We start from the raw sequence: 114235 nt of genomic DNA, 5'->3' as shown, positions 1-114235 counted from the left end.
AACTTCTGTGGGTGAGTTGTGGGTGGTTGGGAGATGACGTAATGGTGGAAAAGGTCCTGGGTGCAGTTAAACTTGTAATTCAGTGAGGAATCTTTCATCTGGTCAAGGCTGGCCGGCTCTGTCTTTATAAATAATGAGGTTAGTCTTCAAAAGAGGAAAACAGAGGAGGAGGAAAGGAGAGATGTGACACGAAGAAGTCCTTGAGTAACCTACTTACTTACTGCAGCTGAAAAGCCCTCATATTAATTTCTCATCCTCATAACATAGTCACAGGTCAGATTTCTCTGCTGTTTACAGCACTGTATAAGGTTCTGCAAGTAAGTCATTGCTGATGCTGAGCATGAAATAATTTGAGTCTTGATCCAGGAAAATATTATCCTGGCCAGAGGAATCCAGAATTTCACTTCCAGATAGGGTTTTTGAGGGATCATTCAAGGTCTTTTCACGAGTCACTTATAAAGTTACTCCATAAATCTCCATATTCTGTATGAAATTCAGTCATCCTCAATCACTGTCTCCTCTGCTCATCTAAATTAAATTACGACCTTGAATAAATATATAAGTTCAGAGTAGCAAATGTTAATCTTTTTTTAATAAAATGTGATATTCCCAGCAAGGCAGCAACACCCCCCCCCCCCCAAAAAAAAAAAGTAAGTGCATGCAGAGTACACCACTGGAAGTCAGCTACTGCTATCATCAGCTGTGCTTGAAGTGAGATTCTGGGCTGTTTCACCGGTGTGAACCCACCCCATGTGTGCTTTATTACCTCATCTTAAGGAATGATTTATGGCTCTCACACAGACCACTCTTCTGCACTGTTTATATCAGTGGAAGATAAAAGAAAATCATGGCTTTATTACCCAGACAGAGTGGGTCTGTTTACACTGCAGACGAGCCTCATTGGAGAGCTGCAACCGGCCTGCATCACACATATCTGATCTGCCTCTTCAGAGGCAATAAACTGTTGGCCGATGTGTGCAAGCCATCACTGAACAAAACTGATATGTGCTAAATACAAAATGGTGTCTTTCAGAGTACAAATTCCATTTCTGTCTACTCCTATTGTTGACAGACATTTTATCCTCATGACTCATCCTGATAAAAAAAAAAAGAAAAAGAAAAGAGAAGATCCAGCTTTGCTTGGATTTCTGTTGAGATGGTTGTCTGGAGTCCCTTGTGCTTTAGCAGTCAAACACATTACTATTATCAGATGGACTGTTGCTGCTTGTAAATTTATTCAAGATCTCAATGGAAAAGTGCATGTCCCTGTGTGCTCCTAATACCAACCATCTAAAATCTCTTTGCCTATAGCGCCATCCTGTGGTGAGTATGAATATGACACAAAGCACACCAGTGCACGTCATACAGTTCACATAACTACAACTCATGGCAAGCAAATCCTAACTCCTTCAAAAGTCATGTCAACTCCAGATAAAAGAAACAAATAAAACAAAACAGCAACAACCAAGCGGTGTGTTCCAGTATCACATTATTTTATTAGCCGGTACAGAAGATTAACTGTGTTGTAAGGCTCTGTTTTTACTAAGTTTACACACTTGAGACCAAACAGAACAGCAGCTTACGATACACACCGACCGAGAGGTCAGTGATGTCTACAAACCAAGAAGATACTTGTTTTTTTTTTAATTCAGAAAAAAATGATAGTGTCTCAACACATTAAACTGATAACACTTCATGTAATTTACAGAGCGTACTATACATCCTCTCTTTAGTGCCAGAAACAGTTACTGTGAGACTTCAGACAATAGTAAAATTAAAGGCTGGTATCACCTTCGACCCGAGGAAACCTCTTTGATACGAAAACAGTACAGGATCAGTAACTGGGATGACAATGTCTAACGTGTGTGATATTTACTATAGTTGAAGCATGCGAGTTAATACCATACTATTGTCTGCAGAAAAGGATGTTGACGAGGATACACAAGCTAGAAGCGCAGAGGTGTGTGTGCTGCACAGCTGGGCGTTGTTCGGATTGTTCTCAGATATGGTTTCTGATTCTGCTCATGGACTCCACTCATTCCCAACCGTTTACATATCAACACCAATCTCACCTTTGAACATAACCCACTGATGCATTTAATATGAGAAAATGTAATCTTAAATGTGGAGATAGGCTGGGAGAAAACACTGTATGTAACATTGTGAAATATTCTTTCTCATGTTCCAGCAACAGCAAATGTGGTAATTGAATGACCTGTACATATCAGGTTTGGTTTCCTGTAAGTGCTTTTTACTGATAGATGGTACATTGTCTCAGCTGAGGAGGGTAATAATGCAGTGAGATTCAGCATATTGTCATGTTTGCCACTGCATTTAGGAACACTGAAATAAAGTCAACATCACAAAGCCAACTTATGCATCAGTTGGTCTGCAGTTAAACACGTCTTCACGTAGTTTTATAAAGTGGGCAGCACAGGGGGCCATCATTCATTCACTGGATCTTTTACAATGTATTTAATGATGCAACTTAAAGCAAAATCTAAACTCTCTGAAAACAGTTGTATGCCAAGAATATCTCTAATCATTCTCACATCAATAAGCAGAATCAGAAATCATTTTAAAATTAAATAAATCCCGCAGTTGAGAGAAATTACCGGTAGTTCAAAGAACCCAACGCTAGGACTCAGGGACTGTCTGAAAGTAGCTGGAGTACTCATGATCAGGGAGCGAGGGGTCCCAGCCTCAGCTCCACGTGGTGGGTGAGCCAGATGGGCTCAGCAGTGTTGTCGCCTCCCTCCTCGCTCTGCCTGACGGGAGCCGCGAGGTTGCGGAAATCATGTTTGATCTTAACTGAAACAGTGACGTCTGCATCCTCTTCTTTCTGAGGGATCACCTTGATGAAGAAACCAATCTTGTTGGACTTCCGGAAGGCAACAACACTGGAGGGAGGACAGAAATCAGGTAAGGAGTTCCTGCACACTCACCACTGATTTTATGTGTGTGTGTGTGTGTGTGTGTGTGTGTGTGTGTGTGTGTGTGTGTGTGTGTGTGTGTGTGTGTGTACTTACTCTGGGTCATCCTGGAAGTCCTGAGGTTCAGCCAGTTCATCATATTCAGCAGCAGCATCTTTTCCTGCCAAGACTAGTTCCTTGCTGGGTACTATAACCTGAGCACAAATATGGTTTGAACATTTAGTGGTTTTCCAGACTTTGTGAGGAGGGGGATTTTTCTGATTATTACTATCAGCCGATTTTCATTCAAATATGTGACTGGTAGCACCTCGTCACCAATCACCTATGGTTATGGCTGTGTGCGGTATTAAATATACCAATGTGCAAAAAAACATGTCGGCCTTTTGAACAATGTGTGGGATTGATACAAAATACAACATCTGCAAAGACTGCAAAAAAAATACTGTTATCAGACAATCTCACTTACAGGTAATCAATATTGGTATCTGTGGTAGGTAAAGAAAGAAAAAACCTTGATTGGGGCATCCCTAAAACTTACAGACCGTTGAAATGAAATGCATAATACATGTGTAGTGGGTGCGTGAACCCAGCCGTGGGTACAGCAGGTCGATGAAGTCAACCGTGCGTGGCTTGATGCAGTTCACTTTGCCCTCCAGGTGTTTGAATATCAGGTCAAGCAGAATGACAGGACTGCACATTTTGGTTGGCCATAACGTGAATGGAAATGGGTCATGAAGATGCTCTGTTTTGGCCAGGAGCATTTCCTTGCCCAGCCTGGCCCATGACTTCATCACTAAAGAGGCCAAGACAAACAGCCCGTAGTCACTGAGGTCCTCGCAGCAGCTGCTGGCAACACAGCGTACATTTTTTTCCACAGGAACATGGCACTCTGTGCGTGTGACAGCTGACAGATGGAGGTTAAAAAACCCAACTGTTATGCATATGAGATGATGTGAAGACTAATTATTCCTTAAATAACTGATGGAGCTGACCACCCTGTACTCTCTGAAGCTCACTGGTTGGACTGTTGCAATACTGTTCAATATGACAGGTTAATATTTGGTAACAGGCAGGTTGTGAGCAACTGCCACAATCTGTAATTGTGCCAATTTGTGCCATGTTACTGAAGAGGAAAGAAATGATGCTCTCTCCAGTAGTTCTGGCTCCATTCATTGACATCTGGCCATCCTGTGGGGCAGATGTACTCCCACCTGTGCTGTCAGACCTGCAGTCATGACAGGTGACTGAAACTAGAGACAAGTACCTTGGCAGTGCTGTTGATGTCATCGGGATCTTCCTCCTCACAAGCGGCCAGTGTGACGTGGGTGATGTTCTCCACTGGGTTGGTCAGAGTCAACAGCACTTGGCTCTCCTAAGTAGAGTAGAAAAGACAAGTTGAACCCTTTCAACTCTGGCTGAATTCACTTAAAAGGTTATGGCAGTGCTTAAAGCAACACTCGGCTCTTCCTTTGACCGCTGACAAAAGGCAGCCTTTCTACCTCTGCAAACGCCTGGGGACCAGAGGATTCTTGGAGGGAGGAATGGGTAGCAGCGTTTTGTCCTGATCAGGGATGTTTTAACAAACAGCTTCTTAAGAAGGTTAAATGCTTCCCAGCCTGTGCTGCAGTACATCAGTCTCTTGGCATCACACTTGCTCATAACATGTATTAATAGATGCAATCTCTCACATCCAATCCACATCTCAGTCTTAGATTAAAGCTACACACCCTCACCTACATGCACTGCACAACTGGTCTCAAAAATTTGTGTATAAGCACTTTTATAATCTTGTTCTTTGAATAATTTTGATATTGTGAACTGCTTGTGTATTCTTTTAGTGTTGTTTTGTATAGGTACATTGTGTTTAAATGGTCCTTTATACAGCAGTTCACACAGGCATAGGCTCATACCTACTTCATTTTACAGTATGACAGTAAAAATTGAGACAGTATGACAGTATGTCACAGACTCAGTGAGGTTAATGGTTAAGATTATTAATATAATGAGTAAAACATGTAAAAGAAATGTCCCCTATAGCAGAGCACACACTGACCTTCATGTACCGGAGATTGGGAATGGACATAATTCTCACTTCAGGGATATAACTCCTGTGGACGTAGGCAGAGGGCCAATCAATACACTGTAACACTCAAAACATATTCACAGCACTCAGCAAGTACATTCACACCACATTCATCAAAAGCTCAAATAAAAACAGCTTTGTCTTTACTTTAACAAAAAACTCAAGTCAATGTAGAATGGGGCAAATTCATCATAGCAGAGGAAAAGAAAAACAGATAAATTATTAAGTACATGTACAGTGGAAACTCACATTTACAGGAAAAAGAAATTAACTCTTGACCTTTGAATGTAGGCTATATGCAGTGAGGCAATTTTTGCTAGTGCTGGTTGAAAAGCATTTCTTTCAAATATTGCCAGGCATGTGATGGTTTATTTATCAAAATAAATTAGAGTTCAAGTAAAAACCATTTATAATTACTAAATGTCTTTAATATTAAAATATATGTGAACATTTTCCTGAGCACATGCTAATCTAATTAAACTACATCAGCCTTGAGGCAGGATTTAGACTTTTAATTAAATGAAAAAAAGTGTTCAATAACATAATGGAAGCACACAATGTAGACGTGATGACCAATACTCACACAGCCACCAGCTGAATTTTAAACTTGATTGAAGTCGGATTAAACTCTGGCTTGCTCAAGTTGTGCTCACATTTCTGAAAGAGTAAATTAAAAACATTATTATCTAAATGTGATCTACATAAAAGCAAAAACCTTTGACTGATGCAGAGGAGTAAAACCCTGAAGTGTTACTGACCCTGCAGCGGAGCGAGCGCTTCATCAGAAGGTGTTTGTGTCTCGGGTGGAGTTGAGACGCCCCCGCTGGCTGGAAGTCAGGCTGCAGAAGCCGCTGGCGCAGTGTGGTCACTGCAGGGGCAGGGATACAACTTAACCTCAATTAGAGCGACATAAGTTAGAATTACTGTGTAACAAGCTCTGAACAGAGAACTTACCCTCTGGTAAACTGATGGGCCTGGTGTAACAATCTTCAGGAAGGGGCTCCACTTCATCAAGAGCCTGTGCAGGTTCAATAGTGATCTCTTTCTGGTCCTCGCCCTCTTTAAGGCTAGTGGACAGATACACAAATAGTGCTGTCAACAGTGGTATGTCTTATATAGATGGTATTAAATGTAAACTGAATGCTGACCACACTGCAATGCTGTGAGACTCACATTTTCAAAACTAAGATCACAATTATATCCCAATTCATGGTACAGGTTGTTTTAGGCTTAGGGGTTATAACACATTGACTCACTCTCATTCATTTAACATATATCTTATAGTACATTATGACTCAGCATTTTCAGAAGAGAGATTTGAAACATATCTGAGGTAGGAAATCCACTTCTTTTTTGGTCAAATAAACATTAAAGTTAAATGGTTTTGCAGCTGTGAAGAGTCTCTGACCTCTGAGATTTTAGACCTGACCACTCAACATCAACCTCTGTTGATACTGTATTGTTTTCATGGTGTTTTTGCCAGATTTACACTCACCTCCTGGATTTGACAACGAACACCATGCCAATTATCAATTTTCATATGTTGAGGATACCTGAATGCATTCCAGTATAGATTTAAAAATGATCCCTGCTATCAACCATATTACTAAAAGGTGGTGATGAAAACTCTGAGGGAAAAAAAAGGGTGATGAACTGTTCACTATGATGGATTACCCATATATTCCAAGCCAAGTTTCAAGGCTCTGCAAATTGATTTTCCTGACACTCTGAAATTAATGAAACAATGGGTGCTGGAAGGTTAGAAGTCAATTTATCTCAGTCACCGATAATATATACACATACACAATGTGTAGTTAATGAGTTGAAACACGCAAACCCGGGGGAGTTATCCTTTAAATTTAAGTTTTACCCAGGAAAAAAAAGGTTGTGTGTATGGCGTTTAAGCACTAGTGATTCCCATTATAAGACAAAATAGCACTCACGAAAGGCCTGCCAGGCTTGATATGGGAGCTCCAGGTCTCTGCCTCTGCAGTCTGGTTCCAAGGCCATATTTTTCCTGAGTGAATTTGAGGGAGGAAACTGATCAGACATCAAAATTATGGAGGACTAAAACCATTTATGAAATGACCTAATCTGTAGCTACAGCTATTTGTCTACATGACTACGTTTAACACAAAGTCTTGACCTTAAAGGATAACTTCTACACACAAAAATGGAAAGAAACAATACAGACATAACAAAAACAACAATATATACTGTATCATCTGTCTTGTGGTAACAGACGGTAACAGGAGCCTTTCTGCCCAGGACAGTGAGAAAGAATCAACTATGTGAGACTGAGGGTTTAGGCCTTAATGAGTATGACAAATATTTTGGTCTGGTTACACAATCTTGTATTTCTTTTCTCCCTCTAACTAACATGAAGGCTCCCATTGTGTGGTTATTGGTCTCATTTACCCAAAGAAACATTCATGTGATCTGTGGGGTCACTTGGTAACATATTCGACAGGACATTAAATAAAGAGATGACAGTGTAACTGTAAAGACGAGACTACCCAAGTTGTGAAAAGTACAACTCACCACCACATGAATAGTGTGTTGCTGGGGGGTAAAAACCAAAATATCAGAGTGCATAAGCAAAGAAAAAAAGAGAGAATTAAGAAACAGGTGGAACCAAAGCAATTTAGCAAACATTAGTGGCATTTGGTGACATGCAACAGCAACAGAATTGCATAGCTTATGGAAAACAACAGCAGGGATCACAGCTTAGGTGTTTAAATTGTATTGAGATATAAGGGAAACCAGTTTGCATTACTGAATCTTAATAATTGTGAAAGCAGAATGCAATAAGGTGAAAACGTGCCAACAAGCTTAAGAACCATGTCCACACCAGGGTGTTTTGACTATTTTTTTGTTTATAACAGGGAAATAAGTATTGAACGCATCAACATTTTTCTCAGAAAATATATTTGTAATAGAGCTATTGATATGAAATTTTCACCAGATGTCAGCAACAACCCAAGTCATGAAAGTAAGTGAAATGACACAGGGAATAAGTATTTAACACATGAAGAGGTGCAAAAAGGTATGGAAAGCCAAAAAAGCAACTGGAGTCTGTCAGTATTTAGAAAGTAATCCTGTCCCCTATCAGTGCAAAGTAATATCAGCTAGTTTAGTCCAGTTGACGCCTAAACGTTTCTCATCACCAAGGTATCACACAAGAGGAATCTAAGCTTCTCTCATTCAGAAACTTATGTTGCAGAACATACTGATGGCATCAGTTACAGAGGTGTCTGAACGCACCGTTTTATCCCTTAGTGCCGTTATCCGGAACTAAAAAGAACAAAATTTTAGCATAAACTGGCCACGAACAGGTGCTCCTCACAAGACTTCTGACAGAGTCAAAAGAAAACTAAGAACAGTTGTCCAAGAGCCAAGGAGCCCTGACAGAGAGCTGTAGAGACTTGCAATTAGCAGGTACAGTTATAAAAAAACAAAACAATGAGTAATGCATTTAACCGCCATGGCCTCTATGCATGCTCACCATGCAGGTCTATTGACACGTTCAATACTTATTTTCCCTACTGTATATACACAAGTAACTTAAAAATGTCCATTTGTTTAATAAACGAACAGCGTGTTCACATTAATCTACCAAAGTAAAGACATGGTGTGAAAATTGCACTTCAACCAAAATTACCGCAGCTGATACTGTTTTAGTTACAGGTGTGCTAATTATATCCTTAATGGTTCACACATACTCAATGGTGGAGAACCCTCAGTTAGGAACATATCTGAATCAAATTTATCTTGAAAGATTGTTGATCTGTGCTTTCCAAAAGTACAGACACCTTTTATAACAAATAACAGACAGACAACAGCTGTTAAGGGTTAGGAAGAAGATATGGATGTTTGAATTGGAGCAGAGTACCGAAAATGCCAGAGGCATGCACTGTCGTCTCCTGGCCAACTTCTTCCTGTCTCTCTCTTGCCTCTCTCTGTGGGCCAGTTGCTGGTAATACTCAATCAGCTTGTTGATCTGTGGGGGACAAAAATTCAATTCATAAACTGGCAATCAATTATTAAAGCATTTTCTATAAGATAAGAAACATGACAAGTTGGGCAAGGGTAAACCAATAAAGTAACACAATAATCCAAGAGGACATTACTGCAAAGCAATTTGTTTGCAGATTATAATTTAACTTCTGCAATATGGAAAACTGAACCATGTTATTCAGCTATAATCACAAAATCATTGAAAGACTTGGTACAATTATAGGCATTTGGAGTAATTTGTTTTAACAACCACTTGGAAAAGTTGCAAAAAACGAAATGGGACTTGTTTGTGCCACATTTGTGTCCTAAGCAGCCACTTTGTTTGCACAGTTTACTTTTGCTATCTGTGGGTTGCTTATTCTGAGACACATCTATTCAGAAAGAAGCAATGCATGATCAGGAAACATGTGAGCAACTCGAGAGATGACCAGAGGGGAAAACCTACCCGCTGAGTATGAGGGGTCTCTGGTTCCTGCCATCCTCCACTGGCTGTAGTTAAAGTACAACAGACCAAAACATTAGACTTGAGACAGTCATAGTGAAAGAGTAGCTCCTTACAACAAAACTTTAACATAATAAAGCATTTTAACACTGATGCCTAAGTTAATAATTCAGACCACATCAGTATGTTAACAAAATATGAGCACGCACCAACTGATTTGTCAGCCATGCCCACATCCCTGGAGGTCCAGCGACAGAAGCCACAGGCCAAATAATAGGCCTTCTTCATGGCCGTCTTGGTAGGATCATCGGGCAGAGGAGATGGGATGTTGGTGGCCCGCGTGGACAGTGTGTGCATGCAACATGGGCAGTCGAAACAGTTTGCACACCTACAGAGGAGCACAAAGAAAGCCAGGGATGAAAGGAGGATATCATTGACATAAACAAGATGCCACTTGATAAATACAAAGTGACCAAGACGGGTCCTGAACAGGTAACCAGCCTTCTCAATGTATTAGCACAAAAGTCTCACCTGTTCTTTTTAAGTTTAGCCTCTGCAGACGGCATGTTCTCCAGACAGCTTGGACAATAGTGGGAGTCCACCTGTTCACCAGAGACAGGGGTGCGAGAAAGAAGTCAGCCAAACTCTGCATCCTCATCTTAAACTTCATTTTTGACTGGCTTCAAAATTGTTAAATTGTCAAAGAGCTTTTATTACTACAACATAGTACAACAAAACAAGATTGACTTTTACCTTGTTGCCATTTATTAAAAACAGTGAGGGAGGGGGACTGAATATATATTTCCCCACTGTGTTTCATACAAAGCGTTACATGACAAGGAAAAACTTCAGACTATTAATGTGAAGTTGCTATTGAATAAATATCTGTATCACTCTGGGTGTGGTGTCCATAACTGTGAGCCACGTTAACAGGCGGTTATTGACGATGAAGACATTAGCTGGGGTGGACCAAAGTAAAAACATAATGTTGTACTTCACGGATAAACCGCTCAGAGTCTTTATATGTGAACTAACCAGGTTGTTTTACGCTAAACTCGAAAGATTGCAAGTGCTAACTAGCGTTAGCCTGTTCTGTGGATAACGCTAACCCCCAACGGAAGTTAGATCGTCGCAGCCAATGAGATGAGCGGACCGCCGTGATTGACAGGCAGCCTATCCAATAGAACGCACAAGAAACTTCCGCTAATCCCGCCTACCTGTCAAAGCTACCAGCTAGCCGGCTAACAACAATGTAGCCGCTGGCCGACTAGATGAAGCTAGCAGCTAGCTCGTCAACACCGGAGCGCAGTAAAGGAAAACGTTAACGTACCTCGTGAGACACACATTCCAGAGACCGCAGCTCGCTACAGTAGCGACAGAAATAGAGCTGAGATATAGGTGCTCGGATCTTTTTCTCTCCACGGACCAGATAGACAACTCTATCCGGCTGCAGAAGGGACGCCATCTCTGAGCCGTACAGCTGAGTCGGGAGGCCAGCAGCAGCACTGACTGTCTGCCGCTGTTTATGTCACCGCTGGTCGCTATGGCCGCCCGGTGCTCCCTGTCGGCCCCCTGTGGTCAACACCAGAACTGCATGGTGACAGTGAGGCTGTCGGTCTGAACCTGAACTAGTGAAAGAAAAACAGCGACAGAAAGACATCAAGGGCAGGGATGATGACCATACATTTTGATTGATAGCAGCAGTAGGCTATGTCAGCGACGTTTCATGAAGCACCTTTACCACAGCTTATGGCAAAGTAGATCCACTCTCCTGTGATGTTTTGTAAAGAAGTGGAGAGGGGACTTGAGTTGAAGCAAACAACTTTTTAAAGTAATTAAATTTCAATATGTGGTCATAATTTAGGCTGTCAATGAATGTAATAAAAAAGATCATTACATTTGCACATAGGTCTTCCTGCAATATGATTAAACTTTTTTTTTTTTAGCATTGTACAAAAACTGTGAATGTTTTCCATCAAAATGTTACCTTGTTAAAAAAAGAAAAAGAAAATGCAAATACTGCCCATTGCAAAACTCAAGATGTTTCCTAAATTCAAATAAATAAAGACATATATTTACAGTTACACTTGGATCTAAGGTTACTTCTAAATAGATACTCATATTTTATGAAATTTATAATACCCTGAAAATCTAGAGTTCCAGGGCTTGTGACTACAAGTGTCTGAAAATTCATATTTTAAACTGAACACAAGTATTAGCTATTACAACAATAAAAGTACTGATTTCCATTTCTGCAGGCTGCAGTGATGCATGTGAACCAGTTTGTGTAACCCAGAGGTTACTACCAGTCAGCTCACCACATGACTTGCATTAGAAGTGAAGTGATATAAAAGTAGCTTCAAATTGAGCTCATAAACAGACACTGTGTTTCTGAAGAAAGTACAGTAACTATATGCATATGCTGCCACTGTGAAACACATCGACAAAATCCAGATGCTTTAATTTAGATTCACTGGCTTCCACAGCCTAACAACACACCCCCTTTTCATTTTTATATTACCTAGGCTATAGCAGAAAAAATGAACCTTATGAGACAATATAGATCTTGGCACTGTAAAATATAGTCACCGGTGCTCTAATAGGAGTGAAAGGAGGCCTGTCAGCCACCCACAGGGCATATGGCCAAGTACCAGCTCACCATGGCAACAGTGGATCTCAGAAGGGTGAAATGATCCATGAATAAAAATTAAACCAACAGTATTCCTCTTCTTTACGGGAAAGGTGGTGCACAGCATCTTGTAGCTATTCATCCCAGCTCAGCCAAACTCAGCTGAATGCTGTTTATGAATGTTCACAGTAGGTTAAACACCAGGTATGCTCAGAGTGACAGGCACACACAGACATAGACTCAATTATTTCATTTTTGGCAGATTGTCTTAATTAGGGAGGGTGAATGAGGGAGAAGATTAGTTTTGACATGGCTACCTACATAATAAAATCATTATCAGTCTGCAAAAAAAAAAAAAAAAAGCAACACCCATTAGGCTATTGGGAAAAGATCTGGTGCACAATGAAACTTTGTTTATTTCTAATGTGATTGCTGTAACACTAAGGAGAAAAGTCGTGATGATGTGGCGACAGCTAGGGCCTATTCTTTCACTCTCTCACTCAGTAACTCATTAACTAACGTGTAGCCTACGTGGTTTACGTCAGCAGAGGGCGTCATCTCAGCCAGCTGTGTTGATCACCCCGCCCCCGGCCAGATGACTTTATCTATCCCGAGGGAGAAGCGGTCGGGCGGACATCCAGAGAGAGCAGTCGCTGCTGTCGGTGGAGGTCGGCACGATGTGGTCCTTCTTACCGCTCCTGCTGCTGGGTCTGCTGCAGCCCTGGCCAGCCGAGTCCATGTTAACTCAGGTAGTACCTGTTGATACCTACACACACACACACACACACACACACACACACACACACACACACACACACACACACACACACACACACACACACTCTTTGTTGACTGCACGAAGGCGGACAGACAGACAGACAGATAGAGATAGAAGCGACGTGTCATCCGACGCACCGTTCACACAGGTGTCATGTTAAACCTATTGAGCTTTCAGGGTGGAGGGTGCAACTAACCTGTGCAGCTATAACTTGACTTAAAACAAAATTATGGTTATATTATAGGCTACTGTAGCCTATAGGTTAACATAGCGGTACATGGCAGCTGTCACAACACCTCCTACACTAAATCCACGGTTTTCGAGAAGGTTCCTCGTCACAGCTGAAATAATTAGGCTAATTAAGCTACCACAATCCTTACAGCTCTTTTGTTTCCTATGTCCATGTTTCTTCAGTCAACCAAAATGGTCATTACACACCTCTTTCATCGCTTAAAGACAATATTGATTGGTGATGAAGCCATGTAGCTAAATAAAACATTGTAGTAGGCTACTGTTATCATTGTATTTTATGACAGTTACAGTTCCTTTTTTGTTCAAGCACTTCCTCCATGTAGGCTTTTGTTGCCATTGTGTTAAAACTAGGAGTAGGCTAGTTAATCCATGTTAATGTGTTCCTAACACTGCATTATCAACTAGTATGTCAACTATCACACTTGTTTTCAGTAGTGGAAAAGTTTTGCCTGTAATGCCTTGAGGTGAACTTGTGCTTTAAGCAATCCTTATAATCATCAGGACCTTGATGTTAGACAGCTTTAGACAATTCTCATAACGCACTCTGAACAAATTAATTGAGACCTGGCATGGTTTGTGAGTCTGAATTTAACTAAGTGCCTTTGGCTCTTTAAGCGCAATGTTCTCCTGCTCTGTTGACACTGGGCATGTGTTATGCAGTGGGGCAGATGTCAGCGGTTTAACTGCATAACAACAAGTGTATGAGAAGTAAGACAGGGGAAGTGTTCCACCTGTCCCTACAGTTTAGGGATGCATTTGATGAATAAGTTCCTGATATTTGCATTAGGAACTGGATGGATGACATTAACTGTGTGTGGTTCACCTCAAGAGCCTTAACAGCACATGGCAATTATTTGTCTAAGGAAAAACTGGATAATAAGCTTTCATTGTGTAAGGATGTTATCTCAATTGCCATTTTTTCCCCTCGTATCAAATATATTTGACTTCTGTATAGCTGTAAACATGAATTATTTCAGTATCAGAATAACGTGCCAGTACATTAGATTAACTGTAAAATGTCTCATATGTCTTGTTTTGCCTAATACAGCAAAACCCAAAGACACTCAGTTCATCATGTGAGACAAGTAAAAAAACATCACATTTTCATTCAGGGGATGACTATAATAATCAAATATTATATAGTTGCAGATTTATTTTATTTTATTTTAATTACTTGACTAGACAGATTACTGAAGTTTGACAGTTCATAATAATGACTTCATGAGTTTTTGTTACATTATCCTGTGTTATTTGTGACAGTGAATCAAATGGTGAGTGTTATTTGTATTGTCCATTATGCATGCTTATTTGTTGATACAAAGCAGCACATGAAACAATAACTTAGGCTGTGAATTTGACATTTTTCCAAATTCTTTTGATAATATCCATCATCCACAGGTGATGTGACACAAGGTGTCCTTCATCACATCACTGTTTGTTAAAGTAGCACTGGTCAAGCTGACTGGTGTAGGCTGACAGAATGACCATCAGGTCATCCAGGAAATATTCTGCTCAAACAAGTGTGTGGCAAATGTTTGTTGAACAGCATTTTTTTTTTATTTACCAAAAATTACTCAGATGAAATCAATCATTAAAAGTAGTGGATGACTTAAATGTTACAAACACGTCATAATGTCAAAATAACTGTGTTGTTGACACTCTACTATAAGCAGAGATACCATAAATAAATCTAATAAAATTGAATAACAGGCCAATAATCTCCTGGAAAATAAGTGTGTATGGTTTTTGGAGTTCTTCTTGTACACACATCTGTCGAGAAAACCAGTGATTATTGGCAAAAATACTACACTAAGGACGCACTGGGTAACTGTGTAAGCAGATGACCAATTAAAACAAATATAACCTGCTTTGACCTGTGTTTGTTTCTCCAGCGGTGTTACCCATCCAAAGATGACACAATTTACAAATACCAGGCAAAGACCCTGAATGGGAGTCACACCGTGAACTTCAGCGACTACATGGGCAAGAGTGTCCTTGTTGTCAATGTTGCTACATACTGAGGATACACCTTTCAGTATGTGGGTAAGGAATGGCACCACAAGTTTCTAAATTGTCTGTGAGGAAAATGCTTCTCCATCTTAACACTTCTTACTTCTTTTTCTGTAAACAGAATTGAATGCACTACATGATGAGATGAGACCACTTGGACTTACTGTTGTTGGTTTCCCCTGCAACCAGTTTGGCAAACAGGAACCAGGGCAAAATAGTGAAATCATGCCAGGCTTAAAGTAAGCAATCTTTCTTTTTCTGTGCCAGTTCTTACGTCAGACATGGGGGGAAAAACCAACCAGCTAAAGTCAGGTCAGAGATATATGGATTTTTACAAAAAAAAAAAAAAAAAAACTTCTAAAAATACTAGCTCTTTTAGAAACTTGAAAGTGTCTACTGCTGGAAGCTGAAAGAATATGTGAGAACAGGAGAGTCACCTTCATGTCATTCACAGGCTTCTCACAAGACAGCACATATTGTAAGGTGTTGTAACATAAGAAGCTCCATAGGTGAATGTAGAGAGGAATGTGTAATATTGCAATAAATCCTCTCTCAATCAACAAAGCTTCATTTAATGAAGGCAAACATCCTTTGGCAATAAGATCAGTTTCTCTTAGTGGCCTCTCATACACAGAATGTATGTCTCAGGTTCCATCATACATCTTACATCCATAGCAAAGCCTCTATAATACTGTAGGTTTGTTCAGCTTGTAGTGAATTTAGGGCAGCTGCCAGGCCATGAAGGGCTCGGAGGCACGTCCAATGATAAGCTGCCCTCTTTCTGGATTCCAGGCATGTCAGACCAGGCAAGGGCTTTGTTCCAAACTTCCTGCTGTTTGAGAAAGGTGATGTGAATGGAAAAGGGGAGCAAGAGGTTTTCACCTTCCTTAAGGTAAGTTATGGTCTGCTAACAAAGGGTGTGATCTAAAAGAGAAAATGAACACCGTTATTAGAGGTAGACTGTTTAATATACTGTGTTTCCCTAATGGTGTGTACGGATGTTTGTTTTCAGTTGTTTTTAAATTGACCTGGGTGTTGTTTGACATACTAATCGGATTACCTTTGAGAAAGAGAATTTAATAGATTACACTTGAGCAGCTTCCGTTTACTCAACAATAAATAAATACGTTCACACCCCATGAACAAGCATACGCCCAGAATGAGACCTTTCCATATAAACAGGCGTCTGACTATTTTCGAGCCACTGAAAATTACTCACTTGCTGGTAGTACTGTATTTAGACTAGATCATTATCTTAATGTAAAAGAAAGCACAGTAACTTTCTGCCACACAGAGTTCCTGCCCGCCGGTAGGAGACAACTTCGGTGACCCTACTCACAGATTGTTCTGGGAGCCTTTGAGGATCAGCGACATCAAGTGGAACTTTGAGAAGTTCTTGGTGGGTCCTAACGGGAAGGCCGTGATGAGGTGGCACCCAAGCATCAACATTTCTGAGGTCCGAGCTGACATTCGCAAATTCTTGCTCCAACGTTACACACAGGATATTTTTAATTAATTCAGATTAATCAACGAGAATTGTCAATGCAGAGGATAAGTAGAGTAAAGGTAGAAATGTAAAAGGAAGTAATGCTAACAGTTTCTGACACATGAAGATGGCATGTTGAATGAAGGGGAGGCTTGAAAACAGAAACTCTGTGGTGCCTCTTCAGAGTGTGGGACTCAGGCCAGCTCTTTAGTGCATTCAGGCTGCCCTGCAATCCCACAGAGTCATGTCATCTTCTCATCCCCAGGACCTGTTAGCAATTACAGCCTCAATATTAATTACTGCCAATAAATCATGGAGAACACCACACTGATGTGCAGACCTTCATTTGTGAGAAGCTGTTGTTGATACTGTGTGTGTTATATCACAGGGAGGCTAACATGACCTAGCAAATTTGTGGTTGTCTGGCCTGGTTGTCCTGCAATCAAAAAATAGACAATATGAAAATGAATGAGCAGGGTAAGATATTAAGACACTTAGAATAGATTTATTAAGCCAGTCAAATACAAAAAGTCTCACATGTGCTTTTGCCTACAGCAAATAAAGAGAAGGGGCTACAAACCAAAATAATTAAAAAAAAAAAAAAAAAACTGCCAGTAATTACAGCGTACCTTTCAAAGTGCACTTCTGCTAATGTCTCATTTCAGCTCTGGTACATCAGGATTAAGTTCACTGTAATGTAATTTGTTTGATAAAATGGAGCCTTTTTCAAATTCATCTGCAAACATTTTAAAGCCCTTCACCTGACCATCTGATATTATTCACTATACAAAGGAAATCTGGATAGGTATTCAGTTGAAGTGGTTTGATTTGAGATAAGATACACTATTTCAAAATGGCAACATAGACAGAATATCTCGAGGCATGGACAGTGTGTCTGCGATCGGGACTCTTGACTCTCTCGACAAGGAGCAAAGCCATATATGGTGGCAGAGGTTGTCCTCTGAGAAGTGGCTGTACTACCGTACATTGGCTCTTGGACCACCAAATACTAGTGAAAATCTTCCCCTTCCTGCCATTGAGGCAGAATTTGAATGTTTGAACTCATTTAGTTATTAGGAAATATCAGGTATTTGACAATGAAGAAGAAAATGGTCATCGCTGCTGCCTAAGAAAGGTTTGAGGTGCTATAACCTAGATGCTGAATGCTGGGGCTAAACTGTGGGCAAAGATACAGGATGCAGCAAGACGAGTATGAATATCAGAATGAGTGATCAAATCAATTGCGGTCAAGTACAAGTGTTGTGTTTAATGAGATTAGGTCCATCATCATGGGGAAAAAAAGGTTGTGTATGTATTGTGCATTGTGTATTGTGTCTGATACAAACATACAATGTCAATAGCTACAATATATTGGGATTACACTAACAACATAGAAAGAACAGCATTACTAAAGACAATGATTTACACTTAGTCAATGCAACTATCAAAACAGCAGGATATAAATAAATTATCAATAATCACAATCATGTATTTGGTATAATACCATCAAAATTCATTTTCCAAATGTTTTGTATTTCAACAACCACTTTTGAACAGCTACACATATGGGACAGTTCTATAACATTGATGATACTGAAGAAATCTTCATAAATCAATCAACATTCACATTGTTAATTTCTATGAGTCAATGTACCTATATCATTCATTGTTGGAATGAGTATATGTAGTCTTAGTCATATTGGGGAATGGCTTCCTGTAACCCTACGAGTAACAAACTAAGTGTCAAGTTGTTACATATTTGCAGAGAGACAATCACATAGGTATTTTCTGGAAAAAAGAACAATGTTAATTATTCCAACCTATTTAACAAATGACTTCAGTTCCTGATAAAAAAATCAAAATAATATTTCATGTATATATTCAGAATAGCGAAGTGTTTCACAAATAGGCTTATAAAACGCAAGTATAAACAACATTACAATAGGATATCTACAGTTCAGTAGGAAAATTATAGATCAAATCACACCTTGTCAACTCAAAAACAAACTGATTTCATGCTACTACCCAGACTCCATTAGGTGGGTACGGTGATGCTTTAGTGCTTTCCAGGGTCAATGTTCTGTCGCTCCCTTTTTCCAAATCCTGTGCCTGCAGCTGTGGCTGCTGCTGCAGCTGCGGACTGATCTGCACGTAAAGAAACGAAAAAGACAGTATTTAAATTTACTTTATTGTGTAGAGTTGTGTAATGATCCAAAAATCCAGAACATTTGATTAGCACCACTTCCGACATGGAGGCTAATCTTAACCTCACTAAGAGAAAAGGGAAACCCAGGGACACCACACACTCTTGTTATAGCATTGTAGTTATCCATGTTAGCACCAATGACATGAAGATGAAACCATCACAGATCACCGAAGATAGCTTAGCCAAGACGTTTGAGTTAGCCAGGAAGATGAGTCAGCACAGCATCGGCTAACTGTCTTTTGTCCCTTACCCATGTGAGATACAGTAATGATGATATGTACAGTAGGCCCTGAACCACTGGCTGGCTCATCAATGTATTGCGCAGGGATTCAGTGTTGTCGATAGATGGCCGTCTGTCCAGGGGCTGCCCTGACCTTGTGACGGCAGATGGCTCGAAGTATCCTACTGGAGGAAGCTTTGCTATTTTATCTAGAAATGTAAACGGGTCTTCACAGCAGGTCAGACATTTAGAAGTCTACCCAGGAAAATCCCAGATGGCAGACTGACAGCTGGATTTATACCATCGAGACCGTCTCCCTCCCCCACAATATTACTCAGAAGTTTCCAACATTTGTAAATCACCATGCACTAACCGCCATTCTTACCACATTCCCCACAATTTCTCACGTCTAAATTTGTCACTAAGAATAGAGGATGTCTGAACATTACTGAGCCTTCATCTGCCAGTGGCTTTACTGAGCAGCCCACTACTGACAACTCTACCCTTTAACTCTATTTTCTGGGGCCTCATTTATAAAACTGTGCATAGGATTGTTACTAAAAGTGTATGTAAGCCCAAAAGCCAAAGTTTGCGTGCGCCAAAATATATTCATAAACCCTGTGTACGCATGCTTGAAAGCACACTTCCCTTTATAAATCACAGAGTGGCTACCAGTGTGCACAGCTGAATCGGCTTCACGCCCCACCCTGTACACACCGTTTTTTAACCATAGATGGTCAATGCAAAAACCACCTCATGAATGCGATCTGCATATCAATGAGCCTGGCGTGCTCTTGTTCTGTCGGTGTTGTGAATTGGCTGCAGGTGTGAAAGTGGCACAGAGCGCACTGTGTCGTGGTTTCGGTGCGCTGCCCTCTCAAATGCTGGACCCGGTTCGGCACATAGTTACAACAATCACAACAGTTCTAGGGAATCTGAAACAAGTTATTAACCAGTCATCATCATGGGCTGAAAAGTTGCCGGTCCCTGAAGACTGTCTCCCTCCCTAATCTCCTCCAGCAGCGCTATGGTGCAGCATTACGCACAGGGCTCACCGCTGTATTTATACATTTACAGTAATTAGACTGATCATTAAAACTGTACAATATGACGGAGAGACGGTGCTGATTAAATATATAGAACGAATTTTGATTGTGAATTTTCAGTTAGATTCTAAGAAGATGTTTCCAAAACATCAGTCCAATGCAAAATAACGCCATTGAATTAAATCACCATGGCAACAAGGACCCAACGCATGATACGGGTAGAAATTAAATGTGTGATAATAAAAACATAATTGTTCTTCTCACTCTACATTTCTTCAATCTGACTTCAGTTCACCACCACACCATCTGTGTTGCCAATTCCCCTTTTCCTCCAAACTATGCGCACGCATGGGTCAGAGTTTGCTTGGGGCTGCGCACGTTCTCCCGCCAAGTTTGCTTTTTACAGATCACAACCTTTGCGTGGAAAGTGACGTACGCCACATTTATAAATGAAGTTCTAAATGGGCTTACAGCTTCATATCTGTCTGATCTCTTTAAACCTTATCATCCAGGGCTCTGTGTTCGCAGACTTCAGGCCTGCTGTCTGGTTCCACACAAAAAGACTGAAGAAGTCTGCTGGCTGCAGAGCCTTTTCCCTGGAACAACCTCCCTGCAGACATCAGGCTGTCTGACTCCGCTGACAGCTCCAAATCAAAAACCGAACACACATCTTTATCTCTTGACTTTCAGCTAACTCCCTGTTCTTTCCCAACTTTAGGCTATTCTAATTTATATATTCCCCCTCTCTCTCTCTCTCTCTCTCCTTTCTGCCTTTCCATTTTGCCGGGGTTTTTTTTTCCATTACATCATTTTGTGGACAATAAGGTGAGAAACAGTAACACAAGCTTTATCCTTTAGCAATAATGCTGTGTATAAAAATGCAACTTAAAGAGAAAATGTGAGGATCAAATATTGTGCTCGGGTTGCTATACTGTACCTGCGTTTTCTGGTGGTGGTCTTGAACTCTCTCCAACTGCTCTGGCCCCTCTGGGCTGTGGGAATGATGACTGCCAAGGAAAACCCTGATGAAAGAGAAAGCACTTGGTTCAATCCACAACACACACTGGTTCATTATTAGAAGCAGCCCTAAACTTTGCTGTAACCTAGCAGTTGTGTTGGCTGTAAGCGTGCTTCGGATGTGCTGCAGTTACTGTAGACCTAATAACCCTGTAATCTGCTTGTTCCTCCCGACAGGTAAGGGGAGTGGAGATGAGAGAGAAAAAAAGAGCCTTGTTCTCTCAGTAAGCCAGAGTCACTCCAGAGACAGAGGGGCCTTGGAGGTCCCTTACCGGGGTAACAGGTTGGAAGTCTCGCACAGGGGGCGGTGCTGCGGCGGCGGCTGCGGCTGCTGCTGCTGCTGCTGCGGCTGCTGCGCCTGCTGCATTGGGCATCCGGGGAGGGAAGTGTACGGGCCAGCCCTCAAGGCCCTGCGGTCCCACCTGCACAAAGGGACCACAGTAGGGAGGGCTCAGCGGGCCGTTCACTGAGCCTGACGTGGGGTCTGAGGTACGTCTTTCCTGCTGCTGCCCCTACGAGGGATCACAAGTAACACACGTGATCCCCAATCAGTGCACGGCTGCTACTCTCAGCGAGTGCGGTGGCCCCGTCATGGCACGGGCCACTGCTGAACTTCAAACCTACCGCCGCTGCCTCCCACTGAGGAGCATAAATGTTCCACCTGCTGATCCCGAATGCACTGACAAAACATGCTAGCTGGAGTGAGGCTCTTGTCCAGGAGTATTGATTTGTTCACTGTGAACTTTTTACAGTCAACATCTGAGTGACCACATTCTGTCACTAGGTGGTGCTAGTCGGCCACGTTTACTACTACTCGTATCCTGCTGCCTGATTGATCCCAAGGGCTTTAAGAGCATCTTTCAGTGAATGCCTTGGCCCTGATTGGATGTGTCTGTGTGGCCAAAATGACCAGATACGTCACCTATCCAGACTGACAGCACCAGTTCATTCACCATTTCAGTTTCTCTGCAACACTATCAGGCTCAGACCTGAGCTGCGGCCAGTACCTGTTTGTGATGCATCTGCAGTCTCTCCAGTTTACATCTCTCAGTTCGTTCTCGCTGACACTCGTTCTGTGCCTGATGAAGCTGAACAAACAACACACAAACACACACAAAAAGAGAAAAATACACCCCACATTAGGGCAGTTCAGTTATAAAGCATACTCATTGCAAGACACAAAAACAAAATCTCTACCTATCATGTCACATTCAGGAAAATACACACAAGGAAAAAGTTTACCTGATTGGTCAAATTAGTTATCTGACCCTGGAGTCTCTCAACTTGCCGCCTCAAGTCTTCTTTTTCCTCATTCATTCGCTCTCTGTCACTCCTCTCTTTCCTGAAGTCTTCTTCAAAGATTTTCACCTGAAGTACAAAAAAGTGATAAAAAACGTATTAAGGAAGCATTTAGGAAACAACAAAAGAGCTGTATATTTATGTGCGTGTGTAATTTGTTGCTTGTCTGACCTGTTCTTTTAGTACAGCAATTTGAGTTAGCAATTCCTGTTTTTTCAGGTTATTGGCTGCGTCTGCAAAGTTACCCTGGCCAGGTGGTTGTTGAGAGGTTGAAGGGGTGTGCAGATTTAAGGCTTCTTCCAAAGCCTGGTGTGAAAAGAGGACAATTATTAAACAATGTCCCCGTCCCTCATCATTCTTTTTTTTTTTTGCATCTGTTCCACACTCACCCGGTTGAGCCGCTGGATCTCCTTCTCCTGGTACTCCCTCTGTTTGCTGAGGAGCAGCACCTGATCCTGCAGGTAGCGAATCTTCTGTTTCTGCTCAGTGGTCTCAGAGTTGAGACACTCCTTTTCCCCCTGAAACACAACCAAAACACTTTCTTAAACTATTCTGCAACCTTTTTGTCTTCCATGTTTTCTTCCATGCATCCTCGTATTCTCACCTGTACATTTTCAATTTTGGACTTGGCCAGCAGCAGCTTCTTGTCATAGTCGCGCTGCCTCTGCTCTCGCTCTGCCTCCAGCTCCAGCACAGTTTTCTGGGACTCTGCCAGCCGCTGTCTGAGGTCTGTGATCTGAAGAATAATGTAAACCATTTAGCCGAGGGCAGCATTCACTGATTCCACCACTCTCAGTTGTAAGGTGCAACTCTCAAAAGCACAAAGCAAAAAAAAAAAAGAAGAAAAAGTGATTCAGTGATAACAACAATCTGGTGAAGATAAATGTCAACTAGTGCGTATGTTGAGGTACATGCCATGGAAATGTGTGTTGTGAAATTTTAAACCAAGCCACAGCAACAAGGACGTATTTGCAAACATATGCTGTTCTGTTTTTGTATAAAATATGAACGAATCTAGTGACGCAAATGGATATATCTAGGGTTCTGCGGTTAAACCCCAGGCTACATGGTGTCCCCGTCTCAACAAAGTATGAATGTAGGTTTGTTCATGATTGCGGGCGTGCACAAGCGGAGGTGTGTGAGTATGAGAGTGTGAGATTGTGTACATTTGTGTGTCTCTACTGCCCTCTGACTGCACCATAGCAGGAAGTCAGTGGGTACCAGAGAGGTAAGGGGAATTCTTGCTGTGTGACAGGTCTTGTGGTAAGTGTGTTCAGATAGCAAGCTATTGCAAGATTGCACCTTTCCACTGGACAAACACACAGAAATGAAAAAACAACACATCTCACAGCTGCTTCACTGATGCACAACTTCTGTAATTTTACTGGCTTAAACATCTTCCAACTTTGACAGTGGAAAAGAATTATTATCGATATTCCATTGACACCAGGCATTTTCTGAGTCAGTCATCTATTGTATGGCCTAAATTATTGTTATCTGGAAAAATGTTGGCACAGAAACTTTAAATCCAATGTAATATTTGTCATGTGTTGCTTCTGCTAACAGTAGAAACAGAAATTCATGAAACTATCTGACACTGACGCATTTAAAACGAACCTTAAATGGGTTTAGTGAAAGACACAATTTCACTGAGTTAATTTTGAACCTTGACAAATAGGTAAAGCGATCAATTGTGAGCACACACATCATGTACATTTATTTAATGGCTGACTGGTTTGTTTAAATGCTGGATAAAAGGAGCCTTAATGTGTAGAAGAAGTCTGTACCAGGAACACAGGTACAGCATACACTTTTAAAAATAAGATACAGGAAAATGAAACAAGAGCACTAGGTGGGTTGGACCAAACATATGTGATTTCACATAATGGAACAAACTTGTTAACCTTCTTAAAGTGCGCTCTGGCAAATGTTCAAGGGAATTTGGAGAGAATTAGGTATTTGTTCTCCTTCAACAACATTATACCAGTCAAAGACACTTGTGGGTCTTCCCACACCCTTCATAAAAGCTGTAAAGTCATTACTGTACCTTCTGTTCAAACTGTGACTTCATGGAGTTCCATTGAATGTCCCACTGCTTGTTCACCTCCAGTACCTGTAAGCAGTGCCAGAAAGTGAAACAAATGACACTCAACATATAGGAAACTAAATACACAGAGACTTTCCCCTATGGCAAAAGAGGATGAGCACTAAGTGCAAAAAAGACTCACATCCTTTCTCTGCTTCTCCAAAAGCTTGATCTTCTTTTCATACACCTCAACATCACAAGGTTTAGTGGGGGTTTTCTCTGCAGCCTTTCCACTCTGGTGGCAACAACAAAATATTCCTAAATCCACAACATTCCTCCATTACACACCCACTTGTAATGAGTTTACAAGAAAAGAAGTGTTAAGTCACAAATTATCAAGAAACTGAATGTATTTTTAAAATACAAAAAAAAAACAAAGATTGATATAAAATATATATTTGCTGTGTAAATAAGCAAAAGTATTATTGATATGGAGCAACATTTTGGTGTGTGTGTGTGTGCAGGTAGAGAATGAATACTTTGCTATGTAACTTAAACTACCTTCTGCGGTGTGGTGGCCTCCATCTTAGGTCGGACGGCGGCAGATTCCTCCTTAACCGGCTCCTCTTTGGCCTCTGGGACTTCGGAGTCAGACGGGACTGCAGATGCAGCTGCCGGTGTCGTTCCTCCCGTGACGAGCTCCTTAAGTTTCTGATTCTCCTGTCTGATAAGCAAGAAAATGAAAATGATAGCATATGGACAATGTCCCTTTATTTCCAGAGGTGGCTAAAGTTTTCAAACAGCTTCAGGATGTGCTTTGGGAATAACCTACATTACCCGCTGAGTGTAATGACAACAAATGAAAGCACTGGAGTAACCCCCTCTCCACAATCAAAAGCAAAAGCACTTTTACCATCAACAGCCCCCACTACATAAAGATGATAAAGATACAGCCTTTATGCACGACATAGTCAAAAAAATAAGTACGGTCTTGCAGTTTAGAAAGACACCCAGAGAAATAATAATAAAATGCAAGTGTCCGAATTTTGTTACTTGCAGGTAATATAATGCAAATCACACCATTTGCTCTTTATGACCTCACTGACGACAAGGTTTCTGCTCTAGCAGAAGCAACACAAAAGCAAGTCAAATAAAAAGAGAAGGTGAAACATTACCTCAGCTGTTCTAAGTCTCGATTCCTGATGTGATGGTCCTCTTCCATTTTCTTTCGAAGCTCATTGTTCTCCTGTCTGAGCTGCTCACAGAGAGTCTATAACACCAAAATACACAATTATCAGCATATCTAACTTTAGTCTGTAGAAATCACAACCTCCTTTTTCCTACATACCCACACAGATACTGCCTTTCACACACACAGTTGTACAGCACAAAAGGAACTTAAACTGGAATGCTGCTCATCTACATACACAGGATTCATGAGGAAATAGTTCCCACTTTTATGACTCAAACTTTCTGACACGTGTTCCTATTTTTATTACCACAAACCATAAACAACTATGAATTTCATATATGATATCTTATAGGATATTTTGAAAATAAGAGTTAAAAGGAAAAAAAATCTGTAAAAAGGGAAGATATGACCCCCTTTACTTACTTTAGTACAGCTTTTGAAATGTGTGTGATGAATTATTATTACCTATGTGCTCCCACTGACACCTCTAATTACAAATAAACAGCCTACTTTTTATGGGCTTTAAAATCTATGCAGTATTTTATTTGGTTACCCTGTTTTTTATTGTCAAGAACTTTGAACTTAATTTAGAAATATGCAAATCAAATACAATTAAGTAACTTTATAACATGTCCAAAAAAGAAAAGTATGACATCAAGTTCAACCTAAATAAAAAGTTGTTTTCAAGTGTTGTGCACCTGTATCGTACTGTAGTTCTCTATCTGTATATTGTCCACATACAAGTGTTAAGCCCACTGTATAAGACAACTCATCACACATACCATTACATTACATACAGAGAACTTTACTCTTCCTCCAGGGCCTGCAAGTAAAATCGTTTTTGAGTCAGCAAAGACGAGGGCCATTTCCCTATAAAGTCTTGCTATTAAATTATCATATTATCTAGTGACTCAGGAAGGTCACACTGTAGTATTTAGAGCACACCAGCTAGTGAATAGTTTCCAGTTAAAACATTTCATTTAAAAAAGAAAAGGGTGGAATTCAGCAAAACAAATCACTGTATGTTTACACATCTTTCCACTTTATGACACAAATCTTAAAATGTAAGGCCAGATGGTTGGTTTGGCCCTTTTTATTTTTGTCATTCAGTTGTTTTGTTTCATACCTGTAGGAGGGAGGTCCTCTGTTCATTCTTTTGGACCTTAGAGGAAAGATGGTGAAACTCCACAGCCATACGACCGAGGTGAGCCAACAGCTGGTTGGGGTTGGACTCCTCAGCGAATATGCTGAAGGAGCTCTCCAGTCTCTTCAGCTGGCTGGCAAGCTCGATGTTCTCCTGAGGCAGGAGGGGGGTGACTCCGGCCGCTGACCCAGCCTGGAGACACCCACACAGGTAAACAGTCAGTCAGTGCTTCCTTCCTCGCTGACTCAGAGAGTGATTAACAATTACATAGGCACTTGCTGTTAGAGCAGCAGCTAAAAAAGTCAAACCAGTTTGTCCTGCTGGGTTAAAATTTAGTTCACTGACAAAAGACCAATGGTAACCCCAAATGCAGAGGTTCTGGTAACCGGGATACTTAAATATATGGAAACGGTGTCAAGTTAAGCTACACAATTTCAATTTGTTTGAACAACATGCATGCCTGAAATATTCTGGCATTCTGTCCTGTTGACACATCCCCTTGGATATAGTGTGTGAATGAATCAGCTGTGTAATTCTACTTAGTAACAATCCTGGACTTTCCCCAGGCTGAGTCAGGCTGGAGCTACCAGTATTGAGTTTCTTAGTGAGTCACCACATCAAGGATATGTTCCTAATATTGACGGAATAGCCATAAAGCGGAAAGGTTGAATTAAGGTTAAAATAAATCACAGAAAATAATTAGCTTTAGGAGTCAGCGGCAGGAGTATTGATACTCTAAATATGGTCAATTGTTTGTTAAAATAAAATATTCTTCAAAAAAACAAAACAACAACAACAATAAAGTGAGTTTCTATGACAGATGGAATATTATTCATCATACTTTGTGTCACAACAAGTCTGGTACGTACAGTCAAGGCATCTGGAGTCTTGCCCTCAATATTCACAACTTCAAACTCTGATAAGGCCTCCTGTAAAAAACAAAAGGTAAAGTGAACCATAGTGCGTGCAGTATCAACAATGCAGATATCCATTTGGGAGCTGCCAAATGCCAAGCTCCAGGCTCTTATGCAGTATTTTCTCAGTCTAGTGTTATTTACAGTTGTTGCTGCCAAAAACAAAAGCTCTCATACACAGTTCAAAAATACTTACAGTGGGCTTCTCAGGCTGCAGGGTCTTCCCTAAACAGCTAGCTTGCTCCTCCTTCTGTTCTGCAGTTGAGTGTAAACAGGGTTTAACTGCAATGAGCCATACAAACATCAAGCTTAATCCAAGTATACTACATGGTTACAACACGGTAACCATACAACGTAATAATACACCAATACACCAATATCAAAATATGAAAGCGGAATTAATCATCAACATCTCAGTCTGTGAGACCTACTTTGAGTCTCAGTCTGAGCGGGCCCTCCCATGCACAGACTGGCAGCAAAGCTGGACGACTTCAGGGCCTCATTGTCTCTAACAAGTTCTTCCACCCTCTGCCGAAGCCTTGATGCCTCTGATTGAGACTCTTCCAGCAAATCACCTGCAAGTTTCAGAGAGAGCTCGTCTGCATCCATCACTTAAATTCAGTTTTGCTTGAGCAAACTTTGAACTATCTTTTAACAATTGTTTTTTTTCAGCACACATCAGCAAGACTAGACCTACCAGAACAAGCAAACATCAAAAACAGTGTGATAAAAGTGCAGTGACAAACTGCCTGCAAGTAGTGCTCCCTTGGTGAATAACAGAAGGAGCAATTAGGGCGAACACACTGAACCACATTGATGAAGATCATCAGGTTTTTCTACATTCCACGTTATTTCCAGCTCACTCTTCCCGGCACGAGTATGTTTTGATGAGAAAGTCAGTCATGTGTTCTGTACTATTATATTAACGTATATAAACATTTCTAAAACGCCTCTGTGGGTGTATATGGTAAACTAACATTAAACTGTCTATTTGGTGCTGCTTGAAAATGCATACTGAACATAGCTTTATCTTATAGATTTTACACAGTTACAATGATGAAATGAATGTCTCTGTACAAAACAAAATTAATGTGTCAGGCTAAAGAGCAGCTGCCATTCAGCCCTCGGTCCACAACCTGAATGATGACGATGCTGTCTTTAGGTAGGAACCTACCTAGGCTCTTAAGTCCCTTCATACGCTCCCTCAGTATGCTGTTCTCCTCCAAAAGCTGCCGATAGCTGCTTCCCCCTCCGGCCTCATCTCTGGCCTTGACCTCACTCCCACCTGGATCATAGATGCGGTACGGGCCTTTCCCTTCCATCGCCGTCTCTTACTTCCTAGACATGGTCCTCTAAACTGTGGGAAGAAGACACAGCATTGTGATTATTGACTTGATTTAAAAAACACACATCATTAAGTACTGGAAAGTACTCAGAGGAAGATTGAAGACAATGTGAAAAAACAGGCAGCAGCTGACCTTCACGGAAAACAAAAACTGCTGATTGTCAAGTCTGTTGAAGATAGACGACTAGTCCCTACACTACAACCCTTCATATAAGGGTGGTGAGAGGGAACTATGGAAACAACTTTTTTCCATTGCAAACTGTCACATTTAAATCCTATAATAAAAACACACTACCCATAGACGCAATGTGAAAGTACCAGCAACCACCATTCAATTTTGACACGCAAATGTTCATGCAAAGGAAGGCAACAGCTACACAGCAGAATTGGCTGTACAGTATGAAGAAAAATAACCTGAACATTACCTTTTGGCTCTCATAATATTGAAGAAATCCCCTTAATTCCCTACAAATGCAAATGGGAGTTTGTGATAGCTCTTGCCTGCAAATGAAATGAAGATAGGCTACTCAGACACCCAACTGTCTCAGCTTACAGCCTCCAGTAGGACAAGTGTGAACTATCGGTGGAGCCCGGTGAGGAAATTAAACATCCACCGGCAGTTTTTGACTGAGAGGCAGACAAAAACCCAGCACCATCACCACTGTGCTACCCTGCCAGGGATAACATATAGCAGCAGTGTGCTAACGTTGTAGGCTAAATATGACAACTACACCGTTCATATCCGAAAGAAAGGGGGGAGGAGGAGGAGGACAAAAGCAGCGGAAAGAAAAGTACATGTTACGTGAATGCTGCTAACAGACATCTACCCGACAGACGGCATTCAAACACAGCACAATCTAGCTTAATGATAGCTACCTTGATTGGCTGAAGAAGGCTAATATTAGTTTTCGCTGTTGTCATGCAAATTGCTAGCAACATCCTCGTTAGCTGTCGGCTACGGCTAACACTAGATGACAGTGCGGGACAGGAAGCCGCCAGCTCTTCTTATTTACCCATTACTTTTATCGAAGCAGTAAGTCAACCTGAAACCGGAGTTAAACGATAGACCAAAGAACAAAAGAGGTGTCTTTTTTCGTGCCTAGATACCTTTCAGCTCGCAGTGGCCTCGTCTCTGCTCAGACATCCATTGCGGAAGTGGTCTACTGGTCTATGCTGTAAGCAGGGAAATTCCACATCGCGACATTACCTACTGCGATGTAAACAGCGATGGCCGTGACTGACGCCGCTGCGGACCAATCAGGGCGCAGCGCTCAGTCAGCAGGGCAGCAGCGGCAGCCACTGGCCGTAATGTAAACACTGGAGCGAGATTCACACTACAGGCTGCTCATTTTAGCAGAAATTATCAAGCCTGCCTGCTCACATCGTGGACTTTAAAATATGTAAATGGCTGTATGTAAATGCGTCAAGCAGGGGGCTCATATGACAAGGGGTGAGTAATACTGGACAGTCAAAAAAAAAAAGGAAGGGGGGGAAAAAGCCCGATTTACTGTACAGTCTATCTCTTGAGTTGTTATGATTTTGATTCAACTATTTCTCATTATTATGTTGAGACACATCCTCTATTAGTTCTGGGAGAAACCCGACCATTTTCTCTGAATTACTTTTTTCCTTCATTGATAAATTTAGAGAAGGGGCTGTTGGGGGTTTCTGTTATTGCATCACATATTTCCTCTGAACTAGCAGGGCAATAAGACCCAGTTCAAGTTACACTGAGTTTTTAAAATCCACACTATAGGTTAACAGGAAATAGCCTATGTGATGATTGAGTAACCAAAAAACAGTATTTAAATAGTTGTTTGTTGTGTCAGAAAATAGTAGCCTAATCCCATTAGACAATTCAATGCTCCTGGTTTACATGGAGGCCTACAAAATATTTTTAGTTTTGTCCAACAAAAAGCACAAAACCCAATGGTAATCAGTGTAATTACTAATACCACAGCAGACAAAAAAGTATTTTGGAAGGTTTCCATTAAAAATGATATTATTTTAGGTGATTAATAGATTATCAGTTAACAGTTATAGTTTAAAAAAAAAAAAATTCTGTTGATTGACTGATTCACCAATCATTTCAGATCTCTGGATGTTTTTCTGTTCTTGAAGACTGCAAAAGGCACACAAAACATTGTAAGGCATGTTAACAATTCTCATACTGTATCTAACAGCCCACTACTAATTTGGATTTAAAAAAGAGGTGGCCACACTTAAACATATGATTGATCGTATCTATCCATCTTTATATATCACAGACATATTCTGTTCTATCAGTCAGGATCAGTTTATTTAGGATCACTATGTCGGTTCAGTAATAACAGTTTAGTTGAATAAATTAATAGAACTTTTTGACAGACCCCAACTGACCAAACATGACTGATTTAGAGCAATAGTGACATCTTGTGGGAAATAACAAACAGGTAATCTGTGGCTATGTTTTCTTCCTCTGAGTTATATTTCTTTTCTCAGTTATCTGGGTGTTTGAAGTTTTTTCTGATGTAATAATTCATCTTGTGACCATGTAGCCTACCATTAATGAACCACTCAAGGTTTCTTGATGATACTACTAACTGGATTATCTATCTAGTATGTATGTTTCTGTAATGAGTACAATTTATTAATTTACACCCAAACATCTTACATTACTCACAAGGAGGAGCATATCACTGCTTTTTAACAGAGGCAAACAAAAATCCACCAAAATGATTTCAGTTTCAGAGCATCAGCCTTGGAGGATTTATCACAAAACATGCTGCGTTAACACAGGAAGCACAAAGTTTGTAAATTGTTTCAGACTCTACATTTCATGATTTACAGTAAACCTGGACTAATTTGAATCACACCTTTGTTTTTCTCTTTATGTAGCTACCATTGCTACTTCCTGTAATGCAAAAAGAGAGCACAGACAGGGTAAATGCCAGTAATACTGAATTACTGCGGTACAACTCATGTCAAAACTACTGTAATAGAGAAACCAGTTTAGTAATACCTTTAAGAATTTAAAAACACATCACTACTAATTTGTTTCATTGACGTAATCTAATGACTGAATACAAATCTTACTGTAAAAAAAAAGTCAACAAGTGAGAAAACAGGAGAGTGGGTGGACAGCTTGTGATGTCTGTACTGGCTGTGTCATGGCTGTGTGTGCTTTAATAACAATAAAACCTGTGACACTGACAGTCCTCATAAATTAAAATGTTGCTTTAATTGATTTACATTTTATGTAATTAGTCACATACATGAAATAAATCTACATAGCTATAAAAACTGGTACTATTTGGACCGGCAGTCACCATTTCACACTGGTTATGTGTTCCCCAGAGAGTCATCAGCGACAGGAAAAAGCAAACGCAAAGCTCATGTGGCTCTCTCTCTCTCTCTCTCTCTCTCTCTCTATCACACACACACACACACACACACCCACACACACACGCACGCACACACACACACACACACACACACACACACACACACAGGTTGTTTCCTCAGTCCTTTGTCACCAAACACCTTGGCCCTGTTTATTAGTGCACCATGTTTCCATGTCAGACTAAAATAATAATCAGGCTGGTGAGTCTGAGCCTGCCAGCAGAAAAACAAAGGCCAGAGGATACAGGAAATGCCGCTCATCATTTAGTCCTGCTGACCAGCAAACTGAACACTTTGTTTTCTTCCCATTCCTCCTTATTCAGAAATGTTTTAAAGCATTCGTCTCATTGCACCACGCAGGAAAGTGAGCATATGACATGTGAGAGAGGATAATCATCAGACTGAAGCCCACAGTGTCACAAGTATGTAGCCTACCTCATCCTGCTGAGACACAAGGACAGTCCAGTCTCCCATCTCTATGCACAAATCAGCAGCTGATAGTCATTAGCTCTGTGCTACGTAATACAAAATGTTCTTTTGTTAGCCGACTAGTGACTCTGGCTGTCGTCTTGAGGCCTTAAACCAGGGACATCCTTGCTCTCTAATGCTATGCAAAACATGTGCACTGGCAGCCCATGTAGGCCATTGTATCTTATTCAACAGCAAATGTAAAATCTACGCTTTATGACACACAGAAAGAAAGCAGTGTGCCTCACTGTCAAGTATTTTCTCTCAGTCTTATGTATGATTTATTATAGTGATAGAATAACCCATTTTTAAACCACAGTTTGTGTTACTTAATCTTCAATTTCTTTTGTCTAAATAAGTTAAAATCTTGTTATTTTTGCTTACGTAACATGGATTTGTACATGTCTGAAGTGTTGACATGTTATAATCAATTACAAAATCAAATTTTAAAATTACATTTAAATAATCATGAAACATAATAAACAGTAATTTCCCTTTTAAGACGATTTTCCTATGATTAAATAGTAGTTGCCTCCTGTAGCTAGTAAATACCAAACAATTACAGGCCTAATGGCATTTTCTTCTAGCAGAAGTCAATATTTTAAACATCACATTTACCTTCCATGTTGTGTTCGAAGCAGAGGACGCAAACACTCACCTCAGTGACAACACAAAAATTATTTTAGCCCGCTGTAAATGTTCTGTTACTACTTAAAACAAATAAACAACAACTCACCCACACATTCAGCTTGTATCGGAGAGGCACTTTTTAAGGAAACTGGTGAATAGGGGGGGAAGCAATTTCACTGTTTGACTTGGGGAATTCCCATAACCCAGTAAAATGGCCTGCACTGTACGCCCAGCCTAAACAGAACCTGGTGTGTGTCCAGCTGTGTGGTGCCTTACTGAGTGACACCACACACGAAAAACACCAAAACGAAAAAAAAAAGAACAAATGTGATTAATTTTTGCACAGTAACTTGCAGCACGTACATCACACTACTCGCATCAGTGCATCAACAAAACCAAACAAACAGAGAAGGCCACAAAAATATATCACATGACGTGACGAGAGCAGCAGTCAACAAAAATGTAAAAATAACCTCTGGTATATAATATCTAATGTAATATAACATAACTTGTTTACACAGTGAAGTACGTGCAGTACAGTGCATGGCATGTTTGCACAATCACATCATGTTGCCACCATCATCGTGCAGGCTGGAGATAAAAACGACTGAAGCAACACCCATAACTCTCTCTGAGGACATAACAGCTTTGAAATATGAAAACTACACTCTGTTTAATTCATGCTGCGCATGTTGTTCTGAACAACACCACGGAGCAAAGTTCCCCCGACCATTAGAGGGGAAATTCAAAGAAGTGTATATTTTGACATCAACTGCATATTAACAATGTGCTATTGAAGTAATCACTTAATCTTTTATAATTATCAGCAAATGGAGCAATTTCAGGTTGGGTGTGCCATTAAAACCAGTGTGTGGCTGACTTGCTGCAGACTCTATTTGTTGCCTAGGATTTTGGCGTGCAGCAGGGGATTTCCTCGCCACATACATCTTTTTTCTTCTTTCCTCTTTTAACTCAAAGATGGCCTGACAACAGCTGCACTCACACATACGCAATGAACTGAGACCCTGACAAGAACAGACAGCTGTCTTGTACTTTTTCTTCTGCTAACAAATATACGACTGAACTGGCACACAAGCTGAAGTGTAATGTTAATACAGTGAGGTGTGAACAACATGTTTTATCTTTGCTCATTTAAATGCGTAGGTGTAGATGTTTGTTCAGTGAGTGGTAGGTAGACAGGTGGTTAAGGAAGTCATGTTATATCTTTGCAGTGTGTTTGGATATAAAGAAGCAGAATGGTATACAGGTCTAAAAAGAGCCTACTTTGTTTTTTTTTAGATTCACATGTAAAGAAAGAGAAAATATATCACTTTTTAATTCGATTTATTTAATTCAGGCATATCTGATATTGTAAAATCACAGTAATAATTGGACGGCCAACAATCTAAAGGCACTGCTTGAGCACTTACACATAACTAGTCTCAAATGTGCTGTACATGTGAAGCTCCTTCCTTCCTACACAAATGTGGACATCTTAGTGTTGCATATTATGACTCCGTAAAAAAAAAAAAAAAAAAACCCTCATCATCCGGATAGGCAGGATGATCAGACGTGGGAGCAGAAGACTGGCTTGGCAGGCTGGGAGGTCACAGGTCACTTGGTTTGGCTGAGTGGAGTGGCAGCAATTAGGAACACTAACAATAGAGACTGACGTTAACCACCGCAGTTTCACTCTGCGATCGTTCTTTGTCTCGTGGTTTCTTAGTTAAGTCTGTGAACGAACGGCCTTAATCCTCTCCTCCGCAGAGCATCAGCAGAGTTTTACGGTAGTCTCCCGAGGTGTCACCCTGAACAGTGATGAGAAAGCAGACACAAACACACTCAGTTTGGAGCTTGAACTTGTGCAAAATACAGCGCTCATCATGTTTATGTCTGCTGACATTTGATCATCATGGTGCATAATCTGGACAGCAGGGTTTACTTCCCTCTCTTCTAACTTACACAGCAGCACAACCCTGTTCATCTTGCATTAATGCTGAATGAATGTGAGTCACAGAAGCAGTCCTCTGCTAAATATTTGTGCAAAAGTCACAAAATGAACTAAAACAACAAGTGGGTTAAAAGTGGAATTACCCTACGCAGCTGAAACTGATGGACTCACAGAGATTTCTATCTTTATAATCATCATCAAAATGATATAGGATTGTCTCTGTTTAAAGGAATACTTCCTCATTTTGAGAATCAGGCTTATTGAAAGTTGCAGTAGATGAGAAGATTGATACCGTTCTCATGTCTATCTGGTAAATTGGAAACTATGCACGGCAGCTGATTAGCTTAGCAAAATGACTGGATCTAAAGGAAGAGGAAAATAAGTGTATTTTTCCAAAATGTCAATATTTAAATCTTAATGCATCTTTTGTGGGGTGTCAAAGGTTTTTATGTACATCGGTCGAAGTTGACAACCTTAAAAGATGCTTTTAAAAGTACTGTCTTGCTTAAGAGAACTACACTAATGTACGAAACACTGTAATTGTCCTTTGAATCCACACTTCAGAAGAAACATTATATAGCAATCCACAGTGTTGCATAATCTGATAAACTTGCTGGTAAAGTCAATCCAGGGTACCCTACTTGCTTGTGTTGTATTGGTGTCACGGTGATTTCATTTGTAAATTATTATAGAACAGTTTCTGGGTACTTCCTGTCTCTGTGGCTGTCAGCCAATCACACAGGATATACAGAGGAAGTTGAAGCATACTCGGGAAATTCCTAAACAGCTGTGTAGTGGTCACAGACCCATAGTCCACCGCAGGAAGCTATAGATTACAGTACACCACCAGCCCACCACAGCAGCAGCAGCAGCAGTAGAAGGATGTGCAGAAGCGCATTCACACACAGTCGCAGAAGCCATGTGACAAAAACTCCACAGAGACAAAAACACAATGAGATGAGAGCACCACAAACCAGGCAGGTGTGTTAGTTGAAAGGCTCAGACTTACAATCATAGTTTCTACCTGGATGAATTCATGGAGGGAGACGTCATGTGTTTCCTTGAACTCTTTGCGAATGTTGAAGAGGTCTTTCTCGCTACGTGACACCATGATGCGAATCAGCGCTCTGTCGTCTGTGCCAAGACCCTGTGGGAGAGTTTGACAGATACTTTATTTATTCTGGAGTTTCTACATCACCAACTATGGCCTTATCACTGGCTTCATCTGGGATCCAAGGCCCTGGCCATGTATTACAGGCCCTCGACCACAATGTACAATGGCATAAAGTTATTTAAAGCATGATGATAAAATACCTTCATGGCTTTGTATAAACGGTCTGCAAAATAAGAGGGCTGGTTCTTTACACTGCGAACTGCAAAGCAAAGAGAGAGCAAGCAGAGAGTGAGGAGGAGTCACATAACAGACACTGTCAGCAGTCTAAACTGTGATGCACCAAGAACTGAAACTTTAATGTCAAAGTTGATCATTACCTATTGCATAGAATGCATTTTTCACATCTCCCGACATTTCTTTTTTGATAATTTGCTCGATGTCCTTGTTGGTGCATCTGACAAACTCCTGGAAGACTGTGAAATTAAAAAAAAGAGCATAGTAAGTTCTATAGCTACATTTTTTAAAATTCAATTCATAGATAACTGTGATGCTTTGATCTTTATTTACCTTTCCGGAGATGGGGGAAGCTCCTGGTGCACAGAATGCTCATAAACTTCATTTCCATGTCATCAGACTCTGCGTTGCATGCATCAGCTAGTTCCTAAAAGAGGTAAGAAGTAACAAGAGGAACAAACATTATAACCCATTCTTCTGTTTAACCATTTGACAATAAAATGTTCCAGAAGTGCCAGACAATAAAGCACCTGAGCATCCTCATTTGCTCTTTCCACATCAGCAGGCCCTTCCTCTCTTGCACCCTGAACAGAGCAAAGAGGGTGAGATGGTATATCTTTAATAATGCACAACTTTTATCCATTGTCATCATATTAGTGTATCGTATGTTATTATTAGGTCACTGAGAATAGTTTCTTTTTTCATCAGTAAGTAATTGTGAAAGAAAGAGGTGATTACGATGACCTTTTTGTTCTCTGCAACCAGTGAGTGGGTGTGGAAATTAAACACAGTCTGAGTTCTCATGGTGATAAACATTACCTGCACTAGAGAGACAAGGATGCGGCAAAAGTGGCCTGATGTGTCTGACTGAATTGCTTCCTCCAGAGATTTCTTGTAGCCTGTGAAATGATGTGTTGTCATTGCATGTAGAAGCTTTTTGTAAATGACAAAGTGACTTTAAAGCCTTTTGGTGTCACACTCACCCGCCTGATAGGCGTCATTCATGGCAAGGATCTCCTCGTTGCTCCTGGTGACCAGGATCTCGATCAGAGAGTGTTCATCTGTCCCAGCCCCCTGTTGCAAATTTGTTTTCACAGTGAGTTTTCACCACAAAAAATACCAAAGCAGTTTCATAAAAGCAACTAAAAATAAACAACCATATGAACAAGTTGTACTGCTGCAAGGAAAGTGAATGTGAACTGGGCCACTTCATATGTACTGACATAATTCATGTTTTTTTTTTTACTTTTTCCTACCCCTGTTTGTATTTTAATGAGAGATGCCCTTGATTCAGTGAGGAAATGTCTAAACTTCAAGAAATGCAGCGAATAGATGTTGATTTGTAAGCAAAATATCAAATCCCTTAGCACTTGGTTCTTGTCTGTTTAGTTAACAGGAGGAGTCAGGTGTCGACACAAGGAAATGAGGACAGAGGGAAATTTGATTCCTTAGTACTTCCTGGGTTAGATGTTTTGGATCAGCCATACCTCCATTGCCTTCCTCATCATTTTGGCATCGAACTCTGCAGGGTTCAACATGAGCCCGATGATCAGCCGCTCTAGGTTCTTTGACAGTTCAGACTTCAGGTCCTTCATCAGATCCTGAAATTAGATCAAACATACCAAGTTGTTACAACAGGAAACACTTTGAAGCAAATAATGAGATTTCTGTTCCTGGGTTTTACAGATGTGCGTATGCATCGAAAAAAATCTTTATTTTTTATTTCCAATTATTCATCTCTCTCACCCTTCCCAGTAGGGATTTAAAGGCCTGTCTGATCTCTTGCCTCTGGGCATTGCTTCTCTGTGCAACAATGTCAATGATGGCATCTTCATCTGTTCCTGTGGTCAAGAAAGACGTAGCAGTAGTTGAAAAATGTGATTTGGAAAAGTCTAGTGTACTTACTGTGCTGTAGCTTTCAGGGTTACCTACCGAACCCCTTCATAGCTTTCCTCAGTGCTTGTGCGTCAGCAGCAGGGTCGAAATCGGATGCAGGGCGGACTGTTGGCCTTAGCTGGATTAATGGACATTAATGGAAAATTAGAAGAATGCGATCCACTATTTACAAATACACATAGACAGACACAACTATTTACTTAAATTACACTGGATCTGATAGCCTACAGCAATATATAAGCAAAGCATGCAAAATGGAGATTTTCACATGAAGGTTTTAGATCAAAACAATTGTGTAACAGCAGACTACGGTTTATGATAATATTCCCTTGACATTTTAGGGGGGTGTGCCCTACTGAGGTCAGAAGCCATGACACCACCAACAAAGAAAAGGTTGGTAGGCTGAAACACAACTCAGTCATATAAAGCGTTAGTGAGAAGCCTTTTGTTGTCAAAAATGCTGAGATCTTTTTGACATTCACTGGCTCCTGGGATGGGGCGAAGCAAATGGTGGCTTTGGGAGCACATTATAACAATAACTATTTGTATTTCAGTGAACAGCATTATGATCCTATCGACTACTGGACAAAGCCTTCACTGTGCATTCACTGCGGCAGTGTTTTTGCACAAGTTTGTGGAAGAGGGAGACGTAGACCATTGCGGGGCCAGCGGGTAATTAAGATGCAAGCCGAGGCCAAGTCAAACATGCAATGACACATCTAAAGTGAGAGCAAATAGGGACGCAAACCTGGACTTTGGTCATGGAACTTAATTCCCACATCTTGTAGGCTATCTGAGCAGCTTCAGGGAAGAACTCTCCAGCTAAACTGTAATGATCAGTTTGAAACAACACAGCACACTCAGCAAAGCCAAAACCTCAAGCTGTTGATGGTGGTTACATTTCTACAAAGAGGAATTACTTTCAACATCACCAAACTATACTTCTGTCAATTGACATCAAAGTTCTCCTTTTAACAATTTTTTGGTGTCATGCTATTCCAGGAAACAGTAACTGCTGAAGGTGGGGCTCTGGCTCCCTCATCTGGTTGCTACTGTTAACTGCAGTCATACATCTACTCACTCATCATCTCCTCCACACAGATTAAGCAGAGTCCTCTTGTAATCCCCTGACGTGTCATCCTGTTAGGGTTAAACATATACAAAATTATATTAATCACAAATATTATTTAATTTCAAGAGCAAATTCTAGCATTTATTTTCTAACCTTAATCATGTTATAAAGTGACTTCTCGTATCTGAGGCGGAAACACTCTCGGATGTCCAACATGTCTATTTCAGAGCGAGAAATCATGATCCTAATCAGAGTGTTGTCAGCTGTTCCCATACCCTGGAAATGGAGAACAGAGGAAGTGTTGAGGGGCAAGAATAAGCAGTCCTAAATCATTTTAAAAACAGAAGAGCAATGGCATACGACTGTGTTGCTGAGGCACATCTGTCTACAAATAGGTCTGACCCAGACAGAATGGCTATTTGTATATAGTGTGTTTACCTTCATTGACTTGTAAAGGCGCCTGGCAAAGAACATGGGAACGCTTCTTATGCACTGGACTGTAACACAGTATCAGAGGAGAGTCCTGCATTAATTGTCATCTTGACATTTCTCAAACAAGAGTCATGCAGTAATACTTGCACTGAAAAGGTGTTGTGTGTTGTGTAGTTCTCACCAACAGCCAACATCAGCCTCTCAAAGTCTCCAGACAGCTCGTTCTTGATGCTGTCCTCGATGGTTAACTCTGCGATCTTCTCGTACGCCTCAAAAACTACCAGACAGACAAGAGGGCAACATGACATTGTTGGTTGCAACCTAATGTTACCAGGAAATAAGGCTCATTTCAGTCATGTGAAAGTACGTAGCTCATGTATTTACAAAAACTGACCAGCCTGTGTTGAAGCAAATCTATCAAAAGTTAAATTTCCTTCCTTTTTCTGTCATTTTTCTTCCTGCCTTCTCCTAAAACAAGTTCTCAAACAGTGTGTGACATTGATTTTGACCCTGTAGTGTTTATTATCTCTGTTACTCACATAGTTTGAACAGCAGGCCCCAGTGAGGCACAGTAGTGGAAGAGTGTTACCCCGTTGCACTCATTATTTAACAATGTTACTCTCACAACAACTTTTACTGTGTCATTAACCCCTGGGAGACAAGAGGTCACAGTTTGAACATGTTGGATGCCTCACTGGTGTGTTAATTTCCCTGAAAGCTGATCTCACCCATTTGAAGGTGGGTTACGCTGCGGTTTCCCAGGATCATAATGAATTTGGCCTCATCTGTCCCCCACTGCTCTTCTCCTGCGGCATACAGGTCCTACACAGAGGTGAGAAAATACAAGATAACATAATCATTGCAAGCAGTGCAGATCTACCCTGAATTAGTGACCATATCTTACACTGCAATTACACTTATGTTACGTTCAAAAAAGAATTACTACCTCACTCCACTGGACCTTTAAATTACACATGTTGAAAAGTTTAGTGATTGTATTATGTTAAAAGCTCAGCATGTTGCACTCACTTGTGCATCCTGCTCCACCAAGTCTGCATCCACCACTCCCGTCTCATCTCTGGTCCCCTGAAACCATGAGAGCACAATCAGTCAGTGGTTAAAGGTGCAGTTGTAAGACAAGTCACTGCATGGTTGACTGGACATTTCACTGGTGATCACATCAACTCCTGGGTGAACTGACCTGAAGTAAAACAACCAGCATCTTCTTAAAGTGACCTGAAGTGTCACTGATTACGTCTTCCTCCATGTCACTGCCGTAGGCTTAAGACAATGTGAAATGTCAACAGATGCTTAACAAGTAATTCTCTTTTGTCAAATGATGTTTACTTTGATGAGGCTCACCATCGTTGTATGCTGCAACCATGTCATGCATCTGCTGGTTGTTTCTAGATGCAAGGACTTCAATCAGGCACCTCTCGTTTGTCCCTGCTCCCTTTAGGCAGAGTGTGAAGTTAAATACAAAGCAGCTTCTGTTTCATTTGATGTGACTGAAGTATGACAAAGAATCAGACAAAGCGGTAAATGTCTTACTTTTAATGCATCGTGGATTTCTTTGGCGTCATGTTGGGCTGGAGTCCTCATCAGACTGACGATGAGACGCTCAAATTTGCCTGTCAGCTCATACTTCAGATCATCTATCAGATCCTAGTTTAAGAAAATATTATTACATGGTCTTATATTGTGGACACTTACTTTTAAGAAAATTAAGTTTATATTATCTCAAAGGGGATAAAAGTGATGTACTCTTGTACCTTTCCAAAGCTGCACTTGTATGCTGCAATAACCTCCTGCCTCTGTGCATTGCTCCTTGCAGTGACCAGGTCCAAGATTGCCTCTTTGTCGCTGCCTGAGAAACACAAGGCAACATGCTGAACAAGTGCCATGTCATTCACATATCACAATTTGATCTGCAGCTGTATTGTTGTCACTTCTGCCGGGTCACATTCTTTGCTTGATCATTCAACCAACAAGGGGATAGGTTGAAAGATGACCTTTGCGCCTCCGTGGTCAAACATCACGGAGGAGTGAGGCACTGACTCACCAATGCCTTTCATAGCATTGTAAAGGGCCTCAGCATCAGCAGTGGGATCAAAGTCAGGAGCATCTGTTATTGTACCTCTGGACACCTGCAAGAAGAATAGTAAAAAAAAAAAAAAAAAAATTAAGAGGTGAGACTTTTGTAAGAACATGACTTAAGAAAAAAGTACACAGTGTAGAATGTTTGGGACTCACAATACAAAGAAATTAAGAACTCATAGATAAAGAACTTATAAAATATATGGTCATTTGTGGTTACTCTGACCTGTGCAGTGCATCGGAAGCAGGATTTCTAATTATGTTTGGGATGTTTTTGGGGAGTGAGTCTAAACACTGGTGGTATCACGTTGTTTACGGCAGGCAACTGGGCTGTGGTTACTGAGGTGTTTTCATACCAACCACAGCTAAAAGTCAGGGCAACAACAACTGTGGCAGAAATACTAAAAAAAAAAAATATGCATTGCTTTGCAAAGTTTGTAGTTCTTAGTAAATGATTAAAAAGATAACATGTCTCTAACTGCCATGAAATTTTGCACAAAAATTCATGGTCCTCTGAGGATGAAGCTTAAGACACTGAACAAGAGAAAAGCTAGCACTATTTGCTAAGTTAGCTTAAAGCAGAAGTAAGCGATCCGGTGGTTTTGGCTAACTTCCTGTCAGCAGATGGAGTTAGCAGTCCCCGCCCTCGTCCCTACGTCACCACATTCACGCACATCCCTTGGCTGCACACACAGAGAGGACCGCCCCTTTATGCCGTTCTCTCTCCTCATTGGATAAAGGATGTAGGATACAAGGAAAGTTTTCTCCTCGGCTTACAGCAGAGCAGAGTGACTGACAGACCCGTGTTTCAGACCAAACACTCTATATAGGCTAAGTGATTGCTGTCGGAAGATATAACTATTTAAGACTTATATTAACACAAACATTCCGCTTACTTCTGCTTTAACTAACTCTTCTGATTAGCATGTGAACAACATCTGAATGAGTAAAAGTCACTAAAAACAGCAGAAAGTTCTGGGTGCTAGAACAGGTATATAGTAGTACAGCAGGTAGTTGTGACGCTGTGAAGATGTCGTCCATCTCCACTATGAAACTAATGATCTGTCTGTTTGTGTCTGTGTGTCCAACTCCCTCATCAGTCCCTCAGTTTCTTCACAGTGGGTGTCCTATTGTTGGCAACCTGAGGAAACACTTTGCTGACAGCAACGTTTTTTGGATGAGACTGTAACTCTGATCCTAATTCTCCAGTAAAAAAAAACAACAAACAAAAAAAACAAAACACGGTAACCATGTTTTCCGGCGATCATGTCATTAGATCTCTGATGTCATCAAGAATTCTGATGTCACACTCTAATCCCTGATTATAGATGATGTCATCAAGAGCCATGATGTCATCGAGAACTCTGATGTCACACTACTCTTTGATATGGAACACTCATCAAAAGTCTCATTATGATGTCATCAGCTGCCTGCCAAGCTGATGACATCATTAAATGGGCAAGATAAAAGCGCAGATCAAAGCACATTGTAGCACACTGTTCTACAATAGAGCACATTGTAGCACAGCATAGCGTTACACAGCAATTTGACGTACAACGTAGCGTTACACAGCACTTTGTCGTACAACGTAGCGTTACACAGCACTTTGTCTTACAACGTAGCGTTACACAGCACTTTGTAGCACATTGTCGCACAACGTAGCGTTACACAGCACTTTGTCGTACAACGTAGCGTTACACAGCACTTTGTAGCACATTGTCGCACAACGTAGTGTTACACAGCACACTGTCGCACAACGTAGTGTTACACAGCACATTGTAGCACAACGTTACACAGCACTTTGTCGCACAACGTAGCATAACGTAACTATACTACACACGCTAAATAATTTTGATCAAATTATTTTAGCGAATTTTATCATGGCTCCACCACAAAACACTGTGGCCAAGGCTGACTGGCAAAGAATTCAGTCTTCCATAAGCCAGCCCTGGACCAAACCTCCCACCAGGCAGGAAATGGTCGAGAAAAATCTGTATCGGTTTGCCTTGGCTCAGGAGACACGTGAGAAAGCCCATCTTAGAGAGATGCTTAAAGAAAGAAAACTTCAAAACCAAGCAAAGGAAGAACATCTGAATGTGCTTGCTGCAGAAGAGAGAGAATTAAAGAAAAAGGCCATTCAGCAAGCTGTTGACAATGCCAACATGAAAAGGTTTCACCAGGACGGCCGTGTCAGAAAATTGAACAGAGTCATCCTGCTGTCGCAAGTGCAAAAGGACAATGAGGCACTGATGGAACTTATGAAAGACAAGAAGAGAATTGCTGCAGAGCGCCAAAGGCAGTCTGTGGAGGATATGAAGTCCAGACTGACAGAAGCTTTGAGACAAGAGAAAGAGAAAGCCCATCAGAGACGCCTGAACAGCAAGTCCTTTGTTGCTTATAACGCTGAGACGAGTAAGGTGAAGCAACAACTGAGAGAGAAACAGAAGCAGCAAGAGAAGGAAGAGCGAGATGAGCTCAGGCACCTTGATGAACTTGATGCTCAGGAGCAAAGAGATCTGGCTGTCAAAATAGGGGAGTCAAAGAAAAGCCACCTGAAATACCGACTGGAGGAAATCGCCAGTAGAAACCTCCACAGACAAAAGGAGGCAGAGACACTGAACACCATGGAGAAGGAATGGAAACGTGTTGAGTCTGAAGATGAACAAAAGCGGCAGCAAAGAAAAGTTTACCAAGCCGAAAAGTTCAGAAAGCGCCAGATACCGATACAAACTGCAACAGACAAGCTTGCAGTCACAAAGAAGGAGAAAGTTGCCACAGCTCTGAAAGAAGAGGAAACATTTTCAAAGGAACTGGCTAAGTCTGATGCTAAAATGGAAAAGCAGCAGAGGGAGAAGGGAGAGAAGAATGTTGCTGCGCTCAAGTCTATCGCTGCATACAGAGAGGCAAAGATCGAAGATAAAAAGCTGAAGGAAGAGGAGGAACAAAAGAGCAACCAGGACTGGGTTCAGGCTCAAAGAAAGTCTGGCAGGTTGTTTGTAGAGAAAGAGAAAGAAGCAGCAGAGAAGATTCGCCAGGACTGCATTAAACATCAGAACTTCAATGCCACCACGATCACTGAAAAACGTGCCCGAGCTGAGCAGTTGAAGATACAGGACCATGAAGCCACGCTGAAAGAAGCTAAACAAGCTGCTGAGGCGGATGAGAAATTCCAGCAGTACTTTCAGAGTGAAGTTCGCACGGCAGAAAAGGATAACCGAAATGTTTCACTTCTTTTAGCTGCAAATACAGGAAAGCATGGAGTGCTTTTACATGGTGAGCAGCACGGCCCTCACTGCAAAAACCCAGTGGAGCGTTTGCCTCGACTTACCACAGACAGAACCCGTCTTATCAAAAGGATGCAGGAGTACAGTGGTCCGCACCTCACAACGGTGGGAATGAAGCCACGGTTCCTACCACCAATTGCTGGCGGAGGTGTGGAGAGATCCATCTCCAGTGCTAAACCTGTACACTCACATGAGATGTATGGAGTGCTTTTACCTGGTGAGAGGCCCGGCCCTCACTGCAAAAGCACAGTGGAGCCTTTGCCTAGATTGGCCACAGACCAAACGCGTCTTATCAGAAGGAAGCAGGAGCTCAGTGGCCAGCACCTCATGGAGGGAATGAAGCCTGGGTTCTTACGACCAGTTGCTAGAACAGTGCGACTGAACTTGCCCACAGAGGACTTTCTTGGCAGAGGTGTGGAGAGATCCATCTACAGTGCTAAACCTGTAGTACACTCACATAAGATGTCCCTCACATCAAGAACCGGCTTCCCACCCATTGTATAGTTGTATTTATTTGTATTTCTTTTATTACATTTATTTCTATTTCATATTTATATTTATTTATCTTTATATATATATTTTTTATTCATTACATTTTATATTTGGATACATTTTTATATTATATTTATTTTCATATTTTATTTATTATCATATTGTATTTATTTTTATACCACATTTATCTTTATATTATATTTATTTTTATATTTACTTATTTTTGTATGATATTTATTTTTATATTATATTTATTTTTTTATTATATTTTTTTACCTCTCCGGGAACCATCACCTTATCGTGGTGGAGAGGTTTGCGTGTCCCTGTGAACCTGAGGGCTATGTTGTCTGGATGTGATCCTGGTAGGGTCTCCCATAGCAAACTGGTCTCAGGGGAGGGGCCAGACCAAGAATGGTTCAAGAAGACCCCACTAATGCATTGAGGCGAGAAATGGTCACTATATGTGTCCTATACGACGGCCCGAACCTGTATCGTTTTATAGGTACAGTCTGTGTTCTGAACAAGTACATCCATAGCTGTGTCCAAATTCAAGGGCTGCATCTTTCAGAGGACGCATTTGAAGGCCGATTTGATTGATTGATTGAATTTATTTATTTAAAACAGGGACAATGCACAAAAAAAAAACATTAATCTTGTAAAACAAGAAGAGATGCTTTGAGCCAGGTTATAGCAGCAATTGCTAATTTCCGCCTGTAGTCCCTGGGCAGGTAAAGTGCTAAACGACGAGGCCTGTCCCAATTCAAAGGTTCCTCCAAATGTGGCCCACAAATCTGGCCTTCTCTTGCCTGTTCAAGGAGGACACATCACACCTTTTCTTCGTGGCCTCCCGTATCCCATGATTCCTTACATGCCGTTAATTAGTGCCCACCTAGCATGCTAGCTATCAGAATATTGAGCATAGTACAATGTGAGGAGCTGAGTAGCCTTTGGAGGAGTAAAAAAGCCTTCAAACGCTTTCAAATGTTTGACGTTGGTCCTCTTAAGGACGCAACCCCTGTGGATTTGCCATAATGTATGGTACAGAGATGCCATTCAAAAAAGAATGGCAATGATTGCTTTACCGTTTGATTGAAAAAAAAGAGAAAAACATAAGAAAAGGACTTGGAAACCAGTGCACATAGAAGATCAATGAAATTACATATGAACGCTCACAATTGACTTTGCTTTTTCAGGATCTCAGGTTTGCACTGCATAGCCCACAGCACGGCGTCTTGCAGAGTGTGAGTAGGGTAGAGGACTAAGTAAAAGTGGCGGTGGCAGGACGCTGTGACAAGAGGCAAAGCCAAGTCTGCCATTACAGTACAACAGCTGACTTCTTGCACCTGTCCCATCCTCAGACCAGAGGAAAACCTGTTGCTGCTGTGTGTGTGTGTGGCCAGTACATGGGTGTAAGCATGGGACAGCGGGCGTGTACGAGTGATATGGAGTCAGGTTGCACACAGAGCACACCTCTCTTTACAGGGGTCTTACATATACAATGGAGAGTACACAAACAAACTTCATCAAGCATGTATGTTAAGAAATGTGGAGCTTTACATACAGTATAAACGTTACTGTCACACTTATGACCATGCCTCATCATTCTCCTCCTATGACGTGGTGTTATAAACTCATTCACAGTGGCAAATAAAAACATTTGGCCTATGCTCTGGACACTCAAACTGCAGCTGCTGCCGTAGAGATTCCTGCTGCATTGAGGCAATCAGCCAAATGTTTACTCCACCCTGCTGAAGGGCCACTGCACATGCTCCGATCCTCGGCCTCACTACAGCCACCATCACTCTTCACGACAGCTGGTGAGCTTCACCCACATAGCAACAGGACCACAAACACTACTAGCCCCTAGCAACGGATTTTTCACAAAACTTATTACATTTCTCACAATAAGTCTTGTGTGGAAAAACACTAATACATATTTTACATTATGAGCAAAATTTCTCCCCCTACGTAGGTGCTGTTTACCTTTTCTATTGACAAGGCCTCAACTGTGCAGGGTTTAATTATCAGCATTTGTGTTTCACCACAGGATGGACAGAATGGCAGGACACTGACTTACAGCTCGGACAATAAAGCTGGACAGCTGGCACAAGGCTTAAATGATCCTCTTACTTTGCAGAGATGCTGCCAGGTGTATCTATCGGATGTGCCGGAGCCTGCAGGTAAAACTGACACCTTACACTGCTGTCTTTATGGTGGGGGAGGACTCAACACATGGTGGCAGCTGACAGAAAAATGACCTCACTGTGTCCACACCTCATTCAGTGGTACACAAAACCATCCTTGTAGCATAGGACATAGGATCCAGGTCAACTGTACCTCAGATCACACTTACATAACATCAACTGAGAAAGGTCCAGTCTACTTACCATTTCTATATTTGGTCGTCTGTGTCAACACTGTGCAGGAATCAGTAGTTTCAGGAGGCCTACAGAGAGGGAGGGAGAGAGAGGGAGGGAGAGACAGAAATGCTGATGTAAGAGTTAGCAGCAATACTGCAGAAGAGCTGTGCCCTAGCAAAGGTGTCAGTCCTCTTCAATGTGTGTTATGTGTGCAGTGAGACATGATGATGATGATCCCTCCTTTCCTGAGTAAATTCAATGAGGTGGTCTGTCTAGTGTCTCTGGCCTGAGAGCCGCTTAAAACTGAATTAGTAAACACAGTAATTCTGAGGAAGAGCACAGCGGCACAGCATACCAGGTCTGAACAGAGAGACCATTTTCTATAAGACTTAGCCTCACACTCACCTAAAAGGATCATTGGTGGATGGAATTTGCATTAAACCAACTGGCAGGGAAACATTTTCCATGCTGGCTAACTCTAATGCAGCCATTCAGACAAGTTGAGCATATGGAGGCAAAGGGAGCTCAGCCAACTTTTACTTTTACTAAAGTTTAGCATAATGCAATTAAGTTACAATGGATTCATGATTGAGATCCAGCTTATATCAATTCAAAGGCACAAATATTTGACTTTGTTCAGGTTTTATTACAAACAAACCAAAACTCTAAATCAATGCTTGGTTTAAATGCTGCACTGTTTGTTTAAGACAGAGTATAGCTCTCCAAAAATAGCATGCAGTTCAACTTGATGTCAGAACCAAGGTCTGGGGAGACTGGAGCCACGCCCTTCTGTACCTCACGCTGTAGGATAAGCCTTGGAGGCCTGTAACAGACACTATAAGACTTTATCCTCTAACTTGAGTCATTTGTTCTGAGACAAAAAAAAAAGTTACTGAGCTATCAATTTTTCATATTCACTATCTAACTATATAAGAGGTACACTGGTGGTTACTGCAATTCATTCGCAGATTAAATAATGACGCATTAGCAAACTTCTTCAGTGATAATGCAGTAGGCTTTATCGTCTCCGAAGAAGCAGATCTGGGATCAGAATCACATCGATTGATTACAACTTACCTTCTCTGTGCACTGTGCAGTTAGTGAGGGTGCTAGCTGAGAGCGGTCCTGCTGTCTCGGTTCTGTCCCCGCTAACCCGGTCTGTCTGTCTGTCTGTCTGTCCCCACCGGTCTGACACAAGCAGTCCCGTTACGTGTCTTCTCTGTGACGCAACGCTCTCTCTCGCAGCACCTCTACAGTGTGTGTGCGTGCGAGGGAGAGAGAGAAAGAGGGGCTGGATATATCCAAGTCCTACGGTAAAGCGAATACCATTTAAAACCCGAGTGTCCGGAATCTTCTAGTCAGAGACTCTGCGCCTGGTTTACGCACACTTTACGCACACCTTTTTCTGCAGCTGCTTCAGCGTCTGAAAATGCAGACACCAGCAGCGTGTAGCTACTTACTCCTGTAGACAAATAGTCGAAGTCCTCTCCTTACATTTTTTTTTTAAATATGTGGAGCAGGAGGAAAAACCTAAGTGTTATCTTGGAGAAAGACCACTTTCACTTTAGTGTGGGAATTGATCTTGTGAACTTTGTCACAAGACAAACATAAAATGCGATTTAACAGTGGGGAGGTTGCTGGCACTGATGTTGGAGTTGATCTGCTCTATTTCTGGCGTGTCAGGCGGCTATTCCAGTAAATGGGGGAGAGACACCAGCATAGTTAGGGGGGGAGGGGAGAGGAGGAGGGGTGTTGGGGTTGTCTGATTGGTTACTGAAGGCAAAATTGCCAACAAAATATGGAAGAAATAGTATCACTCTCAACATCCCATACACTGGCTGTAGTACTGGGCAAAGACAGTGCAATGTGAATTCATCACTGACACTGATAGTGGGAGATGAGAGAGGAAGAGGAGGCTCCAGTCTCACACTTCATAGCAGAGGCATGACTCACGACTTTCTGACTGGAGGTTAACCCCAGCTTTGCTCTGTGGTCACAGTATTTGCCTCACATGACCTCCATTTACAACATGATGCTTTTTTAAGCCTTCCTCTATCCGATGAGCTGTGTGGCTGTTTGGCCTGATTCCTTTTATCCTTTCACCTTCGTATCACATCTCTCATCTCAGTGCAACTTTAACTTTCCCTCCACTAGTGATCAGAGTGAGAGGGGACCATATGAGGCAAACCCAAATGGAGGTGAGAGGCATTAGTGATGAAATGTAACTGTTGTGTGCTGACCTCTTCTGCCTTGAAAATGAATTGCACACAGATCACAAGAACCTCACTGTAATTCAGGCAGAGCGTTGAAAATTAATATGGGTCCAAATATAATCACTAACAATAAGGGTATTCATTAGAGTAAAAATTGTGTTTTCCTTCATAAAAATGCTGACAAAATCCATGATTTTACATTATTTTTAACTAATCTAACCTATTTATTAGGTTATTTTATCAACAACATGTGTCTGGCATCGCATGTCTACAGTAAGTAAGATGTACGCATTCTTTCTTCTTCTGCAGCTGTTTCCTTGAAATATTCCCCCCAAAATGCAGATTATATTCCCTAAAATCCATCTATCCAACAGATTCAAACATTTAAGAGTCAAAACTTGTGAAAACAAAACAAAAATAACAAATCGAGTGAACACAAAAGCATTTTTGACATTCTGAATAGGATTTGCTGTTCACAATTCTCACCCTGTGCCTTCCATGCAATAATGAGCACATTATGATCCAAACTGGTCGGGAGTGAGAGGCTACTTTGTGAGTAATTCCATTGAGTGGGAGGGTCACACAGGCCAGTGTTGTATATATCGCAGTAAAAATCATGTTTCCTTCATCCAAGTCAACAGCACGGATGTTTTTGCTCCACTGCGCTGTTTTCAAATCACAGCCCGTCACTCCCCGTGGGACTGCAGACAAGGTAAAAAAAAAAACTTGTGCATTTACTGAATCAAAATGTGCTTTCATGTCTGAATTTTATTGTAGGACAATAACATTTATCTCTAACGATGCATCTGATGTGCATAGTGCAGCTATAAATGCACAATGCAGCCATAAACAACACATTAACGAACATTAACTGAGCGTCACTGTGATCAGGATTAAAACACTTATCATAAAGGTGCACATCACGTGCATAGTAGCTGTTATTTAGATAAGCTTTACCCCATTGTACTTCTGGAAATGATATCTCAGCCAGGAAGATCTGCAGATAGGAAGCCTGAGCTTCAAGTTTGGTCAAAGGTACTCTGACTGTCCACACAGGCTGCGTTTCCCACTCGCCTCCTGCCTGCTGAAGTAGATGCCAGGAGGGATTAGGTGAGCTGAAATCCCCTGATGGGAGATGAGAAGGCGAAAGCTACCTCTCAAAGAGTAAGTGTGCAGCCTGCTGCATGCATAAGCCATGAAAGCTGCTTTGTCCTCCACTGTTTCATTAACTCACAGGGCCATTAGTGTGGCACGTTCCCACCTTCAGGTAGAGATGGGGACAGGGCTTCTTGCGGGCAAGCGGGCAAACTCCAACAAAGCTGCACTGATGAGTTCATAGTCTTGTTTACAGCACGTAAATTTAACACACAGTATAGTTTTGTATTACTATTTTTATATTTTCTAATGACAAAGAATTCTACACAGTTACTTTATAACAAATAACCTGGGCCCTGGAAATACAGTAGCATATGTTTAAAAAATGTTTAGTTTCTATGACTGCCACATTCAGACATTTTTTTTTACTGGTTCCATGTAACCCAGGGCACCATGACCCAAAGTCATAGAAGAATGTGTAACTTAAAGACTCGGATTAACTTGGAGGCATAATCATGCAAAGATTATCAAACCAGCAGTAGCTTTCACTTACATTAAAATCATGAGTTACTCACATGAGTTCACCCTTTTTGTAACAGTTTTATCCCAGCACAGTGTGTGATCAGAGGTAAAGCCCTATACTTTTATTTCTCTGTGTGTTTTTAATTTGACTTTTTCCTCCGGTTTTAGTTGATTGATCCCAAGTAGCTCCAAGAGGTGGGATGCTACCGCTCTGGTGAGGTGAGAGCACATACAATACATTTATTTTTTCAATACAGAAATAATTACAGCTAGTCCTAAACAACAAATCTCCAGAAGTCATCTGATATGTTCACGGAAGTAATTGTGTAAGTTACTGAAGGTTGAGTAAAGTGCAGTCTCTGGGCGTTGTGTTGTGCGTAGTGGGCGGTAATGAAAAATCCCGGCATCAGCACTATCCTATCAGGGGGTGATAAAGAAGGGCATGTATAAAAGAATAATGTGATTTAAGGGAATGACACATCCTATTAATTGTCTCTTCTAAGGACACCTGTGGAGCAGGGAGCACAGATAAAGTGAGTGAATGCCTTATTCAAATGTATTATTATTATTATGTATTATGTAATATTAGTGAAGCAGGACATTTTATAATATTAAAATAATAATATTATCATATAACTCATGCTAAGCTTTTACTAAAACTTTATCCAAAACTCTGTGGTTTAAGGATCTTTTTTGATTCTTTCCAAATAAAAAGCTCAGTTTGAATTTTGTCTGGATGTAACATAAATACAGTAATAGATGCATATTTGAGTTTGACTTCTTTTTGAATATCATGTTTTTTGAAGAGGAAATGTTCAACCATGGGGCTGACCTGACAATTATTCACTGACATGTTCACTGATCCGCCCGTCCTGCTCCGCTCCTCTCAACCCCCCTCACTCTTCCTTCCATTTACTCCCTCTTTCTCAACAACAACATCGTACTGCACTCCACCTGTCTCTTCCTACATACTTCTCTCATCTTTCCCTTCTGATCTAAATCCTCTAGAATCATGGGCTGGGGTTCATTTAAGTCCTTTCTGGGGGTTCTGGCTCGGAGGAAGCCCCTGGAGCCCGAGGGGGAGCAGTCCACGTTTAACCGATGCTTGACCACTCTGGACTTGGTGGCCCTCGGCGTGGGCAGTACCCTGGGGGCCGGGGTCTACGTCCTGTCTGGAGAGGTGGCCAGAGAAACTGCAGGACCCAGCATCATCATCTCTTTCTTCATCGCTGCCTTGGCCTCTATATTTGCCGGACTGTGCTACGCAGAGTTTGGCTCCCGGGTTCCCAAAACAGGCTCAGCATACCTTTACAGCTATGTGACTGTTGGGGAGCTGCTGGCTTTTATCACTGGCTGGAATCTGTTACTCTCCTACGTCATAGGCAAGTCCAATTAACAAGAGTTCTTTGTCAATAATAATATTAATAGATACTAAAGTCTACTATTCAATGTCAAAGTTTATGACTACTAGTCTTGTCCAAATAACAATTGTGTTGAATCAAATGTAATTTTACTTTTGCCTTTATGTGCCAAATATGAACAGGAGAATATAATTTTACATTAGGCTACTTTTCGTCTTAATCTTAATATTGAACTAAAATCTGTGATATCCATCCTCTAAAAAATATATACTGTATATATATTTTCCACTTATGTAACATGTTTGGTTCACTGGGAACAATGAAACCCATAAATGATCAACCATCAACATGAGACTGTTACACACTGTGACCTTTCACCAGCTGTTGAGGCAGATTCGTAATGACTATTTTAACAGTAAAAGCTCAAGTTCGCAAATTCACTTGGTGCTTTGGTTCACTCAAAATCCAATTCTCCATTTTACACAACTCATTTAAATCGTTGCTTGTATGATAATAACCTCATAAACTCATTTTAAATAACTGAGTCATAAAGTGTGAAAGGCACATAGCAGCTCCAGTATTTTCTGTTTATTACAGTGAAGTGGTGACTCAGACTGATTGGTTTATTGCAGCTTACTCTAATCATTTCCTCAGGCACATCCAGTGTGGCGATAGCATGGAGTGGCACATTTGATGAACTCATAGGGGGCGTCATCTCTAAATTCTTTAATGAAAATGCAGCCATTGGCGTATCTGGTCTGGCACCTTACCCAGATATCTTTGCTGCAGGTCTCATCTTGCTTCTGTCAGGTAATTGAGGACACATGGCATCATCATGTTGGCAACAGTAACACATACAAAATGTATTCACTTTTATTCATTCTTCCCCATGTGAAGGTCTGCTGTCCTTTGGAGTGAAGGAATCCACGACAATCAACAAGATCTTCACAGCAATCAACATCCTGGTGCTGCTGTTTGTGACCATCTCCGGGTTCATCAAAGGAGACATCTCTAACTGGAGCATCAGTGAAGAGACTTTGCTAAATGCCACAGCAGATTCCATGTAATGCCAGAAAGCAATATAACACTGTTTGTGTTTGGGAGCGTGCAGGATCCTTGACCTCCAGGTTATCTCACTGTAAATAATCACAAGGTAACACTGTTTCCCTCTGTGCAGGAACCTGACCTCTACCGCCAATATAACCAGTCAGTTTGGACAGGGTGGATTCTTCCCTTATGGCTTCACTGGAACCCTGGCTGGAGCTGCAACATGCTTCTACGCTTTTGTTGGATTCGACTGCATCGCTACAACAGGTGAGAGTAAAACTTGTCTTTTTATTATTGTCAAGGTGCTTCTGTATAGTTAGTAGAGTTTAACAAAAATATTGCGTTGGTTCTTTAATTAAATCTAAATATTTGCAGTGTAGCTACATATCAGTTTTTGACTGAACTATAAGTATTTAAAATACTTATAATATAATAAATATATATATATCAACAGGTAATTGTAGAAAATATTACAATGAAACACTTAAGGAATATTCTATAATGTAGAAATCTATATTGACTTCAAAATAAACAATTGTCAGCAAATGTCCACTTAGTGGAAGATTTCACCCACATGTCGTGGCTTTCATTATCAAAGACAGAGTTGTGGAGTTGTCATGTCATGGTGAGGATCATTTATTATCACATGACCTTAGAATGGATAACAGGTGATGGTAAATGGCGTAGAGATATCATATCATATACAACCACATCTGCATGATGAAGCCCATGCGATGTGGTTGAAAGCTCCAGAGATTCAGTACCATGTGCTAAGGCTTTCTTTTGCCTGTTCCCAAATGATAAATGATAATGATTTTGTATTATGACTCTGTCACCAGTTAGTGATATTATTCTCCTTGTATGGTGTCATCAATAATGATAATAATGATCAATTCATATGAGCTTCAGAACAACTTCAGACACATTTGTGCAGCAAAACATCTGCAACATCAAACACTTCATTGTGCCTGTACCTGTCTCCACAGGTGAGGAGGTGAAAAACCCTCAGAAGTCTGTACCTGTGGGCATCGTGGCGTCGCTGCTCATCTGTTTCCTGGCCTACTTTGCTGTGTCTGCTGCTCTCACCCTCATGATGCCCTACTACTTGCTCAGTGAGAAAAGCCCTCTGCCAGTGGCCTTTCAATACGTCGGCTGGGGTCCTGCCAGATATGCTGTGGCTGTGGGATCACTCTGTGCCCTGTCCACCAGGTATGACATTGATACATCGCCAAACAGGGACTCACAGTCCCAAATACATTGCACGTTGTATCAGAAACATTAAATAAGCAGAATCAGGAAAGGTGGGGGAGTCTAAACGAATTTGCAACTGGAAAAAAAAAAGTTACCAGAGTAAAAAGAGCTGTCACACAGCTTCAGTGGCTCCATCTGGCTCCATTTTTTTTTTTTTTAGATCTGCTGTAAGTGTGCTCAGCAAACAATGGAAACTCAGAAAATCCATTTCACACAAACTTGGAAAGGATTCAAAGCTCCTACAGGGTTGCAAAGTCACCTGTTGACTTGACTGCTAACTCAGCACAGTTTAAGGAGATGAAGATTAGCTTTGTTTCCTGCAAATAGCTGAGTCTGATGGAATAAAAGAACATTTTAGTGAGTTCAGTGAAATATAATTGCTGTTCATCATTAAGTTGAGAGACATATAAAGATGTGTCCCTGCAAAACTAAATCTGATGTGGTACAGCTTTCTCAGACTGATAATGACTATCAGTGTAACTGCTGGAAGTTTTAGATAGATAGATAGATAGATAGATAGATAGATAGATAGATAGATAGATAGATAGATAGATAGATAGATAGATAGATAGATAGATAGATAGATAGATAGATAGATAGATAGATAGATCATTTATTGTCTGCCCCAAGGGTTTTGCTTGTTTGCCAAACAAGATGAAACAAGATGATACACTGTATGAGACATTCATTAGTTGTTTTGTTTTTGTCTCTCTAGTCTGCTGGGTTCCATGTTCCCAATGCCCAGGGTGTTGTTCGCCATGGCAAGAGACGGCTTGCTTTTCAGACCCCTGGCCAAAGTCACCACCAAAGGCAGCCCTGCAATAGCTACAATTTCATCTGGAATCGTGGCAGGTACAGATGTTCCAGCTGCTCATGAGGCCCTGGGTGGATGTGCTGGGGTTTATTAATGTGATTTTACTCTGTTTTCTTTATTTCTTCTCCTTTAGCCATCATGGCTCTGTTGTTTGACCTGGAGGCCTTGGTGGAAATGATGTCCATCGGCACTCTGTTTGCTTACACACTTGTGGCCATATGCATTCTAATACTGAGGTAGATTTATTTCCTTATTCTCTTTATTCTTCAGCAGTCTAAATGTTGAGCAAAACATATGTTACATATTCTTTGTCCTTTCAATCAAGGTACCAGCCAGATCAGTCACAAGAAACAGATCTGAAGATCATAGAATCAACCTCCAAATTTAGCTTCCTGAGGCCTCCGTCATCACCCACCTCATCCACTTCTCGAACAGTCACAACCATGACTGTACTCTCTGGTACGTCAGACATTATGGTTGCACTTCTAGCACCTGTCTTTTAAGCACCCTAAAACATATTCTTGAAATGTCCATGATGAAAGCTTTTACTTTTCTCGGCCACACATCTCTCATTCATCTTTTTTTTTTTTTTTTTGCAGTTGCATGTGTGGCTGGACTGTGCATCACCTTGACTCAAGCCATAGATGCTCTGTCCCGTATGGAGGCATGGAGTCTGGTGCTTGTCATCATCTTAGCCTGCATCCTGTTGATCCTCCTATTCCTCATCTGGAGGCATCCACAAAACCCCACCAAGGCCTCTTTTATGGTGAGGATTTCAAACGGGTCAATATTTGGCTTAATTTCCAATGACCATGAATCAGAAAAATGTTTCATGTCTCCTTTTATTTCTTATTTCATAGGTGCCTTTCCTCCCTGCTCTTCCTTTATTGAGCACACTCATCAATGTCTACCTGATGGTGCAGTTAGGCGCAGACACTTGGTTGAGATATGGTATCTGGATGTTAATAGGTAAGAATATAATTCTTCTTGAAAGGTTTAGGGAGATTTTATTGAGTTAGTTACTGAACTGTAATGATCCCCCGCTTCTGTCTGCAGGCTTACTCATCTACTTTGCCTATGGGATCTGGTTCAGTAATCAGAGGAACCATGGCAGGGCCAACCAGATGAGTGTTGAAACCATCAGCAGCAAAGTAGATGAATCAAAAACCGACGTCATGAATGAAGAGAAGTTCTGAGCTCGTTTTGAGCTTGAGAGAGACACTGATTCAGATGTTACACTGAGTAACTGCTCCAAGTGCGTAACTACTGTTTTACATGCACCGGGCCGTGTTGATCTGTTTCTGAGGTGTTCAGTCTCAGTGTGAGTGTCAGAGTGACGGGTGCACAGTGAAGACAAATGGACAAATGGGCAAATGGGCCAGTCTGTTTCACGCCGACATTTATGTTATGCTGATGGAGTTTGTAATTTATAAAAAATATTTTCTTTGCCATCATTGAATTACTACCGGATATATTTTGTTCCAGATGTTCAAGACATTAAAAAAAAAACAGGGAGGGGCTGTGTTTTGTAAAGACGTGTGTAGGAAACATTACAAACCTGTGAGCATGCTTCCAAAATATTTTAACTTCACTTTCTGTACATTTCCATATTATCATTGATGATCACGATGTCATGTCAGAGCCATGTCTTGGGACCTCTAGAGGTCCAAGAGGTCCCTACATCTGTGTTTTAAAAGAAAAAAAAAGGAGGGGGTACAAACTATTTACTGTATATAATAACAATTTTATGACATCTAATAAACAATTTTACACTTTTTATATTAATTGTGAAATATGAAAATGTATTTCAATTTTATACAATTTTAATGATGATATATTGAAAATTGTCTTTATTTTTTGTTAGCCTGAAGAACATGTACAATGTAGATATAGAAAACTTTTTGTGAAATCTCATATTTGTGTACTCATTTTTTTTTTTTTAAAGATTTGCATAATAATTGTGAAACTGTTATATGTTTTCTAATGATATGTTGTAAATGTATTCTTCAATTAAAAAGAAATAATCCTGTATTCAAGACAGCTACAACCGAGAATCCATTTTCTATGGAAAAAAAAGTCCACTTCCGCTCGTAATCTTGGATAAAAAGCCAGAGAAGGCTCACTGCCCAGAGTTCACTGGGAACAAAAGGGCCTTTCACAGCAGCTTACCTGTGTCATGTTCAAAACTGTGGCATAGCCAGTCACTCTAAAGGAAAGATGACGTTGTTCTCATTGGCTACACACATGTAAAACTTTTATTTCTTTTCATATTTAGAAAAATCACGTATGAGCGCTTTACAGTTTACACAGAAGACACCTGTGTAGCATTTGATGCATGAAACAAACATCTCGGTGTCCCAACACAATATGTGTTGTATAGTTTTTTGTGTTGGTAATCGATGTACACCACAGCTGAAGAAACCTGTGTTTGGTTTTACCTGCATGCAGAAAGACAATTAGTGTGCATGGTTCACTTGATTTATTGGCCACCAAATGCTTTTAATAACCCTCGTGCTGCCCCCGCCTGGGCTGTGTGGTGTGTTTTGGTGGAGGAGACTCATGCTGCTAGCACACTTCCAGTCTAGCAGCTCAGCAGCTAAGCAAACAGGCTGCGTGATTCCACATGGAGGGGCCTCTGCCTCTGGACCCTCATTGGTCCGGACAGGCTTGAAAGCCTCCATTGAGCCAGTCAGGAGGAATTTGAGGTACTAATGCCACTCTCAGGAGGAGGAATTTTGTGTGATTCTGGTAAACAGCTGACCGCTCACTTTGCGAGCTCGACCCTCCTCCTCCTCTTCTTCTTTCTCTCTCTTCTCTTTCCTTCCCTCCTTCTGGTTTCTCCAGTGCATTCTCTCTCTCTCCTTGTTGAACTGCGCGAACTAACAGTCCACACATCACTCTGATAATTCACAGATCAATCATGCCTTTGGTGAGGTTGTTTGGGTGGAAGGGGAAACTGGTGCTGAGCACTCTCCTTATTTCTGCCTTAATCTTCGAGTCAGGTAAGTGACTTTATTTCAGTAGCTGAGCAGCTCTGTGAACATGTGAAGTACCAGTGAGGGAGGTTTCTGTTGACTTAATGCATGATAATTCACTCCACACATTAGCATCTGATAAAGAAAGAAAGAAGATGCTAAACACAGCAATCTTACCCTCTTCTTTTTTTTTACTTCTTATGTTTGAAGTTCTGTGAACATCTGATGCAACATGTGCTTGTACATTGTGTAGCTTATTGTCAAAAAGATGCACAAGAACAGAGGCCTGCTCCAGAGAGGAAGCCCAAACCGAGCAAACCTAAACCTGGAAAATCAACAACTAAAGGGCCCAGAGCTGCAACGACCAAGGTCAAAGCTACACCTGCAGCTCAGACGCAGACCTTACTCACACAGGTACAACAAAACCATTGACATGATAAAGGAAGATTTGTCTAACACAGAAAAAGAAGTGTGGCTTTAACGTATGACTGCATGGTTTTATATTTGAAGGTGCTGAACAAAGGGAAATTTAAGAAGGTGGGAGAATCTATCAGCGTGCGGGCAGGAGATACTCTGGAGCTGAGGTGCAGGGGCAAACCTGTGCAGTGGAGTGTCCCCCCATACCTGGAGGAGGAGGATGATGGGAGGCTCAGGTAAGATCCCTGGTGGATAACATTTATTTTTGCATGATGTACATATTATAAATCAAGTGAAAGAATGGTAAAAATCTGTTGGAGAAGTGTATGTCTTCCTGCTCTGGCTCTGCAGCACTGTCCAAAATGAGCGATATGGTGCTCTGATATTAGTCAACACGACTGGCGCAGACACAGGGGAGTACACCTGTTACCCAATGTACTGCGAAGACACAGACTGCAGAAAGGAATATGACAAAGCTGTCAAGGTCTTCGTCTTCTTTCCCGGTACAATGAATACACTTTATTGATGCTTACACGTGCACTTTTACGAACTGGAGGCCTCTGTTTTATTTCCCCACAAGCTTGATAGGAAGCCTAATAATATCCACATGATATCTTATCATCAATCTGCCATATCTTCTCGCTGTACCAAACAGACCCACAAGAACTATTTGTTCCATCATCTGACTACTACGAGGTGATACAGTTGAGAACCAACTGGCCGACACTCCTCCCCTGCCAGGTGACTTCGCCCAATGCCAAAATAACTCTGCACCGTGAGTATCCACCGGTGGAGGTGGCCGTGGATGGGACGGAGATCTCCTTTAATGTCATGAAGGGCTTCACCATCCACCGACCCCGACCTTATCACGCTGGAGCGCTGTACTGTGTGGCCAGTCTGGGCAACCTGAGGCAGAGCTCCACCAAGTACATGCTCATCTATGTCAACTGTGAGTCATCTCTTTCCACTGTTCCACCGCTTTTATTTGTCGCCTTTATCTGCTTCGGAGGGTGTGTAGCGCCACACACACACACACACACACACACACACACACACACACACACACACACACACACACACACACACACTCCTGCATTGACCGGCACTTCAAACCCTTCCTGGTAGCAGATTCACCCTTAGAACAACCAGACATCCGATAGCTATGCTGCTTATGGTCACAGAAGCTGCCGATCCAGCTGACATTGGTACACAATGGATAGATCATCAGTTCATCACAGGGCTGACATGGATAACAACTTTTTTTTTTACTCCAAAAACTTTTAGGTTACACATTACAAAAAACTGGCACTGTCAGGGCATTATATCACCTCATCTTTGACCCTTTAATGTCAGTCTTAGTTCCACCTCATTCAGTGCTTACACTGAAACTTCATTGTGAATGCTAATTTAGCTTATTTATGAGTTGTTGGTTTTTTTAATGGCCACATGTGTCAGCATTTCAATTTGTTTTAATTGCAAAATTTCAGCAGAAAAAGGACCAACAGAATAATCAAGCCCAAAACTCCTTGTTAAGTATAGCATTGGAAGTAAATTGTATTATGTCGCTGTCATCAAGTATCATTTCTCACATTTGCCGTGCCCATCAATTATTATTAATGTCGAGCATTGTAGAACAACAATAACCTGTTGTTTGATGTGACTTAACTCACTGATACTCCACATTTGCTGTCAGACCCCATGGCTCCTCCTACCCCGGTGGTCCAGGCCTCATCTTCCTCTGTGGCTGTCGGAGAGAACCTGCGCGTCAGCTGCACCGTGGCGGGAGAACAGGATGTAGTTGTGGAATTCGCCTGGGAATATCCAGGACAACAGGTCAGACCCTAATGCACAATGATTAACAGTGTACTTTACTATTATTATTAGTTTATTTAGGGGACATTGTGCAATGACATTAATCATTTACAGAAAATGAAGAGATGGTTGCGCCAGATTTAGCTCACAGCTCATTTCCATCTGCAGTCCCAACATGTAACATATAACAAACACACAGGAAACGCAGACCACAAACAATATACTATATACACTATACAAGAGTGATACACAAATAGACAGTAGACAGCACATATAGACAATACAAAAACAACAGTTTCCACATCTAAAAAGACCAGGTCAAGTGCAACACATATCCTATATAATCAATGGAAAGAAAAGCTAAGTCTTAAGTCTTAGATACAACATAAAACATTTTAAATTTCAACAATTCATATTCCATAAGATTTTAAGATAATTCCATGGATTGAGTGCATTAAGAAGTACTAAGATACATTTTTTAAGAGACTAACTGAGTAACAAGTGCCCTGCTTTTAAACGTTCTGGCAACTTTGGTTCTCCAGTAGCCATTGCTTTAAATAATGAGAGAAATTTAAATAGTTTCTTCTGCTTTTCAGGGTTTCAGCCAGCTAGTTCCATTCTTTGATGGCTGTCCATGAAAAGGCAGATTGTGCAAAGGAGGAGTGGCGCATGGGTTTAATTAATCATTTTGATAATGTTGATATAAATGGATCAATCATTAATGCTTCAGAGCAGTAATAAGACATATATTAATATATTTCAGGTTGGTTGTGAGACGGTAAAGTGCAGGTTGAATACATGCACTGTACATCCTGTCATTACAGCTTATGTTGTGCTTTTAGCTAGTTCATTATTAGTTAAGAGACATTGGACTGTAGATCTTGTGTGCCTATATCATGACTAACTGATGTGCACAGGTAACCTTTCTACTCACGCTGTAGTAAGTGAGTGTTTCTGAATGGAGAACCTGCTGTATCCTGCTTGCAGATTGGAAGGCCTCTGTACACACAGGAGAGCGTGAGTCCAGTGGCTGGAGGAGCAGCCAGACAGCAGTCTCAGTCTGTCCTCCTGGTGGATGAGGTGAGGGATGTGGACCAGGGCACATACACCTGCACTGCCCAGAATCTGCAAGGAGCCAAATCAGTGTCCACCACGGTAAAAGTGGTTCCCAAAGCAAAACCTAGGAAACCATGAGCCACCACAGATTCAACATGGGAATAGAGGGTGAAGGGGAGTGTGCTGAAGGTGCAGGATTTTCCTTGGCCACATTTTAAAATACATTATATCACCTTTGAAAACCTGCAGTCAACGCAACAAAATGTTTTCCTCTGAAATTATATATATAAAAAACACTGTGCCATTACAATCATAACAGAGATTTTGTTGTTTAGATTAATGTATGTTGTGCATCAATCTTGTATTAAATATTATATATATACATTGTGTCCTGTCTTCACATAGTTATTTCTTATTGGGCAAAAATGACAGCTAAAGAATAAAAATAAAGTAAAAACAAACTGTCATAATGATGACGATTATAAAGTAAATGGTTGATGGTTTACAGCACTTTTTTCTTTTCTTTTTTCTTCTTTTTTTACAGTAATTTATTGTGAGTTCTATTTATTGGAGACCAAATTGTAATCACTATAATTTAGTTTCAAATAATGTATCATTTCATTTTTTTATTTGACTACAATTATGTAACATTTTGCTGTGCCAGAAAGAAAGAAAGAAAGAAAGAAAGAACAACTGTTGACAGGACATCTTAAATGTGTTTTTTTTACCACGGGATCAAGAAATTTTTCACTCTGTCCTGTGAAAGGGTGTCTCATGCCGACAACAACACCCCCAAAGACAGAGTAAAAATATTCTTGACCCTGTGGTCAAAAAAAATCACATTTAATGATTAATATCATCAAGTTATCATAACATGTCATATGTTTACATGGAGACAATTAGTCAGCCAACTCAGAAGAAGCTGAATATCATTGGACGGTGCCCTCTTAGGTTCACGCCCTCTGCAGTGATTTTCTCCCACATAGTAAAATGAACCTTGTGGGCCAACTAGTTCTACATGACCTCAACAGATCCATTAGCAGGGACACCTCTGTCTGGCCATTTCCCACTGCCAAGACATTTGTATAATCATTAAAATCAAGAAAGTGTTCTTCATTTTACACAGAGAGCTCATAACACGTCAAAGGTTTTTTTTTTTTTACAACCTACTCCATCCCTGTCAGCCACTGTTAGCTGTATGGACACAGTGGTTTGACAGACATATCATCAACTCAGTCTCAGACATTGTCCTGCAATATAATAACAAAAGTTGATTTCTCTGTTTGGGAGTGGGTAAACCATGAAACAATCATCCCTGTGTTTCAACCAGCTAACACTTATTGCACCTTTCATAACATAAAGTGTAGCTCTGATTTACAAGAACAAATAGGCTACTGAAAGAAAACACCAGCCACTTTATTAAGGCTATAACACTCTGCCCAGGGAACCGTCTGGGGCCATGGGGCAGTCGCCTGTTGGTTGTTCAGCCCTGGTGGTAAATATGAGGCGGGTGCGTTAATATAATACATCCATGGGCGGGTGCTTCTCTTCACCGCAAAGCTCTGGGCCAGAGCGGTCTAGGCCCCTTAGCCCCCCCCCCCCAAACAGTGCCACCTACTGGACGACTGTAAAACTGCAACTAAATCAGGAGTTTTCAGGCTACCACTTTGTCAAACAGGTTACAATTTTAAAGTTTTATTAGGTGAATACAAATGCCACTCACCACAGAGTTTGACAAAACTGTTGCAGTGATGATTTGAAGGAGACGGAGCTCAGACCGGGTAAGGTCCAAAGTGACTATTAATCTGGCAATTTTATTTTAACTTGACAACACGTTTATAGTTGCTAACAGGCTACTTTACATAACACTACACAACTTTACATCATAGGATAACCACAGAGTGGGCTGTGGTGTGAACCCCTGCTCTGAATCGCAGGGATCAGACCGACTGAGACACTGTGGCACAACAACACTTACAACACAGAGTGGGCAAGAACCAATGGTAGGCTAGTCCAACAACGTGCATATCCATGATCTCGGTCGCAGTCTGTTTCATTTGATCCGAAGGAGCCTGGAGCTGCTGCGGTCCCAGGAGTGCGGGCCTGAACCTGCAGCCTCCGGGTCTGCAGACCAGACACACATGCTCCTCGTGAATTGTTTTGTTTACATGTTGCACCTACGTACCCCGCCGCTAGATGGAGCTGCCCCGCTTCCCAAATGTAACCGTGTCGGTCCAGTCACCGGGGGAGGGGGTGAGGGGGGGTGGAGGCACATGCACATGCTCCACTGCCCCTCATGCTTCCTCTCACTTTGCCGTTCAAACCTCCGAGAGGGAAAGAGGAGAGTCCTGGTCTGCTGCTCTCCCTCCTCTCCCTCCACGCTGCCAGCGGGCTCAACTCCGTCTGCCGCTGCCGCCGCCGATCCGAGTCCGACCCCTGGAAAATACCCCGCGGAGCCACGTAAACACCGGTTTATATAACCAACCAACGACAGGCAAAACTGCAGTGTTGACCAAGAAATGTCCCGCATGCTTAATATGGTGAGTGCCGGCCGGCTTTTCTAATCTTTTCATGAACCCCCTCCTCCCTCCCTCCCTCACCCCCTCACCCCATACCCTACAACTGCCCTGCACATGCAACTGGGGGATCTGGATCTGTGTCAGTATTGGTGCATGGTGTGTTGTGGTCCAAGATGATGAAACTTTCTGCAGACTAGACCCGAGTCCACGAAACTTAAGGCTAAGCTGATGTACAGATTAAAGCTTGTAACCTTATTAAGATAAAGTGTTGATCTCAACAGGAGTTTGTGCGCTCAGGTCAGATCAGGGCTCAGCCACAATGTTGGAGAGGTCTTTAGGAAGACTGATGGAGGAATTGTGATCTTCTCTCTTTGCCATGTATCTGTCACTTTGCAGCAGCAGCAGTGGTGGTGGTCTCTCCTGGCTGCTCCTCCACCGCAGTCGACTGAATAGTGTTTGTCTTGCACGGCTGTAAATGTTTAGGTTGAAGCTCACTCTCCAGGGTCTCCTTTGATGCACATGGAGTTTGGGGACAAAAGCTGTGTCTGTGTGGGAGAGTGTGTTTGTGTGTGGGTGGAGGGGGAGGTTGAACAGGGGGGGAGGTAAGGACTCCATCTCAGCTTTTGGGGGACTGCTTGGCTGTCGTCGTGGAGACCAGAGGCCACAGGTGACCTCTGACCTGGGGACTCGGAGAGCGTTGCAGGAAAGAGTCCTTTTGAGTGCCGTGGTTATGGTGTGTGTGTGATGACGCAAGTGAAGGAGCAGGTCCGACAATAAAGAGACAATAGATGTTGTTGGAGACTGCATGGCAACCATTCCCGCAATTTAGGAAGGGATTATATGGGAGAATTCAAAGAGGATGAGAGCTGGTGATATACTGTCGTCTCTGCTGGTGTGAGCGTGTGTGACCGAGCAGTGCATGGCAATCACACAGACAGCTTAAGTATTGTTTAGGGTTGAAAGTCACCACACAAAAATGCATTTCTCCATCCCATCCTGCCGTCCTCTGTATGACACAGAGGTGACTGAGGTCAGATTTCGCAATAAGAGCTTCAACATTGTAGGCTACTCTCTCACTAACTGGAGCGTTATTGATTCATTATCATAACTTCAGTTTTTTGTGTAGAGGAGTTTCTAGTGTCTGGGTGAGTGGAATTTAATTCAGGTTAAATCAAACACAAACTACAGGTAGAGTTGGATACCACTTGTGATAAAATGTGTAGTTTCTGTGATCTGGCTAAACTGACCCTTTGAAGTACTGTAACACACCTGGTGTACTTCCTTTGATTGAGCAGTTTTTACATTAACTTGTTAAAACATTTCATTGATTAATCCAGAAACACTTGCCTTGGGAAAGAGAAGAAAGTGGATCTACCAAAGTACTCTTATTTTTGATTGTTCATAAGTTGATAATTTACCAAGTTAAAGTTATAAATGCAGTACTACAGCCTTTTATTTGTTTTCTATTTAGCGACATTGTAAAGTGAATATTTGCTTTTTAAATTTCACTTTAAACACTTGATTTCTCATGTCGACAGTGTGTTATCATTCATATTTTAGATTGATGTTGAACAATTTTCTGTATTACTTTAAGTTTACCCCTAAAGTATTACCGATTCATTTTCAGGAATTCTGTCACAAGATATCAATATTGCACTTGTCCGTCTGCTGGCTAAGAGCTTGTGGAGACGTTTTTGAGGACAGCCTTTTAGCACAGCTCTCCTTTCAGCAGAATCAGTCTGACAGCTGATGTACTGCATCTTCCTTCAGCTGTTTGAGCTCCCAGGGGGCTGACACTCCCCTGTGTGTTTGTGTGTCTCTGCATGTGTGTGTGTGTGTGAATACAAGTCTCCTTAAAACATGGGCAGCTGATGAAACACTAATTCTGCTGACCATCAGATGTCTGCTGACCATTTGCTTATATTGTTGCCTAATGGAAAGATTAGAGAATACCGACTCCTCCTCGTGAAGCGCAGTGAGTTTGGATGAACTTTACTCCTCCGTACTCCCACAGTTTGTTTGCTCTGATCTAAATGCTCACAGAAGGTGCACATATTGATATGATATTTTACCCTGCCACAGTCTCATAAATCCAACCTCCTTGTCACCACTGTAAAACCACAGTGCTCAAGCCAGTGTGCTGTTAGTCTTTTCTTGTTTAGAAGCATGTAAGTGGAAGACGGGTCAGTCATGCATACTACAGTCTAGCAGATGGTGCAGCGGGGAGAGCACGGCCGTAATGGCACTGTGTTGGTTGACAGAGATTTCCCCTCAGGCCGGCCAGCTAATCAAACACTAATCAGCCTTTCTTCCACTCACTGGGTTTGGATGGTCTCCCCCCCTCAGCTCTATTTCTTCCTCAGATTTTCTTTGCCCCCCCACCCCCCCTTTTCTGGCACTTTGCTGCTAATCTTGGGTTTATCCTATTACCCTATTCTCTCTCTCCGTTCGCACTCATCTCATAGACTCCTTATAGACAAGGCCGTGCCTAATCACTCTGTGAAGAGAAAGTGTCGTGCTCTTACACTTCGTGCTTTCACTCCTGAGTTATCCCTCTGCCGGTGGCTGGCTGGCCTGATCCGCTCTGTGGGCCGTCTGTCGCTGCGATTATAGTCTGGCCGGGTTTGGAAAATCACTGTGGGACCTGGCCAAGCGTGCAGTACTGTGTGCCTTGACTCTGCCACTTTTGGATATAAGAGTGTTTAGCCTTTCGCAGCTCAAAGCTATCACAGTACATGCAGTTTGCATGGGTTTACTGTCACACCAAGAGAGAGCTCATCTGTGCAGCTAACCAGAACACACATTTACTATAGTTCTACACCAGCTGATCGTTTGTTTAAGCCCACTGACGAAACCACTCCCCACAGACATGTGGTTATCCTTACGGTCTCGTGTGAGTTTGACAGCTCAGCAGACTGATTTAGCCTCAGTAAAACGTTGATTTATCTTACACAGATTCAGCTGGGTCAAGTTGCAGGACTTACGCTTTAAGTTATTTTCCAAGTACCACAACAGAGAACACACCCAAGTTAATCATTAAGTCAAAGTGGCATGTGCTTCCTTGTAGAGTAAGATTGATCTTTGAAATGTGTTGACCTAATAAAACAACTTCATTTGTTGAAACTGAATTGTAGCAGCTCAGAGACCTGGGTAAGTGATATACTATTCAGAATATACTCAAAGTTATCTAACGAAAATGTTCGTAGTTACTATGGATCGCATTACTAAAAGAGTTGCTTGTAGCAACAAAGCTCTACTCGAGTGTTTTCATGACACAAACCTTATCTACAAGGCAGAAAACCAGGTTGGCCCAAGCATTACAATAAGAGGATAACAACTGGAGTATGTCAATAATGTTGTTATCGACCAACGATACTGTATATGGCAGTGTGCAGGTCTCTGAGCTTGCAAGGCATTTTGTTTTGACTCCAAAAATATTTGACACCAAACTGGAATGTCATCCTCTCTAATCCCAGGAGTTCAGGCCACACCTGATGTCAGCCACATGGTAACACTCTTTGATTTTCGTTTTATAGATGTAGCTTAATATAAGTCAACTATGTAAGTTAACTATAAGTCTGGATATAGAAAGCATGTAACTGACCAGTTTTCGTAGAATGCACAGGCGGAGTTGCTGGGTGGAGCCTCGGGCCCACATGTTTACTTCCATCGTTCAAAACACATCGTCTGCCAGATAGTCCAGATCTATCAAAGATTTATTGTGTAATAATCATAGCAAAAACCTTCTCCTCCCAGTTTTCACTGATTGCATCGTAGGTTGACCTGCCACCTGACTCTTGGACAATAGATTTATCCTGGTGAGACAGGCGGGACCCCCCTGACTGTCGGAGGGGTAAGATCTGAGAGTGTAGGAGGCCGGACAGGTCCCATACAGGGGCCTTTGTCTCTAAATGTCAGCAACTCAGAGGGCAGACGGAAATAGCCAATCTCTAACTCTGACAGATTCTCATCCTGGGACTATTGTCTTGTTAACGAATGCAGCCTTTCTTCCCTATGAGTCAGACGTGGTGAGTTCACCTTTAGCTCAGACTTATCGTTTCCTTGTGTTTTTGTTATTGATCGGGCTTATCTCCCCCGTGAGGAGCTCCCACAATCATCTGCCTACTATAGATATCAGCAGCAATGTGTTGTGTTACGTTATGTGTGTGTGTGCGCAAAGTACCCGGCCCTTGTCTCTCTTATTTAGTCTGAAGAGTTGTAATGTTGCAGAACAAAAGGCCACGAGTCGAAGCCCTCTTCTTCGAGTGGGCATTGGTGTTTATTTATATCTGGGTGTACAAGCAGTGGTCGCAGAAGCAGCCGCAGCTCTTTTTCTCCCTGACAGCACTTCAGTTTGCTGTCACATCCTGTTCTTTTACATAGAATCAATACGCTGGTTTTAAAGGTTACAGTCTGATACCGTGACCTGCTCATGTCTCACTGTAGTCACACAGCTGATTATCACTGGCGCTGTGCATCTCATCTGTTCTTTTCTTTATCCAGGAGATATTTTAAGACAAATAAATGTGATGTAAGAGACTGGAAGGAGTGGGAGAGAGCTAACCTAACCTGACTACAAACTCTTGTTTTTACATTCGGCTTAGAAGTGCTTTTGGAAGGGTAAATTTTTTTTTACATTTAGGTAGGATCTTTACTGACAGGATTTCAAAATGTCATGTCATGTTTCTCTAAAAGTCATAGATGCACTGAGCTCGGGTTGTATTCGACCCAGGATAACGTTATTTCTCAAGTTGCAGACACCAGCATGTCTGCCATAGCTGCACGCTGTAATGTTATTGTCCAGGAGGGCTTAGGCAGAGGAAATGAGTCTAGCCTGGGTTGTCGTCTCGTAGTTGACTGGTCAGACAGGTACAGTATCCGTATGCAGGCCCCAACTCGCCTCTGTCTGTTCTTCCTGCTTTATATCTTCATCTGTGAACTCTCTAGACTCTCTTGTCTCTATTTGTCCTCCTTCTCTTCCCCCCCAGTTCGGTTTTTCGTCAACTTCGTACACAAGTGCACCACCGCCACGCCACCAGCACCATCCCTCCAGGTTACCATGCAGAGTTTCCTTGTTGGAGGAGCTGCTCTGAACGCCACACTGGAAAACTTACAACTGAGAATCTGTGGAATCTGAGACTAGATATGCCTGTGGGGCCCAGAGGTAATAACAGGGGCACAGCAGCACCTGCCCAAGTGTTAGACTGGGCTGCCTTAGCTTTGATGGGGTTATCCCCGCTTTTCATTTTTCAGCTGATTTTTTTTTTTTTCTCCAAATTGCACTCGGCACGCAAAAGGGCACCGTAAAACATCACATTCCTGCTCTGGAATGTCTTTCATAGCTTGCCAATCTCTACATAGTGCATCTCTGCTTGGCAAGGTGCTTTATTAACTGGGATTCTTGTGTGCCCACCTATTGGTGCCAGTTTTAAGAAGTCCAGATACTTCCTCTGCTCCCCCTGGGCTCTCTGGCCTGCATCACATGGTGAGGACAGAAGAAAGGAGTCGCTCCCTTCTGGTGAAGGAACAGAGAACAATGTCCTCTCTTTTCTGCCTCCTCAGATGCGACTGTCTCCAGTTTGAGTTATGTAACTTGATACGATGCAGAGGCCGTCCAGTAACCCAGCCTCAGGAAGGGAGACTTACACTCAGACTATTGTCCAGACGGTCCATGCTGAGACAGCCCCCACATGTTCTCATTTTCCACGTCTTCCTCATCTGTGCTGTCTTTATTTTTCCACCCCTCATCTTTTTTTTTTTTCTCCATTGGTCTCGCTGCCTGTCTTTTAACCCAAGTCTGATCCCTCATTATTGTCTTATTATCCATGAGCAAACAAGACACACTGCACTGTTGGTATTTGTCCAGTGAAGCTGGCTCTCGTGTGTCAGTGCAGGGCCTGGATTGACCGCCACAAAGCTGGTTCTTATGTGGTGGGGCCTTTGTTTATGGAAACCAGGAGAACAAGTCGAACCACACTGGTCTCTGATAGGGCTCAAAGTGAACAAAAAGATGAGCAGATGAAGCAGGGAAGAGGTGGAAAAAGAGGAGGGTGTTGGGTGAACAGGAAAGTACCTGACTCTCTCTGGAGGACTGAGGACTACTTGGAGATTTTGCCTCACAATTTAAACAGGTAGAGCTCACTGAAACTCACGCGCAGCTCAAGATCAGCTTAGACTTCTATTTATCATCCTGTGTTGGCCACTAGGACCAGATCAGTTGTTGAGATCAGGCAGCTCCCTCCCATCCACACACACCTCCCTACTGCCATCACAGACTGAGAAACAGGAAGTCATGTGGCGTGATAATCAGTAGCGCGAGCATGAGAAAGAGGGAGAGAGACGTAGAGTGTATGGGATCAGAGGCAGAGAAGTGAAGATTCAGGTGGGCAACAGACAGGTAAACAGATTTTATTTCTCTTCTTACTTGTCATTGTATTTAAACACATCCTTTGATTATGTGAGAACTTATCTTTGTATATCTTGTGCTCAGTCCCACAACACTTAAAGTAGCCTACCTCAGCTGCACGGTCTGTGCGTGACAATGGGCTTCAGATGAAAGAAAGAACTTGCCAAACCAGTGTGTATATTTATATACTTTACTAAGATTGCTGCTGGGAAAGTTTGACTTATTTACGTGCCAGCAGGCTCAACATGGTCAGAAGTCACACTGTGATGTAAGGCAGCTTAAGCTGCAGCGGGAAGAGGAAGGCAGCCCGATTGTTAATTACTCAGCCCACGAGGCATGCTTGTTTGCAGAGGAGCTGAATTGAAATTAGCAAACTTTTAAGCCAAATCTTTTCTCCTGGGTAAATGGCGTCACATGGAGCGGCCCCCTTGGCCTCTCCATTTACTCCCAGCTCAGAACAAATATGCTAATTAACTGTTAATTATTAAATGTCCTAAAATGGAGCCACACAGTGCTTAAATAACAATATATTCGCTGTGTGTCTTGGGTTCTTTAATGTTACATGCATTGTTGTGTATTTTTTTCCAGAGGATTGTTGATCTGGTGGTGTTTTTGTGTCCCAGGAATTCCCCTTGAGGACTGTTCATGGTTTTTCTGTATTTCTCAAGCTGACTAACAAGATTTCACTGATACCGGTTGACTTCTGAGAGTTTGCGTTCTCCAATTTCTCCCCGTCAGTAAAACGTCAGTCACGCACAAGGTGAAAGGTGTGCTCCTGTTGATGTTTTGCTGTTGTTGCATCCTGTTGCTTTGTTGTCACTGTAAACTCTATACAGCAAAGATGTGACCCCTGTTGGCTGAACAAGACGATTTTTCAATAATTCCCACCGTGCTGCTTCTCAGCGCTGACAAACAACAAACGCACACAGTTTTCACAGAGAAACTCCACGGGAGGAGGAAGAAGAAGTGCTGATGCTCTGACTCGGCGTCAGTGTGCGTCAGCATCAGTGTTTACTGCCTGACGTGCAGGCTGTTCGGCTCCTCTGGTCTTACAGTGCAAATGAGATCTAAAAAAAAAGTTTGCTGAGATCTTATCAGCTTTTCATCTATTTATGCAAACAGGGAAAGCATTAACATTTAAAGCAGCCATACTGTGGGTCAATCCATATCTGCGTATGCCTTTGAATCCCGATCTTTTTTCTTTTTTTTTAGCCGCAGCCCACACATCTTTCTGTCTGTGTGTGTACTGAGTGTTGTTAGCTGTTAGGTATGTAGCTAGGTACGGCTCAGGTGTGGGTCAGTGTGGGAACCACTAGATTTCTATCGCTGTAATCACAGAACAGTGACGCTTGAACATGAACTGCTCCAAAAAACAAAGAAGCCACAGAGAGAAAAGAGAATGAGAGAGTCTCTGCTCACGCCCCCGGTTCCCCACCCACCCCTCCACCCTGCTCTCTCTACTTTCACTGTAATCAATTTAATAAGAAGCTCACTCTCTCATGCTTTTGTCTTTATCAGCCCCATTAAACACTGCGTGGCTCTCCCGCCCTGATTATGTGGTAAAATTATCAGTCATTAAATGTCTGATATCACCACCACGGTTCTCATGGGAACCAACTCTCGAGAATAGACGCCGTCCTTTTTTGTTTCACAGAAATGACCCACAGCACTTTGAGGGCCCGTAGAGGACAGGGGCCGTCCACATCACCCGTATCAGCGTGTTATGGGTTTTGCAGAAGCACATTAATAATTACCCAGGGAGAAATGTGAGGAATGCGAGTTTGTTTCCTCACATCGCTCTCTCCCTTTACATTCCTCCCTCTGAACGTGTGCTCTGCAGCGAGCACAACTATGCTGATAGCAGCAGTTGGCAAACACTGTACAGGCTTTGCTTGCTAGCAAGGTGAGCAGAAACCAAACAGAGAACTTGAACTCGATTAAGGATTAGCTGAAATAAATAGCATGCCATTCTGCTTTTCGCTCCCTCACAAATTCCAGTGAAGTTACGCGAGGAAATATTTTATTACAGTACAATGCTGTTTTTCCAGTTGTCAACTTCCTGGGTGAACAGAAATCTTTGTGTTTATCCTGTGTGACATCTGAGACGTTGCTGATGGAATCAACCAAATAGATGATCCGGAAAAAGGAATAATGAAATCGTCAGTGTAATATTCTCCAAACAAGTAAACATGGTTGTTTTTAACACTCTCATCATGACAAGCAGTGTACTTCATATATTAAAACCTGAACAGAGTGGCAAACACAACATCCAGACATGATGTATCAAAATAAGAGATATTTACCACAGTGCCAAAATGTATTGTGCTTCCGAGATTGGTCAAGATTGCACCTGTTGTGTAAAGATGCATGATCCCTCCTAGTTCAGGAGATATGATGCTCAGACAGATTTTCTGTAGTCCATTTTAAAGGTGTTCAGAAAAGAAAATTGAATTTGAGCCCACTGTGGGTCTTAACATTAGTGTAATAACTCATCTATCAGACGATATAGCCCAAACTTTGTGCAAAAATCTATTTTCGAGTAAATCCCATAGGTAAATCCAGGATGAAAGTGGGGTAGTTTTTTTTTGCATTGGATAATACAGGCACACGAATTATGTGTCACGTTGCTCACGATTCATCAGCCACTGATATTGGATCCGTCATCCATCAATCCAACGCCTGAGACACACACACACACACACACACACCCAGCTCGGTCTCGCCCCGAACATTGAATATCCCGCCCACTCGATAACAACCAATCAAATTCGTTTTCCTCACTCGGGTAAACTCGTGCGGCAACTCGTGGAAACTCGTAGAAGGAGGTGCGACAAACAGGGCAAACAGCCATTTCTGAACATCTTTAAGAATATGCCAAATGTCCCAACTATTACATTAAATCTATATAATATATTGTCCATCAGAGACAAATAAGAACAGACAGTGTTTGTCTTTTTCTGGAAGGTGCGGTCCCTCCAAATGGCCAGATATGCATAAGGAGCTTGTCAGCAGCCCCAGCCAGCATTATCTGGGATAAAATCCTTTTCTTTTATACTTTAAAACTGTAACATAAAGTCCAAGTCCAAGAAGAGAGTGAGTAGTCTCATAGAGCTACACTGCAATAATATCTGTCTGTTCCTTTATCACATGCCATATAGATTATCAACCATGAAAATACATTTTGTTGTTTGCTTTAAGCAGAACTTTGCAATGTGCAATATTCGGTTGTTTCTCCAAAGATTATTTTTCTCAGTTCAACCCACAGATTACTCATGTTGTTGTGGAACAGATGGGTCGTATGAGACATGCAGTAGTTCCTTGATACGTCTGAAATTAGGAATTCTATTTTTAGTGAAGCAACAGAGTTCGTTTTTATTGTTTAGATTTTAGGAAACTTTTCTGTGCCATGTGTTTGTGTGCGTGTGTGTGTGTTGGATGAGTGAAGGGCAAGTGGATGTCACTTAAAACAACACGGAGGTCAGGTACTCATCCTTTTGCTGCTAGTACTAATCTCTTTATCTCTCACACTCACACACATACACACAAAGAGGCTGAACTTGTAACCTCACAGACAGATCAGCACATGCATTCATTTAAACAAAGGTAGGGATTATGCAATCACACCACACACATATATACACAGCAGAAATTGAAGACAAAACAAACTCTGCAGTGTTGAAAGAGGAACACAGCACACCAGCTGTTGAACACATTTTTCCATAAATTAAAACAAATATCAGATCTGGAGGTGGGTACATCCAAATAAACAAAAAAGATACACATTTTTGTTCTACCATGCAACTGGGACACAGTTATCATTGTTATTCAGTGCTTTTGACTTCAAGTCACAATTGGGCATTGGACAAAGCGTCCCAGCCATGGTCCATCACTTTTTAGCGTCCTCTGGAAACACCTCTACTGTGTTGTAGGACTGTATTTGAATTGCATTTATTTATTTGCATGTGTCGTGATTTGATTTTTGCAGTGTGTTTGTGTATTTGCATGTGCTTTCTTAAACTGCAGTGCACTGAGCTCTCAGGACCGCCGTAGGTAAGAGTGGGTCCCGTGATCGCACTCCCTTGGGTGTCGTCTTCTTCTCACACCGATGCAGCGTGATGCAACAAGCCCGATCCGGATCAATAAGGTTCCATGAAACACCAGTGCAACCAGTCACCCCAGATAACCCCGACATGGCCTCTGTAGTCAAAGCCAGTAATTGAATTCTGTGCAGAAATACAATACTGTAAAGTCAGCAGTAAAGGCAGAGGCATGCTGCGCACACAGCCATCAATGGGCTAACAGATGCAAAGTGAGGAAACCCACCTCAGCTGGCCCGCTTCAAAGGAAGTCTTGACAACTGATTTAGTGAAGTGAGTCACTATCAGGACCAGTCAGGATCAGGACTCTCGGACTAATGAAGTTGGGCTCAGTAAAAGTCAAAACTGGTGACTAACTAACTACAAATCCTTTTGAGATAGTCATTTGAATTTTCCAATTTGTGGTAAGTTTTCAAAGATTTCTCTTTTAGGTCAGTAATTATTGAGGCTGCTGTGGAAATCATTCATGAGAGTTTGATAGCAGTTACTGTGTCATCCATCTACACAGCATGGAGAGCCTTACTGTATACAGAAGTAGCCAGCTCATATCTACTGAAAGACGGAGCTGTCAAGAGATAAGGAGAAGGATGACATGCATGGCAGGATTTTGTAAGCAAGGCTTTGTCTTCAAGAGGCTTAGGTCACAATTTCGTCATATCCAGTTTAAAATTACTAAAATGTGGTTGATCCAAAATACACCACCTCAGTACTCCCTTGTCAGAACTTGTGAAATAAAACGTGTGCGTCTGCTCTGACCTGTCTGTGTGCTCAATAGCGCCCTGTATCTACAGCTATGACCAAACATGCCCTTTGACCTCTGTAAAGACGGGGCTATTTGTCATCAATGGGATTCGTGTGAGACTGAACACTGCGCCCTCAGCATGAACGACACCACATCCAACCACCAGTGAATTACAATCCGTCTTTCACAGAGAGAGAGAGAGAGCGCCTGTCGTCCTGAGTGTGATGGAAAGAAAGTCGGCCTTTTATCTGAAGTGCTGTTGGCGCTTCTATTCACTAAACAAGACATGAATGACCCCGAGGCAGTTTATCTTGAGGCGTCTGACCATATATCTATGTCTGTGTGTGTGTGTGTGTGTCTGTGTGTGGTTTGTGTCCTGTCAGATCTCACAGATCTGTGATACATGACACACAGGGCAGCTCAGATGCAAAGAAGAAGGAACATTTCATGACCGTGCTTTTCAACATCTCAGCTTCTGCGAGTGTCCTCGGGGTCTGCAGAGAGGAAGAAGCTCTGTCTGCCTGATTGTCTCCCATACATAATGAATAACCTGCTAACAATTAGAGGCTGCTGCCGAGCGCTCCTCTGCTGTCATGCCCCACAGCCAGAGACACTCTCGCACACTCACTCATTACACGGCAACATGTAACAGTCAATCAGAGAGCGGAGCGCGGCTTCGCTTCACATGTAACATGGTTGGTTTCTTCCCGGTCGGCCTGCGGCACAGTTCACCCTGCTGCCGCTGCTGACAAATTAGAGCGTTGAAGCACGATCATATAACACTAAAGTCAGTCTTAACGTGAGTTTCACTCCGTGCTCTCTGTGGTAGACACAGATCCTGATTTTATGTCGTAAATGTCGACTGATGATTGGATTTGGAGGTCAGCGCTGTGGTTCCTCTTTCCCACAGTTCTCAGAGATCAGTGGTCAGGTGAACTCTCTCACAGCAGTGAACCATCACACTGTGCAGTCACAGTATGACCTGGATAGACAGCGTCCTCGGAGCAGTTAGTTAAATATAACGTCGCAGGTCTCGGTAGAGTAGATCTGAGCGAGGCTAGTGGCTGATTTGGTAATCACTCTATAGTGTTTTACACAACTAACAGCTGTGAAAAGCGGCGAGAGCAGCTTTGTTAGAGCTTATATAATGTAACAGAGTGTGTGCTGTGTGGGAGTTGTAGATGTAACCTGCGAAGTTACCCCACAAACGTAAACAGACTTTGATCAGCGAGCAGGGGAAGAGATAGAGAGAACGCCCCGGGACGAGGGCACACAGGATCTGCTGCTGCGAGTCATGTATATGCTTTTTTTTTTTATGGGGCTGTGTTGAGTGACCTGCGTGCGCACTCACACACATGCACACACACGCAAATAGACAAGTGTGAGTGAACATCCGTGGGAGTGGGCGCTCTCTGCATCACAATTTGACGAGCCCGAGCTTGTGTTCTGTGAAGCATCTTTGGAATTTGGCTTCCCTGTCCTCCTCTCCTCTGTCTCCTCGGTCCCCGTGCTGACCCGTGTGTCCCTGGGGCTTTGAAACGTCCTCTCTTCACGCTCAGGCGTTTCATTGAAGGCTTTGTTTGTCGCCACAGGAGACCTGATTACGATGTTTTAGGAGAAAGCGTCCTTGAAACCCTACTCTTCTTCAAGGCTGCGTGTTTTGTTTTCTTTCTGATTGTAGTAAAGTGGTAGTTGTGTGGTTTTCTGGGTGAGTTAGGAAATCATCCTGAGAAGCCAAAACCTTCACTGTGAAGACTGACTTTAGAGGAGACTCACACCTCTCAGCAGCCAGTTCACATCTCTCTTACCCAGTATGCACTAGGGTAAATAACTAGGACTGTACACTACTAATAAAAAACCCTATAATATATAACATGACTTCAGATACATATGAATGAAGAGGGAGAGATGCAAGAGGTTTACTGTAACCAAATTAATTATACTTAAATTCATATTATAATTGTATTTTTAGTTCCTGACTAATACTGATACTTTAGATCCATTCAGCAGCTTTACCAGTGTGTGATGTAATCAATACCTCTGCTGATTTCACTTTCAGGTCCAGTTCACCTGAATCCAACCAGAAACATAAATACATGCCCGCCTACAGTGTGTTTGTGAGCCAGCCGAGTGCAAGGTGTATTTGAAGGATCAAGTTTCATCTGTGCCTGCGCAGCACATTGATACACAGCGGTGCGATCAAACAGTTTCTTGTTCTGATCGAAGTTAGCAGCTTTTTAAAAAGGCTCATCACAGCTTGGAAAGAGGCATAAATCAGGAACAGAGCAGATTTCAATTAGACTGTAACTTTTCAGTGCTGGTAGGAAGCACAGCTTTGAACCGCGTGTGTGTGTGTGTGTATTTATTTGTGATTTAGGGAGGTGTGTTGCGTTTCAGGGCCCCTTGGCTAGTCTAGGCTGGGCTGTAAATCTTGCTGTGTCTCCTGGTTTACTCAGGGGCCATAAACTAGGAGGCAATTATGGAAAACAACTGGATGCAAGATTTCTTCAGTCCTGCAAGATTTGTGGTTGCAGCCTAAAAGGATTTTTACCCTCCTATCTACCCAAAAGGAATTGCTTTGCCTCACCCGCCCTCACCCCAACGCAGGCTTCCCGTCAAGCATCGATTGGCCTCTCATGTCTTTGGCAGATACAAGACACAAACTGAGTAAAAAACCGGACATAAAAATACTGTGTCAGACACTGGCCAATGGCTATTAGGTTTGGCACAGTCATGATTTATTCATATGGTGTCAGACACATACACATAGGATACACACTCAGCATGACCTGCACTGACTCATATCCATCATGTCTCACTCCGACCCGGGACAACAGGAAGACTTCCTGGACGGAGGCAGCAGAGCTGATGCTCTTGCTCAAAGCGCGTCACATTATATTTGATTATATTCATCATCACTGATTATCAGGTTTCTTCCCTCAGCCCGAGTCCAGCTTGTATTATAGTGGCTTATTAGGAGCCGAATGCTTTAGTGGAAAGTTTTACATTGGGGGGAAATAGTACCTCATGAATATAAACATGAGCAGCTTGGGCTGCTTTGATCTCGGCCTGGCTGAGAGCCCTGAGTGGAGTGGGCTAGAGCTGCCGTTGCACAGCTCTCTCTGCTTATTTTAACCATTTGCATAATTGTTATAACTGTCGAGGGCAGCAGAGCAAAGCACTTGATAAATGTGGATTGTATTAGAAGCTAGAGGAGATGCTGGAGTGTCATTGCAGGTGTCTGTTCCCATACACGGGACGTTTGTGTGTGACAGTGAGAGGGAGAAATTGCTAAAAAGGTAGCGTGCATGTGTGTCAGGAGTGTGCGCCGACAGCCAGGCGGCGGGTCGGCCCAGCCATTAGTTGGGACGAGCCCAGGTTTGATGCCCCATGCAGCCATGCACCTATTATTCTTTAGCAGCCAACTGGGTTGTACAGTTCGCTGCAAATAGTTTCCAAACCTTCATCACCGGAAACATGCTAGAAGTAGGTCTGAGGTTCTCAAGTACAATGAGGGGCAGGTTTGAACACTGATTTGTGTGCTTAAGGACACATCATTCTGTCTAATTCATTCACTTAAATAGCTATACAGTGAAATGTTCTGGAGAGCCATATCTCAAACTCCAAACATCTTCTGTCATTGAATGCATGAAGGAGGAAAAAAAACATTACAGCTGGAAAATCTGAAGCAACTTTTCAGCCTCCCTGGTTTATTTTCGTAATACGAAACTAATGGAGAACTAATCGGTGGTTAATGGCCAGGCAAAACAAGCAAAATGTGTGGTTTGGCCCTTTAAACTCTACCTGTTTTCCGTGGGTGCCACATCAGCTGGCTGAGCACGAAAGGAAAATTTGCCTCCCTCGGGTCCTATTTATAGTTGGAAAGATTACAGCGAGTTGGTGTTTTATGGTCTCCAGAATGTTTTACAGCTACTGGGGATGTTTATGCACGGGAAGAGAGAGGGTCACTGGGGTGAAATCAATAGTGATCCTTAATGAGGTTGTCTGAAAAGACGAAAGGGACGGGGGCCATGTGGGTGATTCAAAAACGGATGGTGGTGGGGAGGTTGTGGAGACAATCATTCGGAGCTGAAGAGGCTCAAACTCGAGCTGACAAAACAATAGAGCCTCTTAGGTAGGTGTTGGGGTAACTTGGCAACTGGTTTAGTTTGGTCAAGTGGAGAGGCAATGTTAATTGTTACTTTGCATTACATAACACAGACAAAACCTGATGCAACACAAGTCAAGGCATACAGTACTGTGTGACTGGTACATTGGATACTCATGATTTTCCAGAGAGACAGGAAACGTTCAAACAAAATAAGCTGCCACGGCACTTGATTAAATCGTCCATGATGTGAACTGTGTACATTTCTTTTTAAAGGAAGTCCTGCTGGTTCAGTTATGTAACAGGCTTGTAATGTGACATGCTGCCCTACCTCAGAAAAAACAACAACAACATAACCCTCACAGAGTAGACGTATCATGTGATCATTAGTCTTTTGATTTTCTGTTGGGAGAAGTGAACATCAGATTCTCAGATAGCAACTGCATCACAAAGTAGACATTTTCAAATTGGATTGGGATTAGTCATCTCTGTAAAGGTATCTATGCCTCTTCCATAACTGGGTTTGCATGAGGGTCATGCGTGTGTGCATGTGTGTTTATTTTGCAGTGAGGAGCTGTGCTGTGATGTTGTGGGAAGCTGAGTTATTGTAGCTGTGCTCTCAGACAGCTGTCTGTACAGAGGAGCACAGCTGATGAAACGTCTGTCAGCTCACAGTCTCCCCTCCAGAGATCAACATCCACTCACGGCAGTAAAACAGGCAAATGGCGTCATGGACGTCAGCGTCAGTCAGTCCGCCCTGAATTATCTCAAATACAACAGGATGGATCACCATGAAATTTTAAACATGCTGTGAATATGCAGTCTCTAGACGATACCATTTTTAAAAAAAATAGATGTTCATAGAAACGCTTTACAGACAAACAACAAGCAACAAGCGATTCATGATAAAAATCATCATCAATAACAAACACACAAACACAATAGTTGCAGCCTTAAAATGTCCAGAATGACATACTGACCTTGTTTGCATATGATAATGGTCCCAGTAATAGTGCGGCCATCTTGGTCATCAGCTGATTAGATATGAAAACTTGGTTTTCCTACATCAACGCACTACGAGCCCTCAACTCATTTTTGAATGTTCCTGTCCTCCACAGAGCACCTTACCGCCTCACAGAGCCCTGTAACCAATGGCAACCTCAGTGCAGACCCTTCCGTTGTCCCGTGGCCCCGACAAAAACTTCCGTAACCCTTTCCCAGCCCGGCCCCTCTCCGCTCGTTGCGGTATGGGAAGTGTAGGCAGTCTGGTAGAGAGGCCAGACGTGTCTCCCACCAAAGGCAGCCATGCAGTCCCCCAGGTGAGACCCAAACAGACCAACGGCCTCCTGAAGAAAGGCTTCACCCAGAGAGAGCTGCTCAACTACCTCAACATCACCAGGTGGGTGCTGTGGTAGCGAATCAGAGGTTGTTGTTTTTTATTCATTGAGGCTGCTATTAAGTCTGACGGGGCTTGCTTTCTAACAGAAAAGAGCCAACGGCAAACCCAGGCAGCAATGGCAAGAAGGATGCAGTCTCTGGCCGTGAGGAGAACAACATATACACCAAGGTCTACCATAAAGATGGCACCGAAGTAGATTTGACAAAGAACTCACTGCCCAGCGGCGGAAAGTATGAGAAGGTGAGTATTGTTGCAAAATGATCAAATGACCAAAGTTAGAATATTAAATATGTTTCAGAGTAATAGATTTGAGATAGGGAGCTAATCTATCAGTAGGAAACATCTGTTATATACAGTAAGTAATACATCTTAAAGGTAGTCTACAGGAAGTACTTTGAAGTTCTCTTTAGAGTAGTAGGTAGAGTTCAGCTCATTCATTCAGGCTCAGGTGAATGAATGACTTCCCATAGTGCTCTTTTATAAATGATGTATAGCCAGTGACTCGCTGCTCGGGCTGTGCCAAATTGATCAGCATCACATTTATACATCTCTGGCAGTGCGTTGCAACACCCCCATAACATGTTACCTGCATAAATCAGCCTTACACCTCTCGCAGCTCACCAGCACAGATTGAGAATCTGTCACTTGCTGTGTTGAATTTATTGCTGCAATCAAATCTTTCCCTTTTTTTCTTGGTTGAATTGATTAACGCTAAGAACATAGAAGGTGGAGCAGTATTGATTCAATGGAAACACTGTGATTTATGTTGTATAGCAGAGCTGTGAGCAAGGTCTTTTTCACCCCTTCACCACTTCCTACTATTTTGTGTCTCTTTCTGCAGGCTCGTTTTAGATCATCGGCCTTCAAGCCGGTCACTCCTAAAAACTTCAGCTCTATGCAAAACCTCTACCCGTCTTCCAAGTCAGAGGACGTGGACCATGGACTCTCCAATGGGTTACGCAGAGCTTACGCTCACGTTCCTAAAGCTGTCTCTTCCTCTTCCTCCTCTTCCTCACCCTCGCGTCATGGAGGACCAACATCCAGTGGTAACAAGGTATTTTAACAAAAGATTATAAGTTTAGGCCTTAATCAAGTTCCCATGCATTGATGTCCATGCCCAGTTATTACCACAGTTGTTATTTTATACTAAAGGTAAACTTGGCGGAAAGTTGAGCTATGGATGAGCAAACAGGTTTTGTACGGGAGCAAAACAAAAGTATCCATGATTAGTGGTTTGTTGGGCTGTTACTCACCTCTGCGGTACACTGACCCAGCCTTAACACCTATTACTACATGATTTTGCGTTGGTAAATCATAATTGCAAAAATACCAGAGCCCGGCACTCTTACGTTTCATTTATTATGGGCCGATGATAAAGGTTACGTACTATATTTTTTTATTCAAGAGTGCCAGGCTCTGGTATCTTTGTGACTGTTTTGCCGTGCACCTGTACCTGCTAACACTTTTTTGGAGTTGTGTGGATGTTTTCTATACTTCATAAATCATAATTGCAACATGATAAAGTATATTATATTATTCTATTATACTGTATATGAGAATTGATGCTATACATTCTCTTCTGTCATAACACCACCACATTATTGTTATTATTCTATTATATTACTTTACACTATTATATTGTATTTTATTCTGCTTTATAATGTCATATAATCCATTTTTTGTCATGTAGTTTAGTATCATTATTCCATTTTTATGAACATTATTCATTTTTATTAATATTATTACATTTTCTAACATTGGGAGGATATCATATCAATTATCTTTATTGAATCTTTTTTTATTTACATTCTCCCAATGATATTTATATTACACTCTCTCACAAAAGACATATACATAACAGATATACATACATCTCACAATCACATTGTATCATATTCTTTTCATTTGTATGTATATCTCGATAAATGTTTATTGCTTTTGTCACATGTTTCTGTTGTGAAAATTCAAAAAAAAGAGAGATCTACTCATGATTCTTCATTTTATTCAACCATTATTGTCACTGAAATTCATCTTTTCTCAGCATATTAATGTTAAAGTGATGAATAACCGTATCACTATGATGGTACAGGCCCTCTCCTCGGTGCGTGGGATGAGCCAGGAGGATGATAACCTGTCAGACTCAGGCCATAACTCCATGAACAGCCTGCCGCCGTACCGGCCTCCCTTCCGCCCACACCTGGCTCACATCAGGTCTGTTTCAACGTTATGGTATTAGCTCTACTTTATATTCAAATGGAGTGTTGTTGTAATTGATTTTTTTTCTTAATGACTGTGTGGGAAGTGATAATAGAAGAGATTTTAATAGCACTTTTGGTTTTTTGGGGGGTTTTTTTCTCCCTAGTGCGTCTATGGGCCACATCAACACCATTGGTTCCCTTGACCGGACCTCTCTGGGCTGCAAGGCTGTGGGCTCAGAGGGTGTGGCCATTGGGGAGATGGCGTGTCGGAGCATGGCAACCCTGAGTCGATTAGCTCCATATGGAGGGGAGGCTCCACCTCCGTATGAATGGACTCTCTCCCTTTCTGTGGAGGAAGTTGTGAGTACTTTGCAGATGGATGGGTAGACGGTCAGTAGACTTTACAGACTGCTAACTCATTCATCCTGCTGTCGTTTCCAGGTGCGGGACCTGGAGGAGCGCCTGGTGGAGAAAGAGCATGAGCTGAAACAGATGAAGAGAAACCTGGATGAGAGTGAGGGCGCCATCGCTCAGGTGAATCTCATTGTATTAGTCTGTTCTTCACCATCAATCTATACACACATCTGCCTCACTTTTGAAGTCTGACCCCCATCTGCTCGCCTCATGCAGGTGTTTGAAGGAAAACAGCGTCTGTGGGAGAAGGAGGTGGAAGAGCTGAAGCGTCTTTATGCCGCCAAACTGCGTCAGGTTTCCCAGCATGCCCAGCGTTCCCAGCGCACCCTGCAATTGCAGCTGTTCAAGGCCCAGCAGGAGAAGAGCCGGCTGCAAGAGGAGCTTGACTGTCTGAAAAGGGAAAGGAGCCAAGAGACTGGAGCTGTAGCGAAACGAACCAGCCTGACCCTGGAGGAGACGCAGTGGGAGGTAGGGGACATTTTATGGCAGTGGGGATGCACTTTTCAGAAGTAATTACAGGGAACAGACAAGATAACTGAATTCCTTCCTTGTTTGTCCTGTTAAAAAGATCACAACAAGATACAAAGTCAGTAAAAATTTATGTTTCTCCTGCCTTTATCCCTTTTTTCCCCATTGCTCTGTCTCTCAGGTTTGCCAAAAGTCTGGAGAGATTTCCTTGCTGAAGCAGCAGCTCAGGGACTCCCAGGCGGAGGTGACCCAGAAGCTGAGTGAGATCTTCCAGCTCAAGACGCAGCTCAGGGAGACCCGCACTGAGCTGCGCAACAGAGAGAGCCAGATAGATGCGTTAAAGCTCGTCCTGCAGGGGACACAGCAGCGCAGGTGTCCCTCTCAGAACGCACAAGAGGAAGGAAAAGGAAGTGAAGAGAGAACATCTGCTGGGGCAACAGGTAGTTTTATGTTTCTGGCTCTTCCTTATGTCTGCAAATCTGCTGCTGACTGTGTCCTTTGATGGTTTGAAGGTGCACACCTCATTGGCTTCTTAACAGCTGAAGTTTGTCTAACAGACCCAAAGCCATAAAAACACACTTAAGCTGCCTTAAGCCTGCACAAGCCAAAGTGACAAGCATGGAAAATGGAAAAAAGTGAAAGAAGCAAGATATTTATATGCCACAGATGTGTGTTCAATATTAAACCAAGTGAGGGACCTTAAATGGGTTTCTTATCAACACAGCAGGAACTTGTGGAACTGAGGTTTTTTGAGATGCTGACATGCTTGGACGCAAAACCAGGTTATTTGAGTAACCAGGTCAAGAGCAGAGTGTGTGTGTGTGTGTGTGTGTGTGTGTGCGCATGTGTGCGTGTTGAAAGCAGCCAAAGTCTTTCATTATATTTTCCCTACGGCACTGCTGGACTGTAGTTGAAGCCATGTGAACCTCTGTGTTACAGGAGGGTGCGGGGGCCCTACAGAGGAGCGTCTGCGCGCAGAGCTCCTGTTGGAGCGACGCCAGAGCGAGGCCCAGGCCATGGCTTTTGAGGAGGAGAGGAACACATGGCAGACAGAGAAGGACAAGGTCATCCGCTACCAGAAGGAGCTGCAGGCCAGCTACTTAGAGATGTACCACCGCAATGAAGCGCTGGAGAGGGAACTGTATCAGCTGAGGGCAGACAGAGAGCGAGGAGCAGCAGGAGGAGCAGGGGGAGGAGGAGAAGGAGGAGGGAGCAGAAATGGGACACTGGAAAGAGAAGTGCCAGAGCTGGGGAGTGAGAGAATGGGAGAGAAACAAGAGGACAGACCTTCCTCTGGTTTGCCGTGGATAGACAGGATTGAATCATCAGAAATTTGAATGTGACAGACTTGTTTGCAATGCAAACAGTTTTTTCCCTGAAGTATGGGAGCCGTGGAAGACCATGTCTGCCAGGAAAAGAAAAAAAATGAATCACAAAGTACTTTTTAATGAATACAAGACAGTAAGTCAAATGAAGAGATAAATAAAAAACACTGGACACTAAATGAAAAATGGACCTAGTGATAATGATTTATCACGTCAACATTATAGGTAAATAAAAGTCTGACCACAGGTGTAGTGCTGCCGGAGCGCCCTGCCACTTTATCCAAGTGATTAAATAAAATATCAGCGGTTCACATAATTCAGCCGAAATGTATATACATTATTTAGCAAAGTAATAAAAGTTGTCATTGACCTTATTCCTTAATATGTAAAGTGTATTGATTGATTTCCAAACATCAATCGTGGATTGACTTCCATACAATAAAACATTCCACCTTAAAAGTGTAATTGTAAAAGAAGCTTGGTAGTGAATTAAATCGATAAAATGTTTCTTTATTTGTGATGTCTTTACAGACAAACATGATAAAATCAGGCTGTTGAACTGTGTGCATGCACATGCGTGCACATCATAACTGCACGGTACCTAGACAAATCACACTACACCTAAATCAGTAAGTCCAATATGAAATGCAAAATCTAATTTCTGACCACAACATTACACACTTAAAGCAAATGTCAGCTGAGTGAAAAGGACTAATCATCTCATTAACTGAAAGCAAAAAGATATATTTTGTCTTTGATGAGTATTTCTTTATATCATGCAAAGCTTTTATTTTATTTTTCTTCTTTTCGTGGTCAAAATGAGCTTCCATAGATCCTCCCATTCCCTGCCCATCCACCCTTGTTGATTGTGAAACGCCCTTATCCTGCAAAGACTGGACCCATGAGCTTGTACAGAAACACAGCAGTGCTCAGAGGAGGTGTATATCAGTTTTGTATAAAATACAGCCAAGCACCAGGACTGTCCATCATAAGACTTGTATCTTAATTATAAATCTGTAAATGAACAAATTAATGATGATTGTGACTGTTTTGTGTTCATTTGGTAGTTGCTTTTTGGTTTGGGCTGCTGGATAGCCTTGGCAGTAAACAAAGGATTCAAAGGGATTTACGATGGTCTGGTAACATCTCAGCACCTGTGTGCAGTCGTCCAGGGTTCACCAATGCCCTGGGAGGAAAGCTGCATCTCTGGGTTAAGTGTCAAGGATTAAAGCTAACTGGTGCCAAGGTACTAATGCTAGTTATTTGCCATCGTGAAAACTGCCATGCTGAAGAAACTGTTGGACTTATTTTTTTCCTCATTCAGTTTCCTGTCGGTGATACCAATATATTTTGTACATAAATGTAATTTTTCATTTGATTGGCCTTTTTGTCATTGTACTCCAAGCACACTGTTGTCTTAAATGGGCATACTTGCATATTTCTGGATGGGAATGAAAGTGATCAATCGATGCGGATGATGAATATGACTGCCCCGCTTATTGGTGCGATTTGTTGCATATACCCAGCCAATGACATCAAATGCATGATGTAGATGGAGTTGCTCTGTTCTGTTGTTTATTGATATATGAACATTCAAAAGCCAGCTCTCGATCGACCTTTGAACATACTGTGACCTGTCTGTTTACTGGAATCAAAACTGTACAGTATAAATAAGTTTATGTTTGTTTTGGATTCATAATAAATATCTATGAAGTGGTTGTAACAGCAGTTCAGTTGGTGCTTGCCTCGGCGGCGTGTAAATCAAGTGTAAATCAGGGCCGCATAATGCGTTATAATAGGCTTTTCTGACTCCCGTAGCCTGAATTTAACTGCTAGAAATCACTTGTCAAAATGTTAGAGGTGTAACCGATGGCACTCTGGTGGCTGCCTGCTCTGTATGGGCTTAAAATCCCCACAGAGCGTGCCAATAAAACCCAAGGACAGGAGCTTTATGACAGAATGAACAACAGAACGGCAGAGGCTTTTGGGACTAATGTGGCTTTTAAAGGTTTAGCCTTGGATCCTTATCTCTGGCCCTCCCTAGGGCTCTGCCTGCTCTTCCCCAGCCAACCTTTATATACCATCTCCTGCAGAACAGATAGCAGAGAGGTGGAAGGTCAGCTGAGATGAATGATCCATCCCTGTTTGCATAAGAAAATAAGCACCACCATGGAAACCCATCGGATGTACAAACAGATAGCCAAGGATATCTTGGCAGGGACTGAGATTTGAACATTTTACTTTTTTTTTTTTTTTTAAATCACTTAAATGAGTCATGTTTATCAGTATGCATAAGTGAGAGTATATAAATTTGTGCGATGACTGAAAAACACCACATGCAAGTCCATAACATTTTTTTAGCGTCTGTTAATCTGAATAGTTATGAGCTGCAGCTGAGTCACAAGGCCCTTACCTTGGCATTTAAAACATTATATAAACCGCAGCTTATTATAACTGCACAGCTCAGGAGAGGTTGAGTGATTTACTGAAGTGGGATGAGAAAAGATTCTTACCTCATACATGTTATCATACTGTAGGAGGAGGACTGAAGTGCTGAATGCCATCAACGAGAATGCCGTTTATCTGATGAAGTGACATGATTAATTATTAGTGAATAATTTATAAATTAAAATGTGAAACTCATTCAAATTAAAACCTCCAACTTGAGCTGTAATTGACTTCAGGGCAATTTAGTTAAATTATGAATGATGTAGCACTAGCTCCACCAAGTGGTGAGTAGCTGTAGTTATGGTAGGGAGCATTTCAACCCTTTAAAACTGACTTGTATAAATTTTTTTATTTTAATTTCAGATGCAAGTATATGAAACATGTTAGAGGATAAATATTTACAATAAAGGTTGCATAACACACAAAAAGCAGGAAATGCAAACATTCAATGAAATTAATACAACAGAAGTACGGAGCGCTAGCAGTCTATCTGAGGGAACACACAAGAGAAGCAATGAATGATTGTCAACCAAAGAAAAACAGGGAGTTCAGTGAAAGTGCACACAAACCATGTGCTTTAACCCATTTCAAATGAAACCAAAATTAAAAAAAGTTCATCTTAACGCTCTTGACTTCAAACAGGGGGTAATGTTGCATTGTCAGTGTGAGCTATGCTGGTGCAGTGCTTGCTAAACAAATTAGCCTCACTCGAGCGTGAGGTGACATCACCATTTTCAAAGAGGACACTGGGAACTTGCACTACTGGTATTCATCACCTAAACATATTGTATTGTACACCCAAATGGCTTGGAGTTTGTGACACACTTTTCACAAGTGTATGCCAACACATCACTTGGATAATACACACAAACTCCTGCAACATCCAAACTATCAGCCTCAGTAATGAAATATGTGTAATCTTTGTTCAAGACTCCTTATATAAAATGTACAACTTTGTAATACTAACTGCATGGTGTGGTATGAACTGTTACAATGAGCCCTGAGGAAATGTATGGATCTTATTGTTTCTATTCTGACTCGATTTCAAAGTAAAAAGGCAAAAAATATTGCAGCAGAGGCATTTTCTAAGTTATATATTAAACAACAGCCACAATGATCAGAGGACGCCCTCCCACTCACGACGAGTAAAGCTGAATCACAAGCCTACAGTCACTGCAAGTGAGACCATACGGCTACCGTCACACCACTTCACATCTCCAAATCACATGGCGTGCAAAGCTTAGGGAACACAATGCGGGGCAGAGTGAGGCGATGGCACAATCGTGATCTGAACTGTCGAGTTGTTAGTTCTGAATGTTACGCAGTAGTGATGATTATGCATGTTGCTCTTCAGTTTTAATTTACTATTTTACATGAGCCGTTTCTAGCGGTTGCAATGAAAAATAGAAACAAAGCACATTTCACAGTAGTATATATTTTTAGTTTCCTTTTTGTTGTTGTTTGTTAAATACATACATAGAACAAGACAAATGGCTTCTATAATGATGAAAATCTTGCTGGTGCAGTCAGTCACGAAAATAGCTGTTCCACCATTGATGAGTTAGTTAATTGTTCTACTGATCAAATGGATACATCAGCCAACAGTGACTTTCAAGCTACGTGAGGCCTTTATTACATTATGGAGGAGTAATGGGTCACAATCAAAGAGTTCAATTCAAGACACACCTCCACAGCTCCCCTCACCAGCAAATAATAAACCTACCACACAGTTTGGTTACTGTGGATTTTCTCATCTCATGTATAATAGAAGTTTATTATCATTGAGAAGTCAAAAACTGCCTATCTATGCCAGTTACCCACACTCACCCATCCATAATCATTTAACTGCTTCTGTCAAAAAAAGGGAGAAAAGAAAAAAGAAGCAGTCATCCAACTCAAGCAGTTGATAAAACTGAGAAAACAAACACTATAAAGTATTACATTTTTAAAAAGATAAGCCTATAACTCTGCAGGTATTTGCAAATGAGTTTCAATGAATGATCCTTTTTCAGAGGTGCTTCGTCGTGAAGATGTTCTCTTTATTGACAGACTCCTCACTCCACTACAAGTTGTAGCTGGACCGTCTCCGCAGGACTCTGTGTACTACGCAAAGTTGGAGGGTCCGAGGTGGGCTTTTACGGGATGGCCAAGGCTGTCCAGAGGAGCACTGGGATAAAACCTTAATGCTTACAATAACAGGCCAAGAGGCCAGGGACAGAGGAAAGGGCCAGAGCAAATGGTCCTGGAAATGCGAAGAGCTCCAGGGAACTTCATCCTTACTCATGAGGATAGTGTGCGGTATCAAAAGTAGATCTGCTTGGCATGTGACGGATTCTGCTCCATGGGGCAGTACGGGCATTTCAACCTGTGGAAAGACGAGATCAGGAACAGATGATACAATTATTTACACTTTACATCACTGCAGGCCTCCCTTCACAACGCTGAAGAAAGCAGTAGGCTGAGTGAACACGTACGTTGTGGGCCGCTGCTGCCCAGATTAAAAGAGGACATTTTTATGAGTGCTGGCTATCTGTGTTTGATTCCTGAAACCTGACATTAAGTTTCTAGACTTTTATGTTGTATTTTGTCAAGGCTTCTTTCGAGAAATTGTGACATCCATATTTCAAGATTTAACATGGGGGTTTTTTTCATTCTGATTGAGCATACAGTTGTTGAATGTTTGGATCCACAACAATATAAAACAAGGTGTTTTTAACCTCTACTACTGATGTATAACTCCAGCTTTATTTCTGACTTACTTTCCAGCATTGGTCAGCTTGTTGAGGGCATCTCTGGAGATGACATGGCCACAAATGAGCTTCATGGGGGGGTTACTCTCTGAGGTCTGCTGCCGAAGAATGGGGCAGGCGAACACAGAGTGGTACCAGCACTTCTTCCCTAGGTCGATTTCAATCTAAATGAGCAGAGAGTCAGTGAGTTACATGAATGCTGAAAATAAAATGAAAACTGATGTCTGATGGAAATTCAATAGTGACTTACAGGCAACTCATCTTTGTGTGTCCAGACCCCGCTGCACTGTCTCTGCTCTATCACCTGCTTGATGTTCATCAGCACTGGTAAGGCCATACAGCCTGATGCAAAACTGTGGAGAAACAGACAATATTCATCTTTTTAAATACACAGGTTAAAAATACTACAACACAGTAGCATAATTTAAACCTTCATCTTGAACCAAAAGAAATCAATTAACTATTTAAACTTTAGCATCAACTTAATGTGTTCTTAATGTAAATATAATGATACTTTTCTGACCTAACACTTAGTGGTGACTCTACGGAGAGGCCCAGTAAAGCGCAGGCATCTCTAGTGAAGATGTTACAGATCTCTGCCCACTGATTTGTCTCCAGCAGACTGCGGTACGGGGAGTTCTCGATACCATGGCGCAGATACACAAGACTGCCCATCAGGATCTGGATATCTGAAGGGACAAAAAGAAGACATATTTACCTCAAGAATTCATTTATTCTTGCTCGGTTGTTATTGTATAAATCCCAAATCATTTGCATGGTCTCTTCTTAAAAGAGTCAAATCCACAAATTCTTTCAAAGCTGAACTCATTCACCATCTTTGTGTGTTTGCATTAAGACTGCCAGATTATATCTCTGTATAAGAGCGTACCTCTCTGGTGCTGAGAAGCAAATGGCTGAAAATGTCTGGCATACTGCAGGGCCTCCATTTGGTTGCTGATTCCTCCACTTAGCAGACTGATGAAGTACAAGCGGTGCAGTTTAAACTCTAAACTGCTGTTGAGATCGAGAAGGCGCTGCCGATTCGTCACAGCCCATCTAAGAAGGGACAGACATAAATAAGTTTGTGTCAACAAACATAAACACACAAGTTGGCTGCAGACTTGAAGTCCCAATGGCCAAATAGAAAAGCTACAAAAAGCCTCTATCCCATCAGCAGTGGCCATTCTCAATAAGAGACACACATGTTTTATCCCTTTTTACTTTTTAAGCCTGAAACTGGAACCGTCTACGCCACATTTGCTCATTTTATCGCACTTCTAAATTATGCTGACCTTTACATAATGTACTGAATTTTTATATAATGTACTATTCTTGACTATTGTTTTGGATGACGTGTATTTTTGTTCTTTGTGCTAGTGCAAAACAGTCAGGCAGATATTTTCTACAATGCTGATAAATAAGTTAATACAAATAAGGGTAAACAGATAACATACTCTAGTGCGGGCCTGAGGTCCTGCATCCTCAGAGCTTCAAGGATCCTGTTCAACTCCAGAAAAGGCTGCTTCATACTCATATCTATAACTACACCAGACTCCTAGAAAACACACAGAGTATTTCACAATTATCTTGACAAAAACAAAGATTAAATGAGATATGATCTTGTTCTTATATTTTAGGAGGGTGGTTATCTCTCTGTCAAGTTTACATTACCACATTAGGTTGAAGGTTTCAGTCATTTACCTGGCACAGATCCTCTGCTACACTGAGCATTCCTTGTCTGTACAGATGCTCAACGATGGTCTCGCTCAAGTACTTCTGTCTCTCTGGTGTGTCCCACACTGTCTCCGCCACCACGGCACTGATTTCTGCATCAAAGTTCTGTAGAGAAGCAAGTCAGAGTTAATGTTTGTGTCTGTGTGAGTGAAATGTTACGTGTCGAGGAAAGAAGCCGCTTATCCTTACTCTGTCAATGGCTTTGCCGACTTTTGATACGCTGCCATGGATGTCCTTATGTCGGGAAGCCAACATCTGCACTGTTTCTTTGATATTCTTACAACATTGGGCCATAGTCTGAGATAAGACTGATAAGTCTGCATCTTGTACTCCTGCAAGACAGAGAAAAAGAAAAATGTTTCAACTGCATCTACAAAACAACATGTATCTGATGAGTCATGATAGGAAACAAATATTTCAACTACTATAAAATTAAGATTTAATTCACTTAACATTTTTTCAAATATTTGCAATTAAGAAGTTTTATAGCATCAAAATATAAGACATTCATGGTCACACCTCCGCTATCGATTATTGAGGAAACGGTGATTAATAATTTGAATGGTAAAAAACATATATCTAGATTCTATAACCTTTTAGCGGAGTACTCAACAGAATCAGCATCAGATCAATTAAATGCTTGGAGAACAGACACACAAGTAGATATTAGTGAAGAAGATTGGCGAAGGGCGTGTTTAAAAGCGCAAAATAATTCAATTAACACAAGATTAAAATTAATTCAGTATACTGTAAATGGTTAATGAGAGTTTATATAATCCCTGCAAAACTTCACCATATCTCCCCTAACATCCCTGATGTTTGTGTCAAATGTCTCACTGAAAAGGGGACTCTGATTCACTGCCTATGGGAATGCTCTAAAATATTGGTATTTTGGGAAAATGTAGTTAAATGTTTATCACGGATGGTTAAGTGTAACATTCCTTTGACGTCAACAATCTATATACTTGGAATATACTCCAAGGACTTAATCAGAACAAAGAAGCAATCGAAAACGATTGACTTTGGACTTCTCCATGCAAGGAGAGTGATTGCACTATATTGGAAAAATGTAGAACCACCATCACTGGCAATATGGAAGAAGGAGTTGATAACTTATTCTTATTTATTTATTTTACTCCATTAGTCTGATGTCTGATGTCACTATCCATTTGCTTTTTTTATTTTATTGTTTGTCTGTTCGAGGGGATATGGGTGAAAATGTTTGTACATTCAATGTTGAGTTTGAAATGCATTTGAAATTTCAATAAAAAATATTGTTAAAAAAAAAAAGATTTAATTCACTTAACCTTCACATACTGTAATAGCGTTCCATCACTTCATGTGTGTCAGGTTTTCTTACCAAAGGCAACTAGCTGTCCTCGAATCTCACAGACACTGCGCAGGAGCTCGTCTAGCCTCTCCTCCGACTGGTGGCCATACATCACAAAGCGATGGAGCACTTTCTCCAGCTCCCGCTCCACACATGCACACTGTTCCATGGTTGAGACTGGAACACCCACACACACAACACTGACACCTGGATTGAAGAGTAAAAAAATCAGATCAGGACAGAAAAGTACTTTTAATGTAATAACTTGACCAATGGTGGTTTTCTAATGTTCTTCAATATGTGAGAATTAGATAATAGTATTTCCAGTGAATGATGTCTATTATTTTGGGGCCTGTGTTTTATTATCATTAAGCATTAATCTGCCATTTCCTCAATGAATGAGAGCCAATCATATCATGTTCCCATGAGATGTTTTATCACATAAGTCTCTATAAAGTCAAAGCTATCATTATAATATTCACATAAGACACACCAGCAAGCAAACGTCAGTGGTAATAGGTATTGGGTGAAAAATTATACAGATGACTGATTGCTTGGCAGTATATTTTTACTTCAGCATAGTTTTGTTTTTACTTAAATACATGAAATATTCATTGTTGACAGGACTGTGAAATGTATATCTAAGATGTGTGCTAATTTTGAGGTGAAATACATGGCAGTGCTTAATAATTGTTTTGATTTTCGATACCACAAAGATATTTTTAACATCTCTAACCAGCAATTTCCTCTCAGCAATTAACCACCACACATGTCAATACTGGTACACCAGCTCAGCTGATGTTTTGGTCAGGCTCCCACTACTGATGTTATCATTTACTCTTTCCAATGAATTGTGTAGTTTGCAGGTGGTGGTGGTCTGCTACAGAGGTTACAACACAAAATAATAATCTACAAACTTTAACTGTGGACCTATCAATGGTACGTGGGACACCACGACATTATTTAAGTGCCACAAAGTGTTAGACAAAACCGAGATGATAGAGACATTACACGGCTGTCACATAGCTGTCACAAGAGCCGAGGACAATGGTGTGTTCAAAGACCTTTAACAGCTGGTGGCGATCTTTTTGTTTTCGAGCTAAGAAAAAAACGCAAACCTCTCTAGCACTGTCCTGATTAAAAGTTTGGCCTGGTTTGACACTGTGAACTCCTAGCCAGGCCTTTAACATGATGAGCAGCAGGCTCCCCGAGTACTCCGCGGCCTGGTGTTTACTAACGTCAGTCGCTGCTAGCAGCCGAGCCCTTCAAAAGTTTGGTTTCATTATACAGCAACAAATGTAAATGTACAGTGATTTAATATGAACAGTTGGTCCATATTCTGAAATCATTACATAATAGTGAGGGGGGGTAAATCTAAATCATTGTTGGGTGCCGCTTTGCTGTTATTCCCGACTGTGAGCTGAACACAGAAAATGTCCACCTACCGTAACAGAGGTAACCACATTAACGCAAGCTCCATTTGTGTTTCAATGATGAAATACTACGTGTCGTTTTTCCATTACTCAATAACAATAATACAATGAAGTTCCCCAGACTGGTAAACATATATTCTGATTCGATCCGGTGATTTTTAAACAAAAATGCTGTCGCAGAGCTAACATAAACAAACGCTGTCACAGTCCCTGGCTAGCCACAAAAGCTCGCCATTGCTAGCAGCTAGCCAGCTAGCTAGGTAATGTTAGCCTGCTGCTCACTGACAAGGCCCAGTAATTTCAGGAGAGAAATGACAACCTGCTGTTTTTGTATTTACCCAACACTTCGAGCATATATCGCCGTTTAACAGAAATTTAAGATATATTTAAATAAACACCACTCACCTATCGTGCTAATTAGTTAGCAAACATTAGCGTTAGCCACTTGCCTGTTATGGCAACACTTCACTAGCAGCCGTAATGCGCAACTTCCTGTGTCGCATTCTGCCTTAACTGGTCTTTTCACAATAAAAGTCTTTTTCTCTGCGACATCCGAAGCGAACAGTGCTCGTATCTTGTTTTATTTTTTGAACAATGGAGTTTCGAGGCTATCACAACTCATCCCATACAGGTTAGCACAGGAAACTAATATTTAAAAAAAATATGTATTTAATACAAGTTCGATGTTATGGTCAAGGTAGGTAGGCTATAGTTATTTTTTTGTATATTCTTCATTTTTAACTTCAGCAAATGCAGTGAATCATATTTGAAAATCTTAAATCCTAACCCTCACTCTACAAAATAGCGAGGAAGTAGGCCTAGGCCTACTGCAGTGAAATCTAGAAGAAATACAAGATTTCCAATATTTCTGCGAGGTAAAAGTATTAAAGTAGACTACCATAAGATAGAACTGTATCATTATAAAGTAAATAAGGAAACATGGCTTGTGGAAAGCTTGGTCATGAAGAGTTAAACACATCCTAATAGAGCAACTAGGTCAGTTCAAAAAAGATAGATTTTAAATATGATCTTATGTTTATATTTTTCTGTTTGTCATACTAGCACTTAAATAACCCATCACCAGAGACTCCTGTTGACCATCTCCAACTCCCAGATGGAGGCCTAACAGAAAAAGCAGCTGCAATGAGTTTTAAAAGGTAAGTCGTGTGTGTTTATCTTCACAAGAAAGTGCCCTGCCATGCATCATTTGCTAAACATGTGGACACTGAAAATCAGCCTCTCTGCTAATCCTTTTTGCCAGAAGGTTTACATTTGTCCACTTTGAGGTTCATGCAGTATATTCTTTATGCACAGCTTATCTGTGAGCTTCATTGCTAAGGGTGAAGGTGGGTGAGGCCTTTGGACTTGAGCAGGCTGCATGACTAATCTATCAGTGATGTAGACTAAAGCTCCCCATTGCTGAGGTGCTCATCATTCTTTCCCTTTGAGTCCTCCTCCAGTCTGCTGTGCTGCCGTAACCACAGAGGTTCAAATTTATCAGCACTTCTCTACACTTAAGTTTGTACTGTCTCATGGCCAGCACACACATAGTATGCAATCACATATCCTCCGCAATCATTTGAAACATTATTGCTGTCAGAGGTCATGTTCATGTTTTTCACTTTGTGTCACCCAAGGGATGTCAATATTGACAAAACGAGAAAAGAAAGACATTGTTGTATAGCTCTGTGTGTAACCATATTGCTCTTATATTACTCCACCAAGGTCAAACACCCAAATCCCATTTTGGCAAGCCACACTGAAATGTGTGCACTCATGGCAATGTATGACTATCCAGACAGAAGAGAGATCCAAATTACATATGTATGATGCCATATATAAAATAGCTTGTGTTGAGGACCATCCCTGACACCACTGATATAATATACCTTTAGTGAGAGCATTATGCAACTATCAGTCAGGGCTGCAATCAAAGATTTTCCATTGGCTTGCCCTGAATGACTTAATGACTGAGAATGAATGGTAATCTCATGAGGTATTAGGTTAGGGACAGAGGGCTTATCCACACTCACTACTGCCATACATGCCCAGACAGTCTCAGTGAGGCTCAGAGAGTACTGTTGTTGACAAATGACATGACACCTTTTGTTCCTCCAGTTTTATATCATACATGTGTCAACACAAGCAACAGCAAGCTCAATAAGAATTTAAAACTTAAAAATATAATTGGATGGAATGAAAATTAACATTACTGCATCACAATAAATCTAAAAGGGAAAAACGTGACAGTAAACATGTGAGAGCACCTTACCAATGTTATGCAAGTGTTGCTACCTAACATGCAGTGCACGGGAATTTTGCATGTGAGCTGTCAAAGTCGGGTGGTCTATGTTAACCCCTGACCTGTTGTACCCCAGCCACAGCCTCACATACACACATACTGTATGTATGCACATAGACATAAAAGTATACATCAACAATACTGTCAATGATAGAAAAAACTCATAACTAGTAATAAAGTGTACAATGTGTGGGGTGTACTTCAAGCTTGGTATTTCCCCTTTCTTTCCCACCAGCGTGTCCAATCAAACAGCTAAAGCTTTGGCTATCTGGCCCTGATAGTATAGGTCTATATATAGAGGGGCCCTGTGACTGAGCTGGCTCTAAGTGTCAAATTCCAGGCGCACTCATCCGTCCTGGCCGGATCAGCACCTGCTGCTAACTATAAACCCACCCACCCTGAGCGCTGCACCCCAGCCCAGCTCACACTGGAAAGCCAATGCCCAAGCAAACCCCAGTCTGGACAAGAAAAAGGATCCAGGTTAGATTCAGTAAGTGCTTTCCCTGAGGCCAGCTGAGGAGGGAGGGGCCGAAATAGAGATGGGAGCATTAGGGGATGTAATGTGTCCAGGCGAGATGCCCCTCTTTGCTTTTCCTATTCAAGTCTGATACAGAGCAATGCCTTTGACATTCTGAAGTGGTGCAGCCAGTGTAGCACTGCCAGACTGAGCTGTGAGGAGCCGCTCAGTCCTGGACTCCGCATATGCACCGAGGTCTTGTAAACTTGGGAGTGTGCTGTGGATTTTGAGAGGCAGTTCACTGGATGAGGGGCAGATATTGCAACACAGAGGAACTCGATGCCATTGGGAAAGTCTCATCATTGGCCAAAGGTACAGTACCAATCATTCTGTCTCTCTGTACTTAAGCAGTGAGCAGCCTTTCTCTCTCTAGTCAATTCTACACCAAGATAATAAGGAAAGCGTAAAGGGTATGTAATGGGCAGAACTAATGCCAATAATGTCACTTTCCAATATATATAAGATGAATAAATCTCAGACCTGGTAACGTAATATAAGTTGCACTTCATTCAGTAAATGCCTTGATGACATCTTACAGGAAATACACAAAATTGATGTATGTGACTTAAGTTTTTGTCAACTAAAGTTACGAAACGTTTGTCAACTTTTCATATTCACTTGTGTTAATGTCAGCTTGCAGGCATAGGGACAGAGTTATATTTATGATCTGAACCCCTTTTGGGAGTTGTAGGTATTTTCAGAATATTGATGGTTTAAAGGATAGAGTTACCCTTTGCAAGCTTACAAAAAATAACAATACACACTTAAGCCTCTGTATTTGTGACTTATACACTTTTGCCTGTCAGTGATATTTGTCAAATGTTACTGGTGGTAAAAATGAATGAGACATACATCCTCCAGGTGACCATATCTTATTTCCAGTCCAGGAACAGAGCCCAGAGCAGACTACAGGAAGGGACTGGACTGGCCACAGTGAGCATTTGGAGCTTGTGGACTAGCAATGGACAGCTGGACTCTCCAGGGGGACAGCTACTCCTTCCTGCGCAGTGCGCCCCGCACCTTTTCCCTGTGCCATCGTGACGGCACTCCCAACCACGTTGAAATCTTTGACATCATCAACATCCCTAGTCAGCGTAGTGCCATTTCTGAGACCACTTGCCTGTGTGACATTTTTGGAGACGACTGTGAGCTGCCCTCTCATTCAAGCAGCCCTGCTGTTGGGGCTTTTGTCCCTTCCCAGAGGGAAGCAGAAGGGATATCTGCCGCATCACCCCCAGTGGATGATTTGAACGACTCAGGCTCTTACCACACTGCACCGGGCTCCAGTGAGGGGGAAGAGGGCTTTGAGGATTCAAGAGAAAGGCTTTACAGCCCTCTGTCACAGAGCGAGACAGAGAGCGAGGGACTGAGCCCTGGGCATCCAGACATTTTTGGGGGTAGTAGCCCAAATTTAGAACCAAAAACCAAATCACCAGTACCTCAGCTTAGTACAGCTAGCCCATCAGGTGACATCCTCAACGCTGGTGAGAGACTCCCCTCTCCTGGACATAATAGCTCCCATACCATCAGTTCAGAGGGAAGAGCATCATCCCTGTCTTCTTCCTCAGTCGAAAGGAGAAGTTCACCATCATCATCTAATCTAAGTCAAGAGCATTCAGAGAGTGAACCAGGGAAAATCACTCCTAAAGACGGACTTAACAGCCCCTCACAGCAGTCACTGACTCCAAGTCCCTCCTCTCAGCCTAGGAGCTGTGTCAGCTCACCCTGCTCTGAATCACTCACCCAGCCTTCACCTGAGTTCAGAGTAGCACAAAACTCACCTGAGCCAAGGAGCAGCTACAACAACCAACAGTGTAGTCCCTCACCCAAAGATTTCTCTCTAGATTTTCCAGAATCAGCCTTTGGATTTAGAGCATCTTCCTCATCTCCTCTACCGTCATCCAGCAGTACAGAGTTATCATCCCAATCAAGAGAAACGTTGGCCTCACCTGGGCTGAAGAGTAGGCCCTACTCTCCTGATACTCAAACATCATCTCCTTTTCCTGAACTAAGAGGAAGAGTCTCCCTGCCTGATCTTTTCAGCAGAGGCTCCACACCTGATATAGAAGAGCCTCCTTGCTCTCCTGAGCTGCTTTCAAATCCGTCTGCTACAGGAAGAGACACCACGGCTACTCCTGAGAACCAAAAGGCAAGGTTATCAGTTGAACCAGGCAGCACTGCTTCAACACCTGTCCCAAGATACACACCTCCTTCACCTGTCATTTCAATATCAACATCTCCTGAGCTTGTGTCAGGTAGCGTCTCACCTGAATTGGGACGGACAGCTCCCTCACCTCGCTTGCTCAGTGCTGCCTCTCCGGCTAGGACAAGAATAAGAACACCCTCTCCTGGCTCCTCGCCAACAATAAGATACACTTCAACACCCTCTGAAATCAGCACACAGGTGCCTTCACCTGTGGTAAGTTATAATTTATCTCCATCACCTGAAGTTAGAAGCAACTGCTCTTCAGTAGAGTACAGACACACTGCTCCATCACCTGAAATCAGGATTACGTCATCCTCACCTGAGCTTCACTTGGACTCTTCTTCAGCAAGAGGCTTCACTTCATCCCCTCATATCACAGGGATTTCATACACTGTTGTCCAGCCGGAGGACAGGCACAGCCCCCCGTTTCCTGAGCTCTGTCGTCCCTCCACCTCTGAGCCAGATAGGACACTTGTGTCCCCTGAAGCAAGGAGCCCTATCCAAAGTAGAAACAGTAGGCAGAGAAGTGTAGCAGAGTCCACTGGTACACCACAAGACTCACCCCATACATCTGGCTTCACAAGCCCCGTTCTGCAGCCTGATATAATTCTGGTGCATCAAGCTAAGTACGAAACATCTTCACCTCAACCAAAGCATCACACACCCTCACCTGAGCCAAGGTACCAAACTCCATCATCTGACAAACATCAAAGTCCCTCACCTCAGCGCCTCAGGAGTAGAGATCCGTCACCTCTCTCCCCTTCTCCTGTGCAGATTTCACCTGTCACCCTGTCCACAGAGCACCACCCTCAGTATACACAGCCTATCCCTCCTTTAAGAAATACACCTGAAGTTGAGGGAAATTCCTCTTCTGCTGATATTGCAGAAATTCAGTGCCCCAACATTTTGGTAAAAGACAGCGTGTCACCTTCTTTAGATAAGCGAGACAAATCCGTTATTACTCAAATCAAAAGCAGTTCACCAGTGATTACAGATTGTTTACCTGTATTCACTTCCCCATCAGAGGAAAAGATAGAGAGTTTACATAAACAACAAAGCGCAAAGGGAGAGGCAGCAGTGGAGGAAGGAAACATTCAGCAAAACTCAAGGCCAGCCTCCTTTTCTGAGGAAAAACAAAAAAGCGACGTTAGTTCTTTTCACGAAGAAGACACTTATATTAATCCCATTGAAAACACGTCTCTTACCCCCAATCTTCCAGCCCGTAAAAACAGCAGTTCAACCATTTCACCTGTTCACAGGGCTACACCTGACTCACCTCTGCAGAGACTGGAAAACCCACAGCCCCAGCTTGCTACCTATTCCCTAACTTCTGAAAGCAGCAGCTTATTAAAATCAATTTGCACACCTGAGCCCTTAAGAAGAAACCTGCCACCCAAAGTTAGACGTGAAAACAGAGAGAGGTTGACTGAGGACATGGCCCACCACGTAAACAGAAGGCGGACTCCCTCTCCACCACTTACCAGGTTTACACCTGTCCATATCATTGCCCCTGAGAAACCATACAGACAGTGGCAGAACAGAAGCCGTAGCCCTTCTCAGGTTGTAGCATCCTCATCAAGTGGTAATTTAAAAAAAGCAGTGACAAATAGGGAAAGCCCCAATGTTGCCCCTGTTGACAATAATAGCCAGGCCCACTGGGTCAGACTAGGAGGACAACTGGAGATGGAGAGGGAAATGCAGCTGGAGGAGGAGAGAGAGGTAGGCAGGGATAGGGAGGTGGAGAGAGAGAGAATGAGGGAGGAGCGGGTTCCAGAAAAAGGGGAGGGGTGGCAGGGGGACGCCAGTTACAGAGGGGAACAGGTTGAGCTGTCATTCAATGCCAGGAATAGAAAAGGGCCTGCAAGTCGCAGCGCAGCTCCCACAAGCAGAGAGACTCGTCGGGGACTGCCAACAGTGCATTCCTATTCAGAGAGTTTGCTTTCTACCAGGCAGCTACAGCAACAACAGAGTCTTCTGAGACGTGTTTCCCACCAAGACACCAGGGGTGGTGGTCCAAGCAGGCGACTTCAACCTCCTGCACACCATAACAAGAACAGTGCTCCTGGACGCGTGGCAACGAGCAGGCCCTGTCGGAGTTCCAGCTCCAGCATGGGAAGCGAGCTTGATGAGGCAGATAATGAGGTGAAGTGGTTTACAGACTTGGCTTTTCGCAGTCTGTCAAGCCCAGAGGTAGATTATCTTGACATGTACAACTCCAGCCACCGCTCATCCACCAACATTTCTCAACCATCGACCCAGGAGAGCCCTGCCGGGGTCAATCCTGCCTGGCCGGCCTATGCCGACTTCAGGGGCTCTGCTCCGAAACTGGACAGTGATGAGCTCCCCTTCCAGCAATCATCTGCATACTACTCAGATGGCCTGGATCCATCAAGGCGCTACGAGATGGGCAGCTTTGAATGTGTAGATGTGGCTGTGGAAAGAGAGGACCCCAGGAGGGTTAGAAGAGGAGTGCCCAAGAGACAGATCCAGCTTAAGAGAAAGAATAACGCTGATGGGAAGCAGGATGAGAGTAGTGAAAATAGTAGTCCTGGGATACCAGCGATGATGGAAAGTCCATCTCCAAAGAGTCACTCCAGAGAGACATTTGTGAGACAGCACAGCACACCAGCAGCAACGCTAGACTGCTACCCCTCTGAGCGTAGCCCTGAACCTAATCAAAATAATGAAAGAAAGGGCAAACTCCAGAAATCTGCCTCGCTGGATGAAACATGCTCTAAAACCAAGATGGCCACTTGTCTCATCAAGAGCGTGTTATCCAAGAAGATGCAAAGTGTTGATAAACAAACTGATGAGCAGGAAGATGAAGTGAGCCCTGCTTTTGAGGAAAATAGCCCTCCAACAGTCAGTTCAGTGGACCTACTAAAAGTGTCCCCAAAACCTGACACAAATAGTCTGAGTTCCAGTGTCCCATCAGACTGTGGTCTTTCATCTGAGGGTTTTCTGGTGAGAGGTGAAACAAGCACGAAGGAGGAAGTCAAACCACCAAAAAGCTTTGGACCGAGATCTGGTAAGAGGCCAAGTTCGTCCAGCAGCAGCAGAAGTGTAAGTTTTTCACAGACTGACAGTGAAGAGGCTGATTCTCAGAGCAGGAATACAACCTCATTGAAGTCTGAAATGAGATCAGAATTTAAAGTGGCGTTTGATAGTAAACAGTCTACACCTTTTGTACAACGAGCAGATGACATTAAAACATGGGACGAAAGGGATGGTGGTGACTCAGCAAATTCCACTGCCAGGAACACAGGAGCTCATACTGCCACCAGAGCCAGTAACACGCAGGCCAGGATGACAAACAGAGACCAGGAATGTGAAAGCACAGAGAACCATAAACAACTGCCACAGAGTGACAAGGGCACTTGCAAGTCAAAAACACAGGAGATTACTCTCAAAGCCGTGGAGAAAAAGAAAGCCTCTCTAAATGTCTGTCTGACACCTGAAGCAGAAAACAAGCCTGAGGCCTCCTCACCAGAAATGTCTTTCCAATACAAGGATGACAGAGTGGAGACCAGTGTGGATGAGAAAACAGAAGAAGATGAAGGAAATGGCAATAACAAAGTTAAGGCCCCCCTTCACAAAGTTAGAGATGTGAGGCGGCTTGTGAAAAACACATATAATCTGTCTTTCAAGGCAACTAGTGCTGTAATATCATCAGGTGTGAATGAGGAGAGGAAGGAAATTTTTAATGAAGAAAGGAGGAATGAAGTAAAAGAGGAAAGGAAAGAGATCATAGCAGGGGAGGAGCAGAAAGTGAGGCAAGAAATGAGAATGGAGGAGAAGAGGGAGGAAAGGGAAGAGGAGCACAGGGTGGAGAAAAAAGTAGAACAGAAAGATGAGGTAAACGATTCAAAACTTTCGACCTTATCTCCACCTCCTCAAAGCAAAGCAAAGCCTCTGTCTCGTTCGCAGCCAATGCAAATAGAATACAAGGCTGTTTGCTGGAAAGAGGACAAAAATAAAATGTCATGCAGCAAGAAAGATTCAGAAAACCCAGGTGATAAACCCCAGGCTTCTCCAGAACTTGTCACTGACCTAAGCAGAGAGTCACAAAAATCCTCGGCTGTAAACACACAGAGTTACACAACAGGAAATACAGACATTTCCAAGCCAGGTCAACATGATCTAAAAAAGGCAGCAGAAAAACAAGAGGTTGTGACAGAGATGCAGAAAAATCCAGACACAGAGGAAGAAGCTGTGGTGGTTAGAACAGACAGAAAACCTCCAATGCTTGGAAGCCTTCCCAGATTGCCTAGTAAGGAAAGGGAGGTGTCCACTGCTGTAGTGTTGATAAGGGATGGATCCACTAAAGCCAAGACATCTGCATCTCCAGCCCAGGAAGAAATTCCCACCCCAGGCCAGGTCCCAGCTGTTTCAGTTTCACCTGGGCCCACTGCCTCTGGCAATACCACTGGCAGCAGTGGCCACTCAGTTTCCATGTTATTAAAGGAAAAAGGCTACCAAGCAGACATAGGAGCAGTGGTTGGTGACGGCCAGAATGCAGCTGCAGGGAAAGGGGCTCCCTGTAAGCATGTGAACTGCCTGGAGATCCCCCTTCAGACCGCAATGCTTTCAGAGGCTGAGCGAATCGAGTCTCACAGGGAGAGGACATTCTCCTCATCGTCCATCACATCTGGCCCCTCAGCAGTGTCTGAAAACACAGACACCATTACAAAGACCGCAGAGGATGACGATGAAGTTTGCGTTAAGCCTACAATAAAAGACACTTTGTTTTTTGCAAAACAAAAAAGCGCTTCACCACTAAGGAATACACAGGAGCAAACACCAACTCCAACCAAACAGAAGGATCAGGGAGATTTTGAAGCGGTGAAAAGAATAGATCCAACTTTTCCCCCGAGGTCCCCCGCAGTAAGGAGATTCAGGCCTCAGCCAATTGAGGTTAAGTCACTGTCTAAAGACACACAGAAACAAGAGAGGCCTGAAAACTCCATTGGAAACAACAGACCTCAAACCATTGAAGTTAAATCTATAGCTAAAAATTCTCAAAAGCCAGTTGTGCCTCCCAAACCAAGTTGCAAGTTTAAACCTGCAGATTTAGGAACAGTGCCAAATGAAGCACCAAGACTGTCAGCAACTGTAAAACCACAAGGTGAAGAGAGGTCTCAAACAATTGTGGTGTCCTCACCAACCATCTATAGAAAGATCTCCAATGAGTCCACATCAACAGCAAACTATACAAGAAAATTAGCTGTGTCTGCAGTGTCAAGCCTCAAACCTCCACCCAGCAAAACAACTGCTACAACAATCTCCAATCTCTCAAATCCCTTTACAGCACCATCAGAGACGGAGGTATCTAATGACAGAGGACAGCAGCAACAACCAGCTGCCCCTCCACAGAGCTCCAGATTCACACAAAGACCTACAACCTTAGCTCCAACGTCAGCCACTTCTACAGGCTCAACCTCTGCTCCCGGTCCAGCTCCTGAGCCAGTAGCAAACCAGGTCACTGCAGCGCCCTCAGCTGGAGCCAGCGAGCCTTGCCAGCCAGCTGTTAGGGATCCAGACATCCAACCACAATATCCCAGGATGGCATACCCCCATGAACAAGCTATGCCGGTAACTTCAAACAACAAAAAACAACCCACTACTGTTCCCACATCACAAGTGCCAGGATACACACACCAGCCATGCCAGAGATCAGTGTCCAGTGAACGCCGCCAAAGGTCAGATGACCTGTGTTTTTATGCCTCTGATGACCCTCCAAGCTACGATGAAAGAGAGAGCTTCAGTCCCCTCTTGCTTCCAGATCTAACCCCCAGGAGGTCAAATCAGTATCAACCTTCTTCCCGCCCCCCGCCCTGCTCCTGCACAGCTGGCTGCCCTTCCCACCCTGGTCTCACACCTCCTCACCATCACCGCAGCCCCCATAACATCACCCCTCCTGCCCCTCCACACTCTCCAGGTCAGGCATTACCTTACCCAGTCGTTCAACCCCCTCTCCGTCCCCACCAGTGCAGGCCTGACCCTCAGCCATTGAACTACCGGCCCGCCTCCCCCAAATCAAGTCCTCTTGGTCAGCCACCAGCATTATACCAGTCTCTCCACCAGCCCCCTCCCTGCCCTCCCCACCCGTCACTCATGCAGGCCTGCCCTGCAGACCGACCATTGCAGCCACCTCAGCATATTGACTCTCGACGACCCCCTGTTCACAGATCCCCTCAGCAGCAGCCACCAGGCCTGGGCCCAGCTCCTTACAGCGATCCTGGCCACAGCCACTCTCCTGGCCTTCCTCCTTTGGACCCCCAGTACTTGTGTGGCCCTCAAAGCCTGGGGCCCTCCTATGGTTCTGAATATGGGGGTGACAGCTCCAGTTTGTACTCAGAGAGTAACTATGGACAGACACCTCGCAGAGTGCTCCTAGATCCTGAGACTGGGAAGTACTTCTATATCGAGGTACCTGTACAGCCACTGAGGAAAATGTTGTTTGACCCAGAGACAGGCCAATATGTGGAGGTGCTGATCCCACAGCAAGCAATGTCACATTCAGGCCTATATCCTCCTTCAGCAGCCCCTTATCCTTCTCTCCACAACCCCAACATGTACGCTGCAGCGCCACAGTACATGCCCTATGCAGCACCACCTCCCCCAGCTCACCCCCACGCTCAGCCCCAGCCACCCCGCTATCCTGAGGCCTCTTCTGCAGCAACAATGCACCCAAGTGGGCCTGGAGTCAGCTATAGGAATCACTCTGGCCAGGGTTCCAAGCCAGAGCCCCAGAACAATCCACCATTGGACCAGAGCTACCTGGAGAGCATGTATTATGTCCCTACAGGGATGAACGCAAGCCCAAATCCCACCCCACCAGACTATTACCACAAACATCCCCCCAACCTGCCCCCATCAGGGGGGAAAAGGTCCTGAAATAGAGGATAGAGGCCGCCTTCCTGGAGCCTGTTGGGTTTTAAATACATGGTGTATAAAGGGGGTGTCTAATGTTAGCCTGTACTGTTATTTGAGTTTTCACACTGCAACTGAAGACAGCAATTCTTTGGTTGTTGTTTATTTGCTGCTGCTTGTTCTGTGCTAGTCTGCTTTAATAGAAAGAGATGTAATTCTTGATTTAATTTTGACAACATAAGAGAGCCTTTTCCATGAGGTGTTTGCCTAATTTGAAAATGATCTATTAAAACTTTTGTCATTTTTGATACAGTGTTATAAAATCACACTAACTTCACCTGCATAAATGCACAGGTATTATAAATCAATAGGTTTACTAATTTACTGATGTTTGTACTTTAATGACAAATATCTCCAAAAAAACTTGAAAATACTGTTTTAAAAGAACCTCATATTTATTTTATTATTGTTTATTCTCTAATATTGGATGAGTGAGTTTGTGCACATGATGTCTGCAACAACAATGCCAATAAAATGTACCACATATCACACTCCTCTTTTTTGTGCCTTAATCTACTTTTCTATATATCCTCTCTATAAATCAACATGGTACCATCTATTTACTGGTTAGATTATATATACAGTGTTAAATACTGGCACTATGGCCATGTAAGTTTCCAGCTACTTGCAAGACCAATTAAATGTTATTACGGTGTTCTGTTTACTCACTGGTTAAACCAGTAACTCAGATTATGTCTCTGATGCATTCAATCCTATGCAGTGTTTTCAGGAAAAGATGTCAATTTTACCACAAAATCAGTGCTTTTCATAATGCTATAAAAAGTTCTTAAGAGATCCTGTCAGAACACAAAATACAATTCAGGCAATGGGTATAATGACTAATTTTGACTGACTTGACTGATCAAGTGTCACATAGAGCATTTACCCAGACACTTTCCTTTCCACGTTTCCTCCTCCCATCTTGGTATAGACATTGATGTCAATGTCACCAAATTAATTAATAAGGCATGGGATGTGGGTTATGTTAATACAAGTAGCCTATTGGTTGTCAATTAAATATGCTGACAGATTTATTGTAAGAAAAGATACAGAGACTTTGTTGATAAAGTGTGTAAGAATGATTGATTGATTAATATCAGATGTTTTAACAATTATGTGATATTGGCCAATTTGAAACCTCTCTCTGTCTTTAGAGGGCGCTGTAACTACTAACAATGTGCAACAGCTATTAAATCCTATTCTATGATCAAGGGTTTGGGAGTCCTTGTGTCACATGGCATGTTACTGAAGCCAAATATTACAGTATCACATTTCTTTTGTAATGCAACACAAATATTCAAAGTAAAGAGATGCCCCCAATATGCACAGGCTATTGTTAAGCAGTATTAGTACATTGCAGCACTGTGACCACTGGAGGGTGCCACAGACCACAACAGCAGGGTAAATAGTCCCATCCTAAAGGCATCTGCTAACCTTTCCGTGACAAGACCCGGTGAAACACAATATGGTGATTTTCTAATCAGAACCTGGCCCTGTAAACTGAAACCAGAGCCTAATTTGTTAGTCCAGAGGGACAAAATTGGCCTCCTCTCTCTTTGATGTGGATAGCAGTAAAATTAATGAGAGGTCTGACCAGTTGCTATGAGGGGCCGTTATGTGTATGTGTATGTGTGCGTGCGTCTGGGTGTGCTTGTGAATGTATGTGTGTGTGCACTACAATGAACAAAACAACGTTTCATCTGTGAGAGGCAACTCTTAGCTTCGCAGGAATTCAGAGCGTGTTCATTCACATCTGGAGGGGATATCACCGCAGCACCTGGCAAGAAAAGTACATATGCCTGTATTACTAGTGCAGTGTTAAACAAACTTCTACTTCCACAAGTCTTTGTCATCACTATTGTCTACTGAGCCAGAAGTGATGCCGGGATGTCCTCATTTCACTCAGGAAACAGACTGGCTTAATCACTGTAATGTAATGTTGTTAAGGAGGGAGGAAACGGTGTCACCAGTGTAATTAAGTAATTAAGTCAGGTGACAAGAAATGAGTCCACCAGGTTTTATCAGCAAAATAACCATATAACCATTGCTCAGCAACGACATGTAACAACCAAACACTAGTGATATCACACAGGTTCAGATGACCCAATGTTTATGTTCACACAAAATAAACTTGAACACAAATGACTTCCTCTTTTCAGGTGGTGACTGTAATGCATTAACTACTAACTTTAGTGCCATCCTCCTTAATTGTTGGATAACAATTCAAGACCCACCTTAGTCATACATAGTAGCCTAATCTGTATAAACCTCCTGCCACGCCTACTATAGATTGTTTCCAGACAAACACACACACACACACACTTCCACACACCTTGGATGTGGTCCAAGACACAGCCTGGCTGATTAACTGTTTTATGGTCGGTAGACGATCAAGAAACCCACTTCTTCAGCCTCCATTTTCAGAGAGCATGCGTGTCTTCAAGACAGTGATAACAGCTTGCCGGTGCTATAACAAGTGCTTTTGATTGATTTTTTTTATTTATTTTTTTTAGATTTAATAAGTCAGCTTCAATCTAATAAATCATTAATCAACATTTTCCAGACACAGCCTTTCCATGGTGGGTGACTACAGTGAATTCCAATCGTACATACAAAACAGACATAATGACATCATTAGGAGGGCTCAGGGCTCTTTCCAGTGCGTCTGTTATTGTTATGGTTCTGTGATCACTTTTCTAACCCACAACGTGACCACACACAAACACACACACACACACTGTAGGAGTCCAATCATCCTTGCCGCACCCAGGAGTGAGTGGGTGAGCAACATTTGATGTGGACCCACTGGAGTGCTGATTGGTCACTGGAAAAGTTCTCTACATTGTCTTTCTGGTATCAGGAATATAAAGAGGAGTGGGTGGCATGGGCCAGGCAGCTAGATAACAAGCAAAGAGATAAGTAAGTTGTTTGGAATAAAACGTGCAATGTGCTTCCTAACATTTTCCATGTAAGTGCCCTGTGATTGTGTGGTCGGATATTACATGTCAATTGTTTATGAAAGTGAAATTGTAACTAATGGTGACTATCGCCGACTCAGACAGACATAAAGTAGCACTTTTTGTGTCAGTGAGCCTGTCCATGACTGTCTGTATGTATGTATGTATGTGTGATGTATCGATGAAAGGGAGGAAACCAGATCATGAGGTGATTGTCTGGTCCTAGTCAGATGATGATATTAGTAACCCCTGTTTGGCAGGAAACATTTATTGTGAACGATGTGTCCTCAGGGAGGTCAGTCTTTGATGAGGAAGGCTATCAGCACTAAGTCCAAGTTTTCGGATTATGTCACAGCAATGCATATAGCAGGCATTTCCCAGACTCAGAAAATGTATAACTATTAAGTGTTGCACAATCAAAAAAGACAAGATTTAAAAATATTATGTGGTTGATCATTTCACTCCCCATTAAGCATCTCCTCAGGTTAACCTTGTGACCTTCTGCAGAGGGGTTGCCTCCCAAGTTGGGAACCACTATGCACTCACTCTATGTACCAAAACTTCACTGACTTTCAGGCTGAAGAAGCCAGGATGGGCCAAGATGAGCTATACATGTGAGTTATGAGCTCACTACCTCTCTCTCTTTGTTGCAGTATACCTGCACTCTAATATAATGTCTCCCTTGGCTCTGGAGTAAGAATTTGTATGGCCTACCATACTGCAATGAGTGAGTTTAGCTATTTACCTACCAAGGGCGGCTTTACCTGTAAACTCAGGATCATGCCCATACATGGCTTCTTCCAGAAGGAAGTGGGCAGGTTACAGCAGTATGAGTTGTGTGTGCTGATTGTGACAGCTGGTGATGAAGCAACAGGAGACGAGATAAGGGAAAGGACCATGTGTAACACCTGAATGTGTCTTCAAGCATTCACTGTGTTGCTAAGCAACTACAGCGCATAATAATGACTCTGTGCTCCAAGTCCTGCACTTGCGTATGGCCGCCGGTGTGTCATACAGACCACCCTGTATCCACCAGGTGGTGTGCCTACCTGTCTGACTGAGAACATTTCACATCATCTCCTGTGATTGCTTCGAACACCTGCAATAAAATTCATCAGGTAGAATTTATCAAGCTTCACCTGGCTCACCTGTGCTGTATCCACAACATTTGCTTCCAATTACTGGTTTTGGCCACAGAGAAGCTCTACACTTAAATTACTTTTGTATGAGGTGCTACATCATTATGGACCAAAAAGAGATGTTTTCATTTATAGTGGAAATCATTGGTCTAGACTAGTCTAGTCCCTTTAGTGTCCCAGGACCCCTCATGTCTAGGAAGGAAATTGTTGCTTATGTTATGAGTCTATCCCTGTCTCCAAGACTGGGGCACACATGCACACACACCTACACACACACACACACCATACACATAAACACACTCACATTATCCAGTGTTGAGGTAGCCAAAAGATGATGTCATGGTCTGATCACTTTACCCGTCCTCCTCTCATGGCCTGGATTGCAGATCAATGAGGAATGGAGGGACTGAGAAGAGAGTCTGCCTGTCTGTCTCTCTCTATCTCTCTCTCTCTATCTCTCTCTATATCTCTAATTCTGCCTCTCTCTCTTGGTGTGTGCGCGCCTGTGCGTCTCTGTGTGTGTGTGTGTTCTTCTCGATCTTGAATCACTCAGAGCTGATGACATGTCTAAATTCTTATTGATACCATGCCATGTCAACTACTACGCCGCCTCTTGAAGCTCTACATATTGAGTAAGCCAGCGATATTAGACCACATGGGCAGCAGCCAACTGCAGAGAGGTCTTTCAGATTTTAATGTGGGGGAATCTCCTGGGAATCAGCCTTTGGTCTCGTTCAGCGGCCAGGTTTGTTACGGGGCGGTGTGTGTGTGTGTGTGTATGGGTCACTGGATTCCTCCAGCATGAAGTAAAAGTAATGAGTCATGCAGGGGTGGCCTCACAGACCGTCAGCATTTAATAATCCAGTTATTAGACATTAGAGTAGAGGCCAGTTATGCACCAGCCTCCCAATTCTTGGAGGAAACAATAATTTCCCTCATGTCACTTAAGAGTCTCTGTCACTGGCTTTATCATCAAGTAGAGTGTGTGGAATCTCAAACATGGTCCAGACAACCCACAACATTAAGAAACTGCAGCGCAACAGTACACAGGCAACTATGCAGCCTTACCACAGGTCAACACCAGGGTCATGGCTGCAGATTGCACTGTTCAAGTTTATTACTATTTATTTAGTCACATGTCATTTATGCTTAGTGTCTCGGTTCCAACCATAAACAGGACAAACATAAGATAACTGAAGAGGTCAGGAACAAATGTATAATGATGACCCCAAAGCTTTATGACAATGACAATGTTAGAGGTCTGGCTCTGGCCAGATGTTGCCATGTGGTCCTCCTGGGTGAGTTGTCTCAGGTGTTAGAGTTGGAAGTCTGACTGAACCAGATCAGGAAAGTTTCAGGCAGTGGAAATCTACATATTCAGCTGAAATGAAAAGCTCAAATTCAAGCTTGATATATTGGTTTTGATCATGGCAGCTTTTAAGTCAATAGAAATTTGATAGAAAAACATTTGTTTTTTGAAAATGTTACAACGTCTATTTGTACTTTTACCATTCCTCATATTAGTCCCATACTGACATCATTCTGTACATTCAAGCTCAAAGTGACTACTCCACATGAATTACAGGAGTGAGCCCTTTAGATTAGACTTAATGACTGGTCTGATCCAGGGTAACCATGTAACCATGGCATTAACAAGACAAGACAAGCAGATATAATGTCAGACAAACAATACGTGTAGGAAACTCAATTTAATAGTTTTGTTGACTGGGTAATTTGTCATGCAGGTCTCTGCCCCCTCATTGTTTGTGGTAAGTAGCATGTACTGTAAGTGTTACT

At 42.2% G+C, this 114235-nt stretch overlaps 10 protein-coding genes across 31 annotated transcripts; 6 read left to right on the top strand and 4 right to left on the bottom strand.

The window, feature by feature from the left end:
• Positions 1-1476: 1476 nt before the first annotated feature.
• dctn4 (dynactin 4) lies at positions 1477-10962 on the bottom strand. 2 transcript variants are annotated; one of them, XM_085790196.1, is made up of 14 exons: positions 10806-10962; positions 10007-10077; positions 9685-9863; positions 9479-9522; positions 8909-9016; positions 7558-7578; positions 6960-7033; positions 5971-6083; positions 5775-5884; positions 5600-5673; positions 4987-5041; positions 4198-4305; positions 3030-3127; positions 1477-2900 (listed from the first exon to the last, which is right to left on the bottom strand). In XM_085790196.1, exons 1-14 carry the CDS (start codon positions 10938-10940, stop codon positions 2681-2683), a joined length of 1410 nt encoding a protein of 469 aa, XP_085646322.1. In that variant the 5' UTR covers positions 10941-10962; the 3' UTR covers positions 1477-2680. The 2 variants fall into 2 exon arrangements, with proteins under 2 accessions (XP_085646322.1, XP_085646323.1); XM_085790197.1 differs by lacking the exon at positions 7558-7578.
• Positions 10963-12735: 1773 nt separating this feature from the next.
• Positions 12736-16955, top strand: gpx3 (glutathione peroxidase 3). Its single transcript, XM_085790195.1, has 5 exons — positions 12736-12853; positions 15027-15177; positions 15266-15383; positions 15937-16036; positions 16439-16955. Exons 1-5 carry the CDS (start codon positions 12782-12784, stop codon positions 16658-16660), a joined length of 663 nt encoding a protein of 220 aa, XP_085646321.1. The 5' UTR covers positions 12736-12781; the 3' UTR covers positions 16661-16955.
• A 922-nt stretch (positions 16956-17877) lies between these two features.
• Positions 17878-33795, bottom strand: tnip1 (TNFAIP3 interacting protein 1). 18 transcript variants are annotated; one of them, XM_085790176.1, is made up of 18 exons: positions 33625-33795; positions 28869-29051; positions 28126-28269; positions 27891-27976; positions 27650-27709; positions 26763-26972; positions 25620-25714; positions 25006-25168; positions 24647-24739; positions 24466-24531; positions 23023-23154; positions 22808-22936; positions 22590-22724; positions 22362-22487; positions 22127-22207; positions 21392-21631; positions 21040-21124; positions 17878-18775 (listed from the first exon to the last, which is right to left on the bottom strand). In XM_085790176.1, exons 2-18 carry the CDS (start codon positions 29014-29016, stop codon positions 18687-18689), a joined length of 2082 nt encoding a protein of 693 aa, XP_085646302.1. In that variant the 5' UTR covers positions 29017-29051; positions 33625-33795; the 3' UTR covers positions 17878-18686. The 18 variants fall into 18 exon arrangements, with proteins under 18 accessions (XP_085646302.1, XP_085646309.1, XP_085646306.1 ...); XM_085790183.1 differs by having other exon boundaries at positions 21392-21541; XM_085790180.1 differs by having other exon boundaries at positions 27891-27949.
• A 1050-nt stretch (positions 33796-34845) lies between these two features.
• Positions 34846-49762, bottom strand: anxa6 (annexin A6). Of its 2 annotated transcripts, none has more exons than XM_085790193.1 (25): positions 49528-49762; positions 48478-48536; positions 42280-42364; positions 41990-42084; positions 41769-41882; positions 41580-41670; positions 41419-41498; positions 41247-41303; positions 40946-41039; positions 40399-40494; positions 40224-40282; positions 39939-40061; positions 39795-39853; positions 39462-39540; positions 38750-38831; positions 38564-38658; positions 38305-38418; positions 37801-37891; positions 37637-37716; positions 37348-37401; positions 37151-37244; positions 36961-37056; positions 36784-36842; positions 36479-36616; positions 34846-35326 (listed from the first exon to the last, which is right to left on the bottom strand). In XM_085790193.1, the coding sequence occupies exons 2-25, from the start codon at positions 48478-48480 to the stop codon at positions 35267-35269; spliced, it is 1998 nt and encodes a 665-aa protein (XP_085646319.1). In that variant the 5' UTR covers positions 48481-48536; positions 49528-49762; the 3' UTR covers positions 34846-35266. The 2 variants fall into 2 exon arrangements, with proteins under 2 accessions (XP_085646319.1, XP_085646320.1); XM_085790194.1 differs by having other exon boundaries at positions 36494-36616.
• On the top strand, positions 44073-46102 carry LOC146980072 (uncharacterized). The gene has a single exon (XM_085788865.1). It carries the CDS (start codon positions 44195-44197, stop codon positions 46100-46102), a length of 1908 nt encoding a protein of 635 aa, XP_085644991.1. The 5' UTR covers positions 44073-44194.
• A 3430-nt stretch (positions 49763-53192) lies between the features above and the next one.
• Positions 53193-58818, top strand: LOC146980070 (cationic amino acid transporter 2). The gene is made up of 11 exons (XM_085790174.1): positions 53193-53662; positions 54296-54451; positions 54539-54704; positions 54819-54955; positions 55675-55897; positions 56655-56791; positions 56887-56989; positions 57079-57212; positions 57353-57519; positions 57614-57722; positions 57810-58818. The coding sequence occupies exons 1-11, from the start codon at positions 53293-53295 to the stop codon at positions 57947-57949; spliced, it is 1842 nt and encodes a 613-aa protein (XP_085646300.1). The 5' UTR covers positions 53193-53292; the 3' UTR covers positions 57950-58818.
• Positions 58819-59483: 665 nt separating this feature from the next.
• LOC146980069 (platelet-derived growth factor receptor-like protein) lies at positions 59484-63397 on the top strand. The gene is made up of 7 exons (XM_085790173.1): positions 59484-59755; positions 59982-60142; positions 60239-60381; positions 60497-60648; positions 60801-61094; positions 61839-61978; positions 62945-63397. The coding sequence occupies exons 1-7, from the start codon at positions 59674-59676 to the stop codon at positions 63149-63151; spliced, it is 1179 nt and encodes a 392-aa protein (XP_085646299.1). The 5' UTR covers positions 59484-59673; the 3' UTR covers positions 63152-63397.
• A 1924-nt stretch (positions 63398-65321) lies between these two features.
• Positions 65322-88414, top strand: n4bp3 (NEDD4 binding protein 3). 2 transcript variants are annotated; one of them, XM_085790169.1, is made up of 10 exons: positions 65322-65553; positions 82004-82284; positions 82371-82524; positions 83126-83338; positions 84374-84495; positions 84647-84842; positions 84924-85016; positions 85113-85364; positions 85546-85804; positions 86304-88414. In XM_085790169.1, exons 2-10 carry the CDS (start codon positions 82037-82039, stop codon positions 86699-86701), a joined length of 1935 nt encoding a protein of 644 aa, XP_085646295.1. In that variant the 5' UTR covers positions 65322-65553; positions 82004-82036; the 3' UTR covers positions 86702-88414. The 2 variants fall into 2 exon arrangements, with proteins under 2 accessions (XP_085646295.1, XP_085646296.1); XM_085790170.1 differs by lacking the exon at positions 65322-65553 and adding an exon at positions 68550-68682.
• Positions 88415-90556: 2142 nt separating this feature from the next.
• rmnd5b (required for meiotic nuclear division 5 homolog B) lies at positions 90557-96868 on the bottom strand. Of its 2 annotated transcripts, none has more exons than XM_085790171.1 (10): positions 96790-96868; positions 94982-95158; positions 93811-93953; positions 93589-93726; positions 93342-93442; positions 92777-92943; positions 92411-92576; positions 92138-92240; positions 91897-92051; positions 90557-91502 (listed from the first exon to the last, which is right to left on the bottom strand). In XM_085790171.1, the coding sequence occupies exons 2-10, from the start codon at positions 95118-95120 to the stop codon at positions 91439-91441; spliced, it is 1176 nt and encodes a 391-aa protein (XP_085646297.1). In that variant the 5' UTR covers positions 95121-95158; positions 96790-96868; the 3' UTR covers positions 90557-91438. The 2 variants fall into 2 exon arrangements, with proteins under 2 accessions (XP_085646297.1, XP_085646298.1); XM_085790172.1 differs by having other exon boundaries at positions 96834-96868.
• Positions 96869-99103: 2235 nt separating this feature from the next.
• On the top strand, positions 99104-108828 carry LOC146980066 (uncharacterized). The gene is made up of 2 exons (XM_085790168.1): positions 99104-99515; positions 100086-108828. Exon 2 carries the CDS (start codon positions 100165-100167, stop codon positions 108304-108306), a length of 8142 nt encoding a protein of 2713 aa, XP_085646294.1. The 5' UTR covers positions 99104-99515; positions 100086-100164; the 3' UTR covers positions 108307-108828.
• Positions 108829-114235: the final 5407 nt, after the last annotated feature.

The sequence above is a fragment of the Trachurus japonicus genome, chromosome 10, assembly GCF_045865225.1.
Source record: "Trachurus japonicus isolate A0001 chromosome 10, Traja_1.0".
Lineage (NCBI taxonomy): Eukaryota > Metazoa > Chordata > Actinopteri > Carangiformes > Carangidae > Trachurus > Trachurus japonicus.
This window is presented reverse-complemented; position numbering and strand designations above follow the sequence as displayed.

What these genes read in the sequence shown, in the direction of transcription:
- dctn4 (XM_085790196.1), bottom strand. Translation starts at nt 10,940, where the DNA reads ATGGCGTCCCTTCTGCAGCCGGATAGAGTTGTCTATCTGGTCCGTGGA. An exon ending in AGACCCCTCATACTCAGCGG is followed by an intron (nt 9,017 to 9,478) that starts GTAGGTTTTCCC and finishes TGTCCCCCACAG; the next exon opens with ATCAACAAGCTGATTGAGTA. An exon ending in TCAAGCCTGGCAGGCCTTTC is followed by an intron (nt 6,084 to 6,959) that starts GTGAGTGCTATT and finishes TCTGTCCACTAG; the next exon opens with CCTTAAAGAGGGCGAGGACC.
- LOC146980070 (XM_085790174.1), top strand. Translation starts at nt 53,293, where the DNA reads ATGGGCTGGGGTTCATTTAAGTCCTTTCTGGGGGTTCTGGCTCGGAGG. An exon ending in CTCTGTGCCCTGTCCACCAG is followed by an intron (nt 55,898 to 56,654) that starts GTATGACATTGA and finishes TTGTCTCTCTAG; the next exon opens with TCTGCTGGGTTCCATGTTCC. An exon ending in ATATGCATTCTAATACTGAG is followed by an intron (nt 56,990 to 57,078) that starts GTAGATTTATTT and finishes CTTTCAATCAAG; the next exon opens with GTACCAGCCAGATCAGTCAC.
- rmnd5b (XM_085790171.1), bottom strand. Translation starts at nt 95,120, where the DNA reads ATGGAACAGTGTGCATGTGTGGAGCGGGAGCTGGAGAAAGTGCTCCAT. An exon ending in GACCTCAGGCCCGCACTAGA is followed by an intron (nt 92,944 to 93,341) that starts GTATGTTATCTG and finishes GTCCCTTCTTAG; the next exon opens with ATGGGCTGTGACGAATCGGC. An exon ending in TGCTTCTCAGCACCAGAGAG is followed by an intron (nt 92,577 to 92,776) that starts GTACGCTCTTAT and finishes TTGTCCCTTCAG; the next exon opens with ATATCCAGATCCTGATGGGC.
- tnip1 (XM_085790176.1), bottom strand. Translation starts at nt 29,016, where the DNA reads ATGGAAGGGAAAGGCCCGTACCGCATCTATGATCCAGGTGGGAGTGAG. An exon ending in CCAAAATTGAAAATGTACAG is followed by an intron (nt 22,937 to 23,022) that starts GTGAGAATACGA and finishes GTTGTGTTTCAG; the next exon opens with GGGGAAAAGGAGTGTCTCAA. An exon ending in ACCACCACCAGAAAACGCAG is followed by an intron (nt 18,776 to 21,039) that starts GTACAGTATAGC and finishes CTTTACGTGCAG; the next exon opens with ATCAGTCCGCAGCTGCAGCA.
- n4bp3 (XM_085790169.1), top strand. Translation starts at nt 82,037, where the DNA reads ATGGCAACCTCAGTGCAGACCCTTCCGTTGTCCCGTGGCCCCGACAAA. An exon ending in CCCTTTCTGTGGAGGAAGTT is followed by an intron (nt 84,843 to 84,923) that starts GTGAGTACTTTG and finishes TGTCGTTTCCAG; the next exon opens with GTGCGGGACCTGGAGGAGCG. An exon ending in TGGAGGAGACGCAGTGGGAG is followed by an intron (nt 85,365 to 85,545) that starts GTAGGGGACATT and finishes TCTGTCTCTCAG; the next exon opens with GTTTGCCAAAAGTCTGGAGA.
- LOC146980066 (XM_085790168.1), top strand. Translation starts at nt 100,165, where the DNA reads ATGGACAGCTGGACTCTCCAGGGGGACAGCTACTCCTTCCTGCGCAGT.
- anxa6 (XM_085790193.1), bottom strand. An exon ending in CAATGCTATGAAAGGCATTG is followed by an intron (nt 42,085 to 42,279) that starts GTGAGTCAGTGC and finishes TGTGTTTCTCAG; the next exon opens with GCAGCGACAAAGAGGCAATC. An exon ending in ACAAGTGCAGCTTTGGAAAG is followed by an intron (nt 41,883 to 41,989) that starts GTACAAGAGTAC and finishes TTCTTAAACTAG; the next exon opens with GATCTGATAGATGATCTGAA.
- LOC146980072 (XM_085788865.1), top strand. Translation starts at nt 44,195, where the DNA reads ATGGCTCCACCACAAAACACTGTGGCCAAGGCTGACTGGCAAAGAATT.
- LOC146980069 (XM_085790173.1), top strand. Translation starts at nt 59,674, where the DNA reads ATGCCTTTGGTGAGGTTGTTTGGGTGGAAGGGGAAACTGGTGCTGAGC. An exon ending in CGCAGACCTTACTCACACAG is followed by an intron (nt 60,143 to 60,238) that starts GTACAACAAAAC and finishes TTATATTTGAAG; the next exon opens with GTGCTGAACAAAGGGAAATT. An exon ending in GAGGATGATGGGAGGCTCAG is followed by an intron (nt 60,382 to 60,496) that starts GTAAGATCCCTG and finishes CTGGCTCTGCAG; the next exon opens with CACTGTCCAAAATGAGCGAT.